This window comes from Camellia sinensis, chromosome 5, assembly GCF_055761805.1.
Source record: "Camellia sinensis isolate YWXY chromosome 5, ASM5576180v1, whole genome shotgun sequence".
Classification (NCBI taxonomy): domain Eukaryota; kingdom Viridiplantae; phylum Streptophyta; class Magnoliopsida; order Ericales; family Theaceae; genus Camellia; species Camellia sinensis.
The window spans coordinates 179,142,463-179,286,641 of record NC_138965.1 but is presented as its reverse complement, the minus strand read 5'-3'; the positions used below and the strand labels follow the sequence as shown (position 1 = coordinate 179,286,641).

The window sequence follows — 144,179 nt, the reverse complement described above, 5'->3', positions numbered from 1 at the left end:
TTCTCTCATATTTTTCCTAATGATCAACCAATCAAATCACTTACATATCATTGAGTCTATAAAATAAGTTTAAAAAGTGGGTTTGTCTATAATTTTCCTAAACATTAGTTTGCCTAAGTTGTATTTAAATTATAGATTTGAATAGCAATTTTTTTTTTTAAAAATAAATAAATAATATTTAACTTATGTTTTATTCATATTTCACTCATATTTTAAATTTTTATTTAAATTCACGATCCAAATCCAATGATAATATTATACTTTCTAAGTTTTTAGTTGGAGATTTGAGCAAAGTATGATTTGTGTTTTTTTTTTTAATTTTAATTGTATTAGGGTTTGAAATTATGCAAATTACTGAACGCTAAGAACATCCTATCTAATGTAAAATAATAAGAAAAAATTAGCCAACACCACCGGAAGTTTAAGTTTTGATCTGTCTTGGTTATAAGGATGCACTCTATCACGACTCACTGAGGCTTATTTCGTAACTAGTTAATTTTTAAAAGGATACACTCTATCACAATTCACTGAGGTTTAATTCGTAACTAGTTAATTTTTAAAATTTTAAAGAGTAATTTTAAGTAATTAAATTAAATAATATAACAAAATAAAATAAAAGATATAGATAAATATACATGGAAATTATTATTTATATAACATAAGTCAAATAATAATTACAAGTAAATATAAAAATAAATAAATTTTTTTTTAAAAAAAACATAGTGTTCATCTCAACTCTAAGTCCTGATTAATGGGGTAAAATTAACCATTCTTCCTTAAGTTTTTTCACTTGAAAGGGTTTGAACAGTTTATATATAAAAATAAAAATATTATTGGTGTTCAAGTAATAATTACAAGAAAATATAAAACCATAAGTCAAATAATAATTACAAGTAAATATAAAAATAAATAATTTTTTTTTTAAAAAAAAACATGGTGTTCATCTCAACTCTAAGTCCTGATTAATGGGGTAAAACCATTCATCCTTAAGTTTTTTCACTTGAAAGGGTTTTAACAGTTTATAAGCACATGACAGAGTGAGGAATATTATACCAAGAGCATAAGGGTATACAAATCTTCATGAATAATTATTTAGGCTCAACAAAGAATAGTTTGGTTCAAAATAAATTATTTTAAATAATAGACATATAATACAAGAATCATATGTGCAAAATAATCATAACTACGGTACAGAACCGAACAGATGCTTAATGGATCCATCACAGACAGCGGGTGACAACGTGAGAGGACCAATGGTTATTTAAGTCCCCCAAAGGTATGGGACCGTCAGAGGGTCACTAAAGTGACAAATCAGAGGCCAATGGTTATTTAAATCTCTAAAGCATGAGACCTCCATAGTGGTACTTATAAAAATAAATGGTTATATACTCATTGTCAAATAAATTCTAAAATTTAAACAATCATATCCATGGATTTCAATTTTAAATAAACAGGCCTCATAAAATGAATAATATAATTGAATAATAATATAATTAAAAAACATGATTTGCATAAAATAACTTATAAAATAATGAAATAATTTATGACTACTCAAAGTATAATATAACTTGATGAGGTGGTAATTCCAACAGAAGATGGGTCAGGCTGATCCACACTTCTAACAGCTTTGCTAGTCTTGAAACCCATAGGAGGTGCCTGCAAAAAGGTCCAAAGGGGCAGGTAATCCCCAGGCGGACCCTTCGACAATCGAATTAGAATTAGATTGACTGTATAGAGAGAGAAAAGGAAACGCAGAACTTAACTTCTTACGTATTTCGTAAGCTGTTTATATCCTTTGCTCATCATTTACTTGTCCATTCCAGACTGTCGTATTGGCCGAAGGTCTACATTCTAGCTTGCATCGTTCATGGTGTGTCTGTCTTCTCCGACGTAAAGGGGTTGTCGTATTTAATGCCATGAGAGCCTCATTAATGGCTGATGTGTAGGTGCAATAACTTTGCAAGATCTTTGTCTACCTACGTGGCTAGGCTTCTGTTTGGCAAGTGTTTGAATGTCGTTGGCCCGGGCCTAGTGTGGATTTATCAGAGTTGTTGGGCTTTGATCAGTGGGATATGAACTGAGCCCTGATCCGTGGGTTGGGCCATCTTGGATGCCTATTAGTATTAGTAGTGAACGCCCCAAATTTCTAACCCAAATGATATGACAACAATCATGACTCTTTCAAGGAAAGCAGAATATAAATCTCCAAACTTACATTATATAATACAATAGTTTTTCATGCAACAATACATTAATCCAACAACAAGTAAATAAACAAATAAGTACCCCCAAGGGTTTACAAGTTTCCAAGGCTTGAGTTTGGTTATACAAAATGGTTATTCAAACCCACACAAACACAGCCATTGGCTTACATATAGAGTCACAGCAAAATGAGAGCATTGTACTCCCAACACACATACTTCCACGCCTCTAGTTGGGTGGAATCACCACATCTTTTCCTGCACAAAAAATCTTGTAGGGTGAGCATAAAACCCAGTAGGAAATTCTTAACAAAGTATATACATTTTATACAAGTCTCAAGAGATGAAATGCACATGGCATGCTATGCCTTTTTTAAAGATAAATCACATTTTCATCTTTTGAAAACCATCATGCTCAATGATATCATGCAATTTCAATTGTTCAAAACTTAACAATTTATTTCAAAGGCAGTAAATACGACTCTGGTAATTCCTAAGTCGGTGTCTGCAAGTAAACTATACAAGTACTACCAAATTATCATTTTTACCAGTATTAACCGGAAGGCTCGACACCTATCCGCGCGGATTTTCAGTCTTTCATCCTGGACTCTCAGGCCAACTTATTCAATATCATCTACACCACCTATCAAGATTTCGCAATGTATTTACCCCAAAACCATTCCATGAAAACTTGTTTATCAACATTATTTTCTCAATGCAAGTTTTCAAATCAACTTTCAAAGTTTAATGTAATCAAATGAATTGATGTGCCAATTTCACAAGATGAATATAAATACTTTTATTCCAATTCATCATCCAATGCATAATTTCCAAAATGAACAACAATTCTCATATTCCCTGAAATTCATCATTTATATAAATATAAATAAGAAAATTTCCAAACATCCATTTATTTTGACACACAAAATAAATATAACAATATCATTTATGAATTTTTAGTCTCCTTTTAAAAAAAATCCCCAAATTCTAGATTTTCTCACCAAAACTATGCAACTCAAATTTTGAAAGAAAACTTTCCAAAATCATATTTTCTTCAATCAACGAAGATCAAAACCCATAAGATCATTTTAAAAGAACAAAAGACAAACCCACTTTCAAAATCGCTTAACTTCTCGAATTAATAATCAATTTTCAAAGCTATCGAAAGATGATTTCGAAAATCATATAGATCTTGCAAAAATATATATAACTCTAAGAAAATCTTTACCTCAAGTTTTGAAGAAAAAATGAGATGAAACCCCCAAAATCAACGGTGTCAAAACTCGATTTTCACCGCACACAATGAAGCCCTCGAGAAGTTAACCAACTTTGATGAAGAACTTATGGCAGAACTCTAATGGATCTTGAGAAATCAAGGTTTTGATCCAATTTGGCATAGGAAAATGTAGAGAGAAGGGAGAGTAAAGGGTTTTTAGAGAGAGAGATATACAAAAGTGATCTGAAATATCAGATTCATGAACTGATATAACATGGTCCACTCGAGTGTGGAAAGCCCCGCTCGAGCGTCAAATACACTTTCCTAGTTCTTTTGCAGACAGGTCAAACTTTTGGAACCAAACATTCTTCGCTCGAGCGAACAAGCAACTTCTAATGCATTTTGTATTTTTGCTTTTGGAGCGCTGCCCCTCAACCCCGCCAGGGCACTACCCCCTGGACCCCCGCGAGTTAATCGGGCAACTTGATCCTCGCCAAAGGGCACTGCCCCCTGGACCCCCGCTAGCTGATTGGGCAGCTCGATCCCCAGCATACTCAGCGAAGTGGCAAAACTAAAATCGCTACAAGTAGTCCCCCATTCCCGAGTACAGCTTTAGTCTAACGAAGGAAATAAAAGTGTGGGAGAGAGTCCCCCGAGGCTTGGTAGGGTTATGTGGGTTAGAGTGGTCGATCGTCAGGTTGGCCAATCGCAAGGGTGACTGATTGCGAGGGAAGACCGGCAAGCTGGCCGACCACGAAGTGGGCCGAGCTTGAGGGAAAACCATCAGGCTGGCTGACCGCGAGGTAAGCCAAGTGTGAGGGGAAACCGTCGGGGTGCCGACCGCGAGGTGGGCCAAAAGTGAGGAAAAATCGTCGGACTGGCCGACCGTGGGGTGGGCCAAGCGTGAGAGGAGACCGTTAGGCTAGCAGACCGTAGCTTGGGCTAAGCGTGAGAGGAGACCGTCCGGCCGGCCAATCGTGGATTGGGCTGAGCGTGAGAGGAGACCGTCAGGTTGGCCGACTGTGATGGTGGGTAATCATAGCCTGACCGAGCGTGAGGTAGGCCGATCGCAAATGTGGATGATCGTGTTAAGATTGACGGCGTGCAGGGCTCGATGAGGGAAAAGACACGTGATGATGTGAAATGGAATAAACGGGGAAAAGGAAAGAGAATTAGTGAGCGAGGAAGAGATCATGGCCGTACACATGGCACAACAATGGCCGCTGATGAGGGAGACGAATGGGGTGTAGAAGGTGAGGGGATTGATAAGTTGGGATGTGGAAAATGCGGGGTTTGCATTTTTGTTCAAATTTTCAAACTGGCGAATTTTAACCGCGATCCTTGGGAAATAAGTAAACCCTGGGCTTTTGGACTTGTGCGTTTTACCTATCTTATTGCAAAAAACCAACACATTCTAGACTTAAGTTCCTTCATCACGAGAGATTCACCCATCTGGCATATCGCAAACTGTCTTGCCTCCGCAATCGAAGCAATAGTTAGAAACGTAAAGGAGATGACACAATACAAAGCGCTAGCCATATAAGCAAATGCATTAGGAGAGGAGGATGGGGTGGAGTTGGCAGAGCAGTATAGGGCGGAAAGGCGGGTGGAAAGAAGGTTGGAGCGGTCGGCACGGCCCTTGAGGTCGACAATGATCTCGGCGGTACAGCCGATTGGCCAAGTGGTGCCAGACCACTAGCATACGAAGGTGGACAAATCCATTCTAATGGCAGAGGATCTGGAGGAGTTATGTAGCAGATATCAGATTCCATTCGACATAGAGTTGAGGCTGTCGATGACGAATGAGAGGGCATCGGATGCGCGACCGATGGACTTTACATTGTATGAGAAGACGTTGCATGGGGGCCTAAGATTGCCCCTCCCACAGCTAGTGGTGGACACATTAAATCACCTGGAGGTGGCCCCAGGGCAGCTGATGCCGAACGCGTGGAAGATTCTATTCACCTGTGCAATTGCGTGGCTGCCAGCGACCGGGGGGGGGAGATGATGACGGTGGATGAGTTTTTCTCCATCTACAAGACATTAGGGCAATAGGAGACATGGGTGACTTTACAAGCCGTAGAAGGAAGGAGATTGGTGGCGGGACTCCTATCATCGGTGAAGGGCTGACAGCCAAAGTGGTTTTTGGTGTCGGCGAGCGGCAGAAGAGGGGCGCGTACAATTTGGAAAGGCTCTACTAAGTCTTAGGAGCCAAAGTTAGACTCTGATGCGGAGAGGAGGGTCAAACGGGTGAAGGACTGGAGGGAGAGGGAGGGGCTAAAGTTGGACGACCTCGTCCAGCCCTCAGCCTTGTTCGCCTTGAATTTGGGGCCGCAACTAATCAAATGAGACTCGACGCCAGAGGAAATGGAGGCTAGGAGGAAAGCTCAAGAGGAGGAGGAGGACAAACGTGCTTTTGTAAAGGCGAAAAAATATAAGGAGAAATAATTAGGCCCAGCGCCGAAACTGGTTATGAAGAGGTCGGTCAGACCACCCCCTAAGCCATTCGGAGAGAAAGACCTGACCAACTTTATGCCTTTGCAGACGCTAGTTGATCCACTGAAGGAAAGAAGCAAGAAGGAGATGGAGGCGGTGTTGAAGAAGAAGAAAATGAAGGTGGCTGTAGAAGGAGGGGAGGGAGGACCGGTGGGAAAGAAGGTGAAAGAGGAGGCAGTGGAGTTGTCCCCAAGTCAGCAAGGGAGACCAGGGCCGATATAGGAGCGAAGAAAGGTGTGGCCAAGTTCCCAAGTGGCGAAGTGGTGGACGAATCGAGCGGGAAAAATGAGTTGGTAGAAACCGATTAGTCTGTCGATCTTCCCTCCAAAGACGTGTCCTTACAAGATGTGCCCCCAAGTTAAGAGTTAGGGAGAGAGCGGGCTGGTGGAGGAGAGATCAGCGCAGCGCTGAAGTCCGCCATGCTTCACGTTTGCGCGGTGGTCGATTGCTTGGCGGGTGATGGGGGCGAAGCCAGGGTCGCCGTAGACCGTCTGTTGGGGGTCGGTTAGGATGCGGTCGTGCAAAGTATGGTCCAATTTACAGAGGTTGACCTTATGAGAGGGTTTTGTTCCGTGTAGATGGAAGAAGCGACCCTGGTGACGGCCCTGCTGGGCAAGGCAGTGGGGGGGAAGATGGAGGTAGAGCCGCTAAAGGCCCAACTGGAAGGGGTGTGGGCGTAATTACAAAACTTAAGGGCAAAGATGACGGGTTAGAGAAAGGCAGCACGCAGCGTCCGCACGAAGGGTCTGGTCTATGCTCAGAGGGCGAAGAGGATGAAGGTTTTGGTGGTGGTGCAGTGATACTTGGCCGAGCACGCCAGGGTGAGCCAGGTTAGGGTCGCCTCCGAGTTGTTAGTCGCCAAATCTGCACTGGAAGTGGTTCGCCACAAGGTAGTATCACTAGAGTTAGAGCTGGCGTGCGAGCAGAAGAAAGTGGGCGAAGTCCAAGAAGCCTGCAACACCACCAAGGAAAGGTTGGAAGAGGCCCTCATAAATAGTGAAGAGCTGTGCGACCAAACCTTGAAAGTCAAAGAAGAAGCAGATGTACGCATTACGGAGTTGGAGAGGGCCTTAGGAGAGGAGAGGGCCAAGACGGCAGAGTTAACCAGGATAGCGACGTCTGAGAGGGCGGTCTATCTGGACCTGTGTGTTGCAGCGGTAGAGTAGTTTAAGGCGTCCCCTGAATTCCAAATGGCCATTGATGAAGCGATGGCGAGGGGCTTGGCCAGAGAAGGTGAAGTGGGTGCTGGCCAATCAGGAATAGCTGCTGCTGAGAGGACCGAAGAAGATATAATCCAAGGTTTTCAATAGTCAGACTACTACAAGCATGAAATGAGCCAGTACAGGGACAACAACTGGATGAGCTTCAAATATAGGGCGCATGAGCTGTTTCCAAATGTGGACTTTAGCCTGGTGAAGCCAGGAGAGGAAGACATCGCCCAGACTTCCCTGGATGAGGGGGTGGAAAAGGAAGACTTGGAGTCCAGCGAAGGGAAGTGAGGACTAGGCCTTTGGTTTGGTTTTGTTTTTTGGTTGTAGTTTTTTTTTTTTTAGAGAACTCCTTGTAAAGAATGGTTGAAATCTGTAAAGAACTTGTGGTTGTAATAAATTTGCTTGAAATTTGTAAAGAACGTGTGTTTATAATAAAGTTGCTTGAAATTTGTAAAGAACGTGTGTTTATAATAAAGTTGCTTGATCAGTTTGGCTAAGGTTTTGCTCAGATCAGTCTGGCTGAGGCTTGGATTAACTCACTCTAGCTGAGTTTTTCAGGCTCAGTCGGGCTAAGCTCATCAAGGCTCAGTTTGGTTGAGGCTATGTTTAACTCTGTTTGGCTGAGTTCTTCATGCTCAATCTGGCTGAGTTCTTCATGCTCAGTCTGGCTGAGGTCATCTTTAACTCAATCTGGCTGAGTTCTTCATGCTCAGTCTGGCTGAGACTCTGGAGGGCTTAGTCTAGCTGAGGCTATGTTTAATTCAGTCTGGCTGAGTTCTTCATACTCAGTCTGGCTAAGGCTCTGGAGGGCTCAGTTTGGCTGAGGCTATGTTTAACTCAGTAAATTTTGTTTAATTTTGGATTAAGGCGTAACACAGATAATGAGAATCTTGAATTGTTGTCATAGTTTTGCAATCATAAACACATGCATGGCATGGCAAGAGCCAAAATGGATTGATCACCAAAATGAAACATACAACAATGTAAATCAAACAAAAAGCAAAGATTACTGCTTTACTGAAAATAGCGTTTCAAGTGTTCGGCATTCTATGGATGGGGAGGTCTCTGCCTTCCATGTCTTGGAGACGGTATATGCCTGGGTGGAACCTTGCTTTGACGATGTAAGGGCCTTCCCATTTAGCTACTAGCTTGCTCTCGGTTGGGTTTTTGGTGGCGAGAGTAGCTTTTCATAAGACGAGGTCTCCCATTGTGAACGCCCTCAGTCAGATTTTGCAATTATAGTGATTCCTTACTTTCTGTTGATATGAGGCCAGTCTGATGGCGACCGTTTCTCGCAATTCCTCGATAAGGTCTAGGTCGGCTCTCCAAAGGTCTTCGTTCAAGTTTGGATTGGGTTGGATGATTCTGGGCGTTGGTAGGCCGACTTCCACAGGGATGACCGCTTCGGCACCGTATGTTAGGCGAAATAGGGTCTCCCCAGTTGGAGTTCGGGAGGTCATCTGATAGGCTCAGAGGACGTTGGGCAATTCTTTTGGCTAGAGGCCCTTTGCGGCTGCCAACATAATCTTGATGATTTACAGCAAGGAGCGGTTGGTAACCTCCACCTGACCGTTGGCTTAAGGATAGCCTAGAGAGGAAAAATAGGTCTTGATATTAAATTCTACGCAGAATTTCCTGAATTTGGTGTTGTCGAATTGTTTGCCATTGTCGGAGATAATGGCTTAGGGAAGCCCAAAACAACACACAATGCACAGCCAGATGAACTTAGTAGTATTTTGCTCAGTAATCTTGGCGAGAGGTTTCGCTTCGACCCACTTGGTGAAGTAATCGATGGCCAAATCGGCAAACTTTACTTGACCCCTGCCGGTTGGCAAGGGACACACGAGATTGATTTCCCACTTAGTGAAGGGACAAGGGCTGCTGAGCATGATCAACTCCGTTGCAGGGGCGTGGGGGATGTTAGCGAAGTGCTGTATTTGTCGCATTTTATCACAAAATCAACGGTGTCCTGACTGAGTGTGGGCCAAAAGTAACCTATTCGGAGAATTTTATGAGCGAGAAATCGTCCCCCGGAGGGATTCTTACAAACTCCCTCATGTATTTCTCTCATTACATAAGTTGCTTGGTCATTATTGAGGCATATGAGATATGATCGTGAGAATCTCCTTTTATACAAGGTGCCACTGATAATGACATAATTCGACGATCGAGTCTTGACTTTAGCAGCTTCGAGTTTGTCTGCTGGGAGTGTTCCCTGCTTGAGGCATGCGATGATGTCATGGGTCCATAGGATGGGCTCCTCCTAGAGCAGGTGAATTGTTCATCGATCTGGTGAGACTGCTGGATGGGTCAGGTACTCAACCCGGACGCCACGGTAAAGGTCTGATTGGTCGGCTAAAGCTAACTGTGTCATTTCGTCTGCTTGGGAGTTTTCTGACCTGGGGACATGTTGGATACGAAAACTATCAAAGAGGTGGGTCAGAGGAAGAGCAATGTCTCCGTATGATCGCATGGCTTCTTCCTTGGCATCAAACTCGCCCGTTATCTGGCCAACTACCAACCGAGAGTTGCTAAATACTTGGAGATAGTCGACTCCGAAATCTTTAGCCAGTCGGAGGCTTACTATGAGAGCTTCATATTCGGCCTGGTTGTTACTTGCTACAAATAGGAATTGGAGGGCGCATTTGAAGTATTCTTCTTCTGGGTGGTAAGGATTAAACCGGCTCCACTACCCTCTTTGTGGGATGAACTGCTAACACAAAGAGTCCAAGAATGGGGGTCTTCCTCCTCAATAGGGTCGGGAGCTGGTGGAGGGGAAGCGTGCGGGGTAAGATTTGTGAATTCCAAGATAAAGTTGGCGACAGCCTGGCCTTTGATGGCTGTTCGTGGTTGGTAAGAGATATCGTACTGACGTAGTTCAATAGATCATTGCATGAGCCTACCTGATGATTCTGGTTGTTACATGATCTTTTTCAAAGGTTGGTCGGTGAGAATCACTATAGAATGAGCTTGGAAATAGGGTCAGAGGCGTCTGGAGGCGATGACCAGGGCGAAAGCCATTTTTTCTAATAGAGAGTAGTTCTGTTCGGCTCCCCTGAGTGCGTGACTAATGTAATAAATCAGGCGTTGTACTGATTCGTCTTCCCTGATGAGGGCAACACTGACAGCGATGTAAAACACAACTAAATAGAGGAAGAGCATTTCGCTTGGAAGTGCTTGAAAGAGAAGAGGGGGGTTGGCCATGCACTGTTTGAGTTGCTGGAAGGCTTTCTCAGACTCAGTGTTCCATTCGAAAGCCTGCCGGAGGACTTTGAAGAATGAAAGGCATTTGTCAGTCGCTTACGAGATGAAACAGTTAAGGGCGGCAACTCTACCTGTAAGCCGTTGAACCTCTTTGATTGTCTTGAAAGAACGCATTTCTATCAGGGCCTTGATCTTTTCTCGGCTGGCCTCAATGCCTCTTTGGTTAACCATGAACCCCAAAAACTTACCAAATCCAACGTCGAAGGCGCACTTTTTCGGATTCAATTTCATCTAGTACTTGCGCAAGGTTTAGAAACTCTCGCGCAGGTCTGCCAAATGGTCAAAGGAGAGTTTGCTCTTGACGAGCATGTCGTCGACGGAGACTTCCATGTTCCGACCTATCTGGTATTGAAAGACGACGTTAACCAGGCATTGGTAAGTGGCTCTAGCAGTCTTCAAACCGAACGGCATGACACGGTAGTGATAAGGCCCCCTGCCAGTGATGAAAGAAGTGTGCTCCTGGTCAGCTGCATGCATTAAGATCTGATTATAGCCGGAAAAAGCATCCATGAAACTAAACATCTGATGTCTTGTAATTACGTCGACTAATTGATCTATCCGGAGAAGGGAGTAGCTGCCTGTAGACGTCCTCGAACGTCCCGGGAGGAAAATCCCCCCCGTTTTGTTCATTTGCGCTCACTACAGTTCAGGACTCAATGTCACGGTCCTGTATCTAATCTCGCAGAGTACAATGTAAGACCGATGAATCATCAAAGAGTCCAAATCCGGCAAATCATTTTTTGAAAACAGATTTTTTTTTAAAGAAGTGCCAAACATGGACTGTTTTGCCAGATACAGAGTCGCCACCTAAATATTTATTTTGGGGGAATTTAGGAAACCCTGACTTGTTGCCTAAGGCCACATGTCCGTCATCATCAAAGTTGCCTCGACTTGGGAACTTAGGTATGATTGGGGAAGGTCACTTCGTGAGCACCCCCGCTCGCCCGATCAAAGATCGGCCTCTACTAACCATGATATCTAGTTTTGAAAATATTATGCGTTCTTAATCCGATTATTAGCCTAGATTACTATGTGATGCGCACAACATACAAGTATAGACTGGGTCGCCTGAATTGGAACAAAGTATCTCATGTTTGTTTTGAAAATGGTTTGATGGTGCTACCCACAAGTAGGCTAAGACGTGGATTTGCCACCCTCAGGTGGGCTTAGAAAACAAGATGATTTGCCACTATCTAGTGGGCTTAAAACTCGCATTTAATGAATTGTTCCAATTCGGATAACCCAACCTTCACCCACAGGCATTTAGACAGGTATATCATATAAGCACATAGCCTCATGGTAAGCATGCTATCATGGCAGTTACTCATACACATGCACGGATGCTAAAACATAAACACTTACCGAGTACTCCAAGCCAAAACAAAAGCTATGTTAGAAATCCATGCATGATCCTAACTATACAGAAATGCCTAATGCAACACATGCAAAATGCAACTAAGATAGGCTCGGCTATTCTAAAGATGGCATATGAAATGCTACAACTAGCACATATTCAACTCGGAATTGAAATGCAATGCAGTTAGTATGATGCGCCGAGCCCGGTGCATGCAATACAGATGAATGATGCAAACATGCTATCATACTGTATGCTAATTGAAACATGCCCTAATCTAACCATCATAAGCTGGTAAATAAAAGGGAGAAAGACGTAAGGTTGGAAGACATACATCACACTCACGCACACTTATTACAATTGTGCCCTCGCTCGGAGGGTCCGAATAAATAATATACAGTCCGAATAAATAGTGCAGTCCGAATAAATAATTAAATATTACAAAACCCTAATTAATTAACAAATTAATCTAGGAAAGTGAGTAAATTGGCACGCAAATCCATAGACCGCCTCGGCTCTATTCCAAATGATGAATGATGCATGCTCGAGTTGCCTTGTGCAGAAATCCATTACGATGCCCCAGTTCGCCTCTGTTTGCAATTGTTTTTGAAATATTGCACAACGCTCCAGAAGGCCGCTGATTTTTTATTTACTGCAACAGAGAACAACAAAGGGGCACGACAAAGTATTTCACATATGTATGCATGACTACTCTTCAGGGAGTGTAGTCCTCGATCCTCGTGCCACCAATCACGCATATCGATGCATGATGGTCGAGGAGTCGAATTGCACGACTCAATATGAAATGAATGCACATGAAAACACAACAAGACCTAAACTCCATCATGGGTAATCCGGAGTGTCGGCGACCGGGAATTGAGAGACGTTCCGTCACTCGGAGTACGAAACGTCCCTCGTTTCCCGTGCTTGGGCTAACTCCTATCCCAAACACAATGCAAATGAGATGGCATACACAATGCAACTAACATACAACCTAGCATACGCAATGCTATGAAATGGCATACACAATGTTCGATGTAACATGGCATACACAAAGCTCTAACATGCAACCTAGCATACGCAATGCTATGAATTGAAAAGGCATACACAATGCATAATGGACTTACACCAACATGAGTGGACCTCAGCCACACTCACATCAGGGGCCATAAGATGAAAATGAGATGACCGAAATGCGTGCACACATGCACGCAAATCGAGGGCCGAACCTAAGGCATAAAATACCACTCTACCAAAGCATGACAAGGATGAAGCATGGCATTCAAACATGTAATTTTCAGCACTGAAACATAATACTAAATGGTCCCGAATCATGCAAACATGGCACCCGATGCACGGAGTAAGCCCTGAAACTTAAAACTAGGCACATGTATTGACTTGTAGCTATACAAAGCGTGCATTATTTGATCATGAAGCACAAAGACAGAGCCAAGGCAGTCCGAAAACATGAACATTTCTAGTTCAAAGCATGACCAAAAGATGCTAGCATGATGGACTAAAATAGCATGCAACTTTGACTAGCAAACATGGTTTACATGGCATGCATATGAAGCATATGAAATCTCACCAAACCAGCAAAAATCAGTGAATAAAACATGCCAAAATATGTCCAAATAATCACTGAAATGTAGCCAACATGTGCAAAAATGAGGGGCTTCTTTGGAAGGGCATACAAAGGGTAATTAAGCACATGCATCAAGGACACTTAGCATAGAACAATCAACTCTAGAAATCAAATACAAAAGCCCTAAAACTCACCAAATTGACCCTGAAATCAGTCTAGGAAACAAGCCAAGAGAGGCCCCTTCAAAAGGCCTTGAATGGAATTGTTCTACACATGCACTATAGACATAAAATATGATCAAAAGGGCCTTGTAAAGACCTAAGGCAGACCTTAAAACCCACAAAATTGAGCCCAAAAAGTGACTTCAATGCATGCAAAATAGAGGCCCTTTGGAAGGCCCAAAAGATCCCCAAACAAGACAAGGAGAGAGGGGGTCACCCCCCTCTAATTTTGGCCCTCAAAAATGAATCAAAGCCACTGAAAATTCACTGGATTTTAATGGCTAAGAGGCCAAACCATGGCCAATGCAAGTGCTCTAATGCATAGCCTTAATCATGAAGGAATGAAGCATGCATAGGGGAGGATGACCCCAAAAAGAGAATAGACCTTAATCAAACATAAAGATGATATGAAAACAAGATTTTTTTTAGTTTAGGTCGAGGTCTAAAATGGCTCACAAATAAGGCTAATGTATCATGCAAAAACAGCCCTAAAAGAGAGATTGAACAAACAAGGCAGCAAAAGGCCTCAAACAGCAAAGAGCCCTCAACAAATTTGAAGATGGGCTCAAAACAAGATAATTTAAAGTTTATGGAAAATCTCAAATATGCTCACAAGTAAGGCTAAAATATGATGCAAAAATAGCCCTAAAAGAGAGATAAAGGGAAAGAGGCAGTAGATGGCCTCAAATAGTAATGAGCCCTTAAACAAAGTTGAAGAGGGGCTCAAAATAAGGTACTTCATAGTTTGTCTTGAAGCCCATAAATTCTCAAAAATAGGGCTAATATATCATGCAAAATAAGCCCCAAAAGAGGGATAAAGCACAAAGAGGGAGTAGAAGACTTCAAACAGAGAAAAGTCCTTAATCAAACATGAATATGAGCTCAAAATAAGACTGTTTTTAGTTCAGGCCAAAGCCCAAAAATGTAAGCAAAAGGGGCTAAGATATAGAAAAAAATAGTGTAAAAAAGGGGAGAATAGGAGCTTACCCTTGTAGCCCAACTTTCCAATAGCCTTTGGTCCACGGAAATGAGCTTTCAACCTCTGCAAATGACTTCCAAGGGGCTGGAATGGATGATGGTGGTGTGGTGCTATGGGTTGTAGTGTCTAACCAGCTGAGATGAAGAGGAGGGCCTCTCTTATAGAGAAGAGAGGCCAAAGCTTCTCTTAAAAGTTTCAAAGATCCTCCATACACGTGTATGGAGGATGCACCAAATGATCTCCAACTGGCACAGCAGGATTACACTCAAAGAGGGGAAAAGCAATAAGCAGGCCGGCCAGTTCAAGTGGCCGGCCGGCCACTCCCCCTGGTTGGTTGACCAGGGGTCAAAAGGTTCAAGAACAATTGCTGGTCGGCCTACCCAGAAAGGTGGCTTCCCAGATGAGTAGAACACAGCCCTGTGGAGAAAAACTAGAAAATGTGACCCAGAAGAGAGAAAAGCTAGCTTTTTAAACAAGGTTCAAAAGGGTCAAGAAGAATTACTGGTCGGCCTACCCATATTGGTGGCCTCCCAGATGAGTAGATCATCATGGTGGTATGAAAAGCCAGAAAATATGGTTCAAAAGTGAGAAAAACCAGCTTTCTGTCAGAAAAACCGGCTTTTGGAGAGAGAAAATGAGAAAATTGGCTTTTCAGGGGAAGAGGTGGCCGGCCACCATCCTACCACCTTCCTAACAATGAAATTAGGGTCCCCACCAAAAATGGACCAAAACGGACGCAAAACGAAGGTTCGGGGGCCAAAACGCGCGGTTCGCGGCCCCGAAAACAGGCAGTTAGGCACCGGAAGTGGCGTATGACCACGAAGGTGGTCTCCAGGGCCACAGTGTTCCTCTAAAGGGAGGAAATAAGGTGTATGCCAAAAACCAGAGTAAACGGAGGTAGTTAAGTGGTCCCGAACCGAGGCATACGGCCGACGGCTCCGAAAATCGGAAACCGGGCTCCAAACTGGAAAAAATGGCCTACGACCACGAAACGTAGCCTACGGCCACTGAGAGATGGTCTACGAGACCTCTCCTTTCCTTTGGGAAGAGAAAATAGAGAAAACAAGACCTGGTTCGCAAACCGAGGCAAGGCACAAAAGAGCCCCGAAGTCTGGAGACAAGGCTCACAGCCGAGACTCTGAAACCTCAGAACAAGCATAAAATGTAACATCATCGAGCGCTCAACTGGTGATGTCTGAGTCTTAAGGTCGGTCAAAAATGGGGTGTCTACAGTTGCCCCTCTTTGACAGAACTCGGAAGTCACACGTGACGGGAGTGAATGTCAAAGCCCAGAGACGACCCATTTTTGACAAGGCCAAAGACTTAGACAAACATACAAGATAACAAAGATGTGCCCTCAAGCATGCCCGCAGGCAGGGGCAAAATGCAAAATGATATGCACAAAGCCGGATATAACTCATGATCATGCAAAGCAGCAAGCTGTAATGAAGCGCACACGCAACAGTTTTAAGCAAGAATGCAAAGCAACAACTACATTTCATGCAGTTTAAGAATGCGGAGAATTGTTCGATTCTCGCCACGTCTCACACGGAGAAAATACAATACCTGCGCGATTCGTCTGGTCGCGCCAGCTTCAAATGAACCGTACATACAATATCGTGCCTGAAAGAGAAAGAAACTTAATAAGTACAACATCATTAGCAACACATGTTTAATGCTATATCGAACGTAGATAAACAGGGTGCCGATGGGAAAGTGCATCGCAATGCGAGAGATACGCACGTAACAATGCAAGTTAAGCGTAAAGGGATAACAATACCAATGAAAAGTGCACAACAATGCAAGTGGTATGCAAGAGAATGCAAGTGATGTGCATAACAATGCAGGATAAGTGCAAATTCGAATGCGTGTTTGGCGCGAAACAACGAGCAAAGAAATGCAGGTTTCGACGAGTGCAATTCAATCGCGACCTCCGGTTTACCTCCCGGAAGGGTCACAACATACTCAAAAAGGATACATCTTGCTCTTGACGAGTGACGATGAAACACGCATCGAAAGTTGGAGCTGGAGTTCCTGCGGAGGGATTTCGCGACAAAAAGTGCACTTTTCTTGTACTTTCTCGGGTCCCAGGGACTCCAATCATCACCAAAATTTGCAGAGACCTTGGAGACCACCTTGGGAACACCACCGACCAGGTTTGGAGTCTAGGGGAGGTCACCGACTAGGTTGGAGTGCAAGCGGTGGTCGGCCTACCAGAAAAGGTGGCCGGCCGACCACCTAGCCTAAATCCGGGGCAGTTTGGTCTTTTTGCTCTCATTTCTTTAAATATACAAAGCCAAACACCTTTTGCTCATAACTTCAGCTCTGAAACTGCCTTCTCCTCCTTCCTAGACCATTTTCTTTCTCAGATCTGCTCTTTATACGCATTTTCCAATGCCACATGCCAAGTTGTTTCGTGAAAACTTTCAGTTCTCTTCATTTTGAACCGATTAAAATTTGATTTTGGGGCTTCTTTTCTCATTTTCACCACTTGAGGTAAGTTTGTCTCAATATTTGGAAGATTTTCTCGGGAGTTGACTTTTGTTGCCTTTTTCATTTCCCGAGAGTTGACTTTTGTTAATTTTTTCCAATTTTGGCCCATTTCGCTCATTTTTGCTCCTTTTTGCAAATTTCTTGAAATTGCGGGTCAATTTCCCTACGGCGGAGGTTCTCCAGGCACTAGAGGCGAGCCTGACATCATGTCTTTGTGTCTGAGGGTTCACCCCTTTATCCCCGAAAGGTACGATCCTTCGACTCATGTCCTCCCTCGGGCATATTTTATCATTTTACCGACTTCGACCCTCGAGCTCCTGTAGACTTGCTATTGCGGGAGCCGGAGTCCCATCTCTCTCATGAGGCGCGAGAGGTATGTACTTCACTCTTTTACATTTCCTGCCTTTATTCTGCATTTTCCTTGCATTTCATGTTATGTATGCTTATTGCTCGTTCTGAACACATTCGTATGCCATGCTTCTGCCCATTTTAGCACACAACTTGTTCTGCACGCTTAGTCTATAACACAATACTCTGTCTTGAACACATAGCTCAATCACTTGAATCCCCGAAATCTGAACACACAGCCCAAATTTCATGGTGAACACGCAGCCCACATTTGTTGAAAGTTTAACACGCAGCCCACATTTGATGAAAGTTGAACACGCAGCCCAAACTTTAAATTTCTGAAATCTGAACACGCAGTCCAAATTTGATGGTGAACACGCAGCCCACATTTAATTGAAAGTTGAACACGCAGCCCAAACTTTAAATTTCTGAAATCTGAACACGCAGCCCAAATTTGATGGTGAACACGCAGCCCACATTTAATTGAAAGTTGAACACGCAATCCAAACTTTAAATTTCTAAAATCTAAACACGCAGCCCAAATTTGATAGTGAACACGCAGCCCACATTTAATTGAAAGTTGAACACGCAGCCCAAATTTGATGGTGAACACGCAGCCCACATTTAATTGAAAGTTGAACACGCAGCCGAAACTTTAAATTTCTGAAATCTGAACACGCAGCCCAAATTTGATGGTGAACACGCAGCCCACATTTAATTGAAAGTTGAGCACGCAGTCCAAACTTTAAATTTCTGAAATCTGAACACGCAGCCCAAATTTGATGGTGAACACGCAGCCCACATTTAATTGAAAGTTGAACACGCAGCCCAAACTTTAAATTTCTGAAATCTGAACACGCAGCCCAACTTTGATGGTGAACACACAGCCCACATTTAATTGAAAGTTGAACACGCAGCCCAAACTTTAAATTTTTGAAATCTGAACACGCAGCCCAAATTTGATGGTGAACATGCAGCCCACATTTAATTGAAAGTTGAATGCGCAGCCCAAACTTTAAATTTCTAAAATCTAAACACGCAGCCCAAATTTGATGGTGAACACGTAGCCCACATTTAATTGAAAGTGATTTGATTTGTACACAGCTCGTATCTTTTCATTTGCACACAGCTTATTCATTTAATTCTGAAACTGAATACATGTGTTTGTTATGAATGCAGACATCCTCCCGCGTTACACGGGGATACGGTTCTATTGCTGCGAGAGATTGGTACGCGAAGCTCTCGGAGGCTGTCCGCGATTGGGTTGACCTGGCAGGATTCGGGACGTTTTGTACCGGGATATCTCGCTATCCAGCTAGCCGGACGTTGATGGGCACCTTGGTGGAAAGATGGTGGGACACCACCAACTCCTTTCATTTCTCAGCTGCCGGGGACATGACCATGACCCCATTTGACTTCGCCGTGTTGACGGGCCTTGACGTGGGAGGCTGGGCGATCCCTTATGACGAGGACATGGGCGAGTGGGAGGCTGCCTGGATTCATTTGTTGGGAGCTCGCCCACCGGTAGACCGATCTTCAGGCCGAGTCTGATATACCTCGTTTTCTGCACAGTTCAGGGGGACTGAGCCCGAGACTCCTGAGGAAGTCGCACAGTACACTCGCGGGTTTTTTATGTTCCTCTTCGGAACCACTCTGTTCGCCGACAAGGGGAACACCGTTGGGCTATATTTGCTGAGTGCGTTAGTAGACCTCACACAGGTTAGTCAGTATGACTGGAGTGGCGCCAGCTTGGCTACCCTTTATTGCTATATGAGTGCGACCTCCCGCGGACGGGGGAACATAGTCGGCGGCTATTGGAGAGCCTGGGAGGTATCTTCTGCCCTCTTGATTCACATTTCCGCTTTTCATTATCTGTACATTGCACACACGACACACTTTACATTCTGTACTTACATTCTTCCCTCAACATACTGTATTCTGATGGCTTTTGCCCTGTTTTCCACAGTTATGGGTCTTCGTGTACTTTCCGACGCTAGCCCCAGAACTTGAGGTGGAGGCCCCTCTCATGACCCCTTATTCGCTCGTCTTCGAGGGCCAGTACCGGTCGCGATCCCGGGAGACTCTCCCCTACTTGTGGCAGTATTTTGACACGGTGCGGGCGACCGAGGTATGTCAGAACTCTCAGTTCTTTATGTGTTGATCTTTTATTTATTTTGCACATTTGCGATTTCTAATCGGCTTATGCTTTGGCTATCCGCAGATCTTATGGCAGCCCTGGGCGCCTCTGGGTGAGGATCTCCGATTCCAGTTTGCTGGAGGATGGGCATCCTCCCGGTATAGGATCTTGTTCGAGGGGCCAGTTGGTAGGGCCTGGTTCCTGGGGGAACGCTTTCTTCGTCAGTCTATGGGCTTCCCTGAGCCGAGTGTCCCTTCAGCACCCCCAGACGATATGCGGCTCGCTGATAGGCTTACTCCCCATGGTGTCATTGATGCCAGGCTGGGCATTAATGCATTGCTGTATTTGGAGGACGGGGAGTACGCGACCTACCGTCACACCTACTTGATGCCTCCATTGACAGGTGTTCGTACTCCCTTGAGGAGGTCTACCGGTATGCCGTCTTCGAGTCGCACCTGAGCCAGAAACATTCCTTCGGCCGGTAGGGCTGGCACATCCAGAGGTGGGGCTGGACTGGTCCCCCCGATTCCCCCGACTTATCATGATGCCGGATGGCCAGGTATCCCGACTGAGTTGACGGGATGAAGATATGGGGCTTCCTACCCAATTCCGCTAGAGCCTCCTATGCCAGATTATCCATACACCAGAGACCCTGACTCACCACCGGTATGTTTTACACCTTTGCTTTATCACTCAGATACTTGGATATTCATTCATTCACTGATGATTTACACTTGCATCTGCAACCTACCACAGAGTATGCTGAGGGGTTACTCGGGTTAGTGGCCTCGCTCGAAGGCATGGTCTTGCGGAGAGAGGCGCAGCTGTCCATCATGGGCGTCTCGGTACTGTTCAGTTTTCTTGCATTTATCATATTTCTGATGACATGCTGAATTTGAACATTTCACTGCATTAATTGACCGACTGTATGCGGAGAGCACATCTGACACACACTACCTCCATGTACTATATTTGCATACATCCACTCCATGTAGCTTTTTATCCGTACATCTGATATACATATTTTGGCTGATGTATTCAAATTACACTCTTTCTTTTCAGATGCCTCCGATATATACCGGACCACAGGCCGGACCATCTAGGCCTTCCGGAGGAGCTAGGCCATCTAGGCCTTCTCGAGGAGCCGGGAGAGGGGAGTCGTCTCGCGGACGAGGCGGGCGCAGAGCACATATCATTGAGGAGGAGTCCAGTGAGGAGGAGGAGTCCGCGCATCGTCAGTCAGAGACATCTGCTGGCAGAGAGGATGACTCTGAGTCTGGCTCTGAGGGCAGAGGTGATACCGAGGAGGATCTCGAGGATGACAGCTTTGACTCAGATGGCGATGATGGTGCTGAGGCTGTTCCGCAGAAGAGGACGAAGAGGGCCTCTTTTTCTCGCGCTTGAGAGCACAGATGTTCCTGCTTTATTTGCCTTTTTTTACTAGTAGTTGTAGCACATTGTACATTATTAGGCAGTTTTTATTTTCTGTAAAACTTGTACCCTTGTTGTAAAATGTTGTAACAAAGGAAACATGATGGAATGAAATAGCTTTTGTTCAAAAAAGTGTTGTATTTTATGTTCTTGCATCGCATCGCATTATTTTGCACAAAAATGAGATTAAATGGAAATCGTGCATTGAAAATTGCCAAGCCAGGTAGTGAACTGACGCAACAATCAAAGCAACTTATCTTACTAAGAAAGGACAGAACCTTAGCAAGTTTACAACTCGATAAGCAAGACACAACAATATTGATTAAACTTACAACTCGATAAGCAAGACACAACAATGTTGATTAAACTTATAACTCGATAAGCAAGACACAACAATGTTGATAAACAAAGAGTACCAACTCAAAACACAAAACTCGTCAACTCGAAAAAACTTAACAACTTGGTAAGCTTAACAACTCAGTAAGCAAAACAACAACTCAATAAGCAGGATTTAACAACAACTCGATAAGCAAATGCATTTCGGACGATCTGGGTGACAGAACGCATCCGAAATAGAGGAAAACTCGCACCTTTAATGCCCCCAATGCATGGAAAAGCTTGGAACATTCTTCTAGAGGCTGAAACAAGACTAAAGCCACCCTCCTCTTGATGGCCGACCACCTAAGGAAGCTGGCCGACCAGCTTTTTGCATCAGAAGGGAGAGGGGTGGTCGGCCTGCCAGAAAAGATGGCCGGCCGGCCACCTAGCTTGGCAACCACCAAATTTTCGACACGTGTCCTCCGAACAGTGCCTTATCCTCTTTAAAAACTCCAGCCTCGTGGTTCTCTCATTTCATCTTAGTTTTGCACCAAAATAGAAGCATTTCTCACCCAAAATCTCACAGCTTGGATTGCTTCTCTAGATGGCTCAAAAAAGTTGAACTTCCGGGGTTTCGGCTTGAATGCACTATTCACGCTGAGCCGTACTTCGCTGCACATTCCTTTCCTTCATGCCGCGGTGAGGTTTTGGAATCCGGTAACACACGTCTTTAGCTTCGGCGGGCAAGAGATGTGTCCAACCTTCGAAGATTTTCAAGTTTTGATGGAATCTGAGCGCCATGAAGAGATTTTGTCCCAGCTTCGCTTCGGTCACGCCCAAGCTTTAGGACAGATGTGTGGGCTGACCATGTACGATGCTCGATCTCTGATCTGCAACGGAGAACTGGATATCCTTGGCTTGATTCATCGTTTTTCTGATGCCGGTAACCGCGGCAACCATCATTGGCAAGGTTTTCGGCAACACGCACTTTGCTTGTGCATGTTATCTCACTTTTTGCTTGCCCTGGGCTTTAGCGGATCTAGCATCCGTCTGATTGAAGTTGCTCAGGCTTGAAATAAGGAAAGAGCTGCATTGCCATGACATTGGCTGAGACGCTGATGGGCTTGGATGCTTTCTATCGCCGAGAGACGACCAGATTCGCGGGGAGTCCACTACTGCTGCAGGTAATGTTTCCCACCCTTTCTCAAATATATATTGCTCATATCACTCGGCCCTCAGGCTCGGTTTTTTTCACAAAACCCCTTTTCTTACTTTTCTCTCATCGTACATCTCTCTATTCTTTATTCTCTCATTTTTCATCCCTCCCCAGGTATGGTTGATGGATAAATTGCAAGTTATGGACTCTTGCCCGGCCTACTCAGCTCGCGGCTACTTCTTCCGACAACGACTAGTCGATGCCCTTGATGAGAGATGGTGGTTTGATTGGATACGCAATTTGTCTACGGATCGCATTGCTTGGCGCTGTCCTTGGCTCAATCTCCTGGCAATGAGCTATAGCATGTCCCGGCAGACCGGGATCCAGTTGATTGGTCTGACTCACTGTGTGTTCTACTTTCCGTTCCGGTTCCGGTGCCAGTTCGGCCATGATCAGACTTGCCCGCTAGAGGGGATATAGTATCCTACTGCATTCCCGGTTCGAGGCGCACAGCTTGCCCGGTATGCCACGGCATGGAGGACTAGAGAGCTCCTGGCCCCTGCTCCCACTTTCAGTTGCACCTTGTCTGATGAGTGCGTGGATTGGCTCAATGAAGAGGCACAAGAAGGGCCTACTCTGGCATCAGAGGCTTCGACCAGCTCTGGGAGGGGACGCAGGAACACCAGACTTAGCTATGCCCCGAATTTATTGCTTTATTAGTACTTTCAAGTTTTCTTTATGAATGTAATAAAAAAGCAACTTCAATTTGTATGTAAGAGCAGGAGAACTCTGTATTGAAATCAATGAAATTGAAGGTTGTGGGTACTGAAAATTTTCCGCCTTGGTCCAAGAATGGTCTAAGTTGTAAAAAGATTAATTTTGAACAAAGTCAACTTTTATTAAAACTTTTCAAAACCATTTTCGATATGGATCAGAACTGGACATGCCTGAAATCTCTCACTGAGATGCACAACCCCGGATCTCTGCAACTGGAAAGTTGCCACTAGTCTGAAGAGCACTGCAGCACTACAAAGCAACGGAAAGTTGCCCTTAGTCTGAAGAGCACTGCACCGGAGATCATAACCGAACTCTTAAATGCTGAATATACAAAGATGACCGAGATGATCAAATGGACAAAGTTGATCGGGGAAAAGTTTATGGCTGAACTTCAGGATGAAGTTGCCTATGTATCCCAAAAATGGGAATCAAGCCTTATGTAGTTCAGGCTTAGGTTCATTCGAGAATTTTCACTTTCCTTTTACACTCTAACTTTTGCCAAGGCCGCCCTTTGCGGGTTTTCAACCTTGCGAGCTCAATTTTTATATTTTCTAATTTTTTAATGTTCTAACTTTTGCCTAGGTCGCCCTTTCGGGTTTTCGGCCTAGCGAGCCTCTCAGGGGTAATATTTCTTCAACTTGTCCATGTTGATCGGTTGCGAGAACTCCAAGCCATCTAGGTCCATTAGAACCACAGCTCCACCTGACCAGATAGCTTTGATGATATAGGAACCAGTCCAATTGGGTCTGAACTTGCCCCTTGAGTCATGGATGGGAGCTCGGTTGTCCTTGAGCACCAAATCTCCTTCTTTTAGATTCCTGGACTTAACTTTCTTGTTAAAAGCCCTGGCAATTCTGCGCTGATAGCCTTGAACATGGTACAGTGCTTTCAGTCTGCGCTCGTCAAAAAGCATGAGTTCTTCAAATCTATTTTGTTGCCAATCTGCTTCAGCTATCTGACACTCAGCCAGCACTCGCAAAGACGGAACCTCAATTTCAATAGGTAGAACGGCCTCCATCCCATAAATTAATGAATACGGAGTCACCCCAGTAGAAGTTCTAATTGAAGTCCGATACCCCCACAGAGCAAACGGCAGCTTGTCTGGCCAATCCCGGTAGGTTTCCACCATCTTCTACAATATGTGTTTGATATTCTTGTTGGCGGCCTCAACCGCTCCATTGGTTTACGGCCGGTATGTAAACGACTTATGAAAAGCCACATTATATTTCTCTAACAAGTCAATCACTTCCTTCTTGAAATGGGAACCATTATCTGAAATGACCACGTTTGGGACCCCATAACGACAGATGATATTGTTTTTGATGAACTTTGCAACATGCGAAGCCTTTAACACCGCATAGGATTAGGCCTCAACCCACTTCGTGAAATAATCTATCGCGACTAGGATGAACTCATGCCTGTTAGACCCCTTCGGAGTGACAGCCCCAATCACGTCGATTCCCCAAACTGAAAATGGCCATGGCGAAGTCATATTGTACAACTTCGACGGTGGGATGTTCATGCGGTTTGCATGGATCTGACATTTGTGGCATCACCGAACAAAGCCGATACAATCCTCCTCCATGGTGGACCAGTAGTAACCCTGTCTGAGGATCTTCCGTGCCAACATCACCCCGTTCATATATGCTCCACATTCTCCTCCTTGGATGGCCTCCATCAGGCGTTTGGATTCTTCAGCTTCAACGCATAGCTTATGCATTCCCAGATGACCTATATTATACAATTTACCTCCGCAGATGATGAATTGAACGGCCATTCTTCTGATTGCCCTTTTATCCTTGGCATTTGCCCCTGGTGGATACGCCTCTTTCACTAAGAAGTTCCAAATGTCGTAATACTAGGGGTTCTCATCTTAAACCTCGTCTATAGTAGCGATTGACTCGTAAGCCGACGCAAACTTCTGGTCAATAATGACTGGACGCATCCTTACTCCAAACGGGATGTCTATCATAAAAGATAGAGTTGCTAGTGAATCTGCGAACCTGTTGTTCTCTCTTGCTAGATGAGCAAAGTTTAGCTTCTCAAACCGAGGAATTAACAAATCCAGGGCCTGGTGATACATCATCATCTTTTCTTCTTTGACTTTCCAATCTCCTTTCGCTTGAGATACAACAAGGTTCGAGTCCCCAATGACGTCCAACTGTTTTGCCCCTAGTTCCAGGGCTGATTCTAGACCGGCAATGCATGCCTCATACTCTGCTTCGTCGTTCGAGACTTTGAACCGAAGCTTAAATGCTAGAGGGATATGGGAATTGTCGGGTGCTATTAGCAATATTCCTATTCCATACCCATACTGGTTGGACGCTCCGTCGAAATACATCGTCCAAAACTCGTCATCGATATGCAAAATGGCCTCATCTGGGAATAAGTACTCAACTGCTTCACCCCCTTCCACTGGATGATCGGCTAAGAATTCTGCTACTGTTCTTCCCTTGACCGACTTGCGCGTCACATATTTTAGATCGAATTCAGAAAGCAACAACAACCAACGAGCTAGCCTACCCGTAAGTGCCGGTTTTTTGAAGAGATATTTGACGGGATCTAATCTCGAAACCAACATTACAGAGTGAGCTAACAGGTAGTGCCGCAGCTTCCTGGTAGCCCATACCAAGGCTAAACAAGCCTTCTCCAATGGTGTGTAGCGAGTCTCATACTCTAGCATCTTCTTGCTCAGATAATAGATGGCCCTTTCCACTTTGTCCTCTGATTCTTGCGCGAGCATGCAGCCCATTGTGGTCTCAGTTACAGAAAGGTACAATATCAACGGTCTTCCCGGTTCTGGCGGTGACAACACGTGTGGGTTCTATAAATATTCCTTGATCTTTTCAAAAGCAGCTTGGCATCGGCTGTCCCACTGGAATTTCTTTCCTTTCTTCAGGAGACCCAAAAGTGGTTCACAAGTCAAGGTTAATTTTGAGATAAACCATCTTATGAATTGCACTTTACCCAGAAAGCCTCGCACCTCCTTTTCAGTCCTTGGTGGTGGCATTTCTAGGATGGCCTTGATTTTGGAAGGGTCGACTTCGATACCTCTCTGTGTAATGAGAAACCCCAGCATTTTCTCTGCTGTAACACCGAACGTGTACTTCTAAAGATTCAGCTGCAACCGGAATTCTCTAATCCTTTGAAAGAACTTTTGTAAGGCGGTGTAGTGGCCTTCCCTTTCTTTGGACTTGACAATCATATCACTCACATACACCTCAACCTCTTTGTGGATCATGTCATGTAATATTGTGGTCGCGGCCTGTTCATATGTAGCTCCAGCATTCTTCAGCCCAAACAGCATTACTCTCTAACAGTATGTCCCCCACGGGGTGGTGAAGGCAGTCTTTTCTCGGTCTTCAGGTGCCATCACTATCTGGTTGTAGCCTGAGAAGCCATCCATAAACGAAAGCAAAGCATGCCCCGCTGTGACGTCCACTAACTCATTAATGTGCGGCAAGGGAAAGTCGTCCTTCTGACTAACCCTGTTCAAATCCCTAAAATCCACACATACTCGGATCCTACCATCCTTCTTCGGCACTGGAACAATGTTGGCCAACCAAGTCGGGTATTCGGATACCTGCAGGAAACTTGCGTCAATTTGCTTGGTGACTTCTTCCTTAATCTTGAGAGCCTAGTCCAGGCGGATCCTTCTGAGTTTTTGCTTAACGGGTCGGGCCTCGGGGTCAAGAGGGATCCGATGCTGTACGATCTCAGGATCGATTCCAGGTATGTCTTCGTAGGACCACGCGAAAACATCTTTGAAATCTTTTAATAAAGCGACTAAGCGCTCGCGTTCCTCCGAAGACAATGTGGACCCGATCTGGACCAGCCGCGGGTCCTCTTCAGTACCGACATTCACGGTAGTGATTTCATCCATTAAGGGTTTAACAAATCTTTCCTGCTCTTGTTCAATTAAGCGTTGCAAAACCGGAGGAATTTCTTCTTCGTCGTTTTCATCAAAATTTTGAAAGTCTGAATTAATGCAATAAATCAAGGGTACAGAAAAGTACTCAGAAACCACAGTTACTTGATGCTCATTAAGCACATCCAAGTCGTCCGATTCCTCAGTTACAACAGACTCAAAAGAGAAAGAAAAAGACGACCTGGACAAGACTGTGGCATCCGGGTTATCATCCCCAGGATTACCAGACTCAGACTCAGTCGAGCTGGAACCTGATTCCGACTCACAAGATTCGGTGGAATCAGATTCCGGCTCACTACCTGACCCGGTGCTGCTGGACAAAAATCCCTCTTCATACTGTCAAATGAGAGAGGGTGCGATAGATGCATCCAAAATGTGTGCTGGTAGGCCCGCAGCCGTTCCATTCCTGAGCATGTATACCGAGAAGGTATCCCCCAATCCCCCAAGCACTTCTGCTCGATCGGAGGATCTGAAAGTAGACACGCTAGCGCTACCCCTATTTCACTTTCGGCGTCCTCAGACTCCACTTTCTTGCTCTGCTCAACCTCAGCTATTGGGTCAGTCTGCTCTTACTGCAGGTCAAAGAAGATCTGAAACCCCGGTACGCACTTCCTCTCCGCGTTCAGCCATGGCTCTGGAAGCCACAAAACGGAAAATCCTCCCCTTCCCGGACGAAGTGTCCGTTTAGGGTACCCTGAATGGGCCGGTGCATTAAGTCAAAAGGCTTCCCCGCCTTCTTCGCTCTAGCTCTCCCAATCATCTCCTTACCCTTCCTTATCCAATCCTCTTTGGTGGGCAGATAACCCAAACCAAAGGTATGTGGGTTATGTGGCACCTCGGCCGATGCTGCGACGCCTTTCCGGCCGCTCTTTCTCAATCTCATCCCAGGGATATGTTGAAGCTTGTTCATGAGGTACACCGATTGAGCACTGACATACACCCCCTCATTAATAGCTAAGATGTTCTGCACGACCCGGGCCTCGGCTAGGGTGAAACCGGATAAGAACACATCCTCCATACCGTGCTCAATTTCCAAAACTGGCGTAGATACTTCCGGCGGTGGATGGATCGATGAATTCCCAAAAACAATGGCTACTCCCTGTCCATGGGGGTATTTCACCATTTGATGCAAGGTAAAAGAAACTGCCTTCACTTGGTGCAGCCACGGCCGCCCCAAGAGCAGATTGAAAGTGGCGGGAACCTCTAGGATGTGAAAGTCAATTTCATGCTGCCCCGACCCAACCTTGGTTTGAATTTTCGCTGTCTCCATGACTTCTCTGCTTGTGTTGTCGTAAGCCCGAATCACCTGGGCTGTTGGCACAAAGTACGCGGTCTTCAAGCCAATTGCATAGGCAGTCCTCGCTGGACATACATTGATGGCGGACCCTGTGTCGACAAGAACCACGGGTATCCATTTATTCCTGCACTCCACGGAGATGTAGAGTGGCTTATTGTGGTTCACACCCTCAGGTGGCAATTTTTTGTCTGAAAAGGTTAACATCGGGGTAGCTCCTCCCGGAAAAACTAAGCCCACCAGCTGTTCGGGCGTGGTGTCTATAGAGAGCTTGGCCTTGTCCATGGCCGATAAGACAGCTTGTCGATGCACTCGCGATGCCTAAGCAGTCCCCAGATAGAGATGTCCGCTTGTATTTTCTTTAACTGCTTCAGTACAACCTCTTCTTCGACTTGCTTCTCTTTCTGTCTCTCAGCTTCCTTATCCTTCCCAGATGCCTCCGGCTGGTCTAGGTGCGGGGGCTTGAAATACCGTCCGCTTCTCGTCATATGATCGACCTCACCGATATACCAGGTATCATCTAGCTGATTACTCTCCCAATCCTTATCCGTGTGAGCAAGATATAAATCATCATCTTCCCACCACATTCCGTCGGCAGCCAACAGACACCTGTCTGGCTCCGGTTCAATTGCACTCGCAGTACTCTCCGTCCACATGCTCGCAGCATTCTCTATCTTCGTGCACACAGAACTTTCAGTCCCCTCAAGGCCCTTAGCTTTCCTAATTCTCTCGGCATCCTTAAACCTTTCTTGTTCCAGCTGCGTCAGTACAGCTGGTTGTTCAACAATTCCCGCATTCATACTGCCCAAATCTCGAGCAAAATTCTTAGCACCGGCGCTCTCCGGCGATTCATTCTGACTTTCGGCCCTTCCGGCCACCACTGATATGCTCGCCCCTGCCGGGCCTTGCTCCAATTGAGCTTCGTCAACAACATCTGGCAAGTTATGAAGCCACCCAGTAGCCTGTGTCGATTCCTCATAACCAAACCAGTCGACTGCCGCGTCTTCTGGATCTTGATCGTTGAAAAATTAGAAGTTGGCCAAGTCCTCTTCCACAACCGTCAAATCATCTGTCCCCTGCTCAAATCCATCTTCTCGGATCACACATAGCTCTGCCCTCTCTGGCAATTCAATATTAGGCTCAAACCGGCCTGCTGGCAGAATGTAATCACTCGGATCGTAAGCTTCCCCAGCGACACTCCCAGACTGCTCAAATCCTAATTGAGCAATTCCATCCTCCTCCAAAATCTCCTCTGTTCTATCTTTGCCAGTCACCACCATTGGCTCGGGTTGGGTTCTGGAGATGTCCAACATGCACAAAGAGTCAGTGCAGTTAGGAAGGAGCACCTCCGGCTTAGGCAGGTGGGAAGGAGTGATATATATGCTGGGATCGTAAGACATGACCCCAGTCTGGATGAAGTTGATTCTTTTGGGAGGTGGAGCTTGGTTGTGCAGTGGAAGAGGGTTTGTTGTGACATTGGGTTTTTCTGGGGGGACAATCACCTGCTTGTCAATGAGGTCTTGAATCTCATTACGTAATCTATAACATTGGTCAGTGTCATGACCATGTTGTTGGTGATATGCGCAGTATTTTGCCGGGTTATGAGAAGGAAGGAGTGGATTTGGCAATGACCTTGGCTCGAGAGGCTTTGAGTGCCCTTTCTTGATTAATACCCCTAAAGCCTTGGACAGGGGCATATACAGTGGGGTAAAGGTTCTTTGGCCTCTGGGTTGGAATCGAGTGGTTTGTGTGTTACTTCCGGACGTGCCGGAGAAAGGTGTAGCTGCCATGGGTCTTGGAAGGGGAGGGGGAATGGTGGTGACTACGCTTACTTCTGAAGCTCTGGCATATGTGGCATTGCTGGTGCCTGTGTTGTTGTTGCGGTTGAAAGTTCTTCGGGGTTGCTCTCTATCTTGGTCAATCAGACCCTGTTTCATTGCATCTTCAATTTGTACCCCCATTTCATGTAGATCTGAAAAAGTGAGAAAGGGGAGCACAATCATTTTTTGCATTAGTTTTAGCTGGAGATTGCGCACAATCATCCTGATTTGGTCTTTGTCGGTAGGCCTCAGGGTCATCATCGAAGCCTTCGTCCTCCACCGAGTTACGAAATCTGAGAAGCTCTCCTTAGGCTCCTGTCTTGTTGTTTCGAGATCTCGGGTCGTAATCTCGATTTGGGTATTGTAAGAGTATTGCGCGACAAAGGCCTCGACCATTTCATCCCAACTCCGCTTGACATCATCCTCTAACTTCGCATACCAGATGGCGGCCACACCCGACAGGGTCCGGTCGAACAGTGAAAGATTTTGTGGTCTGGTGAGGCCCATTGGCCGTAGTATATCTGAAAATAGCCGGAGATGCACCATGGGGTCTCCAGATCCGTCAAAGCGATCAATCTGTGGCATTTTAAAACTATCCGGTAGCGTCACAGCCACGTCGGTATATCCGTTCTCGATATCCGGAATAGCCTTTACCCCTTGGGATTTCTTGAACAACTTCTCAAGCTTGCTCAATTTCAGTGCTGTATTGTCACGCCCCCAAACCGCCCCTAGTAGTTTGGTGCCGTGATGGCCAGTAATCCGAGATTACCGAAGGCCGACTTACAAGAATCACACACAATCAGAGTATAAATATGGGGCTTACAAGTGCGGAAGCAACATATATACACATACAGAATCTAAATAGTCCATGAGAGCCGTGCTTAAGTTCAATGAAATGACATACATTTGTACAAGGTCTTACAACTTAGATACAATAAGGAAATGAGATACAAAATACATCTTGACCAAAAGGCTTCTCAAGCCGACATATACAAGTGCACATGAAATATAAGCTAAGAAGCATAATCTTCAAGATGGTGCAAAATGCTAATCCAAAACACGTCGGCAATGCACCCAAAAACACATCGGCTACACGTCTAGGCCTCATTGCCTTCTTGCTCATCACCTACATATATATAGAGAGGGTGAGCTTGGATACTCAGTGAATGATATTAGAAATAAAGGTTTGCATGATTGACATCCAAGATTCTTTTCAAAACAATACATAGCAAACTTTACAATCAAGAGGGAAATCAAGTTCATTGCCGGCCTTTCAAGTTCCTTGGATGTTATTACATCTACTTAATACAAGGGGGTGATGACATTCCAGGACAAGAGTGCAGTTGCATTATAGTCCCCTGCAGCTAAGGAATTTCAAGACAAGAGTGCAGTTGCATTATAGTCGCCTGCAGCTAAGGACTTTCAAGACAAGAGTGCAGTTGCATTATAGTCCCCTGCAGCTAAGGACTTTCAAGACAAGAGTGCAGTTGCATTATAGTCCCCTGCAGCTAAGGACTTTCAAGACAAGAGTGCAGTTGCATTATAGTCCCCTGCAGCTAAGGACTTTCAAGAAATGTCATCAAAACAAGATAGTGCTTAATATACAAGTGGGGATAGTCATTCATGCTAGATCAAATACTTTTCAAAACAAGGCAAGACGAGATTTATGAAAGCAAGTGTAACATAGCTTTATTAAAAATACCACTCACATAGTTCTTCACACGCCGGGGTCGAGACAAGCCCAAATCCTACAAACACATTGCAAAGCCTATTGAATGCACCTTCAAACAAGTCTCTTATGTACACAAATGATTTCGGAAAAACATGCTGGGCATCAACCAGGTCTAGGCCGAGGTTCCACACCTCCTCGCCGAGGTGTGTTCCCGAGGGCCACATTTAAGGAAAAGAGGTCGGGAAACTCTGGGTTTCCCTCTGCTGATGAACATGAAGAACAAGAGTGTGAAAACATGAAAAATATGAATGTTCAATCACAATCTGTTATCACAAATCTGGGATTTTCATGCTACGAGTTTGAAAACATGGACCTGGGTACCCATAGTTGAAAATTATGCAAGAACAAACACAAAACATGAGTCTAGGCAAAAAGCTTTCGGATCAAAACATGACTTTCTTGAAGAACACATGAATGTCATTTTCTTTTTCTAAAACCGAATTTCAAGACGATGCATGGCTTACAAATCATATCCGATCATGCAATGCAATAACATGAACATAAAGAACATCATGAGCAGATCAAGAATCTAACCTTAGAACACGAATCTAACGGTTTGATCTCAAGGAATCAAGCTTGAAGACTTACTTTCTCACTCTAAAACTCCTTCTTCTTCCTAGAGTTTCTCTCTCTACAAGGCAAGGTTATGATACCAGATGATAGTTTTCTTTACCCGGTTCTGGGGTTAACCCTCTGCTGAGACACGTGGCGGCGACTGGTTGGTTTCCCCTGAAAAGGTGGCTGACTGACCAGACAAAGCATGGTGGAAGGGTGTTCAACAAGTAAAGCGGTATGGGCTCTCTGACGAGGCAATGACATCGGCTAACAAAAGGACTCCGGCAACTAAGGCGACAACGACCTCGGCTAGGAAGGACAACACTTGACTAAGCTGTGCCACATCTTGGCCTAGATGCGCCACACCTCGGTCTAGGTCATACCACTCCAGGACGAGATTACTTGGGTGCAAGGTAACATCACGGCTAATGTGTCAAGGCAAGGACGGGGGTCAATAAGGGGTTCCAAGATACTTCTAGACTGAGGATGACCTCGGCTTGGAATGGTCTAGGCATAACGTAACCTAGGCTTGGAATAACATCGGCTAGCATAACTCATTCAAGGCGCGACCTAAGTTTCACATCAAGGAAGGAACAAGACAAGCACACAACACTTAGACAAATCACAAGGCTTCAAAACAAGGCATGGATCTCACTCGCTAAAGCGAAACAAGTCACAAACATACACATGCAAGCTTAACAAGCCATAATCATACAGATGCTCATGAACATGACGAAGACATAAAATGTGGGTTCCTACATGTATGGTCTACTTCGAACTCGAAGGGAGAGTCTGGTTGATTGACAGGAGTAGGTGCCTTAGATAGCTGGGGTAGAATTGGGGGCGGAGCTGGCCCCGTTGGTATGTCCGTATCTGCTTGGACATTCGGGGCCTCCTCAGGTGCCGGGATTCCTGGTGGGGGAGGAACTGGGTGTGAAGCAGATGCTCCGATTTGTTGTTGTAATGGCAATTAACTCTGCCTGCTGGGCCATGATCCCGGCCTGTTGTTTAGCAAATTCATCTCGATGAACAGCATCCTGCTGCATGGCTCTCATGGTGTCCTGCATCTGACGCATCATTTCCTCAACTCCTATCAGTCCCGCCATACTGCCCTGATCTATCTGAACTACTGGCAAGTCTATCTCTATAGCAACAATTGGGATCTCAATCCGACTGTCCACTGATGGGGTAATCCACTGCTCTGGCAACCTCTACTCAAATACACTGCGTCTTTTTGACCTCCGTCTAATAACCGGGGGTAGAGAGTGAAACACTGGTTGTCCGTCGACTAGATCCTCAGATCGATTGAGTCGGCGACCTCTTGTCCAGAGTGCTTGGGGAATATCTGCTTGGTCTGGCGCAATTATGCTAAACTACCTAGCAAAAAGATAAATAAAGCAATAACAAAGAAATAAACGAGCAGACAAACGGACAGCATAACAGCGTAAATAAACACAATACACAGTCGGGTATAATTAAAACGCAATTGATAAACTGTCCTCAAAGACCGATCATTATTCCCGAATTACTATTCCCAAATCACTGTCCCGAAGCTGAATCTGATACCCACAGATAACTGATTCGAAAATACTAGATTGGTGCCCGCAGGCCTGATACCCAGAAATACTGAACCGGTGCCCGCAGGCTTGATGCCCAAACTTGCAGACTGATACATGCATTCGTATAGAGACACACTCTAAAAGCATATAACAAACAAGTAAGAGCCAAAACACCCCTATGTTGGGGTAAGGTTTTCCTGTCCTATTTTGTCAGGAACTAAGGTTTCACTATGTATGCAGCGGTTTCAAACAACCTATAAACGGGTAAGCAACCTGTCCTAGTTTGGAATGGTCACTATGGATTCCGAATATGCACTAGGTCGAATGGTCAAAAGGGTGCCCCGGTAAAACCGGGGTTTGTGCTCCCATACTGGCAGAGCCCGTAACCGGTCAGCCTTATGGCACGCTTCTCGAAGCAAGCCTCCGGTAAACTGTTCAGGAATAGCAGATGGCAAACACGGTGTCCTAGGCGCACCAATGCAAATGCAATACAAAGAAACACACAAGTGTAATCAAAACAAGATATCATGAGTTCGAGTCAAGGTCTCTAATTCCCCAGCAGAGTCGCTAGAAACTGTAGACGTCCCCGAACGTCTCGGGAGGAAAATCCCCCCCGTTTTGTTCATTTGGGCTCACTACAGTTCAGGACTCAATGTCACGGTCCTGTATCTAATCTCACAGAGTACAATGCAAGACCGATGAATCATCAAATAGTCCAAATCCGGCAAATTGTTTTTTGAAAACAGATTTTTTTTGAAAGAAGTGCCAAACATGGACTGCTTTGCCAGATACAGAGTCGCCACCTAAATATTTATTTTGGGGGAATTTAGGAAACCCTGACTCGTTGCCTAAGGCCACATGTCCGTCATCAGCAAAGTTGCCTCGGCTCGGGAACTTGGGTACGATTGGGGAGGTCACTTCGTGAGCACCCCCGCTCGCCCGATCAAAGATCGGCCTCTACTAACCATGATATCTAGTTTTGAAAACATTATGCGTTCTTAATCCGATTATTAGCCTAGATTACTATGTGATGCGCACAGCATACAAGTATAGACTGGGTCGCTTGAATTGGAACAAAGCATCTCATGTTTGTTTTGAAAATGGTTTGATGGTGCTACCCGCAAGTAGGCTAAGACGTGGATTTGACACCCTCAGGTGGGCTTAGAAAACAAGATGATTTGCCACTATCTAGTGGGCTTAAAACTCGCATTTAATGAATTGTTCTAATTCGGATAACCCAACCTTCACCCACAGGCATTCAGGCAAGTTTATCATATAAGCACATAGCCTCATGGTAAGCATGCTATCATAGCAGTCACTCACACACAGGCACGGATGCTAAAGCATAAACACTTACCGAGTACTCCAAGCCAAAACAAAAGCTATGTTAGAAATTCATGCATGATCCTAACTATACAGAAATGCCTAATGCAACACAAGCAAAATGCAACTAAGATAGGCTCGGCTATTCTAAAGATGGCATATGAAATGCTACAACTAGCACATATTCAACTCGGAATTGAAATGCAATGCAGTTAGTATGATGCGCCGAGCCCGGTGCAACAATACAGATGAATGATGCAAACATGCTATCATACTGTATGCTAATTGAAACATGCCCTAATCTAACTATCATAAGCTGGTAAATAAAAGGGAGAAAGACGTGGGGTTGGAAGACATACATCACACTCACGCACACTTATTACAATTGTGCCCTCGCTCGGAGGGTCCGAATAAATAATATACAGTCCGAATAAATAGTACAGTTCGAATAAATAATTAAATATTACAAAACCCTAATTAATTAACAAATTAATCTAGAAAAGCGAGTAAATTGGCAGGCAAATCCATAGACCGCCTCGGCTTTGTTCCAAATAATGAATGATGCATGCTCGAGTTGCCTTGTGTAGAAATCCATTACGATGCCCCGGTTCGCCTCTGTTTGCAATTGTTTTCGGAATATTGCGCAACGCTCCAGAAGGCCGCTGATTTCTGATTTACTGCAACAGAGAGCAACAGAGAGCAACAAAGGGGCACGGCAAAGTATTTCACATATATATGCATGACTACTCTTCGGGGAGTGTAGTCCTCGATCCTCGTACAACCAATCACGCATATCGATGCATGATGGCCGAAGAGTCGAATTGCACGACTCAATATGAAATGAATGCACATGAAAACACAACAAGACCTAAACTCCATCATGGGTAATCCGAAGTGTCGGCGACCGGGAATTGAGAGACGTCCTGTCACTCGGAGTACGAAACGTCTCTCGTTTCCCGTGCTTGGGCTAACTCCTATCCCAAACACAATGCAAATAAGATGGCATACACAATGCGACTAACATACAACCTAGCATACGCAATGCTATGAAATGGCATACACAATGCTCGATGTAACATGGCATACACAAAGCTCTAATATGCAACCTAGCATACGCAATGCTATGAATTGAAAAGGCATACACAATGCATAATGGACTTACACCAACATGAGTGGACCTCAGCCACACTCACATCAGGGGCCATAAGATGAAAATGAGATGACTGAAATGCATGCACACATGCACGCAAACCGAGGACCGAACCTAAGGCATAAAATACTACTCTACCAAAGCATGGCAAGGATGAAGCATGGCATTCAAACATGTAATTTTCAGCACTGAAACATAATGCTAAATGGTCCCGAATCATGCAAACATGGCACCCGATGCACGGAGTAAGCCCCGAAACTCAAAACTAGGCACATGTATTGACTTGTAGCTATACAAAGCGTGCATTATTTGACCATGAAGCACAAAGACAGAGCCAAGGCAGTCCCAAAACATGAATATTTCTAGTTCAAAGCATAACCAAAAGATGCTAGCATGATGGACTAAAATAGCATGCAACTTTGACTAGCAAACATGGTTTACATGGCATGCATATGAAGCATGTGAAATCTCACCAAACCAGCAAAAATTAGTGAATAAAATATGCCAAAATATGTCCAAATAATAACTGAAATGCAGCCAACATGTGCAAAAATGAGGGGCTTCTTTGGAAGGGCATACAAGGGGTAATTAAGCACATGCATCAAGGACACTTAGCATGGCACAACCAACTTTGGAAATCAAATATGACAGCCCTAAAACTCACCAAATTGACCCTAAAATCAGTCTAGGAAACAAGCCAAGAAAGGCCCCCTCAAAAGGTCTTGAATGGAATTGTTCTACACATGCACTATAGACATAAAATATGATCAAAAGGGCCCTGGACAAACCTAAAGCAGACCTTAAAACCCACAAAATTGAGCCCAAAAAGTGACTTCAATGCATGCAAAATAGAGCCCCTTTGGAAGGCCCAAAAGATCCCCAAACAAGACAAGGAGAGAGGGGGTCACCCCCCTCTAATTTTGGTCCTCAACAATGCATCAAAGCCACTGAAAATCCATTGGATTTCAGTGGCTAAGAGGCCAAACCATGGCCAATGCAAGTGCTCTAATGCATAGCCTTAATCATGAAGAAATGAAGCATGCATAGGGGAAGATGACCCCAAACAGAGAATAGACCTTAATCAAACATAAAGATGATATCAAAACAAGATTTTTTTTAGTTTAGGTCAAGGTCTAAAATGGCTCACAAATAAGGCTAATGTATCATGCAAAAACAGTCCTAAAAGAGAGATTGAACAAACATGGCAGCAAAAGGCCTCAAACAGAAAAGAGCCCTTCAACAAAGTTAAAGAGGGGCTCAAAACAAGATACTTTACAGTTTATGGAAAATCTCGAATATGCTCACAAGTAAGGCTAAAATATGATACAAAAATAGCCCTAAAAGAGAGATAAAGGGAAAGGGGTAGTAGATGGCGGTAAATAGTAAAGAGCCCTTCAACAAAGTTTAAAAGGGGCTGAAAATAAGGTACTTCATAGTTTGGCTCGAAGCCCAGAAATTCTCAAAAACAGGGCTAATATATCATGCAAAATAAGCCCCAAAAGAGGGATAAAGCACAAAGGGGGAGTAGAAGACGTCAAACAGAGAAAAGTCCTTAATCAAACATGAATATGAGCTCAAAATAAGACTGTTTTTAGTTCAGGCCGAAGCCCAAAAATGTAAGCAAAAGGGGCTAAGATATAGAACAAAATAGTACAAAAAAGGGGAGAATAGGAGCTTACCCTTGTAGCCTAACTTTCCAGCAGCCTTTGGTCCAAGGAAATGAGCTTTCAATCTCTGCAAATGACTTCCAAGGGGCTGGAATGGATGATGGTGGTGTGGTGCTATGGGTTGTAGTATAAATGGACCAAGGAAGTTAGGGTTTTGGAGCTTGGAATAGTAGTAATAGAGGTGGGAGGTGATGAGCCTAAAGCAAAAGTGTCTAACCAGCCGAGATGAAGAGGAGGGCCTCTCTTATAGAGAAGAGAGGCCAAAGCTTCTCTTAGAAGCTTCAAAGATCCTCTATACACGCGTATGGAGGATGCACCAAATGATCTCCAGCTGGCACAGCTGGATTACACTCAAAGAGAGGAAAAGCAATAAGCAGGCCGGCCTACCCAGAAAGGTGGCCTCCCAGATGAGAGGCCACTCCCCCTGGTCGGCTGACCAGGGGTCAAAAGGTTCAAGAACAATTGCTGGTCGGCCTACCCAGAAAGGTGGCCTCCCAGATGAGTAGAACACAGCCCTGCGGAGAAAAACCAGAAAATGTGACCCAAGAGAGAGAAAAGCTAGCTTTTTAACATGGTTCAAAAGGGTCAAGAAGAATTACTGGTCGGCCTACCCATATTGGTGGCCTCCCAGATGAGTAGATCATCATGGTGGTATGAAAAGCCAGAAAATGTGGCTCAAAAGTGAGAAAAACCAGCTTTTTGTCAGAAAAATCGGCTTTTGGAGAGAGAAAATGAGAAAATTGGCTTTTTAGGGGAAGAGGTTGCCGGCCACCATCCTACCACCTTTCCTAACAATGAAAATAGGGTCCCCACAAAAAATGGACCAAAACGGATGCAAAACGAAGGTTCGGGGGGCCAAAACGCGCGGTTCGGGGCCCCGAAAACAAGCTGTTAGGTACCGGAAGTGGCGTATGACCACGAAGGTGGTCTCCAGGGCCACAGTGTTCCTCTGAAGGGAGGAAATAAGGTGTGTGCCAAAAACCAGATTAAACGGAGGTAGTTAAGCGGTCCCGAACCGAGGCATGCGGCCGACGGCTCTGAAAATTGGAAACCGGGCTCCAAACGGGAAAAAATGGCCTACGACCACGAAACGTAGCCTACGGCCACTGAGAGATGGTCTACAAGACCTCTCCTTCCCTTAGGAAAGAGAAAACAGAGAAAACAGGACCTAGTTCGCAAACTGAGGCAAGGCACAAAAGAGCCCCGAAGTTCGGAGGCAAGGCTCACAGCTGAGACTCTGAAACCTCAGAACGAGCACAAAATGCAACATCACTGAGCACTCAACTGGTGACGTCTGAGTCTTAAGGTCGGTCAAAAATGAGGTGTCTACACTGTCTTTGGTGCAGGCTCAGTTGAGGTCGGAATAGTCAATGCAGAGTCGCAATTTGCCGTTGTTTTTGTAGACCAAGACCACATTGGACAACCATTTAAGATAATCCACATTTCTGATGAACTGTGCCATCAGCAGCTTGTCAATCTCTGCGGCAATGAGGCTGTTACGTTCTAGATAAAAAAATGCGTTGCTTTTGGCGGAACTGTCGAAATTAAGGTTCAACGCTGAGACGATGGGTAATAAAAGAAAGGTCGATACGTGGCATATCTAAATGGATCCAAGCAAAGACATCATTGTACTTGGCTAAGAGAGCTGTGAGATCGACCTTTGCCTGAGAGGACAGTTGGCTGCCAATCTTAGCCATCTTCGTTGAATCGGTGGGATCGATAGGCACTTCGACAAGTTCCTCCACTGGTTCCCCTCTAACTAACTCTTCCTCATCTCTAACATTGAGGCCTTCAATGATCATGTAGCTCGGCTTTTCGCGCTCCCTTTCGGAAGAATGAATAGCCGTTACAGTTTGGACTCCACTTGTGTGTTGGTTCTGATTCTGATTTCACAAGTGCAATGTGAAACAATGAAAACACAAAAAGAGTCCAAATCCAGCACTTTCTTTTGAAAAATTGATGTTTGAATCAAATGCCAAAAATGGGCTGCTTTGCCAGATATCAGAGTCGTCACCTAAATATTTATTTTGAAAAATTTAGAAAACCTATGACTCGTGCTAAAGGCTATTAGTCCGTCGTTACCAAAGTGTCTTGGTTCGGAAACTTAAGTATGAGAGGGGAAGGTCAATAATTGCACACCCTACTCACTCGATCAAAGATCGGCCTCTACTAATCATGATGTGGTTTTTATGTACAGTATATGTTCTTGTTCTATATGTAACATACAAATATAGACTAATTTCACGAAAAGTTTGAACGTTTGATTTCATGTTTGTTTTGACAAAAGTGTTTTGAATATGTATCACTTAAAATGGTGATCTCATATATACATGAATCAAGTATCCCAATTCAAGTGATTAGCCTTCATCCACAGGCATTCAAACAGGTATATCAATAAAGCAGTTAGCCTCATGGCAGTATGTTTGATATGACAGCATTCACACTTATGCAATATGCTAAAACAAAAATGCTTACCTTAACGTCCGAGAGGCGAGTCCAAAAAGAAAGCAAATATTTAGGAAAAAAATGCATGATCCTAATTTTAATGACTAATGCAACACATGCAATGTGCAATTAAGGTTCGGCTACTAGTATGGCATGTGAGTCAATTCAAGGCATGTAATAGCGCATGTATGCAAGTAAGGAGTTTGAATTAAACAGTTGAATAATATGATGAGCTGAACTTTTATGCATGTAAACGAATGGATGTAAATCATGGAAGATGCTAATTAAACATGATGTCCCTAATCTAACCATCATAAGCAATGAAATAAAAGGAAGAAAGAATGGGGGTTAGAAGACATACAACTTATTACATATTTGTCCTCGCGAAGGAGGGTCTGAATGTCCAAATGTCCGAATAAATAATTATTACAAAACCGAATGAATAATAAATGAAATGGGCTGTCTAATTTATTACAATAATTGATGTAAGGCAAGCCTTGACACAATAAACTCGGTATAACGTCTGACCGAATTCAATTAATCATATTAGTTCTTTATATCGGTTGTAATCCAATTTTAATCAATTTTATTAGCCTTTTTTATTACCTGTTCATTTCTTTGTCTTTTCTCCTGTTTGTGCAAAAGTGATATTTACGTCCACTAAGTCCAAAATGCAATAAAGAGAAACAAGCATCAACTTAACCCGAGAAAATTTTCTTCGGGAGAAATTACAAAGGAAGAGTCAAACTTATTTACAAGCGATAAGGGATTCCAAATCAAACTCAAGATGTGCAACAAGGACTAGTCAAACTCAAAAAAGTGATAATAACTTAGAAAAACCGAAACTTGAGTGATAATGACTTGAAATCCAAACTTGATAATAAGTGATAATGACACTTTTCTTGGTGATTTCCAAGGATCAATTAGTCCCTTAAAAGTAAACACACTGATGAATAAAGAGAAATGAAAAATAAAAGATTGTGCTTTAGTATAAGAACATGTATACATTTGGGGTAGTGAACCTCCAAAGAATTTAAACTGTTAAGTATAGAATGTTTTATGCTTTTGATAGTAAATCCCCTAAGAGATTAAATCAGTAAACATAGAACGTTGTACACTTTTGTAATGAACCTCTTAAGCATAAAACGTTTTATGCCTTTGGTAGTGAATCTCTACAGAGATTAAACCATTAAGCATAGAACGTTTTATACCTTTGGTAATGAACCTCCTAAGCATAAAACGTTTTATGCCTTTGGTCGTGAATCTCCAAAGTGATTAAACCATTAAGCATAGAGCGTTTTATACCTTTGGTAATGAACCTTCTAAGCATAAAACATTTTATGCCTTTGGTAGTGAATCTCCAAAGAGATTAAACCTTTAAGCATAGATCGTTTTATACCTTTGGTAATGAGCCTCCAAAGAGATTAAATCATTAAGCATGGAAGAGTTCCTTTCTTATACTTGAACCACAATCTTAATTTTTCACAACTTTTTAATCGAAATAAACAAAGAATGGAGGGAGGTTGTACAGATGATTATGCGAAATTGATTAATTGGTTAGTACAAACAAACTTGATATTGAAAACATAAATCATTGAAATAAATTAAACAGCCCCCTAAATAGCATACAATAGTGCTGAAATTAGAAATCTACCACTTTTACTATTCACTGTCGGAGGTTACTATTCATCCGGTGGGATAAATTATTTAAAGTAATAAATTACGACAGTTTATATACAATATTTAAATTACAGCACATATGTGGGTGGTGCAACAATCCATTAAAAAGATTAAAAAAAAAAAACTGTTATGAAAAGAAGTAAACAAAGTATTTAAACAAATTATATCACATTTTTAAATTAAATGAAAATTTTTGAAAACTCATCTTTTGGGGAAATGGTGAATTTTCTGAATCACAAACTTTCTTTTGATTACTCTCAAGTATGTGGAATGTGTTCTCAATTCTCAGTCCAAATTTGGAATTACAGCTTTAGTGGTTGGTTTTTGAATGGTGTATTGATGAAATGAAAATAAAAAGGGCAAATTACATATACACCCCTCCAGGTTTGGTTAAATTACAGATACCCCCCTGAGGTTTCGGAAATTACATCCCGCCCCCTGAGGTTTGTATTTTCATAACAATTTACCCCCTGAGGTTTATATTTCATAACAAATTACCCCCTAATTTCTTATGCAAATATAGCATTCAGGGGGGAATTCGTAATTTCTCAAACCTCAGGGGGGTATCTGTAATTTTGTCAAACCTGGAGGGGTGTATATGTAATTTGCCCAAATAAAAATATTAAAGAAAATATTTTATTTTCCCTCTCTCTCTTCTCAAACTCTCTCGCCCCACTTCTTTTTTTTTCTGTCCTTGATTTCCTCCTTTTCCTTTTGCTGGGCCTCCCCTTTCTTTTTTCCTTCAGACTCCCCATTCCTCTCATTAGGCTCTTGATTGCCTTATATAGGCAACAAATTTATATAATATATATATATATATAATATAATAATAATATAATCATAAGATATATTTATATATATATGCTTGATCTGGGAGATGTTGGCAGCCGAGCTGACTGACATCAAATTCTTTTATTATATAATATATATAATATAAATATTATATAATATATATCTATATACATATAATATATTATACAAAATATATAAAAATATATAGTTTATACCAAAATACTAAACATATAATATAATAATATAACTTTTTATTATTTTTTTCAAATATTAATAAAATATATAATTTATACCAATTTATATAAAAAAATACCAAAAAAATGAACAAACACATAAAATTATGCAAAATTACAAAAATACTAAACTAATGAAATATTTAATATTTTAAAACAATTTGGCTATAATGGTGAAGGTTGAGATTAAAGTTCAAATTCCATCTCTATTACTGAGGATTCTGTGAGAAATACTTTATAATTGTCATCATTGGGTAATCAAAAGAAAGTGCCCAAGTCTTAGGGCCAGTCAAAATGGGGTATCCACAGATCATAGCTTCTTTCATTTTGACTTCCTTTAATGAGGCGACATAGCACTCCCGGGCTACCGTCTGTTCACCTCTCACAGTGCCAACCCTATGGTCAGTGGGAAACTTCATGGCTAGATGGTATGTGGAGGTTACGACTTGAAGGGTATTAAGTATGGTGCGCCCTAATATGATGTTGTAAACAGAAAGACAGTCGACGATGAGAAAAGTAAGGACTTTGGTGGACTGTCGTGGATACTTTTCGATGCTGATGGGGAGGTCGATGGAGCCCATGGATGTGACCCGATCGCCAGTGAAACCTACCAGAGGGGCAGTAGGCGTTGAGGAATATGATGTCTGAGGAGCTGTCGTTGTTGATCAGAACTCTCCTGACTTTGTAGTTTGATAAGAGAATGAAGATGACCAGGGGGCTATCATGAGGATAATGAATGCTTATGCAGTCTGTCGCTGTAAAGGTGAACGGCTCCAACCATTGCTTGGGTTGCTTGTAAGGTCGGTCCACTGTGACTATTTCTTTATTGGATCCTTGTTCAATTTTTCGGAGCTCAGCTCGTTGTGCCGACTGCGACGGTCCGCCTCACGCAAGGCCGTCGGCAATGACCCTTATTTCACCTAGCGGAGGAGGATGGTCAACGTGAGCTCGGGGTTGGTACTGAAGCCGATCATCATTCTGCTCAGGTTGTGTTGGTCGTCGAGGGGGAATGTGTTGGCAGTTATTGGTTAGGGGGCCAATTCTAGGCCTCTGCAAGGGTCAAGCTGCTGTGAATCGGCTGAGGTGTCCCTCGCAGATGAGGTCTTCGACCTGGTCTTTGAAGTTGACACATTCATCAGTGTTGTGGCCGTGGTCCTAATGGAAGCGGCAGTACTTGGATTGATCCCGTCGGTTGGAGAGAGACCTGAATAGTTGAGGCCATTTCAGGTTATAATCTCGTTGAATTTGGTTCAGAACTTGCTCCATGGGTGAATTGAGGGGGTTGTACCATTCGAACTGATCAGGTGGGCGGGTTGGGACCAGTCGGTTTGGACATGCAGGTCAACCCGGGTATGATGGGGATCAGTACGTATATTGCAAGGGTCAGGGTTCAGGCTTTTTTCTTTTGTCCTTTGAGGGCGGGGCATTGGATGTGGAGTCTTGGCGAACTGCCAAAGAGTCTTCGGCGTTCATATATTTTTGGGCCTTGGCAAGAAGAAAGGCCATGATGGTCGGGGGATTTTTGGAGAGGAAGAAAAGGAAATCGAACAAACGCAAACTGGCCATGAAGGCTGTGAGAATGACCTTGTCATCATTTTTCTCTACTTGTAGGGCTACGGTGTTAAAGCGGGTGACATAGCTGCGTAATGACTCCCCTTTTGTCTGCTGAATGTTTAGCAGTTTTGTGGCTGGATGCCATTGTTGGTGAGCACCAATGAAATGGCTCAAAAAGGATTCGTTGAACTGGCGAAATGAAATGATTGAGTCTGGAGGGAGCTGACTGAACCAAAGGCGCGCTAACCTTTTTAACGTGTCAGGGAAGGTACGACAAATTATTTCGTCTAGAAAAGCATGTAAGATCATGAGTGTCTGATATGCTTCTACATAGTCGATGGGATCAGTGGTACCATTGAAGGTGTTGATTGATGGCATCTTGAACTTGGAAGGGAGAGCTTTATCTCGGATGCAAGCGGTAAAAGGAGAGTTGACGGTGGAGGAAGCGTTGTGCTGTATGTTCTGCATGACCCCCTATAGTTGGAGTTTCATGGCCAGTAGTTTTTCATCCCAGACAGGAGCATTATCTCCACAAACAATGATCGGGGGTTGAACACTACTAGCCTCACCTTCGTGGGCGATCGTTTGATGTGGTAAGGGGTGGTTATGGAAATGTGGTGGCATATCTTATCAAGGCTGCGAGCCCGACGGGGGCGGGTGCAGACTGTAAAGATTCGAAGGTTGAGGCCATGGAGCAAAGAGTGGAAATGTTCCTTGAGGCACGTGTGGTGGGAATTGATGGTAATGGTGGGCTTGTTCTGGGTGCGGGGGGACTATTGGTTGTGGTAGGGGCGGGATAAGCAGGTCACACTGGAGTAAGGCATTGATCAAGGCTTGGTTCTGCTCGGTCAATCAGTTGATGCTGTTAGTGAGTTCTACGAAATATGGAGGTGGGTTATTTGGGTTGGAGGGCTCAGCTTCAGGGTTACCAGTGTTGTGTTGGGAAGACATGGATCTAGTCGTGACCATCCACTCTGATATCGGGGGTGGATGATTACAGGGTTCCTTCCAATGACAATGAACACAACTATCTTTCTGAAATGGAGTTTCCCATAGACGGCGCCAACTGATGAGGTGGTAATTCCAATGGAAGATGGGTCGAGCTGATCCACACTTCTAACGGCTTTGCTGGTCTTGAAGCCCACAGGAGGTGTTTGCAAAAAGGTCCAAAGGGGGAGGTAATCCCCTGGCGGACCCTCTGACGATGGAATTAGAATTAGATTGACTGTATGGAGAGAGAAGAAGGGAACAAAGAACTTAACTTCTTACGTATTTCAGAAGCTGCCTTACATCCTTTGCTCTTCATTTCCTTATCCATTCTAGACTATCGTATTGGCCGAAAGTCTACATTCTAGCTCGCATCGTTAATGGTGTGTCTGTCTCTTTCGATATGAAGGGGTTGTCGTATTTAATGCCGTGAGAGCCTCATTAATAACTGATGTGTGGGTGCAATAACTTTACAGGATCTTTATCTACCTATGTGGCTAAACTTTTGTTTGGCAAGTGTTTGAATGTTGTTGGCTCAGGCCTTGTCAGAGTTGTTAGGCTTTGATCACTAGGATATGAACTAGGCCCTGATCTGTAGGTTGGGCCCTCTTAAATACCCATTAAAATCATAATTCACCTTAATATTAAATCACTATTTCTTTTTTTTTCTCCATTTCCTATTTCCCGTTTCTTCGCTTACCCACTTCCTTTCCCTTTTTTATTTTATTTCGCTTGCCAACGCTTACTACATTTGTATATACTTGAGCTCATTACCGGTATGTCATCTATCAAGACCACGTGGTTTCTTAATCAATTGCCATCTTTTTTATTAGTTTCCTGTTGTTTTTATTTGTACAACTTAGGGTACTACCTATGGTCTAAGTGTTTTTGCATAATTTAACCTTGACCCATAAACCAAGGTTATTACGTTATCACCATTTCTCTTCTTTTTTTTTTCTTTTTTTTCCACACAATGACCCTTTATGTAAATCAAATTACACTTTATCAAATGCTATTATGAGATTAAATATTTTATTTTACCGCTGCTATTATTATTATTATTATTATTATTATTATTATTATTATTATTATTATTATTGTTATTATTATCATAATTGATTATGATATTAATTAAATATTCAGAATGTCACACACTCATAAACACTTTTGGTTAACAAGTTCAAATTTTCTTAAATTTGTCTTTCCAAGATTTTTAGAATAAAATCTCTATTGAATATTATGGGGATATATTTTCTGAGTACCAACACGTGGCAAGGTGACGCCGACGTGTCAGCCGAGGTGCCACGTGTCCTGGTCGTGACGCCGAGGTTATCTTCGAAGATATCGGAATCCGAGATAAGTGGATAAGGGACAAGAGTCCTAGAATGAAAAGGGAACTCAACCTGGATGAGGGACAAGAGTCCTAGAATGAGAGAAGACTTCAGTTTGTATTAAGATAAGACTCTTAAAGAGTTTATCCTAATCTTACTGGGAGTCTAAGATTAGCAGTAATCCTGAGTCCATAGAAGTTAGGCTTCTGTTGGGACTAGGTTTATGTTGGCTATAAAAGAGAGGCACCCCCATGGGTCTAAGGTATGCTTTTTGATACTCAAACTTGTGAGTTTAACACTTGATTTATCTTTGAGAGATATACTGACTTGATCGTCGGAGTGCTCCCGGGTGGACGAACCACCGCCGGAATCTTCTCTTTCTGTTGCAGGTTAGCCAGGTGCCATCTATTCTGCAGGTGCTCTCCAGCTGGTTACTAAGCGGGTAGTATGGTCAGAAAATCACTTACACAATTTGGCGCCGTCTGTGGGAAAGAAAGAAGAATAGATGGCCAATGACGGACAGAAGGATCAGACTAGAGACAACGCTCCTGTTGGGAATGGGAGATTTATCAACCTCGACGTTGAAGGGGACAATCGCAACACAAAAACTCGTGACCAGAGTCACGGAGTAAAAGATGCCGGCCAGGAAGGTGACGCACCAAAGACAACAGATCGAAGCGGATACTACAACGAAGATGACCTCCAAGTATGGAAGGATAGATACCTGCGGAGGAACGAAGACCCTTCCAGAAGGGATGCAAAGACAGGGGGCATGAGCGCTCCCAAGGAAATAACATTCAAGTATAGAAGAACTCATCCTGAGTGAGCAGATCCTAAATTCCAGATCCTGGATCCCGGATCCGAGAAGACATGATCTCAGCCTAGACAAGTAGGCCCGAGAAGACGAGAGCTCAACCTAAGTGAGTAGATCTCGGATTCCAGATCCCGAATCTTAGAAGACATGATCTCGGCCTAGATGAGTAGGTCCGAGAAGAGAAGAGCTCAACCTGAGTGAGCAGATCCAAGATTCTAGCAGACAAGATCTCGGCACTTAAGTCCGAAAAGAGAAGAGCTCAATGAGCAAATATCAGATCCCAGAAGATAAAAAAGAAAACACACAAGGTTGGACTGCAGTTAGCCAGGTTGAAGACCTTTTATAAGGTTCGCAAAGGAGTATGTGGAAGCCATGCAGGGGGCAGAGAGAAGAAGAATATGTTTACCACTTGTTGAAGTTTGTAGCAATTTACAAGTTGGTTAAACCGAGATGATATTTATCACTTGTTGAAATTTGTAGCAATTTACAAGTTGGTTAAACCGAGATGATGTTTACCATTTGTTAAAATTTGTAACAATTTACAAGTTGGTTAAACCGATATGATGTTTACCACTTGTTGAAATTTGTAGCAATTTACAGGTTGGTTAAACCGATATGATGTTTACCACTTGTTGAAATTCTGTGTGAATTTACAAGTTGAAGTTAAACCGATGTCATATTTAACACTTGTTGAAATTCTGTGTGAATTTACAAGTTGAAGTTAAACCGAGATGATGTTTAACACTTGTTGAAATTCTGTGTGAATTTACAAGTTGAAGTTAAACCGATGTAATATTTAAACACTTGTTGAAATTCTGTGTGAAATTACAAGTTGAAGTTAAACCGAGATCATATTTAACACTTGTTGAAATTCTGTGTGAATTTACAAGTTGAAGTTAAACCGAGGTCATGTTTAACACTTGTTGAAATTCTGTGTGAATTTACTAGTTGAAGTTAAACCGATGTGATATTTAACACTTGTTGAAATTCTGTGTGAATTTATAAGTTAAAGTTAAACTGAGGTCGTATCGGAAGAAGATTGGTTTAAACACTTGTTGAAATTCTGTGTGAATTTACAAGTTATAGTTAAACCGAGGTTATGATAAAGGAAGATGGTTTAACATTTGTTGAAATTTTGAGAAAAAATTATAAGCTGAAGTTAAGCTGAGATTATGATAAAGGATGATGGTTAAACACTTGTTGAAATTTTTGAGAAAAATTTACAAGTTAGAGTCAAGTTCAAGCAATATCTGCGTACTTGCCGAGACTACCAGGTTGTCAAAACTTGAAATATGGAAAACTGAAGTCTTGATAGAAGACATTGAGAAAGTGACAAGTCCTAAGCAACACTTTTGAAAATATTTGTTGCAATATTTTCAAGTGTTAGGACAAAGCCGAGATGAGGTATTTTGCCCGAAGAGATTGCACAGTCAATGTGTACTTTGAAGACATGCAAATTATTCTAAGTATAGAATCATACAAGAGCAAAAAAAAGAAGACATACATTCAAAGAAGAAATCAGAGAAATGCATTTAAAGAAGAAAGAAGGCACTTTGGCCTGAATATTGAAAAATAAATTATTCAAACTACAAAAATGACACGTCGGCCGGATTAAAAGCATACAAAGACGGACAAAGTACAAGGTACAAGGTACAAGGAGTAAAAGAAGGAAACAAAACTACTCGGCATCAATGGCAGGATATAGAAGACAGTTGGGAAGACTTCTCAGCAGCCTTCTCGGCCTCGAGCTCAGCATCGATCTCCCGAAGAGTTTGATCAAGGCTCTTCTCGGCGATTGGCACCTCGGAGTTTGAAGGCAATGATTGAAAGTAAGAATCTGGAAAAAGACACAGAAAACAGAAACAAGAATGTAATTCGTAATCAAGAATGGTGATGAAGCTATCAAGAAATCAAGACAAAAAGATTGTACAAGTGTGTCAAGCCAAGAACAGTGGCAAAAATCAACAGATGTATGAACAGTGTGTATTCAAGAAGATGATTTGGAAACAACGGGTAAAACAGCAATGGTGATTAACAATAAAGCAGAGCTTCTTGGAAAGCAACAAAAAATAAAACCAGGAGGAATAGTGGCTTTCCAGAAAGAGGGAAGCCGGAATGAGAATTGCCGAAGTCTGATGACAATGACAGAATGACGTAAGCTTCACTGGAGGAGAGGAACGAAGACAGTTGCAGAAGCTTGAAAGCTTGGAACAATGACGGATTTAAGCAAAAGAGCTAGAAAGAGAAAAAGCCAGAGGATTGAATGAAAAAAAAGAAAAATAGTCAAGAAGACGACAAAGTTCAAGAATAAAGCCAAGTGCACAGGCACTAAGTAAATATGTGAAGAACAAGAAAGTAATGACCCAGACACGATGCTAGCAACAGAAAGCGGATATGACAAGAACAGTGCCAGGCATTCAAACAATTCAAAACTTGAAGACAGACGAAAATAGAAGGCAATAGATGGCAAGTAAACAGATTCAGAAGAGTTATGAAAGATTGAGCTTAATAGCAAGTAAAGAGTTTATGAACCTACCAAGTAAAATGAATGCCGATATGAAAATCGTCGGAGTCAAATAGATGACTGGAAATCGGGAACTCACCAGAGAGTGTGAGTGGAGCAGTTGCAAAGCTCTTGGAATTTACGAATTAATGGAACCAGAACCTCGACTAGGAGGTGCGATTTCAAGCAGCTTGGAAAGCATGAAACTTGATTCTTGACACCAGTGGACAGCAAAACTTTGAGGTCGGCGAGTTTGATCTCGGACAGAGGAGCACAGATGAACGAACAGTGTAGGTTCCATCACCTCAAAATGCCGAGGTAATAGAACCTAGGGGGCAGTTGTGGGGATATATTTTCTGAGTACCAACACGTGGCAAGGTGACGCCGACGTGTCAGCCGAGGTGCCACGTGTCCTGGTCGTGACGCCGAGGTGATCTCGACAAGGCCGAGGTTATCTTCGAAGATACCAAAATCCGAGATAAGTGGATAAGGGACAAGAGTCCTAGAATGAAAAGGGAACTCAACCTGGATGAAGGACAAGAGTCCTAGAATAAGAGAAGACTTCAGTTTGTATTAAGATAAGACTCTTAGAGAGTTTATCCTAATCTTACTGGGAGTCCAAGATTAGCAGTAATCCTGAGTCCATAGAAGTTAGGCTTCTATTGAAACTAGGTTTATGTTGGCTATAAAGAGAGGCACCCTCATGGGTCTAAGGTATGCTTTTTGATACTCAAGCTTATGAGTTTAGTACTTGATTTATCTTTGAGAGATATACTGACTTGATCGTCGGAGTGCCCCTAGGTGGACGAACCACCGCCGGAATCTTCTCTTTCTGTTGCAGGTTAGCCAGGTGCCATTTATTCTGCCAGTGCTCTGGTTACTAAGCGGGCAGTGTGGTCAAAAAATCACTCACACAAATATGATATTTAAAAATAATAATATTTAATAGATAGACCTGTGGCAAACAACATATGGAAGTATTCTACCGATCGTGCTACGTAGCTCGAATGCCGCGGCTCGAAACGCGGCTCGACACCAAAACAACGTCGTTTTGGTGTCGATTTTGTCTTCTTTTTTTTTTTTTTTTTTTTCCTGGTTTGCAGAACGAAGCAGAAGAAGAAGAAGAAGAAGAAGAAGAAGGGAGAAGAAGAGAAGGGAGGAGGAGGAGGAGGGGGAGGGAGGGGAGGGGGCCATAAAAACCGGTTTGAGGAGGAGGGGAGGCTGGGCTGCGACGGAGGCGGGGCTGCGACAGAGGAGGAAGCAGCAGCGGCGGCCGGAGCTGCGACGACGGCGGGGCGGGGCTGCGACGACGCCGACCTTCTTCCTCTCCCTCCCTTCTCTTTCTCCTCTCCCTCTCTTTCTCTCCCTCTCCCTCTCCCTCTCCCTCTCGAGCCATTTCGAGCCTGGTAGCTTCGAGCTACCAGGCATTTCCGTTTAAAACTAATTTAAAATACGTCAACGCCAAGGAAACCTTTGACAATACAACTATGTATTTGATATGGTGTAAACTATGATTCAATACAATAAAATTAGATTTCCTCATTACATGGATGGAATGACATGATTTTTTGATGTTATATTTACAATTTAGGTGAAAAAGTACAACTTTATAGCCAAAACTATATATATATATATTGTTGGAATCATAAATAAACATAATTTTTATTATTTTTATTATTTTTCTTCTTATTATTATAGGACACATGATATGTTCCTACTCACTTGGAAGTGGAAGAGGCTATGAAGAATTTTGAGTATCATGAGGCATAAAATGTGGAAGACAGGAAGGGACACATGATACGAGAAGAGTAAAGATGAAAAGAGATTGATCCAAAATTTCAATCTGGGTAATTTTTCTTCTTAATATGTGGGTAATTTTTTCCTACAACTTTGTTATTAAAGGGATTTGTGATTAGAGTTGGACGGTAATATAGAAAAGGATAAACATTAGGTCAATTGATCCAAAATTTCAAAATTGAATTTAAGAACAAAAAGTACCCAAATAAATAAATAAATAAATATTCTCTCTGCTCGAGTATCCATCTTTATTTATGCAACAATGATGGAGAGCTCTAATTTTAGAATTCTAAAAAAGTAAAAAAAAACAAAAATATAGGCATACATATCACATCACATGTGGAACTCATTGCCAACATCACTAGAGCTCCAAAATTAAAACTCTCAATCTTTATTCTTATTTATGTTTTCTCTACCCTTTTTGTCCTTTCATTTTTTTTACTTGGATTGTTTGAGATGATCTAAATAAGTATATTTTTTGATCTTTTACGAAAAGATATATAAAAAATAGAGAGTTGATAAAACCCAAAAAAATAAAAATATAAAAACTATATTTATATAACACACCCCAAATAAGCTCAATTTTATAATTTTATATATCATTGATTAATATAGATAATAAAATATATATTTAAAAATGTACCTACTGTTTTACAATATCAACGTATTCAGATTCACACACTCGTGCTTCTTAAGACCATCTCCAACGTTTTATCAAACTTGGCACCAGATTTGAATTTTAGTGAAAAAGTCACTTTTTGGTGCTCCAATGGTTTCAGCAAATAAGTATCAAAATGAGAATTCAGCAAATAATTCATCAAAGTGAGAACAGGTTGCTCCTTTCACCAATGCACTGTACATAGCCGTTAAAGCAGAAATTTGTCAAAATTTTACACATGGTGGTCGACCCCCTGGTTGACCACCCAGTTGACCAACCGGTCGACCAGCTCATGCAAATGGTTCAAAAATTGGTAAGTTCAAACAGTTCAAAAAGATTAAAAAAAAAAAAATTGCCTTACCGGTCAACCAACCGATTGACCTGCGGGATGATTCTTCTTTTTGGTGCACCGTTGGAGCAACTGATATCAGATTGAAAAAATGAGCCATTTTTTATTCAAATTTAATGAAAAAAATACTGAACCGTTAGAGATGCTCTAAGTGAGTTGCCACTTTTACCTCTCATGAGAAAACAGTGTCATCACAGTCATTAGTGTTGTTTGATGTAATTTATTCTATTGATAATTTAAAAATAATAGTCAAAAATCTCTCAATTAGTTTTGAAAATCAACTTTTGTCAATTTATTTAAAATAATTCTGCATAATAGGTTATAAATAAAAATTGTATTAAATAATTTGATATAAACTTCCAAAATAAGAAAGTTATAAATAACTCAGATAATCTATCACACAGTGGCAGGATTCTTGCAACATTGGAAAATATTTAGTGGCTCGAATTTTTGTGGCTCGAATTTGTCAAAACGACATCGTTTTAAGTATTTTGAGCTATTCGAATCATGATTTTTCGGACCACCTATTATTGTTGTTACAACATATTACTTCTCACATTCTTGTGAGAGACCAAAACACAAAAAGTGTCAATGTGGAGTGAATACATTACTCTATCTTTTTTTCAACAATAATAATAACATTTTTGGAATAATAATAACATCTGATATGTTGTTGCTGGTCATTGTATTTAGACGAAGTTTATTTTGGCATTACTTATTACAGTGGAAAAAATATTTTGTTCTAAGTTTACAAAAATAATAAAATTATTTTTTATATAATGAAGATTTTAAAATAATTCATAAATTTAATACAATAAAATTAATTGATAAATAAACATATTTTATTTTATATTTTTTACTTGTCATCATATATATAAATATATATATATATATATTATTAAAAGTAGTATTTTTTTCATGTTTATGTGGCACATTATAAGGATTTACTTTTTTCTAAGAGAGTCACGTTAGCATATATTTTTTTAATTACATATAGAGTTTTATACAAATCCAAATCTAATTTAAATTATGCTAACATTACCTATTTTATATAGATTCTATTTGACAAATATTTTTTTTCCATATATTTCATCATAAATTGAGATAATCTATAAACCTAATACCAATTTTGTATTCACGTTTTTCTTCTTAATTCTTTCAAAGGTATTAGAATTTTTTTTTAATGCTAAATTGCCTTATGCTTTTTTTCTTATTTTTTCATACATTATTCTATATCCAATACCAATTATATATTATGGATTTGTCGTTTAAATTTTATAATGATTCTATAGATGAAATTATACTTTATTTCCTATATTATTTCGTATAATCACACTCATAGGAGGAAAAATCTGCACAATTATGATATTGTCGAGGAATCTCTAAAGTTTGGATTTATTACTTGAGTTACTTTTTCAATTGTTGAACAGTAAGTTATTTTATATTTTGGCATCATATTACAGATGATTAATCACTTCACACATTGAGATGTATCTATCGTTTAGATGTTTTCATTATTTTTTCTTTTTTGGTTTAGATGTCATGTGATTCTTTCTTGGTTAATCGTTGTTAAATTTTTTTTATATAGTTGATATTTTAATTTAATTAAGAGTGTTTATTTTACAATCTTATAATTTATATATCATATAAAATCATTATATGATAATCTAACTACAACATATTTATATTTAAGTTTTTTAATAAATTTTATATAATTTCTATTTCTACATATTTTTATTTTCCAAATGGATATAAAAGAAAATTAAATAATTAGAATTACTTTTAATTTTATGTTACTAATTCTTCTTCTAAAGAAACTATTATTTTTAATATCAAAACGAGTATTTATTTTCATATTTTATAATTTAATAAATGTCATACAAAATTATTATATGATAATTACATTTTATAATAGGGCACTCTGTTCATAAATCTAAATTGCAATTTTGTAAGGCGAGAAGTCTAGCCGTTAATTAGTTTGTAAAAAATGACAAGTTCAACTAAAATGATCAAAATATCCTTCCTATATATATATCTTATTATATGTCCCAAAACCCTAACAATCATACTCTTCTCTTTCACACTCTCTCTTCTCTGTCTCCCTCTGCCATAGACCGCCGTCTTTTGTCTCATTCACTGCAAGCTGTCTCCCATTCTCTTTTATTCGTCTACGACACTGTCGCCGAAACCGTCGTCATCTCCTTCTCCTTTGCCACCGTGAACTGTCGCAACCACCACCTCTGTTGCCGCTTTTTTTCTCTCTTAGATTTACTCTCTCTCTCTCTGTGTCTCTCTCTCTCCCCCCCTTACGTCGATCTCTGACCTCTATCGTCCTCCTTATTCCTCTTCTTTCGTTGTCTCTCCTCTTATTGATGATTGAACAGCGCTAGACTTCAATGACTGACACGAATCCGAAGTCACATGTACAGACATGTTTAAGCTTCAAGAAAATCCATGACCTAAATTGTCATGACCCAAACCCGCCCCTATAGGTTTCGCGTCGTAACCGACCAGTAATCCTTGGATTACCAAAGACCTCTGAACAGAATAACATATAATCAAGGGGCTGCAGAAGCAAATATATAAAATGCAACGTCCATTAAGCTGTACAGACATACATAAGACAAAATAATTTTAAACTTTATAAGCATACACATGACGTGACATAGATACAGTAATTTTACGTCATCCTATGTACAGATAATTAAAAACAAATTGTTAACAAGAGATAACAAAGTTTTGAACTTTCAAAAAGACATGGCCACAAGGCTTGACTCGATTTGGAACCTCCTCGGGAAGCGCAAGGGTAACAGACAAAACGGAATTTTAGGCCATCAACTCTAGCTCTGATCACGTGCCTAGTCACTTACATACATAATATAAATAGTGAACGGGAACCCAGTGAATAATAACAGAGTAAAGAGTTTAGATGAATGATACCCATCACAATTTAACTTCAAATCTCTTATTGAACAGAAACATAATCATGCTTATATACAGAAACAGAATCATAGTCACATTCTTATCTTGAGTGGTGTATAGCATTAAACATAACTTTTTGGTCAAGCCTATTTAGTTCCACATTGGAACCTCAGGTACCGAGTAACATATCTCATACATGAGCCGCGGTATTGTTTCCCCCTGGGCGAGGGCCTCATGACCATAGACCACAGTATTATGTCCCCTGGGTGAGGGCCTCTGCTAAGGATACCACATAACACTTCAAGGAAATGGATCATCATTCATGTAATCACATATTAACCTTTATATCATTCGAAAACGATTCTCATCATATCATAAAGTACAGAAAGTATTTCATATCAAACATAACTTTACTAAGTTATTACTTACAGATAGCTTGACAGCAAACCAATGGATTAACCGCTCACGGCGCATGACCTACACCAATCATAGCAGATACATACACTGTAACGCATACTTGATTTGTGCATAACTCATTTTACTTGTTCTTTGTGTTTCTTCTTGTTATTCTTATTCGGGTGTCCTAATCTTGGCCTAGGAATATCTAGGATGCAATGAGGATGCCAAAAAAGCATTAGAAAACACTTGGTTAAATTTCTGAAAACAGGGTCCCCGCTCGAGCGTAGGTTTCTTTGCTCGAGTGGACATGAAAAATGTGAGTGGTCGCTCGAGCATAACTTCCTTCGCTTGAGCTGTCTGCAAACTTGGCAAAAGTACTAGTTGCATGAAATTCCCGCTCGCCTGTTGCTCAAGCGAAAGACTGAGTAAAAAGGGTCCTCGCTCGAGCGTCACTTTGGTCGTTCAAGCAACCTGTAAAATTTTTAAAAAACTTATAGGAGCTCGATTTTCATGCTCGAGCAACACTTTTCTCGCTCGAGCGAACGGTGTAAATTCTGGAATTTCCAGAACTGCCTTTAAACTTCAAAACCCAAATTCAAAACCACAAATCATATTCTTTTGGGCCAAAACTCAAGAGAACTTTTCTAAACTTCAAAAATATTGAGAATCAAAGATCATTTCATGAAATCAAAGTCCAAAAGCATGTCAATTGTGCAAAAATTCAACTTGAAATGTAAGAACATGAGGTGAACATAACATGCATGTACTCATTTGAGTTAATAGCTCCAAAAACATAATCAGATGGAACACTTAGGTCATAATCATGATGAAGTCCTTGACCACTACCAAAATATGGACATGCATGTGGAAGTTCTTGAGAAACAGCTTACAAATCTTAGTGAATTATGCATGCATGGTTGAATTCTTTTTATATTCATCTTCCTTAGTTTAAATCATGACTTGAATCTTTATATTCTTTTGAATTCTTACATTAGCCATCTTGAATACACAATCGAAGGGTTGAATTCTTACCTTAGTTCTCCAATCTAGCTCCAAACGGTGAATTCACTAAAGTCCCATACCAAACCTTTAAACCCAAAGCTAATTCCTTTCACTCTCCAGTATTTCTTTTGTTTGATCACAATTCTCACATTCTCTCTCACTCTCTACGTTTTTGAACTCAAAAGGTGAGGAACGAAAGTGGAAAATGTATACAAAATGGTGGTGGTGGCTTTATGTGGACTTACTTAGGAAAATTAATTAAGTTAAGTTAAGAACAACTAAGTGAGATCATTTATTCTAATTATTTGGTTTTGAATTGAATTTCAATTGAGCGTACTATAAAATTCTAAAAATTCTAACTAACACATAATTTAAGTAAATTTTGCGATTGGATGCCGATAAGGCCTTCGATTTACAGAACATAACATAAATTCAAACAGATATGTTTACAATGAACAAATAAAAATACAAATAATGCAACACATATGCAAGTAATTCAAAATCTAATCTTAATAACTTATTAGCCATATTAAATCATAGATTAACGTTAATCTTGGGTTAGGGTTGTTACATAAATCAAAATCGAAAGATCAAAACTAGTCCTCCGATTTGAGCTCAAACCTTGTACCCGGAGCAGTGGTGGTGAGTTCTCTCCTCCGCTAATCTCCTCCGTCTGCCTCAGATCTGTTATTTATTTGTTTATTTAAGATTTGAGCTCAAATCTGTTGAGGGGTTAGGGTTTGGATTTTTGTTTGTTTGTTTGTTTTTTAGTTGATTCAACATATTTTTTTTTTAATTTTCCCCCCTATGTGTTGTTGTTGTTGTTGTTTTTGTCGTTGATTATGATGATGAAGAAGACACATATTGTAACAAATTAAAAACGATTTGACAGATAATAAGACAAATCTAGTTTGAGTAGATCTGTTCAAATTTTGAATAGATAACAGAATTTGCATAGATAAGGAAGCGTCAGATCTGTTCAATTTCTCATTTCTCTGTATATGAATGTATCTATCTTTCTTTCTTTCTTTCTTTATTATTTTTTTTTTAATTGTTGTTGATTGTTAGATACATTTCAAATATGTGATGTTATTGTTATTGTTGTTATTTGTTGTTGATATTGATGTTATAGTGAAACATATTGAAAAAAACATATAAATAGATAAAGTTTAAACATATAAAAAAAATTTGTTAAAATTGAACACATAATAAAAATTCGACGGATATTACAAATACAAGAAGGGTAAATTGCACAAATAGTCCCTATATTTTAGAACTTGTGTTACTTTGGTTCCTGACTTTTCAATTGTGACGCATTTGACCATGAATTTTGAATCTTGTTCCAAATAAGGACAATTGAAGATATCATTAGATTTTTCAAGGGTAAAACTGTCAATTTAATAAAATATAAACTAATTTGACAAAAATAAATGTCAAACAAATATTTTTGAATTTTTAAAAATTATTTCTACCTATTAAAAATAAAATTATGTAAAATTGATAAATCTTTTAGACATTTATTTTTTTTTTACCAAACTAATTTTTATTATGTGTTTGAATGATGATCATATAAAATTAATTTTAAAAAATTAATCATGTAATTTTTATTAATTATATATAATTTTATCGTTGGTGGATAAGAATAATTTTTTAAAAATTAAAAATATTTTTTTGACATTTATTTTTGTCAAACTAGTTTATATTTTATCAAATTGACGATTTTACCCTTGAAAAATCTAATGATATTTTCAATTGTCCTTATTTGGAACAAGATTAAAAATTCAGAGTCAAATGTGTTACAATTGAAAAGTCAGGGACTAAAGTGACATAAGTCCCAAATTATAGAGACTATTAGCGTAATTAACCCATACAAGAAAATTTTTGAATAGATAGAAAAACAAATTTGAACAGATAGGAAAATTTTTGAACATATACATTTTTTTTAAACAAATAGGAAAACAAATTTGAATAGATAGTCAACCAAAGTCAACAGATAAAAAAATCAATAAATAGATAAGGGGTAAAATTAAAAACAAAATATCCTTTAAAACATGTAAAATAACCTTTCACCAAATTATTTCACAAATAGTGAACCTTTTACCAATAAAAAAAATACACTGGACCTAATGCCTTAGACACCCTCTAAATTAAGGGGTTATTTGGGATGAACTATATAAATGCATTTTTTAAATTTTTGACTAAAAAAGTAGTTAAAAAAATATGTATGTTTATGATAATTTTTTAATTTTTTATGAAAAATGTGTTTTAAAATATTGTATTAACTAGCAAAATTACCGAAGTACCTTTCTGAGCACTGACCTGCACTGTGTTGCATTAGTGCACTATGCTGTGTCAATGCACTGTGCTGTTGACTATTACACTGTTTTTTTAAAAAAAATAAAAAATAAAATTCCTGTGCATGTCAGCAAGGGCTTTTTAGTCTTTTTGTCCCCTGTGTAGGTTGACTTTTTTGATTAGTGAATAGTGTTAACTTTTTTACTTTATTAATAACTTTTCACTTTTTGTCTATTATAGATGATCCCAAACAAATACTAAATTTATCACCAATTTTCTCTTTATAATATGATAAAACTAAAATTATCAAAATATATAAATAATTTAACGAAAATTAATATATATATAAATATTCAAATAATAATTTTATAAAACGATAGTGTCAAATTATCAAAAATAAATAATTAAAATTAATTTTAATTTTAATTTTAAATTTAAATTATTCTTTTATAACTTACATTATCCTATTAGATTTTTTTTTTTTTCAAGTAACACGTGTATTACCTAGTTCTACTGTTTTTTTTTTTTTTTTTTTTGAACTGTACCTAGTTCAACTGTTAGTTACCAAATAATCTCAATATTCGATATCACAATCAAACGTGACGTTAACAGATGAGACCATATCTTTTGATGGAAAAGGGGGGAAGATTGCATTTTTGGGGGGAGCATTTTGATGACATGGTAGGCGAAGGTTTGGTTTGTCCTTTTGTTAGGTGTTGCCTGCCTATTCTATTATTATTATTATTATTTTTAGATAAATAAGCTATATTTTATTATTATAAAAAAATAATATAATAAAATTTACAACAATATTAGAGGGTCATATTTTTTGCGACCATAATGACTCAAAATTATCAAAACGATGTCGTTTTGACATGTTTTGCATCCAAAACGACGTCGTTTTGACAGTTTTGAGCCATTGTAGCCATAAAAATTGTGGCCCTCAAACATTTTCCTAAAATTTAATACATATCTTTTATAGAGAACTCAAAAACAAACTACTCTCATTAAAAACAAAATAAAAAAAATTAAGCATATATAAGACAAAAATAATATTGACAAAAAAAAAAAAAAAAATTTCTAACACTCTTCAAGTTATGAAGTTTTGGTTTGAGTTTTCTTTTATTAACCTCTTTTGTAGTCTCTTTATTATTTGGGTCAATTGGAGATGAACTCTTTCTATTTTTTAGGCTCTTCATTTGGTGCAACAATTCTTGATTTAATTCTCTTTTTTCTAACTCTCCCATATTGCACAATTCAAGGACATCAAATGCATTAGATGTTGAGAGGACAGAAGACTGCGTCTATCTCTGTCTCTCTCTTTGTTTATCATTGTTACTGAACCTTGCCCACTATCTCTCCTTTTTTTTCACCACTTCCCATTAGTCGATATATGTATTTTAGTTTTCTTGAAAGAGGGGGGGATTCAAAGCCTTTGGCTTTTAAAGGCACAAATTAGTGATAGGAGCGAATATCTTACAAACATCACACCTTTGAGGCTCCCGTAGAATCTCAACTTGAATCTCATACGGGTCTATAACCAAGATTTATTTTAAAAGACTTAGGGATCTCTTTATTTGCTATCACTTCAATACATATTCTCTCAAACATAAGTCTGTTTCTCTTGAAAGTAGGCTCATCCAAATAAAAAGAAGTTTTCATGATGTTAGCAGCATAATCCAAACCCTCTACATTCCAAAGCTTCAAAGGAATATTATACAATTTCACTCACAACGGCACACTCAAAAATTCACATTTTGTTAGGCTCCGTTTGGCAAGAGCTAAACGGGATTTTTTTGGCTATTTTAGCTACAAAAGACAAAATAGATTATTTTAGCCACAAAAAATAAAATATCACATCCAACCCATAATTATTACATTCTTCTCTCACAAAAAAGTTTAAAAAGTCAAAAAGTCCTTCCCAAACCAAACTTTTTAGCCCAGGCTAAAATAGTCAAAAAAGCCAAAAAGTAAAAAAGCTCTTCCCAAACCAAACTTTTTAGCCCAGGCTAAAATAGTCAAAATAACAAAAAAGTCAAAAAGTCAACCCACTTTTCAAACGGAGGCTTAGTTTTGATCCAAATTGCCACCGCTCCGAACGAGTGATTATTTGATAATGTGAGAGTATTATTTTTATATTAAATATTTATTAAATTATCTTTTAAAAAGTCAATAAAATTTTTTGAATTTTTTTAATCTAAAAATATCAAATTAACAATCACATAAATTTAAAAAAATTATTGATTAGTTTTGAGGTATCATGTGACTATACCTCATATCAATCACAATTCATTATGTTCCCACATATTTTTTAATTACTCAACACAAATTTGTGAGTCATACTCCTTTCATCAATCACAACATCATTGAACTATCACGCGTTGGCGGTGCCTAAGATCAACTAATAACTTCTCCATGAATTTGCCCCAAATTCACTAAATAATTTTTCCAATGGAAGTAGTGTGAATTGGCATTGTGTTGTGTTGTGTTTGTCGGCCATGTGTTGCTTAGTCAAGCTGTCCATCACTTTCCCAACACAAGTCTAGTCTAGGTCTCCCTCTTTCTCAATTAATCATCATCATCATAACCCCCCAACCCAGTTACCTTTCCCTACATGATCATCCGAATATGCTTAGGTGGAGTCGTCATTAGAGTGTTGAATTGACATTAAATTTAAAATTAAATTTTTTTTTTATTACAGAAAAATCCTTCCACTCTCTCGCAGGTCCAAGACAGCGCCCTTGGAGGAGATCACCAAGGTCCGAGTAAGAGACTATAAACTGAAAGCTTGTCCCGATCTCCCAAGGCAAGCTCTGCTTAAGTCAGGACTCGCACAGCGGGGGAGAATTAAACCCACCAGGGTGTCCTGTTGTCCGTTCTGAGTAAGAGACTATAACCTGGAAGCTTGTCCCGGAGAGAATTAAACCCACACCAAGTAGTTGATAAGGCATCCTTGAGGTCAACCTCCTAACCAACTGTGCTACGCACAGGAGATTGGCCCAAGGGGAGTTGAACCCAAGACCTAGGGGCTTAAACCCTAGGCCCTTACCAAGTTGCCACTCACCCCTGGGTTTAAAATTGATTTAATCATAATTGATTTTGAACTTTTGAATTAGAATCATAATTGATTTTGAGCTTTTGAATCTATACTGAAATTAAGAGTTATTTTGATAAGTATGGTAAAAATTAATTTTTATTTTTTTTTTACTCCAATTGAAAAAATATATAAAAAATAAAGAGATGATTTAACTCAAAATAAATTAAAAACTAAAAAGTAATAAGCCTAATTAATTATAACCCAATATAATTCAAGTTGATTCGGATTGCAATCAAGAGTGCACCAAGAATAAATGAATTAATCAATAAATAAATAATTAATATTTAAACATAACATAAATAAAAAAATAAAGTATTATTTAATATAAATTAATAATTTTATAATATAGTGAAATACAACTCAGTACAACTTAAATCCAGTAACATAATAAAATAAAATCAACTAGTGTGAAAATCAAACTCAAGTTTCTAATAGTGTTTTGGTTCACTTACATTTATCTAATATAAAATTAAATATATTATAATAGACTAATTAAGTGGAAATATATCAAGATAAATAAAATTTTATATAAGTTTGGTCTTGAGTTAGGGTTCATTTGAAAAGCGGATTGGTTTTTTAGCTATTAGTTTGGGATTAAAAAATATCGTTTGGGAAGATTTTTTGATTTTTTGTGAGAGAAATAATGTAATGACTGTGAGTTGAATGTGCTATTTTGTCTTATTAGACTAAAAAGTCTATTTTATTTTTTTGAGTGTAAAACGACGTAAAACGACGTCATTTTGACAGATTTAAGCCATTTGAGCCACAAAATTTTAGACTACCAAATATTTTCCTTTATTTTTTTTTGACTATTTTAATAAAAAAAATCCCAAATCTTAACTTTCTAAGCCAACTCTTAGTTCAGTTTAAACAAATTCTAAACTAAATCAATCAAATCTTATTGAATTGATCATTTGAAAACTCAAAATTAAATCAATATGCTCAAAAACCAAACCAAGCAAATCCAAATATATCGGTTCCGTTTTTCAGTTTATTATGTATTTTATTGAACCTCAAATGCCGGGGAAAAGATATAATGAACTACTTAGATAATGACATCTCAGCAGCCGTCCATGGGTGTGACCTTTAGTTATCGTTTGATAATTCACTTTTTTTAGTTGATTTTTTAATTTTTTAAAATTATTTTAGTTTGGAATTAAAAGTTTATTTAGTTTGACATTTTTGATTTTTTTTATTTTTGTAAAAGAAAAAATAAAATAATTATAATTTAAATGGGATATTTTATTTTATTAACTTATTTAACCTATTTTATTTTTTTATACTTTTTTAATCAAAAAAACTCTGGCCAAACAAATACAATGTGCTGGGCTTTTATTTGCAAACTCTGATTCAGAGCCTCCAAATGATTTGTGTTATTTTTTAGCAAAGCTGTACCTTTGGCACAAGGATTACCTAGAGGTAATACTCAACAAGAATGTCTAAACACACTTTCCAGTTTTTTTAAATTATTTTTTCATAACTACTACATAAAGAGTCATGATTAAAATAATAATCATAATGTATCATAATTAGGCCTCGTTTGGCAAGAGGCTATTTTAGTCAAAAAGCCAAAAAATTACTAAAAAAGTCAAAAAGTCAACAACTCATACCAAAAAGTTAAAGATTCCCTTTTCTCCCTACTTTTTGCACATCTTTTCGTAAAAAGCCAAAAAGTCATCCCAAACATACTAGTTTTTTTTACATCACATTTTAGCCAAATAGCAAAAAAGTTACTAAATTAGTCTGTTCCCAAACGAGACCTTAATATTATAATGAGTCATAATAAAATGATAATTAATATCATAATAAGTTATAACTAAATACCATAAATATCATAACTAGAATATACGATATACACTCAAAATTAGACATGTATTATAGAATTTTTCATAAAATGACTATGGCAGGATGGATAGCTCGTGCATTGGAAAAGTTCTTAAATTGTCAAATTATAGAAATGTTGGCATAGCGATCACATGTTATTTTGGTATAATTCTAACAAACTTCAAAGAAAGTTTAGGATTGATTTTAACTTATCTATCGCAACACTCATTCACGGTCAAAATTAATAAACACTTAATACATAAAGTTAGATCCCCCTTTATTAATTTTTTATCGTGTAACACTTTAACACATTTTTAATCACTTCATTGCGGATGTTCTAAGGTTATATTTAAAGGTCATGATTCGCTCTGATGGTCGACAACCCGACCCAAACCTGCCTGACTCATGGAGCTTTTATTTTATTAGGCCCGCACTCATAGCGGCTCATCCTGACCTAAATAAGTTTTGGGTTGGGATTGGACTTAGATATTGAAACTAGACTTGGTCTGTCAATCAATAAGATTTTTTTTTTGGTAAATTATAAAGGGCAAATTATCATGTAGTCCTATATAGGGGATCTATTTCCCTTCTAATCTCAATTTATTTTTAATAGATGAATAGGTCCACAGTTTTTTAAGTTTTATACCTAAAGGTCCCGTTTTTTATTTTCGTATTTTTAAATGACTGTATTACCCTTTGTTTTGAGATCTATATGTACGTGAAAAATCAAATTTTTGCTCCGTTTAAAAAAAGGAAATCAAATCTTCGTCTCCGCGATCTCGATTTCTCTTTGTTGTGGCGATCTCATTGTGCTGTGTGGTCGATCTCATTGTGCTATGAGGTGGATCCGGTTGTGCGATTTGAATCTCTGTGTACAGGCGATATCTGCGTACGTTGTCTCTCTCTCTCTCTCTTTCTCTCTCTCTGGTGATAGATATATGCATGTGTATGTATGTATCTGTCGATACATAGATATACATATATATGTATATATATATATGTCTGTGTGTGTATGTGGTTTGTATTTGTCGATATATATGTATGTATATATAGATAAGCAAATTTGCGTGATATGTGGTTTGTGTTTGGCGAATTTTGTTTGTTTGATTTTGATTTTGTTGGTTTTGTTTGTCGTATAGTGTAATGTGTTTTGAAGTTGTATTTTGGAATTGTGAATTCTGGTGTTTTGATACTGATATGTTGTAAGTGTATAATTTTGCAATTTGGAATTGTAAATTGTGCACTGTTGGTATTGATATGTTGTAACTGTATAATTTTGCAGTTTGGAATCTGTGAACAATTGTTTGTTGGTTTGTGATTTTGTAGTATGGAGCGGTGTTTCATGTTAATGTGCAAATGCAGTAATTGTTATGCTGCTATTAAGATTAGTGAGGGATGTAGTTATGATGAAGTTGTTGAGAAAATATGTGTGAAGTTCAAGGAGTTGAGTGTTGGTAACTTTTGTTTGTTTTTCTCTGTTCCTGGATATTCTAATTGTATTGTTGAATGTGATGATGATTTGGGGAATATGCTGTCAATGGTAGGTGGTAGTGGTTGTCATGTTGTTGATGTTATTGTGGGGGATAAGAGAGTTGTGGAGGTTGATGATGGTAATTCTTGTAGGATTGATTCTGTAACTTGTGAGAGTTCTTTTGTGAATGATTGTGATGATGTTGGTGGTTTGTTGCGTAGTTTTTATCCAGAACCAGAGAGAGTTTTGTTGTCTGCTAGTTGGAAGGGGATTATACATAGTGTTGGTCAAGAATTTGAAGGTGGAGTGCCGGGGTTCCGCATTGCATTGGCTAAGTATGCAGTTGAGTGTGGTTTTGCAGTGAATTATTTGAAGAATGATGCAACAAGAGTAACCGCTGAATGTATGATGAAGTCGTCCACGGGTTATAAATGGTTTGTGCATGGAAGGGTGTTGATGGATTCTGGTGTTTTTTTTATAATGAAGTTGGATAATGTGCATACTTGTGGGGTTGTTGCTCGTAGATCTTGTAGCAAAATAGTTGGTTCTAGACTTGTGTCTGATATTGTGCAAAATGATATTAGTGATAATCCGTTGACTCGTCCTATTGAAGTTAAAAAAAAGTTGAAGAAGCAATATGGTATAGATGTTTCTTATCGGGTTGCATGGTTAGGAGTTGATAAGGCAAGAGGTGGGTTGTTTGGTGATTTTGCAACTTCTTTTGACCAGCTTCGATGGTACCTTGAGACGGCTTTGAGAACGAATCCGGGAAGTGTGTTTGAATTAGATATGGATGAAAGTAGTGGGTGTTTTCGGAGGTTGTTTGTGGCATTTCATGGATGTTTGTATGGCTTTCAATTTTGTCGTCCGTTGTTGTTTGTTGATGGTACATTTTTGAAGGGACGTTACAAGGGGCATTTGCTTGCAGCAACATCAAAGGATGGTAATCAAGGTATGTAGTTATTTGCAGTTAGTATTGGTTTAGTTTGTCAGTGTGTTATTGTATTGTGAGTCTGCTAATTTTTACAGTTTCATGTGGTTTTGTTTGCAGGTTTGTTTCCTTTGGCTTTTGCGATTGTTGACGCTGAAAATCAAGATAATTGGATGTGGTTCTTAAGTTAGTTGTTGAAGGCTGTTGGTTCAGGCTGGAGATTGACTTTTGTGTCGGACCGTCAACATGGATTGCTAGACGCTCTTTCAGTGGTTTTCCCCAATGCACATCATGCTTATTGCTTGAATCATTTGAAGAGAAATTTGATTGACACATTGGTAAGACTTCGTACTAACTATAAGTTGTGTTTGATGAAAATATTAGTTAAATGTGCTTATGCGCCAACGGTTGCTTCTTTCCAACATTATATGGAGAAATTGAGGCATATTGCTGGGAATGGTAAAGTTGATAGTATGTTGGATGGTTTGCAAAATGATAAGTGGGCCAATGCATTTTTTAGAGGGAAACGATATGGTGAGATGTCATCTAATGCTGCTGAGTCTTACAATAATTGGATTGGTAGGGCCCGTGAGTTGCCTATTACTTGTATGGTTGATATGATTAGGGTTCAAATCATGACTCAATTGTCGGATAGAAGAGCTGAATCTAGAAGATGGACTACGAAATTGTGTCCAGTTATGGAAAAGAAGTTGGTGGACTCTTTGGAGCTAGCTAAGTCTTGGGATGTGATTGTTGCTAGTGATAATGTGCTTGAGGTTCATTCTTCTATTTCTTTTTTATGTTGATATTGGTAGACAGACTTGTTCTTGCCATGAATGGCAATTGAATGGTTTTCCTTGTTGTCATGCTGTGCATGCTTTGCATAGTAGTAGTAGTAGAGATGTGTATGGTTTCATTGATCCTTTTTTTCATGTAGATTGTTTTAGAGAGTCATACAAGGAATCTGTTTATCTAGTGCCTTCAAGTGAGAGATTTGACTTTGATGGTGCCAGTAGTTCGGTTATCAAACCTCCTATAACGAAGAAGCAGCCCGGGCGGAACAAGAAGAAGAGGATACCTTCTAGGGGTGAGAATGTGAAGCAAATCAAGTGTGGGAGGTTCTTGAAATATGGGAATCACAATAAGAAGACGTACAAGGCTACTATTTGAGGCGACAATCTATTCTTTTGGATTTGTATTTGAATTTGAGGAATTATGATAATAAAAAATGTGATACTTGGTATTATGGAAGTAATGAATAAAGTTGGTTGAATTGTTTTTTGTTTGTTAATGTGTTCTTTAGTTATTGAAGTTGTTTTGTAACAGTCTGGTTTTATTTTTTATTTTTATGAAATGCAGAGAAGGTTGTTGAAAATTTCTTATTGAAACAGTATAATATGGAAATGCAGTTCATATTTCATATCGAAAAAACTGTATAATTTTGCAGTTTTAAGAATTATTAGAAACAAGCTGATGAGACTGCAAAATTTTGCAGTTTGAAAAATTATTAGAAACAACCTTTACTGTATGAAAATATATGCAACCACAAACAAGTAGACAAACAATCAGAAGAAGAACCACAATAATAATAACAAGAAGAAGAGTAACAACAACATCAATCATTTTCACCATAATCATAATAACCAGAAAAAGATCGTTCCCAAAAGTATATAAAGTACTTGTCACATGTTAAAAAAGAAAAATAAAAAAAAAGGTACAAAGATATGTTCCCTTGAATATTTGTATTGTCAAGAAGTTTGTTCATTGTTTCTATGGTTTGGTATGTTTTGTCAACATTTGGTAGTGCTCGAGTTTCCAGGATTGGTTCTCATCATTGAGGAATTGATTGATGATTTGTGCTTGAAATTTGACCCACTCAGTTGGATGAAGTTTTTTCTGCACAGGTTGCCAGTTGAGATATTGGTTGATAACATTGCAGACGGCGATTGCACAATCATTCCTGCAGTGTTTGAGATGAAGTTAATTAGTTAGGTGAAACTGCAAAATTTAGCATATTGGAAGATTAGTTTATGGATTTTGTATCTTACGAGTGTGGGGTTTGTTGTGGGCATTCCTCAATTGATACAATTTCTGTCTCGCACTCTTGAGATGATAACATGTTTCCCTGTTTGCTGAGTAATGCTTTATTCCATCTCAGTTGATGTTGTTGCTACAAAATAGTTAGTGGGTGTTTTTGTTAGTTATAGTGATGAGTTGAGATGTTTGTAAAGGAATGGAACTAAGTATGAAATTTTATTTTAACTTACAATTTGCTTTGCAATTTCAAAGTGCTTGTTGTGGCAATCTTTTGCTGGTCTCAAAGAGTCATAGTGTCTCCATATTCCATCAGCATTGTCAAAGACCACAATTGTCCAATGGTTGTCGTGGTTGATTGGGAAATGGATATATCTGTTTTTCATTGCTTCTGGAAAATGGCTGTCCATCAGTTTTGCTTTCAGTGCTTGATCTTGGTTTTGTAGTGGAGTCTGTAAGTTATATATATGTTTGAAATATGTTATAAAACTATGTAGTAATACATGTTGAGAAAGTAGAAAATTTTGCAGTTGTAAGGTATGTTAAGTTTTGCTTACATTGATGAGTGTTGAGAAAACATAAGATCTTCCTGCATATGGATTGCTTGCAAAGACTAGATCGTTTTTCTCAAATTCTTCAATGGTTGGTTGGAGTGCCATTTGCTTTTCTGAGAAGGCATCAATGACCTGAAACATGTTATATATGAGAATGTGTTAGGTTTGTGGAATAGGTTATTGAATATGTACAGAAACTGTAAAATTGTGCAGTTGGAGACCTACATTCCCATATAAGGGTTCCCTGTTGGTCAATCTGCATATGTCTGAAAAGTATACGCAATTTTCATCTTCGCTGCCAGACCAGACACAAGCACTTGATTGTGTGTTGTTGATGAGTTGAATTTGGTCTTGGTCTTTTTTGGATAGGCTATGCCAAACCTTGTTTGTTTTGCGGCATGAAATGGCGAGTGGCTTGTTTGGGATTGATTCTTCCTGGAAATCATCATCACTTTCCAATACTTGAAGTTTTGTCTTCTTTTGATTGGCATGCTCTTTTGGGTTTGTTTCAGCAGCAACTACTTTCTCTTGGCCAATATGTTCTTGTATCTTTTCTTTCTGCTGTTGTTTTGCTTCATGAGCACCCTCTTTTTTGTTGTCATTCTTTTTCTCTTTTTCTTCATCGGTACCCTGTGTTGGTTTGGGTACATCAGCAGCAGTTTGTGTCTTGTTTCTTGCATCTTCTTTGGGTTTGGTCATTGGTTGGTATTCAAAATCTGGGTCATGTACTTGTTTTCTTGATTTTTGTTTGATTCTCTTGACCATGGATCTTTGTTGGGGACTGCCAGTTTTTTTGGTGGACATTTCCTTCAATTGATCTTCTTTTTTACGCAATTCAGCCATGAATTTTTGTTCAATTTCTTACATTTGTGCTCTCATGGCTGATATGATCTTGTCCTTGTCGTCCTCTTTGGTTGGTGTTTGTGGTTGGTCATGACCTATAAAAATGTTGGATTGTGTTTTGGTTAGTTTAATGAAATTTTGCAGTATGCTTTAGTATTAGACAATAGTTTACCTTGTGCATGAAATATGTCAGATTTCTCTTGCAGTTCTTCTTGTTGGTTTGTCAGTTCTTGTTCATTGACTTCTTCTTGTTGGTTTGTTTGTTGTTCTTCTTGTTCTTGTTGTTGTTGTTGTTCTTCTTCTTCTTCTTCTTCTTCAGTTTCTTCTTCAGTTTCAGTTTTGTCTTCTTCAGTTTTTTCTTCATCTGTCACTTGATTTTTTTCATCATCACTCTTTTCTTCTTGTTCATCACTTTCTGGTTCTTCTTGTGGTTTTTGCTTTCTTTTTTTTTTTTTTTTGTTCTTCTTGTTCTGATTGTGATTCTGATTCTGAATGATGTTCTTCTTCGAGAAAGTCATCCTCATCACTGTCTAGAAGTGTTCTTTTTTTTGTTGCTTTTGTTTTCTTTTTTTGTTATTGTCCTTTTTGTGGTCTTGTTTCTTTGATGAAGAGTCTATTGATGTGCTTTGATTGATATGCAATAACTGTATTTCTTGTTCAGTTGGGGTTAAAGCACTTTGGTTAACCTGCATTGGAACAATGTGGCATATATCAGTAATACTGTAAATTTGGTCAGTTTCATAAGATGAGTTGTACTGTGAGTAATGTGGGTTAAGTGTCGAAATATGTTTTTTGAAACTGAAAAATGTTACAGTTTCATAACATGAGTGATGTTAAAGAAGTGTGTGCTTTGAAACTGAAAATTTTCACAGTTTCATAATATGATTTGTACTACAATGAATATTGAAAGGAGTGTTGAATAGATTTGTGCTATGATAGTGTAGAAGAGTTTGAATACCTTTTCAAAGTGAGCAAGGCTGATGTGTTTCCACTTGGAGTACATTTTGCCAAGGTTCCATTTCATAAACCTTGGGAAGCCTTCTTTGTTGGATGGTCGGAGGAGTTTACTGTGCTCACAGTACCAGTACTGTAAAAAAAAAAAAAAGTTGAAATATGTTAGATAGTTAGAAATAGGTGGATGTCTGATATTTTTGTGGGAAGTAGTTGAGTAATGTGTTTACCAAGAATAACATGACGCATCCAGTGACATGCCTTGGGTTGTTGTTTGCATTTGCCATTGAATTCATCAGTGTGTCTTTTATTGCCTCAACCCAATTGTACTTCTTGATGTTGTTGAGATTGTCAACATAGTTGAGGAAACTCCAACTGAGTGTATAGCCTGTTGTGGGCATGAGAAGTTTCAAGCACAAGTAAAGGGTGATTACCCTTGCAAGATCTTGACGATCATTGGCTGATTTTCCTTTTTTTGTTTGTTGAAACATTTTGGTCAAAGACTTGCCATCCAATCTCTTGACTGATTTGCATCTTCGTTTGTAAAATGGAAGCTCAAAATCCTTTGGTCTTGCATAGGATTTGGTGGTGATGCTGTCTTCTCCACAGTCGATACCAAAAATGAGCTTGACATCACTGCTTCTGAGTTTCATTTCCTTTTTGCCAAGTGCAAAAGATCTTTTTCTTTTGTTGTAGAGTGTTGTCATTTCTGCTACAATGGAATTGTAGCATCTGCACCAAGAGGCCTTTAGTTGTGTTGAGGAGAGAGCATTTATAAGGGGCCAAAAAGGGGTTTTTTGCAGCTGTCTGTTGGGCTTTTGTGAATTTGACCCCCTTCAACAGTTTGATTACCGTTCCGATGTTGGAACGATAATTAAATTGTTGGACTCTCTTTGCAGGGACTGCTGCTTTTTTTTTTTTCTTTTGATGCCTTGGTTTTTGTTTTGGGAGTTGATTGGCTTTCTTGGAGCTTTCTTTTTTTGATTAGAGGAGCTTCTTGGTTTTTTGTTGGCTTTCTTTTGTTTGTTTTTGTTGTGGTTGGAGGTGTGGTTGGTGTTTGTTGGGTGGGTGGGGTCTGTGGTGTAGTTCTTGGGCTTTTTCTTGTAGGTGGTGTGGTTGTTTTGTGGGTTTTTTGGTGGGGTCTGTTGGGTTTGGTGGTTTGGTTTTTTGTGGATGGGGAGATGGTGGTGGCATTTTAGTGGATACAGGAGATGGACTTTCCAAAGGGGAGATGGTTAAATCCCTGATTGGATTTGTGGGCATGCGAGTTTGTTTCTTCCAATATCTTCCAACAGCTATTTCTGAAAAAATGAAAGTGACAGCAGGATATGAGTAATATAGTGACAAAACTGTATAATTTTGAAGTTTTATATGCAGTTTAATATGAAGTTATATGTATTTTTTGGTAACAGTTACGAAACTGTATAATTTGACAGTTTGATTTGCACTTTATAATAAGTTAGCTATTTGTTTTGAGTAGTGGTTAAACTGTGTAATTTTGCAGTTTCATTTGCAGTTTGAATAAATTTAAATATGTTACTTGTATAGTGATGAAATGAAACACTATGATGTTGCAGTTTTTATAAGGAAACAGTATGAACAATAGGAACAGCTCATTGTATTTTGTAAAAAGCAACAATAACAACAAAAAGATTAAAAATTCAAAAATAAGAATAAGAGTAGCCAATATTGAACAACAAGAATAAGAATAAGGTGTTGAATGTGTAAAAATAGGGATTTATGTGTAAAAACAGTGTTTAGAATGTTGAAAAACAGGGGACTATATATAAAAGAGGGTTTATACATTTGGAAGTATGTAAAATGTGTATATACGAAATATGAAAGAATGATGTACAAATGTGAATGAAAAATAATGAATAGGTGAAGAGAGATGTTACTTTTTTTCCCCATTTTTGTGAATCGGAAGTCAGGAACTATGAAATCTCTTCAGAGTGGTGATGGTTCTTCGTGTTGTTGAGAGTCGCCGATTGGAGAATATGAACGGCTTGGTGTTGTGTTGAAGATGAACGGTTTGGTTTTGTGGTTAGAGTAGGGTTTCAGAGGGAATGGAGTCGAACGGAGGAGAGATGGAGGATTGAGAATGCGATTTCGAGCGGCGGAGATGTAACAGTGTACTGATCAGACTGAGATGATTGTGGGTGATGAAGATGAACGGTTACGTTTTCTGGTTAGGGTTAGGGTTTCAGAGGGAATGGAGTTGAACGGAAGAGAGATGGAGGACTGAGGAGTCGATTTCGAGCGGCGGAGACGTGACAGTGTAGTGATTGGACTGAGATGATGGGGACGTGGGAGATGGTTGCGCGTGTGTAAATTGGATGATATATTGTGGGAATTTTCGTCTTATTGTTAATTTGAGGACTTAATGGAGTATTAAATTTGTTTTGGGTCTAAATGTGTTATGATATGTTGGGCTTGGACCTTTGGGTCAGACGCCCAATTATAAATACACTCCTTAAGATTTGATTAAAATACGAATCATCTCCTGTAGTTTTGAAAATTACATTTCAACCTTTGAGATTTCTAATTTCATAACAAATCGCACATTTTATTAATAAATCATCAAGTCAATTAATAGTTTTTAATGATGTTAAAAATATGTTTTATTTAATAATTTAGGTAATTTTATTATTGTATAGAGAGCAACTATGAATTTCATTTTTTTAGTTAATTTTGTTAAATAAAAAATTCTAATATGGGGGTATTTGCAATTTTTCAAACTATAGGGGACAATTTGTATTTTAACCAAATTTCAAGGGTGTATTTGTAATTTACCTTTTTTATATTTTTTTTTTTCCAAAAACATATGAATATACAATATAGAAGTACTGTGTTAACTATTTTATTTATCATTTTTATTTACTATGTGATGGAGTACACTCTAAAACTTTAAATAGTAATGTTATGTATGTGGAATTTATTGTCTCAATAATAGTGGAAAATATGCTACATTACATGATAAATATAAATGATCAAATTGCACTGGTCACATATAAACAATGACCATATTTATATTATATATATTTGATTTATCATGTCTTGATTAGTGAAACTTATTCAACTAATATCATTATGATAAAAACAAATGTTCAAAACCCAATTTAGTTTTTTTTTTTTAAAAAAAAAAACAAAACATGACAAATGAAAACAAGTATTTTAATCCACATTATTTGTAATATGTTTCAGATAAGGGGTACCAAAACAAAAAACAAAATGAAACAAAAATTCAAAAAAGGGGCCAAAATCTAGGCCCATTTATCTATGCTTGTTAGCCTGCTTGCCAGCGCATTGGGCTTTTGGGCCCATGGCTACATCCAAGGCCAGCTCACCCAAATTTGGACGTACTGGATAAAGGCTGATTATAATATAATGAAATTCTAAATAAATAGTTTTTGAACTATTTAGTTATAAATGATGTTTATTGGACTATCAATCCAACCTCTACTAAACTAATCAAACAATAGATTAGTAAATTTATTAAACATAAAGTCCAGCCCACACCTCAATCTTATGAAACAAATGACCTTTGAGTATGTTTTTTATGGGCCAAATCGAGCCGATCCGTTCTAATTGCTATGGTTGGTTTCAGTTAGTTGTGCTTTTTGCTTTTTGATGACTATGGGGCCATTTAAAAACAAGTTAAAAGAGTTAAAAGTCAGCTTTTAACTCATTTTAAGTTAAATTACCTCTTTCATAAAAAAGTTAAAAAAATTTAAAATGTCAAAAAATCAATTTTTAATTAACTTTCCAAATCACCCCTATGGTGTTTCTATTATGACATTTCTTTTATTTAACCTATAATTTGGTTGTTTATTATTTATTGTCAAAATACAATTCTACAAACAATTTTGGAAAAGAAAATGTTTAAGATCTATATAAATTTTTTCACAATTTCATCTATAATAATGTGACATGATACATATTAATTTTTAATTTATCATGTATTATATAAGACTTATCTCTCTTATTATCTCATTATAAATAAATTTAAAAATTCAAATTATGAATCACTAACATTATTCATAAAAGTAAATTGGTAACGCATAAAGTCCGCGAGCTAATTTTCTAGCGGCTTAGGTCTGTCATTCGTTTTGTTTTGGGACGAGAAGTCCACATTGTTATCGAATTCATTTTTAATATGATTTTTCAACTCATCTGAAATTTCAATAATTTCACTGCTGGCACAGTCCAAATCAAGAGAAATTGAGGGCTATGGCAGATATAAGCATATGATAAACAGAGAGGGGATTTGAAGATTCAAAGATTTATAATCTCACGTTTATAAGTTTCTCTAGAGCTTAGAAGTTTCCAAGACTCTCATACTTTGGTTTGGATGGATAAAAAAACTAAGATATTAATTTTTGTTCCTACTTTCATTTTTAAAAATAAATATATTTTACTTAGTTAACACATTAGTGGTTACTAGTGATGGTGGTGGTGATGATACTTGCAATCACCAAAAAGGAAAATTTATTCTTATTATTTGCAATGGATAAACATCGTCGCTAAAAACGAATTATTTGTGACAAATATGCATGCACCGTTGCAAAATAACATGGGCTTTTAGGTAATTTTTTGAGACAAATCCTAAAGAGTCATGAGTCTACAGAATGACCACAAGTGTTTATATAAATACCATTCTTATGGAATTCATTTTACAAAAGATTTTGTATACATATACATATATTGGAGCTGTTTGGCAACCTTCTAAAAGTCAAAAGTCAACTTTTAGCTAATTTTGAATCACATTATTTTTCACATAAAAAAACCAAAAAAGTTAAAAAATTAACTCTTAACAATCTTCCCAAAACACCCCTATTATGTATAATATAAAGAGTAAATTATAAACACACCTCCTGAGATTTACTTAAATTACAAATTACTCCTTATAATTTTAAAAATTACATTATGTCCCCTAAGGTTTCTAATTTCATAACAAATACGTCTTTTTATTAATAAATCATAAAGTTAATTAACAGTTTTTAATAATGTTAAATTTTTATTTCAATTAATAATTCAGCTAATTTTATTATTATATAGGTGAACAGTTAGAAATTTCATTTTTCAATTAATTATGTTGAATAAAAAATTCTGACGGAGATATATTTGTAATTTTTCAAACCACAAGGGACAATTCGTATTTTAAGCAAAACTCAGGAATGCATTTAAAATTTACCCTAATATAAAAAAGAGAGTAGATATACTATGTTAATTCATTAAGCTTATAATTATAGGGAATGGCTTTTGTCCAGTCCTTAATTGGATTGGACCGTACTGTTGGGCCCGTATAGGTCCACCATGGGTCTCGTTTTGATAATCTGAACCGTGTAATGTGTAGAACTCGTCGAGTACTCTATATGCCTGTAAAAAATCATGTTGATCGGATATCGATAGCTATGTGATCAAAATAAATTTTTGTCAACCGTTAATTTATTCACCGTCTATTTTTTTTATACAAAACTGATTTGATCACATAGCTATCGATATCCGATTAACGTGATTTTTTACAGACATATAGTACTCAATGAGTTCTACATATTGAACGATTCATATTATCAAAACGGGACCCGTGGTGAGCCCCCACGGACCTAACAGTACGGTCCAATCCGATTAAGAATTCCATGCCCATAATTATAATATTGTATCAGTAAACTTTAGATCGCTATATCTTAAAAAAATACGTGAATTGAATTTGACGTTCTGATAATAAGATGGAAGTATATTTTTTTAATGTAAGATATTAAACAAACAAGAAGAAGTAATAATTAAGATAAAAATGGTTTAGGGGCTCAATGCAGCGCAAAGTAGATTAACATTCTTTCCACTAGCTCCAATATATTAATGCAACCAAAGTAACCAGTACATAAAACAACTATATACAATGTTTAAAGCAGTGAGTAATGAAGAAAAAGGGCGAAAGGACAAAACAAAGACTGTGGAAGGTGATCTTTTGAGGATCTTGATTGGGGTCGGAAGAAGAACAAAGCATAATTATCTTTCACTATGAGCATTTTGTTGTTGTTATTATTATCATCTCACTCTCTTTTAAGTTAGTGGTCTACCCTCGAGAATAAGAAAGGAAAAAGACAAGAGAAAATAATATTTAAGTCTATTTTGTATATTTTCTTTTTAAATTTAACAATATATAAATGAGATGATTAATGAAGTGAGAGGGAGATTTATTTTAAATGCTTTAATATGTTGTCACATTATTAAATTTAAAAATTAAGTTAAATTTTTAAATTTTAATAGTAGTAGGTGCAGTTTAGAACTTGAGATGTGCTTTTTTAAATTTCAAATTCAACTTTTATTAGGTTATATTAATTTTTTAGAGTCACGCTCTCGAATTATGTTCGAGATTTGCATAATCTATATGAAGAGCATTTTATATAAATTTTAAAATTGGTCAAATCTTAACATCCAATCATTAAAAAATGAAAAGAAAGGGAAGTGATTGAATCCAAGCATAGTAAAAGCTTTGGGCCCCGTTTGTTTTCAGAGATGGAATGGAGGGGATTGATAGTGAGGGGATTAATAGTGAGGGGATTGTTAGTGAGGGTCGTTTGTTTTCAGAGATAGAATGGAGGGGATTGATAGTGAGGGGATTAATAATGAGGGGATTGTTAGTGAGGGGATTGATAGTGAGGGGATTAGTAGTGAGGGGATTGATAGTGAGGGGATTAGTAGTGAGGAATTGTTAAATTATTTTTATATAAAATAATAAAACAAATAAAAAAATATAAAAAATTAAAAATTATATTTTAAAAAAAATTTCCAATATATAAAAAATAAAAAAAATAAAAAAATTTCTAATCCCCTCACTATTTTTCTAATACCATCTCTACCTCCTCACTATGAATCCCCTCCCCAAGGGTATTAGTAATACCAAGGTATTAGTAATACCCTCTCTATCTCTCAAAACAAACAAGGTATTAGTAATACCAAGGTATTAGTTAGTCCCAAGGTATTAATAGTCCCAAGGCTATCTCTCAAAACAAACACCCCATATACTAATCCCAAGGTACTAGTAATCCTAATCCCCTTGCTATAACCCAAAACAAACGGGGCCTTGGTGTTTTGTGGGGGGGGGGGACCGGTTTGTGGTTTGTTTTGTGAGTGGGAGGCCCATTGAGAGGTGGTTAGGGTAGTGTGGTCCATACCATTCCCATTGCCCTTGTCAGGTGTCTACTTGCAACAATCGCATCGATCCTCTCACCCTAACTACGTTTTCTATTAGATTTTTAATTGCAATGATAGATTATGTATCCACATTCATGTATTTTAAGATTTTTATTTTATTTTATAATAAAAATGCCTTATGGATGGTGGGAGAAAAGAAGGAGAAAAAATTATGAAGTGATCTCAGGATAGATTTAAGAGATACTTACGTGTAGATTTTAATAAGTGGATTTTTTGTTTAATAAGTTTTATAAAAAAAAATTGTTATAAAAAAATGTTATTGATTGTAAGTTTTAACAATAATTTATAAAAATTATGACAAAAAAAGTCATTAATTATTAATTTTTAACGATATATACAAAAAATTGTCACAAAAAAATTATTTTTAGCTATAATTTTTTTAAAATTTATTTTCAATAGGATTTGATAAAAATTAAATTTAATTGATATTCCATGATATTTAATGATTAAAATTGTGTGATTTAATATATTATTTTTAAAATTTTAAAAGATAATTTAACAAGTGTCAAGTTATAAGTGGTTTGTGGCAGCGAAAGACTACTTCAATCTAGGAAACAATCGAAAATCACATTTAGCAATGAAAGTCTTTGTAGTAAGAGAACTCCTCTCTTAACTGACATGTGAAAAGGTAACACCCCTCTCCTTTTATCTCTAGGATTAGGATCTACACTTTGTCCTGGCATGCACCAAGTAATCACGCGGAATGGAGGGACAAAATTTATAGAAGATGTTTACCCTCTGTTTGGGAAGAGGTTTTTTGGATTTTTTTTGGGTTAAAATAGTCACAAAAATAAAATAAATTATTTTAGTCACAACAAATAAAATATCACATTTAATCCATAATCATTATATTATTCTCTTACGAAAAAAATCAAAAAAGTCAAAAAGTCATTCCCAAATTAAATTTTTAGCTTAGGCTAAAATAACCAAAAAAAATTAAAAAGCTAAAAAATCAACCCACTTCCCAAACGAAGCCTAATCAATAAGAATCACATCTTAATGGGTAGTAAAAAATATCTGTTAAATATCTTTTATTTTTAAATTGTTCAATTCCTAAGATCCAAAATACAAATTATGTGATAATAACACAATATAAGAGTCTCGGTTCTATTATTACTTGTGTTTTAAGATAAAACAAAATTTAAATGGAAGAACTGTCCAAAAAAAAATAAAATAAAATAAAAAATTATGCAAATTAACTTGTAAAATAAGTAGTGCGAGTAAACATCAAAATATAAAAATCTTTGGTTCAATTGTGACCCCGTTTGATAGAGCTGTGGGAAAGTAATTATAACTTATAGTTTAACAGTTCATAGCTTATAACTGTGAACATCAGCTGATTTCTGACTTATAAATTAAGCCTCTCCGTCCCCACTCAAAGAATAAGTTGATTTTTGACTTACAAAAAACTATAAGCTGTATTGTTAAACTGAACCAAACACATCAAAATAGCTTAAATTAAGCTAAAAGTTGAAATAAGCTGGAAATAAACCTTACCAAACAGGTCCTGTAACCGGTATTTTAGGACAAAACAAAATTCGAATAGAACTGGTGTAAAAAAAAAAAGAAAAGAAAAAGAAAATAAGGTCTTATGAAATTTTTTATTAAGGAATGTGTCATGCAATAAAAAAAAAATTAAAAATTTTAATAAATAAAAAAATTATTATTTTTTAAGTTGTATAACTGTTTGGTAGGGCTTGTTTCTATCTTATATCAGTTTTTAGCTTAATTTAAGTTATTTTGATTTGTTTGGTTCAGCTTAACAACACAGCTTATAGCTTTTTATAAGTCAAAAATTAACTTATTCTTTGAGCGGAGAGGAGAAATTTAATTTATAAGTCAAAAATTAATTTATGTTCACAGTTATAAATTATAAGATATAATTATTTTTCTACAATTCTATCCAACGGGGCCAATTTTACTCGCAAAAAGTGAAATAGTTGGGATGGGGCAGGCTTTGGAAGGCTGTATGCGCATGTCACTGCATAGAGGAATGGAGGTGGGAATGGGGGAGTCATGGGTGTCCATATATAGACCAAAAGGAGTTGGGGTTAAAATTGGGAGAAAATAAATAAATAAATAAATAAAGAAAGAAAGAAAAGAATCTGAAAAACACTTTCACAACTCCAAGTGGATGTGGATGTGGATGTGGATGTGGATGGAGGATGGAGAGATAAGAGGGATACTAGACAGACATATATATCTTTTTGATGGGACTGACACTAAACTCTTTGCTCTCTCTCTCTCTCACGCACATATGGGGTATGCTTTTCATCTGCAGTAGCTTGAGTACCCAAAATTCAACAAAAAATAGTACTTTTTAAGTGCGTTTACCTGCTTTTTCTCTGACCTACCAGCATCCCATCTCTCTCTCTCCATGATCTTCTTATCTCCTTCCACTTTCTTTTAGCTCCTCTCCTTCTGTGGTAAAAAAAATATAGGATACCCTCAACTCTCCAGCTTGTTTTGCCTCCTGATAGGCATACTCATCAGGCAAATAGAAGCACTGAAACTGAGGTATGCAATTTCAATCCACTATGTTTTGAATTCTTTCACTACTACCTTTCTCTATTTAATTGTAGAACTAATTTTGATGATTGGTTTGGGCACACATTTACACATGGTGCTTCTGTTTTATGTTTCTGATCATAGGTTGTAAATTATGTGTTTTTTGTTAACTTGTGTGTTAATGGATCTTGGGTTTTCATCAATTTTGTTTCCTGGTTATTTGTCAGTTATTTACTGGGTTGAAGTGAATGCCTTTGATAATTAAAAATGGATTTTTTCCCCCCTTAATGATGAGGTTGGTTGAGGTCCTTGTGTGGAAGAGGGTTTTGTACTGTAAATTGTATCATCCCTTCCCATGTTTTGAAATTTGTATTTTGTTATGATAGCAAGTCAGATTTACAATTAGGCCATGTTTGAATCAGGATTTAGGTAGAAATTTGGAAAGGTAAGGGAAAAGGGGAAGGAAATGTGAATAGAATATGAGCTAATTTTTTATTTTTTATTTTCCAATTTCTCTCACTGGTTTCACTTTTTTCTCTACCTTTTCAATTTTCTATCTAAATTCATTCTTCAAAAAAAAAAAAAAAAACCTTAGGGAGAAGATTTGGTTGGTCTGCTAACACAGTTAACCACTGTAAAGTATGAAGCTCTACTTAAATCTTGTTGAAAATTTATACTAGGCAAAACTAGTAAAATAATATTTTGAACTTTGTCGAAATCTTCTGTTCTGGCCTTTCCTATCTCAAATTTAGTGTAGTCTGCATATTTCTCTATGGATTATTTCAGCTCTACAATGTTTTAGTTTTCTTTGGTGGTAGCACAAAGTGAATCTAAATCTGGGCAATGATTTGGTGCTAGTAAGGTGATTGTGACACGATAAATACAAGTTCTAACATGAAAGAAAGTAGCTTATCCCTCCGCGTTCTCTCCTTCCTTTCTTTTTATTTGAACCAAAGAAGCAGTTGGGATACTGACTTTAGAAGATCATGAATTTGTTTTTTTGTTTTTTACCTTGAGTGTGTGTCCTTAAGACAAAATTTGGCCAGACCTATTGATATTTGGAGAAAACGAATGACGTTGTCTGGTTACAAATTAAAATCCTGCGCAGATTGTTTCGCACGGTATTTTTTTTTTCCCCTTATGCAAAAAATGTGTTTGCTGCCAACAAGCACCTTTGGCAACTAAATATTGGTCGGGGAAACTGTTCTACATGGCGTGCCACCAATGGAGCCATTTTGTCACAATTGACTATGTTTCCGCAACTACAAGCATTTGTGTCACCAAATTTTTATCTTTTGGTGACTAAAATTTTAGGTCTCCAAACTGCTAGGCAAATGTGCCTTGTAGTGAGGATATCAAGGTTTTGAATATCGTACCCCATTTTTCTTTATTATAATGAGAACCAGATTTTAATTTACCCTTTGTTGTTGAATTATATCTTCCAAATCAAGAGACATCTTTAGTTCCGTCTTCTTCAGTTTTAAATGTATAACGCTTACGTTGTGTTTGGTTGGAGTATTTGGGAAGGGAAAGGGAAACGGAAAAGGTGTGTAAAATTATATGAAATATAAGTATATTTTATTCATATTTCACCTATCTTTTCCCTTTTCCTTTCCAAATTCCTTCTTAAATCCCCAACAAAACACAGTGTTAGCGATTTCTTCAGAAGAGTCTCAAATTGCATATTTCTGGCCACTTGCATTAAATGCTACTGATATTAGACTGACTGCCATATTTATAAAATGTAAGAAGTTCATCTGATTGGTACCTATTCCAACCCAATGTTGTTATCATACTTGAGAACTATTCCTTCGAGGCTATTACTTCCCACATAAAACATTTTGTTGCTTAAAATTCACTTGAAGTAAGTTTAGTTTGTTACACTAAACCATTTTGTAAGACATTCTAAAGATATCATTTTGTTGATTAATCTTTTTGTAAAATGTGAAAGGACCCATCATACAGGGCACACCAATTGAAATCGTGAACCCTCTCTTTCAATCTAGGTTTTTCAACCTGTCAAATTTGGATCCAAGTCTACCCGATTCATATTGGATTAGGGGGTTGAAAAATATTTGTTGGTTTGACAGGTGGAGGTATTCCTCTTACATGTGTTACAGAGGAGGTATTTTAACAGCTTAATCTTGCAGTGGCTCTTGTCCTAGGTGATTTTGAATTTCTGCTTCTCTAACCCCGGTTTCAACACTAGAGGGTTGTGAAAAGGAGGTACTTTTCTATGTATATCACCGTTTCCGATGAGGTGTTGCCTATTTGCAATCCCATTTGACAACAGACCATTATGTGTTATGACCTGCCTCGTGTGGGTTATCCTTTTAATATTCTCCATGACAAGGATCATTTGCAAAAATTGTGTCACTGCCACTAAATTTCAGTTTCATTCTATAATTCGGTCAAAAATAAGTAGGAATGAGCTGTATGCCAATGTCTAATTTGTGAAATAGATTGCCAAATCCAGTTTCCATGATTCACATTTTTTGCTACTTCCTTCCCTATTGTAAGAAATTGCATAGGATGGGGTTTCCATTGCTTTCTTTTTCTGGATTCCACAAGGTACATATCTTATAGGATGAAACTTTTAACACATGTTGAGCAGCATCAAGTGAAAGTACGGAGAACTATAGATGTATCTTTTCATGCTGAAGGGTCTATACTTGACAATTAATTTAAATGTTGTTGCTTACCATGCTTAAGTTACATTATGCCCTTCAATGGTAATTGTAATTTCATTTGAAGGCATTATGGTATGGCTGTATGAAGACTTGTCTGCATTGGAAAATAATACATGCTGCTACAGGTAACAGTAAAAAAATTTTGGGTAGAAAAATCTCTTTTACGAAGGGTTTAATAAGACAGCAGTTAAATACCGTGCAAGGTGCTAGCTACTAGGTTTAGATTTAAATGTTTCTTACATTAGGCTCCCTTTAAGGTGTGAAAGATATTATAGACATTGATGATTTGTGTATTTAAATACTTAATACTTAAATAGTATAATATTTATATATACTATATGAACTGCCGACGTTTTTGTTTCCTTCTGAAAGATCCTGTTTGAGAAGATTCATATGGACTTAATTACATGCATGTGTGAATTTATTTAATATGTTCCTCAACTTCAAATAGTATTTGAGCACTCAAGATTTCACATTTTTAATGGAGCTGCTGTTATACTCGGAATCCATAGGATAGCATTCAGTCTTCCAAAAATATTTTCTTGAAATGGCCATACTACTGCTAGGAATCAATGATCTAAGAGCATGAGAGGGTGATTTTGATCTCCCCTTAATTCACTTTTCTCAGTTTGTTGTGAAAAGAAAATAAATTTAGTGGCAATTATATATATATATACAAGGAGTGAATAAATGTTTCATTACTGCATCGTTTCCTGAGGTACTTATTTGGTTAAAATGTGTCTGCATGATATAAGTTTTAGCTTAATGATATTCTCTGATGTTTGAGGTTTGTGCTTCTTTTTTCTTTTTTTTTTTCAAGTATTATTTTGCTCTATTGGTATTTTATTCCCCTTCTTTTGGGTATTTGTAGGGGCTCAGTTTCTATATTATCATTGACACTACAATTGGCACTGTGAAATCAAACTTGATATATTGTTTTCTATGAAGCAAGGGTACTTCAACAAACATGCCATACCCGTTCTGAGTACTTATTAGTTATTGGTACTTTTGCATCCATACTGGATACATGAAACACATATTCTAATTTTTTATTTTTTATTTTTGCGATACTCTAAAGGTACCAAGTACATACCCGATCCATACCTCAGCTGGAATTGAATTGTGTTCATTATTGTCATACCTTCTTAATTCCAGAGAATCTTGTCTCTCATTAATATCTTAATGTATATTCTTGCAAGATTTCCCCTTTCTTATTGATTACAAAACATATGCCTTGAACCTAGATTACAATTTGGTTTACAAAATTAAAAATACTGGAAGTGGGCTATTAAACATGTAGATTGACTTGAGTATTAAATAGTTAGTTGAGAAGTAAAGGTGAAACGTAGTAATCAAATATTTTCATAATCACTTGGTGTGATACCTTGCTATAGTATTGCTTTATTGAACATTTTTTTTTCCATGATGAAGTCTTGATGTTTGAGTCTTAAGAATTTTTTTTTTGGTCTGGTTGAATATTAGGGCCAGCCCAACCTCAAGGCAGTTGAGGTCCCCTTAAGGCCCACTTCTGTGGAAAAGGCCCAACCAAAAAAAAAAAAAAATGCTTATGACAGATTTTTAAAACAAAACCTTCTGGTCTAAAGTCCCCTAATTGTAAAGACGGTAAATAACACCAAAATTTTAGTTACAAAAATAGAATAGAAAATTTTATTTTACATTAAAAAATGAAAATGGTATTTAAACATATGGAAAACTTCCATTAAAATTTCGCCTTAGGCTTCCTTGAGGGTTGAGCTGCCGCCTATATGAATAAAGAGATACCATGCATAGTTTGTTGAGCAACATAAGTATTAAATTATTCAATTGAGAAGTGAAAAGTAAATCCTGTTTTCTAATAGTTTCATAATCACGTGGTGTGATTCCGTGCAGCAACCTTAGTTTGTTGAACTTTCTGTGCTTAATTAGTAGGAGTTTTTGATTTTGATTAGTGTTGGAGCATGATCAAAACAAATTAATGTCCCAAATCCCTCTACACCAAATTAATTGTAATATATATATATATGTACATTTATATATTTTGAACACTTAATGCACAATGCATATTTATATAATAACTTTGTTTTGAAATGCATTTCACCCAAATCCCTCTACACCAATTTCAGAAGCAAATTGAGGTGCTTTTAGGTTTCAATCTCCAAACTGCTGTTGACATATGATATATTTTGTTGACGATTATCCAACAGTCCCAGTGCCCCTTTTCTCTCTCCAAAATTTATAATCCATTCTGTGATCAATATATGCAGGTGAAGATTTAAATCACCACTGTGAGCATTTGAATCAATCAACCCTGCCATTGCTCACGAGAAAAAATTCAAGCTTTTGACTTGGCTGTTCTACCCAACATGAAGCGGTCAAGTTTCAACCTCGAGTCTGAAGATGAGTCTGAAGTGAGCAGCCAAGAAATCTCCCCTGATCCCTCCAAGGACAGCACTGCCACTTCTTCGTGCCTCACAAATCCAATAAACGCTCCTCAACTACCTGATGCCCAGCCTATTTCCCTTGACTTAACTCTCCACCTCAATGCCAGTGACACGGAATTGAAGGGCATACCCGACACTAACAATGAATTAGCAGCTCCTGCTCATGCTCCAGCAGCACTACCGCGAGTGTTTTCGTGCAATTATTGTCGGCGCAAGTTTTACAGCTCACAAGCACTGGGCGGGCACCAGAATGCACACAAGAGGGAGAGGACAATGGCAAAGCGGGCAATGCGGCTTGGAGTTTTGTCTGATAGATATGCCAGCTTGGCATCTCTGCCACTTCACGGTTCTGCATTTCGGTCCCTTGGGATGGAGGCTCATGCCTCAATGCACCAAAGAATGCTGCCATCATCTGCAAGGCCTCCTTTGCCCGAGGCAAGAGGTGGAGCAAGGTTCGAACAAGGCTATTTCGGGTTGCCAGTATTTGTGGAAGATGACGATGCAGAGCTGTTTTGGCCTGGGAGTTTTCGCCAAATTGGTGGAGTTACTAGTAATATGGGTTTCAACTCAGGACAAAGTTCAAACATAAATTTTGTAGCTGTGGCTCCAGCACCAAGGACAGATCGCTCTTCTTCACCTGATCTTACTTTGAAGCTGTAACTCTCTCTCTCTCTCTCTCTCTCACTCTCTTTAACTTGAATTCTCAACACCATGTTCTCCTAAATTTGCGACACAATCCGGTGTTATCTTTGTACAGTGAGATAAGATTAGCGATTGCAGTGAGCTTTTTAGGAAAAAAATTCCTCTTGTTTGCCCCCTCTTTTTTTTTTCTTCTTCGGTGCCCGGTTGAGTAATGCTTTTGCTGCTACTGTATAAGAAGAAGTCTGGGGATGATATTAATTTTTGTAGATTGGAGATTTGGGTTATTGTTAATTTTAGAGTATGTTTCTGGATTAATATATGATGTTTTTCATTGTATTTTAATCTCCTTTCCAAACTTGCTAATTATCAGTTCTGGAAAAAGTTTGCCTGCTTGCCCCTGCATTGTTAAAGGGAAATTTGCATAATAACTCTTTAAATTTTTATTTATTTATTTTTTTAATTTAGAAATGTTGGTAAATATGGTAAAAGAACATTAAAATTGCTCTTCTCAAATTTGGTTGAACTGCAGCAATATCAGGAAAGCAGGTTGCAGACCAAAGGCAATGAATGACATGTATTTATTGATCAAAACTGAACTCTTTCTTTTTTTTTTTTTTTGGAGAAACAAGTAGGGCATTTACAAATGAGAGTCTAATGTTCTTTGTCAAGAGACCATTTTCCAGTAGAAATTGTAAAATGCTTCATTGGTAAATCAAATGGCATGGATACAGTTTTGTCTCCTTGAAGTGATAGCAAAAGGCCCCAACTGTCCAAAAGGATTGGCCCTATGGCAAAAGAGAAATGTTAGAGATCATGAAAATTTTGTCATGAAAAGGATCATGAAAAATTTGTGACTCTTAGATTATCTTGATTTGTGTGTGGTGTTTTATTGTAAGTGTAATCCAAATGTCACAAATTTTTCATGACCATTTTCATGAAAGACTTTTCATGATACCTAGCATTGCTGTATAACAAAATAATAGTGAAATTTGTTCAATGTACCTTGTGAGACGGTGTACTATATGAAAATTTTAAAAAAGAATAGAAAATAAAAATAACAAGGATTCTGAGAATAATTGAAGGCAGTTTAGTCATCTAAATCAAATGTGACTTGTTCTTAATGATTTTTGAAAATTCTCGGTTGAATAGTGCTTATGAGACGGTGTGATCAATAATTAGTTATTGAGAGTTTTAAAATTGTGATCTTTTCTATTTTAAAGTTATGATGGAAGATTTCATTATATTATTTTAAGAGAGATTAAAGAAGAATGTTTTGAACAAGGGGAGTGATCAAAATTTGACATTTTGAGATAGGAGGTTGTCAAATTACTCTGAACAACTTAATTTTATTGTTTTTTAAAAATTCCTTGGAAAAAAAAGGAAAAAAAGTGGGGAAAAGTAGAACTAAAAAAATAATGGGAAAAACATAGTGGGATTGTCGCATTAATAGCGTTCCCAAAAGCCAGTGAATATTGTTTGAAACGTTAAATATGCTTTAAAGGAACAAACAAAGAGAGTTCCCCAGATGGAAATGTAAACACTGTTTTGAATTTTAAAATGTAAACGTTATTAGTGTACACTTTTGGTCAATAAAACCAAAAGCAACACACACACACACACACTCTCTCTCTCTCTCTCTCTCTCTCTCTCTCTCTCTCTCTATGTTGCCGTTTGGCAAATGAGTTGGGTTTAAGTTGGAACTAAAAAAATCACAAAAAGATAAAATAAGACAAAATATTACATTTAAATTATAATCATTTTATTTTTTCTCTCATAAAAAAGTTAAAAAAATTCTTCACAAACTGAACTAATTTAGCTAAAAAATCAATAAATCAAGTTAAAAAAGTTATTCCCAAACAAACTTATGTATCTTCTAAGTTCTATCTATAGGTGCCAAGTGGTTCTTTTAATTTGAAAAGAAAAATGTCAGGGCGAAACTGAAACCTAACACTTTAAGGCTTTGGGTACTTTCAAAAAAGTCAAAAAGTTAAAAAGTTACTCAAAAAGTTAAAAAGTTAACACTATTCATCAAAAGTCAACAATTACGGCTGCACAACTCCCAATTCAAATTTTTCCCTACAAATCAATTTTTACAATTTTTTATTATACATTTTTCAATAAAAAGTCAAAAAGTTAACCCAAACATCCATATTTTCAACCTCAACTTTTTAGTCCAAAAAGACAAAAAGTGCACTTTTTTAATTTTTTCAAACTTGGCCTAAGTTTGATAAAGAACATTTTTATTAGTGACACACAAAATATGATATATGTTTTTATTTATTTAAATTACAAACGCGATGCATGTGCCAACCACTAGTATTTATAATATGGAAAATGATTTAGAGCCCTAAAATTTCCCCCCCCCTAATCCCCCTAATTTCCAATTTGGGCAACTTTTTCCTTTTTTTTTTTTTTTTTTTTACTTGATATGGAAATTAGGGGGATTAGGGGAGATATTTTTAGGGGATGTAGCAAGACCCTTATAATATTATGTATGTGAGTATACGACTTGGTATCTATAGCGATCCCGGGTTTACCCTTATTGTACAGTGATCCGGACATGTGTCCGTGGATGTTGGTTGTTGTTTATTATCATGTTTGTATCATCTTTACTTTGTATATTGAGTTATAGGATGTGTTGGGCAGGTTTGTGACAGGTGGGTTGTGTTCGGGAGCCTAGTGTTGCTGCCCAGAATTTTGGACCTTCGCTCGAGCGAGGAGTTGGTCGCTCGAGCGAGAGTGGGTTCGTGTTTGGTGGGTCGAGCCAGAGTGGCTCGCTCGAGCGAGCGGTTGCACCTGGTTCTGGACCTGAGAGCTGTCTTTCTTGGCTCGAGCGAGCTTCCTTCGCTCGAGCGGTCTGGATTTTTCTTCGCTCGACCGAGAACTTCTTGGCTCGAGCGAGAGTTTTCTGTGTCTGGTAGCTCGAGCGACCAAGCCTTCGCTCGAGCGAGCGTGTTTTATATCAGCGTACAACAGCGTCTTAAACATCACTTTTTCACTTCTTTTCTTTGATCTAACCCTTGATCCGAGCCTCTCTCTCTCTAAACTTGCACTCTCTCTAAGATTTGATCTCCCTAGGGTGTGAATCTAGCCTAGGGCCTTTGTTAAAAAGATAGAGGGCGTTGAGAGCTTCGATTTAATCTGAAAAAAGTTTGGATTTGGAGCAAGTTGATCTTCGAGTCTTCATTTCCTTTTTGGCTAAAACTTCAAGGTAGGGATATCCTACTCCTCTCTATGGGTTTTGTCTTTAAATTTTGGCATTTTGAAATGATGGGGTTGGTTTGGTAATTTTGTGAAAGTTTGGGGCTTTTGTGCAATTTTACAAAAGTTGGGGTTTTAATTCATAATAAACCTAGATGTATGTTTGGCATAGAAAAATGGAATGATTGTTGAATCATTGATGAAAATGGGACCTAAGGGTTGAAATGTTAATTATGGGAATTGACCTAATTACATTGTTTAATTAATTGGAATAATTAATTAGGAAGAATGAAGAAATGAAATGTTGATTGAATATCCATTGTGCATTTATTTTCTGTTTAGAAATAACTGCTTTGGGCTATCGGTGGAGGATAGTCGTGATTGTTGTAGACAATGCATGATGATTAGGCAAACTGAAAACTAATCAATGAAATGTGTTATGGAACTTGACGGTTGATAGAATACATTAACTGTATGTATTGGGTGATGTATATAGAACCATTGTGTTTGTATACGTTATGTGTAGAGGAGGAGATAGGGGATGTACTCCGCGGTTTAGGGGAAGATAGGGGATGTACCTCTAAACCGGATAGTGTTGGGAGAAGACAGGGGATGAACTCTGTAGATACAGCTCGTATGCTTGTCTAGAGAAGTGAAGATAGAGCTTATATGCTTATCTTTGTGAAGTGTGGATATAGCTTATACGCTTATCTGTGGATATTGTGGTTATACATATCTGTGTAGAATGTGGATATAGCTCATATGCTTATCTGTGAATGTGGATATTGTTTTTATACATATCTGTTGAAATGATGATAGAGCTAGCATGCTTATCTGTTGAAAAAGGGAAAAATGAAAGGTAACTTGGACTCGTAAGTTGTATGACATAAATGTGTAATTTATGTGAATGTATCTGTGTTAGCCATCTATCAATTGCTAATATTTTAGTCATTGTTCATGGTTGGTTTAGTATATTTCTACTAGGCTGTGCCTCACCCTATATGGGAATATCATTTTCAGGTGCAGGAAGCATGCCACCTCCAAGAACATAGCTTGGGAGGCTAGAGGCGGACATGTTTTGTCGTTTTACTTTTGATGTATTACATGTAACTTCAAGCCAAGGACTTTTTGTGTAAACGAGTTAGTACTCTTTGTTTGTAACCAAGTGTTAACTTGGAAAGCTGTAAGCCTGTAAGGCATTTTGTTTTGATGTTAACATGTAATACTCCCTCCGTCCCAAAATAATGGTCCCTTTTGGGGAATCCAACTTTTTTTGGTAGTACAATTATTGTACTTTTAAAAAGTTGGTTTTCCAAAATTACCCTTTGATAGTACACTTTTTTGAGAATATCAATGTCATAATTGTACTTTTTATATTATTTATGAATTTAAAAGAAGGGCAAAATGGGAAATTTATATTATTTTTGTACTTGATTTTTGAAGAGGGACTAATATTTTGGGACAATGAAAAATGGAATAAGGGACTAATATTATGGGACGGAGGGAGTACTTATGTAATGGAACTCTAATGAATAAAGGAATGTGGTTAGTTTATATGTAAATGCATGTCTTACTTGATGGGTTTAATGTTGTTTTTTTGAGGGCGTTACAGTATCTACTAGTATGTGGTGGCTTTTTCTTCTGTCACGTGACAAATTTTTCTATCATAAAATAAAAAAATATTATTTAAAGACGTGAGCTAGACTAGAACTCAAGACTTTGAATTTTATTAAGAACGCTCTTATTATTTAGACAATATACATATTATGATATTAATTTTGTTATTTATTTTTATACTTATTTATTTAAATTGCACACGTATTACGTGTACCGCCCATTAGTTATTATAAAGTGAACACCTTTGGAGGTGTCTTGAAACTTCTCTCTCGTTACGCCAAGTGTTAATTTCTCCATTTAAAAAAAAAAAAAAAAAAAGGATAGAGGAGGAACATGGGACTAGAACATCAAATTTTTTATTTGATAACGAAATATGTAATAAATATTTATTTTATTTTTATTTATTTAAATTGTACACATATTAGGTGTGGACTAACTGTTAATATATGTATATATTTATTCTTGCTTTCTATGGTTGGTGGTAACTCCTTGGGGTTATTTATACAAAAATCCATTAATATATAAATTTGATCCCATAAATTATAATGGTGCATAAATGAATTTTTTAAACTATTGTAAAGTGTCATTTTGCCTTATAGATTATAAAAACTTACAAATAGACCTATTAAATATAAAAACTATTGAACCTCTTAATAAAAGTGGTCAAAGTAAAACACCCTAATAATTTAAAGAGTTAATTTGTATACTTTTATAATTTAAGAGATAAAATAATAATTCTTAATAATTTAAAAATTTTATTTATATGTTTTTATAATTTAAAAAATTAAAAAATGAATTGGGATGAAAAATAACTCAACACTTTAGCCCATCTCCAATGATTCATCAAATGTTTCATCAAATTTAAATTTGATAAAAAAAACTTACTTTTTGCTACTCCAACACCAAATCTTTCATCCAATTTAGAATTGATCAAATCTTTCATTAGATTGAGGATGGATGTGCCTTTTATCAAATTACTATTTATAGTTGTTGGATTTTCACCACCGGATGTCCTTCAGATGATCACCTCAAAGCAAAAATTTGTGAAAAATTTACACTGGCTGGTCAACCGGTTGGACATTTGTCCGGTCATCTACCCAGTTAACCTCCCGGATGACCACCTCAAAGCAAAAATTTGTGAAAAATTTACACTGACTGGTCAACCGGTTGGACATTTGTCCTGTCATCTACCCAGTTGACCTCCCAGATGACCATCTCAAAGCAAAAATTTGTGAAAAATTTACACTAACGATCGACCGGCCGGACATCTGCCCCATAGTCTGCCCGGTTGACCGGTGTTATGATAAAACTTAAAAAACTTCTGTTAGAGCACTTGATATCGAATGGATCTTTTACTTAAATTTTTACTCATATTTAATAAAAATTTGATACACCATTAAAAATTCTCTTAGAGCATTTCCAACGGTATATCAATTTTTTCATCGAATTTGAGTAAAAGTTTCTTTTGATATCAAGTGCCCCAACATAGGATTTTAGAGTTTTCATCAAATAACTGATCGACGGAATAATGACTAAACGGATGTCTGGCTAATCGACAAGCCAATGTAAATTTTTATTTATTTATTTATTTTGTCTTGATGTGGTTGTCCGACGTTCAACCTGCCAGTGTAATTTTTTTACTTTTTTTTTTGTCTTGAGGTGGTTATTCGGGAGGATATTTGGCAACGATAATGAACAGTAATTTAATTAAAGAAAAGTTAATCTTCAGTTTGATGAGAGAAAAATAAAATCTTCGAAGTTGGTCCTCAGTTTGATAGAAAAAAAATAAAATTTTCAATTTAATATTGATTTGATAAAATCGTTAGACTTGAAAAAATATATATATTTTTATTAAATTTAAATTTAATTCACAGTTAGATATGGGTCCCGTTTGGTATGGCTGTTAAAACATATTATAGATTATAACTTAACAGATTATAGATTATGAATTTAATAAGAAGTTGTTAATCTGTTTAGTGTAACTGTTGGATTATAGATTTAAGTTGATGAGCAGTGCTTGTTAAATAAGTTGTGAAGTAATTTTTTCAATTAACTTTTATTTTTTTATTATTCACTACTTGCCTACATTTCTCAAAAAAAAAAAAATTATAATCCATTTAGGTCTTTTTCTATTTTAAAAAAAATAAAAAATAAAAAAATCTAAGAATATAATCATAAATTAATAGCAAAAATTGATAATTAGAAGTAAGGGGTGAGTAGCTCCTCAGAATTAATTTTTTTAAGTCAAAATAAATTATTAGAATCAGAAACTATTTGAAATAAGTTAAATCAAACAATTTAAAATAATTTTTTCAATATTAAAAGTTATAAGTTGATTAAAAAAACCCAAACAAACGCCTCCATAGTCTTACACGTTTAGACTTTTTAGAATACAACGAAGAGGAAAGTAGCAAGAAATAGTTTTTCATTGCCGTTATACATGTACGTATTCAACATTCAGGAATCAACCAGGAGAGAGAGGAGGACCACTCCACTGAGTCCAGATCCCCTCCTTGAGCCCCCTCCTTCATTCCCTCCTTGCAGGGGCCTTCGGGTCCACTTTGAGACCCAGTTTTGATAATCCGAACCGTTCATATTTTTAGATTTATTCAGTATATTATACCTGTAAAAAATTAAGTTGATCGGATATCAGAAAGTATGCGTTCAGAAAATTGGGACTACAAACTATTTTTTAATAAACAGTTTTCCGAACACATACTTTATGATATTCGATCAACTTGATTTTTTACAGGTATGATATACTGAATAAATCTAAAAATATGAACGGTTCGAATTATCAAAACTGAGCCTCAAAGTGGACCCGAAGGCCCCTACAAGGAGGGAATGAAGGAGGGGGCTCAAGGGGAGGATCCCAATTCCCACTGCAAACCCAGCAATAGTAATTGACCCCCAAATGATGGGTCATTTCTGTAATCTCACTTAAAACCAATGAACAAACAAACCTCCTCTCTGTCTCTCTCTCTCAAGAAAACACAGCCATTGCGGAGCTGTGGTGGAGTCCAAGAGAATCAAAGCAAGGCCAGAGCGAAAGAACTGAACAAGATTAGTCCCCCCAGAGCTGCCCTTTGATTCTCTCTTGCCTCTCACTGGTACGTTCTGATATCTCTCTCTCTCTCTCTCTCTCTCTCTCTTCCTCTCCTTGTCTGTAGACTGTAATCATGTTGAAGGAGAAAGATCTATCTATTGGTGATGTCTCTGGAGAAGAAAACTCTCAGAACAAGCTCACCCAGAACATTTCTGACCAAAATCTGGAGAACCCAGATGAGAAGATCGGTTTTTCTGAAAAGGGTATTGATTTTCTGAGGGAATCAGACATGGTTTGTGATGGGTTTCAGTCAAAACCCTCAAAAACTGCGAATTTTAGCTCCCAAGAGCTTACCCTTAGCTATCTTTGTGATAATTCCAAGTTGGGTTTTCCCGAGAAAGAGATTCCAGGGAAAAATTTATTGAATTCATTAGATAAAGTGAGTTATAAAGGAAAAGAAGTAGTTTGTGACGATCGAAATGAGGATGAGGATAATGATAATAGATGGGTAGAGAGAGATTTTCTGCAATTGAATGTGAATTTATCGAAGAGAGAGGTTAAGGATGAAGAAATTGAGAGAGATAATAGAGACAAGAAGCCTAAGCTAGACACTCTTAATCTTTCTCTAGCTTTGCCTGATGTGTCACTCTCTCTAGCTGCATCAAATCCAGTACCAAATGCTGATCCCCCGACCAGGCCGATGCCTAGTCGGAGTATACAGTCCTTTGTGCCATCAAATAACAACACCCAAACCACATACTCTAATGATTTTACGGCAGCTTCATTGTCGTATTCATATTCCCACCCTTTTTCACACAACCCCAGTTGCTCGCTTACTCGGAATTCAACAGAGAATTATGAATATTCAGTGGGGAGTCATAGGAGAGACTGTGATCAGATTTGGAATGGTGGGGAGGGAACTAATGGATCAGTTCATAGTCGATTTAGGCCAATAGGAGACGGCGTTACTTTGTCCAATCATGGTGGTGGAGCGTTTTCGTTGATGCAAGGTAATCGGGTGATGAACAAGGATTCTTGTAACAGTCATTATCGAACAACAAGCTCCGATAACCATTCATTTTTTCCTTCTGAATTGCCTGCAAGGCCAAGGATGGACACTCAGTCAGGCGATTCAAGAGGAAGAGGTTCAGAGCACATGAGAGGTGTGGAGAGTTTAGATGGGGGAAGAGCTCGTAAGCTGTCTAAACCAGGAAGGATTCTTCGAGAAATTGTTTCAGAGTCTATACCTGTCATGTCTCAAGTAATTCAAGAGCTTCCTGATGAAACAATTGAATCCACAAAGGAATACTTAAAGAATCTCATTGCAACACCCGTGAGGAGAGAGGAATTAGTGAGCCTCCAGAACCGGCTCGAGAGAAGATCTGATCTTACCAAAGAAATGCTCTCAAAGTCCTACAAAAACCAATTGGAAATTTTGGTTGCCATAAAATTGGGTCTTGGAAGTTTCTTATCTGACAAAGCGTGCATTCCCTCAACAGAGCTTGTGGAAATCTTCTTACTCGAAAGATGTCGAAACGTAAATTGCAAGAGGATGTTGCCTGTTGAAGACTGCGATTGCAAGATTTGCTCGACAAAAAAAGGATTTTGTAGTGAGTGCATGTGTCCTGTCTGTTTGAACTTTGACTGTGCCAGCAATACTTGCAGTTGGGTTGGTTGTGATGTTTGTTCCCATTGGTGCCATGCTGCCTGTGGCATCCAAAAGAATCTCATAAAGCCAGGTCCCAGCTTGAAGGGGCCCACGGGGACAACTGAGATGCAATTTCACTGCCTTGGGTGTGCTCATGCTTCAGAGATGTTTGGGTTTGTAAAGGATGTGTTTATGTCTTGTGCAAAAAACTGGGGTCCCGAAATCGTGATGAAGGAGCTCGACTGTGTTAGGAAAATCTTTCGGGGAAGTGAAGATTTCAAAGGCAAGGAGTTGCATATTAAGGCTGATGAAATGCTCTCTAAACTTGAAAGTAAAATGATGTCTCCTTCAGATGTCTGCAATCTCATCTTTCAGTTTTTCAATTGTAAGTCTGAGAACCTTGTCTTATTACTTATAATTTTCAATTTAGTTGTTAGCTTGTGTGATCTTATTCTTTGAAGTTTATTTGGAAATTAAGTTTTTCTTACAAATCGACTTTTAATATTTGAAGCCAGGTGCTTGTGTTTGCATGATGGAATTTGTTGCCCTAATGTCACACAATAATTTCCAATTGAGGATGATTTGTTGTTACATTGCTATTCTTGTATGTTACATATTGTAATTATGATCATCTGATAGCTAAAATGCTAATTGGTTGGAGTTTACAAATGATATTTGCAATTACATGTCCTCAACATTGAAATACACACACACACACACAAACAAAAAAAAGAAGGAAAAAAAAAAAGGAGAGTTTGCAGAACAATCGCTGGTAGACAAATGTAAAAAACTATTGTTTTGAGTACTGAAATTTTTCTATCATCTGTAACATAAAAATTACGAGCTCTTGTAAGTACTGAAAAATTGAATTGCTTAAATTGTAGCCTAGGAAGGCATAGACACTTCTGCAAAGTAAACATGTCGTGTCCAACACCAACACTCTCGGACACTCCTAAAAGCATGTCCAACCCTACAAACTGACCTATGAGAGGAATTTCAATCCTATAGTTCTATGTCAACCTACTCTTGAGAAGGAAACACGAAAGACATTTGAAGATTAAATTCTAAAATTGTGATGAAAATTGTTTGTTTAAACACTTACAACTTGACAAAAGATAACATATGATTTATATTGACATTTTTAATTAGATTGGTAGGTCTATGGGGGTATCTATGGGACCAAGGCACCGTTGCCTTTGAGAGAGTTTGAGAGACCAAAACACCTTAGTTGTTTCAGACAAGGCCTGAATGGGGCATGATGAGTTAGTGCCTAGCGGACACCCACATAAGGATTGTATAGGAAAGAAGATCCAAAACCCTAATGATTTTGATTATTTGAGAACAACTTTAAATCATCTAAATTCCAAAGCATTAAGTCATAAAATTTTAACCAACAAAAATTCTAGTTTTCTCAAAAGCAAATGTATCTGAAATCATCATTAAACTTGAAGATGAACTATCAGTTTAAAATCACAAGCTGCAATTAATATTTTGGCCTATATTTCAATAATAATAATGCTATACAAACTAACCACTTTTACAAACCTTTCTTACATTACTTGTCCTTGTCATATTATTCTAATGGGTGGGTCCAATTTGAGATTCCAAAATTTCATTACTGCATGCCACATATTTGAGTAAGAAAAGTTCATACATTTTGTTAGTTTGTATAGCATATCACTTTCAATAATACCAGGTAGAACTTGGAGAAGATTAGTATTGAAAGGGGCCGGGGTACTGAAACAGAAAACCTTAACTGCTTTCCCTGACGAAGTGACTAAACAAAGCCGCAAAACAAAACATGGCTCACGGGAAGCATTTGTTAGTGCAATATTTTGACCAAAACCAAAAGTCTAGTTTCTAAATGGCTCCCCCATAAGCATGCTCCCTACTGGATTTAAAGGAGGCCCAAACTCTTCCTGAGAGTGGCACAGTATGAGTTGTCTGAATAACCTGCATGGTAGCAATTCCTGGTAAACTCTTCTATTGGATATTTTCTTTCTTGAGAGTGAATGATTTTTTTCTTATTGTTTAAAGAATAGGGTAATGTTATTTGTTGAATCAGCTTGGCCCCGATTTGGAGACCCAGATTTCTATTGGATATTTTTTTTTTTTTTCCCTAGAGAGTGAATGGGTTTTTTCTTATTATTTAAGAATAGGGTGATGATGTTTGTTGAATCAGCTTGGCCAATTTGGCTAAGATTTAGGTTGGAGAATGTTGTATGTTAAAGGTTTCAATAGGGTATGTGAATGACAGGAGTTTGTCTTCTTTTTTTCTTTATTTATTTCCTCTCCTTTTTTCACAGTATGGAGCTTCACTTTTTACTACTGTTTTTGTCTGCATCTCAGTTTTGGCCTTCATTTTAAAATAAATAAAAAACTTAACTACTGCCCATTGGTGCTAGCAAGTGTGCTTTTGTTTGTGCTGCATATCACACGCACATTGACTTACTTGTTCACTGTGAAATAGTCGTGCTTTTGTTTGATAGTGAATAGGCAAGTTGTCTTTCTGGGAGTAGTGTGCTTGATAACGAAGTTCTTCAAATTTTTGAAGTTATCCTGAACATATCTTGATAATTTCATCAACTGAACAAAATCCAAAACTATTCCACTTTTTCAAATAGTTCTCGAAATTTTCTTGAATATCCTGAATATTGCAAATAATTCCCTGCACATTTTTTTGAACCCTTAATTATTTAGGATATATATGATGATTCATTCTTTTAAGCTTTCAATATATATTTTCCAGTAAAAATTATTCTTAATACTAATAATATATATATATATATATATTCTTAATCGTCCATGGATGCTGGTAGTTACTCAAAAATTACAAATTGTGTCAATGAGGACTAATCCCCAGCCTTGAGGGCGATGTGGTATAGGTTACATTGTCTATTCACCATAGAGAGGACAGAGAAGTAGAAATATGAACTGGGAGAGTTTGGGATGTTGAAACTAGTTGGAAAAGTACCTAGACAAACTGGGGAATTCTTTGCCCAAGAAAAAAAAAAAAAATTGGAGATGTTTTTATTTATTTATTTTTATCTTTATTAGGTTAATGCAAAGTATTATGCTGCTGTGTTAATGGGAGATGGGAACAATTTGGAAATTTCAGATTGATTGCAACATTTCTGGTTGTTTCTGCAGTAAAATAAAATCTTGAGGTAATGGGGTACAAGTGGGCTTAAACTAAACTAAACCAAACCAAGCCAAGCCTTAAGTCCCATCAAATGGGATCGGCTGTATGAATCATTCTTCTCCACTTGACTCTATCTAAGGCCATTTTGTTAGCCAAATTAAGGAGATTCATATCTCTATTTACTACACTAGTCCACGTCAAATTAGGTCTACCCTTTCCTTTCCACTACCATTTACCGCTACTGTATCGCACTACTTTCTCTGTTAGTCTCCGTTGTATATGACCAAACCAACTTAATCTATTATCTCTCGACTTATCTTCTATCAGTACTACTCCTACCCATTTTTGAATATACTTATTCCTAACTCTGTCTTTTCTAGTCTTGCCATTCATCTACCTTAGCATCCTCATCTCAGCAAAACTCATCTTCTTTATATGTTGTTTCTTAGTTGCCCAACATTTCGTCCTATATAACATCGCTAGTCTAATAGTCGCTCTATAGAACTTTCCTTTTAGTCTAATTGGTACTCGTTTATCGCACTGTATTCTAAACACACTCCTCCACTTAAGCCACTCCGCCTTAATTCTGTGGACCACATCCGCTCCAATCTCTCCAATCGTTGTGATAATCGATCTTAAATAATGAAAATATTCACTCTTAGGTAATTCTTGGTTCTCACAGTCATGTCTGGTTCAGTAAGTGGCCAAAATCTGTTATCCACACAAATATTGCTTTAGATATTTGGGTCTGGTTTCTCACAAGTGATTGCATCTGTTTATGTCATGGATAAAAAAAGCCTTCATTACAGGAAACCTTTATTGTGCTTAATATTTACCATGCAGACTTTTATTTTCTGATCAACAAATCTATGTGGTGCTTTAGTTTTCTTTATTCCTTTTCCCTTGTTTTATTTACTTTGTTCCTCTTTGTGTTCATTTGAAGTTCTAGGAGTATTTCAAAATACAACAGATTCTAAACATTGTCATCTTTCTTATTTTGAATTTCAACTTATATCCGTTTCTTTCTCACCTTTGTGTGTGTGAGACAGACACAGATGGCATGTCAGAGTTCCCCTCTTCCAGTGCGCCTCCAAAAGAGTTACCAGCAACTCAAGTTATCCTTAGAAAAGATGCATCATCCCCGCGTCGAACACCCAACTCACTGCCTCCAAAGTCTTCCTTTTACAACATGAGCTCCGGAAACCCAAGGATGGACTTCTTGTCACACAATCTCCATCTCCATGAGAGCGATCTCAACCCTACTTCCCTCATGGGTGAAAAAATGATCGAAGATGAGTGGTCTGTGAAATTATCGAAGAAAGATAGGTTCGACAGCTTGGAAAGCATTGTGCGGATTAAGGAAGCAGAAGCCAGAATGTTCCAAACCCGAGCAGACGAAGCAAGGAGAGAAGCAGAGAATTACAGGCGAATGGTGCGGATGAAGAGTGAGAAATTAGAAGAAGAGTATGCTGAGAAGCTTGCGAAACTGTGTTTGAAGGAAACTGAGGAAAGGCAAAGGAGAAAGTTGGAGGAGTTTAAGATTTTGGAAAATTCACATTGTGATTACTACAAGATGAAGATGAGAATGCAAGCTGAGATTGGAGGCTTGTTGGAGAGAATGGAGGCAACAAAGCAACAGTGGGTGTAATTCCTTTTTTTTTTTTATCCTTCTTCAAGTAGGCATTAATTTCTAAATGACATGACAATGGTATGTAGTGTGTTGGTTTTTTCCATTTTGGATGCTGGTTGTTTCTTCAAATGTGAATTGAATGATTGTTTCTTTTGTAAAATTTTGGATATTCTGCTTTATCTTTTCTTTGCCTTCTTAGTAGGCTGATGTGCAAATTGATTGTTGATTAAAGAGCTCTAAAACTTGTAGTATTGAAAGAAAGAGCTGATCAGAGAAACTATGCAAAAAAAATTTCTGTTTTGTTGTTTGTTTGCATAATCTATTCTGATTTTTTTTTTTTTTTTTTTTTGAAGTACATCAGTATTCTCCTTTTTGAGCTAATTATGTGAGTAAGAGCAATGGGTATCATATCAGGATTTGGGTACAAACATTTGTTAGATTGGTATTAATTTCTCAAAACAAAGAACTACTATATTGACCAACCATTTAATTGTCAACCACCATCATAAAATTTGAAGCCTAATGCTTAGGATAGTGTTTGAATCATTAATTTAAAAAAGAAAAAAATAAGTTAAAAATGTAACGAAAATGTGAATGAAATATGTAAGTTAGTTTTTTTTTCTTTTTCATATTATTTCCAAATCCCTCATTCAAACTCAAACACAACCTTAAAATTCTTTTTTATTTCCAAATCTCTCTTTTAAATCCCTGATTCAAACTCAAACACAATCTTAAAATTCTTTTTCAAGAAACTCATAAAAAACTCTTTAAAAAAATGTTGTACCATTTTTGTTGCACACAAATCTTTGTTTTTCAACAACAATGTATAATTGTTCTAATAAGTTCTTTGAATATATTTTTGTTGCGGCCCATTTTCTTACAAATTCCTTACGTTTCTGTTTAGATCATGAATTTAAATAGAGATTTGGAAAGCGAAAAGAAAATGAAAAAAAAAAAAATAAATTATATGCCATTCACATTTGTCTTATCTTTTGCCTTAATGTTTTCAAATCCAAATTCAACCTTAAGGTTTTGTTTTTTTTAATAATGCACACTTGAAAATTTTCAAATTACAAAATTCAATCCCTTCAAAGACAACCCATTCCAGGAAATAGACAGATGAAGTTGTAGTCAATTTTAACATCAACTCCTATAGTTTACAAATTTGTTAATACTTTGAAGAAAATCAGTGCTTAAGAAAGCAGAATTGTGTCTTTCTAGGAAAGATATTTTTAATCCAATAATTTCTGTTTAAAGGTTCGAAGTGGGAATCCTGGATTTGTTCTTTAAAATTTTTAATATATAATGAAAATTGTTAATCACACTGATTAGTCAGTTGATTGAGTGTGTCACTTATGAGTCAATTAAATAAAAGACAAAAAGACAAAAAAAAAAGCTATGTAATATAGTTTAGAAGAAGAAAAGGCCTAAAAGGAGCTATCATACATGAACTGTAAGAATTTGGATTTTGAGAGAGTAATTTGAGCTTGGTAGGCTTAATTTGGAACTCACTTTGCTAATGTAAACTATTCATATTTTAAGATTCGTCAAGCAGAATATTCATACAAAAAAATTAAGATGATCGAATATCGATATTTATATATTTAAATCACATTTGTATTACAAAAGATGGATGATTTTTCTTCAACTTATATTTGTCATTTTTTTTTTTAAACAAATGTGATTCAAACATATAAATACAGATATTCGACCGTCCTAATTTTTTGTATAAAATATTCTACTCACCAAGTCCTAAAAAATGAACGATTCGGATCAAAGAAATTGACCCCAAAATGAACCCACTAAACCCAACTTCTCTATCAAGTTTGATGACTAACTTGATAGAATCCAAACCCTCATCTAAAAATGTAAAAGAAAAAGAAAAAGCAAACGGCAGAGAGAAGAGCAAAGCATATCATTGTTAGAGTATCTTTATTTCTAAAGCTAAAAGTGGTCAACCTTAAATATAAGGTTGTAGCTACATGGCATCAATAAGTCGCCAGTTGTGGAGCACAGTACAATTCATTGAAGAAAATAATTAGAAATAGTATATCTCTCCTTACAGTTATAAATCAAAGACATTTTAACAATCTTGTTTTATATTGATTATGAAACATTCTCCTACCACAATCGAATGAACAACAAATGTAATTTTTTAAATTAAGTTATACACCATGAACATAGAAAGATCTTCAACTTTGTCTAGTTATAACCTCGCGGAAGGAGAACGGTGAGCCCAACAGAGACTGCAAAGACAAGTATTAACAGTCCAGTGAAGTTTACAATTAGTGCCTCTTGGCCGCGATGAAGCTTTAAGAAATGGAATTTCTCCATCAAACCGGTCTCAGCTGTCAAAATTGCCATGAAGAAGATGACAAGCCCAAAGAATACGTGCCATGGTGCGAGCCTAGACCTTGCCCCTGTTTCTGCTTTAGGATAGCAGAAGGAGAAGAACCCAAGGAGCCACTGTCAACCATTTGGAAGCCTTAAGTTAGTTTGCAAAGTTCAACCATCTCAAGACTTGAAAAAAAGAAGGGTAAATTAATTTGACACCCCTGAGGTTTATATTTATTACAATTTTTTCTCTCACTTTTTGAAAATTACGTCCATTTCCTGAGGTTTAAAGTTTTATTACAGATTACTCCTTCAGTTAGTTGATTGTTAAGTCAACTAACAGATTTTGTTGATGCTAGCAATTTAATTTTTTAAATACCAATTTTGCTCTCATTGGGTAAATTTACATTGACACTCCTTACATTTTAGAAATTATAATTCCCTCACCAAGATTTAAAGTAACATTACCAATTGCCCCATCGATTAGTATTAGTTGAAAAAAAAATTAATTGAAAAAAAATTTTGTTAGTTAAATTTTTAAATTTCCGTTTAAAAACTAACGTAAATTCATTTTTTGAATTTACGTTTTTTTCTTAAATTTACAAACTGAGACAGCCATTTATAAACCAAAAAAAATTATCAAATAAGTTTTTATGACAGTTTTTTAAGTTTTTGTAAATATAAATTGAAAACTGAAGATGAAATGGTTACCAAATATGTTTCAGATGGTAAAAATGTCGTAAAATTAATAAATAATTAAATAAGTTACCAACGTAAGAAATTACTTATCAAAAGATTCTTAGGTTATGTATGGTTTGATTTTTAGAATTTTTTTTAAAACTTAAAAATTAATTTGGTTAAAAAATAAAAAATAAAAAATAATTGTCATTTTTATATAATTTTGATCTTTTAAGTGGTTAGAAATAATTTTTTACAAATTAAATATATTTCTTCATATTTATTTTTATTAAATTAGTTTTTTTTTTTAAATGTCAAGGGAGAATCCGTATTAAATTGAAACCTTAGAGAGTGTCAATGTAATTTACCCTTTAAAGTATATGTAAAGGTTAAGGGTAAATATGTCACTTTAACTTAAAAGTTAACACATTCAAATAATTACACTGACAGGAGAGTCAGTGTAATTTCTCAAATGTGAGGGAAAGAACTGTAATAAATAAAAATCTCAGGGGATAATTAGTGTAATTTACCCAAAAAAAAGGGGGGAGGGTGATTTAATTTTCAATTTGTCATGGCAATATCACATTACTCCATAATGGAAAAGATATTTTTACAAAAAACTCCATAATGGAAAAGATATTTTTACAAAAAAGTTATAATTATCTGTCACCCGAATGATGTGGCAGGCAGTGGCATTTATACAATCAACAGTCAATTTGTATGATTTTTATATTTGTATACATTACTCTCTATTCATAATTTGGAAGTGCGGGGAGAGTTATCCTTTTGAGAATTGGCAACAAACTATCATACGCCCCCACACACGCGCGCAGACAAAAAAAATAAAAAATAAAAAAAAATCAGAAAAAAAAAACAAACAAACAAACAAGTCTAAGAGAAGATATAGAAGCATATTTGATATATCAAGATTTAAACCCTCAACATATACTTGAAATTTAGGGGGATTAATTACCTGAAGACCAAATAAGCAGATGGTGGACATGCCGATCCATGAGTGCAAGGTATACATGTCTATATTGAAAGTCTCATGGTGATACTTAAACACTGCATAAATCCCCACGATTCCAGCAAGAAGAGCGATGAAATGCAATATAAGATGAACTAGTTTCTGTGCCTTTCTTGTTCCTGGGACTGTCTTGTATGCCATGATAGCTGATTCAAATCATATTCAAGTTACTAGTTCACACTATATATACAGACTACCAGGCCATTGAATTATGGAAATACAATTACATGATATTCCAAACATTCATCATTAAAACCAACCATATATCTCAATCTCATGAAGAGCTTCATTTCCACACTGATTTAACTTTACTCAAAAAATGACAGAGAAGAGTATATTGTTGGGGAATTTTTTCAACTAAGGGAAGCCCACAAAAGTCTTCCCAAAATTCTTCCATTCGTTGAAAGTTCCATGCACTAGACAAGTCTGCATCTTTGGTTTACAACTTTTTTGAGCCAATAATTTCTTGATTAATAATTTGTTTTTGTCAATATTTTAAATTTCTGTAAAAAAAGGAACAAATCTTGAAAAACAGACTTCCCCTGTGAAAGAAAGATCAGAGTGGGAATACATGTTATTTGGCTTTCTTTATTTGCAAAAAATATTCTTGAGTCTTACCTTCTCCAGAAAATATAAGAAACCCAATCACCATAAAAAGTGGGTGCAGCTGCCAAACATAACCAAAATAAAAACATTATCAATGCGAAAATTAAGAAAGAAGATATGAACAAGGCAATAAGCAATGTATGTCAGTGATGTTTAAAGAAGAAATTACATTAAAAATCTTCTGTTTGTCGATGGATTTGAAAGCAAGGCCCTCCCGGAAGTGTAGAAGCCATACAAGCACAAGGGTAATGACCGCTATGGCTACCACATGCGCAAACAAGCTGACTGGTAACGCCGATGTATTAAAGCTAGAACGACTCTTGGATGCCATTTCACAACTGTGAGAGAGAGAGAGAGAGAGAGAGAGAGACTTATAATTTGAGGTTCCTCAAAATCCACAATATAAATAGATTGTGACTATGCAACAACAATTAATTTACTTTGTTTACGACAATAGGACGTAACTATGTGATCAAAATGAGATTAATGTTTTTCCATATATATACAACTTGTGAAGTGTACAAAGAGATGTTTTAGTTTGCACCCAAAGGATATTAACAAAGATAGAATGTTGAAAACTTCCAGGCCGGCTAACCAAACAGTTGTTAAGTCCAATGAAATAGGAGGGTGATGCTATGGTACATTTTGGTGTACCATACATTTAGTTATGAACTTATATGATTTTATATCATAACCTATACCATATTAGTCATAACTATCACCATATTAACTCATAACTTAGTTATATTTAATTATTTATTTATACCATATTACTTCATAACCAGGTCATAACTAAGTTATTAAATAATTTTTCTCTTAAGTTAGGCAACCGGTGTAACAGGTTACCAAACCCAACAGATCAAAGTCAGAAGCCCAACAGTCCCGAAGCCAGTTCTCTGGCTCTTGCTCTTGCTCTTCTCTTCTCCTCCCTCCTCTCTTCCACCATAGCTGGAGCTTCAGCCATTGCTGAAGACCACCAGCCCCGTTGGCGTCGGGACCACCACTCTCTCAGTCGTGTACCAGGTTACCAAACCCAACAGAGCAAAGTCAGAAGTCCAACAGTCCCGAAGCCAGTTGGCCTCCCTCTCTGGGTCGTGCTCTTGCTCTTGCTCTTCTCTTCTCCTCCCTCCTCTCTTCCACCATAGCTGGAGCTTCAGCCATTGCCGAAGACCACCAGCCCCGTTGGCGTCGGGACCACCACTCTCTCAGTCGTGTACCAGGTTACCAAACCCAACAGAGCAAAGTCAGAAGTCCAACAGTCCCGAAGCCAGTTGGCCTCCCTCTCTGGGTCGTGCTCTTGCTCTTGCTCTTCTCTTCTCCTCCCTCCTCTCTTCCACCATAGCTGGAGCTTCAGCCATTGCCGAAGACCACCAGCCCCGTTGGCGTCGGGACCACCACTCTCTCAGTGTAACATCTGTCTTCCTTGCTCTGTTTTTGTGTTATTGAGTTATATGGTTTGAGTTATGCAGATTTTATTATGGTGTGCAGATTTTATTTTTGAGTTATTATGGTGTGTGCAGATTTGAGTTATGATGGATTCATTTTTAGAAGTGTTTAAGAAGTGTTAGTCCCCATTACATGTCTGATATGAACATGGCTTCCCTCCATGTCCATGCTACTTAGTTTGATTGAATTAAATTTACAACCCTCATACCCCTATGGTCCTGGTAATGACCTTAAACTGCCCATCATAGTTTGTCTAGTAAAGATCTTCAAAGGTACAGAAAGATTATGCTATTGCACTAACTTTTTCATAACATGTTTTAATGCAAAGAGAAAATCTTTTCAGTAATTTGACAGGTTCTAGCGAAAATCGAACCAAAACCAATTGTGTGATTGGATTGATGTGAGGATGGAGAAGAAATTGAAAATAAAATGAGAATCTAACAATGTGATCTATTATATTGGTTTTGGTGAGGACTCCCAAAGGCTAAAAGTACATGCACATAGTGATTAGTGGCAGTATGTGGGCATGCATATGTGGTTAGATTTCCATTTTGCTCTATTGGCACGTGCCATCACCAACTAATGATACAATTACATATGGATAGTAAACCCCACTTTTAAGATATTACATCTTTCATACTAATTTAGTAACCGCAACATATACACGGTGCTCTAGACGGTAACATGTCATCGGATGGTGATACTAAGTGTTTATCACCGTTGCATTGAATATGTTTCCTCTCTCTCACAATATCCACACAATAGCCATTAAAGTAACACTAAAAATGATGCATCATTATCACAGTTCAGCAATGTACTGTTTCAAAATGTACCCATCTGGTTACACTCTAATTCGAATTGTGACTTGTCTCTATGTTTGACAGAAATTGTGAAGAGTATAGAAATCTAGGTAAAAGTAGTTATCTCTAAACAATCAAAAATCACCAACGATTATGTTTCACAAATAGTTCGCTGCAAATAATTAACCATGTTTGAGTCTTAAAATGAAAGTAATCACTACACACGTTGGCGTCGGGACCACCACTCTCTCAGTGTAACATCTGTCTTCCTTGCTCTGTTTTTGTGTTTTTGAGTTATATGGTTTGAGTTATGCAGATTTTATTATGGTGTGCAGATTTTAGTGTGTGCAGATTTTATTTTTGAGTTATTATGGTGTGTGCAGATTTGAGTTATGATGGTTTGTGCAGATTTTATTGGATCTTGAATGCTTATTGAGTTATACGGTTTGCAAATTTTATGGTGTTTTATGGGTTGGGGTTTTCAATTTTCCTTTCTTTTGTATTTTCCTCTGCTTTCTCGTTAGCCACACACACACACAGAAGATGTGCGTGAGTGTGTTGAAATCAAAGGTATGATGGAAGAGTCTGACAATAAATAAATTAATTAATTAAAAAATATTATTGTCAATTTTAAAATTTCGACAATATTGAAGTTTTTTTGGCAGTCATGGCAAATCTTTTGTGCATGCTTTAGTTATCTCTTTGGGGTCTTTGTGCATTTTGGACTATTTTTGGATTTTGAATTTGTGAAGCAATTTGTTGAGAGAAAATAATAAGGAAGAGATTTTTGTGAAAAAATTCATTCTCTATTTCATTCACAAATCCCTTTTTTTTTCTTTTTTTTTTGTGAAGATTTTTTTTTTTCTTTTCATTTACAAATCTTTGCACAAATCCTTTTATTTCTTGCAAATTCATGGTATGTTTATGTATGCCTCATATATACTTACATTTACATCACTGTTGCTTTCTTGTTGGTGCAACCCAATTGAATTTGTTGTAGAATCTGCAATGGTTTGTAATTAATGTCCATGAAAAACAAATCATAACATTTTAATATATAATAATAACATACATTTTCGTTCTAATTTTAAAAACGTTACTAATGCATGATGGATAGACACTCGCATGTTTGTGGCTCCCATTTTGTGTGAGATCCATAAACATGTGAGTATTTGTATATCATTATGTGATTTATTTTATATCAATAGTATTTTTTAGTCCTTAATCTTTTGAATAATTTCGTAAAAATCTCAAAACACAAGAATCTTGAAAATTGTTGTGTAGTGAAAAAATAAAAAAGTGAAATGCCAATTAAATATAAGTTTTAAATTTCTTTTCTCTTTTCTATTCTCTTCTCAAATCTTTTCAAAATTTAAAATTCAAACACAACTTAAAAAAAATTAAATTCGCAACAAATGATAGAGAAGGTAGAGAAACAAGGACCTATTTGGGTTGTGGTTGGGAGAGAGCAATTAATGCTTCCTTTCTAATCAGTGGGACAGTCACAGACATCATTCTCAACCAAACATGCACCTCCATGGAAACAGAAAATGTCACCACATGGTGCCCCTGCAAGCTCACAGTGCTCTCCACTATGCCCTGTTTGGCACTGGCATTTATAACTCTCACCCTGAACTATCTCCTCGCAAGCCCCTCCATTTCCACACCAAAATGAGTTAGTCCCATCACACATTGTCATTTCCTCATCACAAAACCTCCCCCTGTTAATCAAAACAATAGAACACAAGAAGTTCCATGATGTTTCAATTCCATGAATCTAATCAACTAAAAAACAATGAGCATCAAGTATAGAGACAAAATTCTTTCTTTAAAAAAAAAACTAATAAAATACAGTACTGACAACACTACATTTATTTTGGATAGAGTCACATTCTATCAAAATAAATGCAATATTAATACTAATAGTATGACATTTATTTTGAAAGGAGTCACACTCTATTAGAATGAATGTGATATAGGCCGCATTTTTTCAATATACTTTTGTATGACAAATTTATGTTTATAACATTATTAATTATATATCATACCAAAAAAGTGCTTGTTGAAGAATTTCAAGATTTTCTTATATTGGTGTTTGGTACATTAATGATTCAAGTTGGTATGAAAACTTCCATTGAAAATCATATGGTTATAAATTGAGAAATAGTTTCAAAAATTGCACAAAATATAGTGTTGGCAGCACTGCATTCATTCTAGATGAAATTATACTAGAATAAACGTAATGTTGGCAATACTACATGTTGTACATTTTTCTATGAAAAAATTGTGTTCGTAGCATTACTTGTTTCTTTTTCTTCTTCTTCCATTTATTTATTTATTTTTTTAAATCTTGCTAAAGAATTTCAATATTTTCTTATAATGGTGTCTAGCACAAGAATGATTTAAGTGTTGTATGAAAACTTCCATTGAAAACCATATATATATATATATATATGAGTTTGAATGAATCAGGCAAGTTAGATTTACCCTTGGAAAGGTCGATCACCATCTAAAATGGTGGAAGGGTCTGGAAGATTGCAAATACAGTAGCCAGTGCTGTTGCATGATCCAGTTTTGCATCTGTCGTCATCACACGGTAGAGCAGCAGCAGCTTTCACAATATTGGTTGATCCAAGAAACAGAGATAGTATAATTAGATACACAACTCCCATGCCAATTGACATTTCAAGAATATGAGAGAGAGAGAGAGAGAGAGAGAGAGAGAGAGAGAGAGAGAGAGAGATTGTGATTGCTTCATCTCATTTTTTGAGATTTGTGTGTAATGAATGTGATAGTCTTTGGATTTAAGCAAGGTGTCAAGAGATAGAGGAAATGGGATTTTTATTTTTTTATTTTTTGGAACCTTACCAAGTAGTAAATCTTATATACCGGTAATTACCTACAAATTACACGTATCAATTAAGACGGATAGAACGCCAAAAGAAGTCAAACTTTAAATGTTTCAATTTTCCAGTTCGTCCTAAGATAAGCCTTTTATTATTTAGTAATACTACATGTTTATTATATTTATAAATATCAAAATGTTGTCTATATTCATTCTATGCAAGGACTCACAATACGGCAATTCAATCTCAACCCTTCCTTTATAATCCGAGCAACTTTCTTACCACAATTTCTGAGATAGGAAAATCACCTATGTTTCAATGCAGAAACTGAGGCTGAGCTTCTAAGTACATGCACTTTGTTTCTTTTCTTTTCTTTTCTTTTACTTGAATTCAAACATAAAATAAGCTAAACTTCTTCTTGAATTTTTTAACTTCTGCACAGACCAATCTATAGATATATGGAAAAGTATTATTAACTTCTTCTTGAATTTTTTTTTTCCTCTCTCAGCTTTTGCCTTCATCAGAGCTCCCGTGGATCACTCTGACCACTCTTACCGTTGTTCACTCCGGCTGCGACATCACTTCGGCTGCTCGACATCCTGCTCGGTTAGTTTAGAAAATATTCAACACACTACTATACTTCTATAATTAGTTCTCTATACTGGTATAAGACAGTATATAATCCTTGAAGCTAAGCTTCTATATAATTCTTGAAGCATATTGATATTAACTACCCCTATTTGGCTCCCATTTTTTTCTTCGGTTTTTAATTTTAGTAAATTTTATATGCAAACATATATATAGGTTGCTAATATAACAGGTATGGATCCAAATTCATTAAATCTACATTTCAAGCTCCTACTGTATCATCCCAAATAGATAGATAAAAGATGTATATCTGGAGGGATTGTAAGCACTTTGTACAAACTTCATTTCCTTCCACCATCAATCTACTTAGTGACAAGTAACAAAGGGTGTAATAGAGATTACATTTTCCCCTCCCCTTATCAGACTACATTTTCATGTCCTAAATACACTAGGAAATTGGCATTTCAAAAAAATCAAAATCAGTTCTCAATTCAATTTCCAATAAAACTGCAGAAAATTGGGTATCTTATATGATTTCACAATTCTTATTTTTCTTTTCAATCATCTTCTTAACAACAAACAAATCATTTTTTGTATTGTAAAACAAAATGGTAAATGAAGGACCAACCTCAAAATGAACCAACCAATTGTTAATTCCTGCTCCAAACCCCTTATCAAGATGGTAAGCCGGGGGAGACCCATCCAAACAAACTGCACAATATCAGAATCCCAACAAATTGCTTTCCTAAACATTTATAATTTTCAAGTGCTTTATGTGGTTCAAGCCATCCCCAAACCCATGCAGAGAATAAAAAAAAAATTAGCAAGATAAAATATGGGAAAGTGAACCACAACATAGCTAAAACCAAAGCAAGTAAAACCAGTTAATAAAGATATTCAACCTTCTGACTGTATACCTAAAGTGAGACTTGAAGGAGCAAAGGAGCTATACATAACCATGACATCGTTTTTTATTTTTTTTCTACAATAGTCCCAAAAATAAAATAAAAAACAATGTCGTTTTTATTATCAATTCGTATGGTGCCAAAATATTTGGCTCCTTTTTGCGACAAAAAAATTTCCTTACCAAATTACAAATTTTGTCCAAAAAAATTAACTTCTTTAATCTATTTTTTATGCTAATGTGACCTAAGCTACTGGGGTATCATTTTTTGTTTATGATTAGAATTTTTTTTAGTGTCTTTCCTTTTTACATTGGAAACATAGTCTTTGTTAACTACATTATTATAAAACAAATCCATTCATGTGTGCATGTCGTGCATTTGATGAATGTACTATAACCTTTAAGATTTTTGTTTGTTTGTTTTTTTTCCTAATCAAAGATATTATGAGTTTATTTTTCTTGTCTTTCTTTACAAGGAATTCTGATTGAAGCCTAATGGATAAGCCGACTGATCCTCCAAAGCGCCCGATCACTCCATTCATTTTCTTTTGGTATTTCGTTAATATCTATTTGTATGTAGTTATATATTTTCCATTATACGAATTCTTATATTCATTTTCATATGTTTATAGCCAAGAACAATCAATGGAGTTAAAAAAAACCCAAATGAAAGTAGACGTGAAGGTAAGTGCAACGTATTCTTGTTGTTTGTAGTATTCCTTTTGTACTTGTAAGCTTGTATGTAATTGTTCATATGATTTTATGCATGTAATGTAGGATATTGGGGACAAATGGAATCAACTTCCTGAAGAAGAAAAAAATAAGTATATACAAATGGGAAAGCTGCAATCTGAACAATATGCCCAATTAAAAACTGTGGTCCAACAAAAGCCTCCAAAAGTAAAAATTCAAACCCGAATTGAGCTTACATCAATTTGTAAGATTATTAGAAGGTTGGACAAAGCACAACAACAAGCAGTGAGTGACATGGGGTTTCATGGCATCCTAAGCCTTAGGTGCACGCACATAGATCATGACTTGTGTCATTGGTTAGTTCAGAACTTTGATCCTTCAACTCATTCATTGAATGTCCACGGTCTTCGAATGCTTCTCACCGTAGAAGATGTTCATGAGTTGATGGGATTACCTTCCAATGGTCTACCTGTGAAGTTAACAGAGTCCGTTGATGAAATTACAAACCTATGTGATGAAATTGCGATGAAGAATAAATTTGTTCCGCTCACATCTTTGAAATCTTATCTGCTTGAAACAAAAGATGCTGGAACTGAATTTAAAAGGAAATTTGTCTTATACATCATTGGAGCCCTCTTGTGCCCCACCACAAAGGCAGGCGTACACCAATCATTCATTAAAATGGTTAAAAATGTTGAGTCCATCAGTCAATTCAATTGGGCAAAGCACACCCTTGATTTTCTTGTCGACCGCATTGCCATTGCCAAGGTCAAAGAGCGGTCTGCTATGTGCGGCTGTTTGCTTCTTCTAATGGTACTTCCCCTTGATGTGTAATTATTTCATCTATTATTTTTTATTGTATATTGTCTAACACACATTAAAATGACTTCTTTTTTTGATTTTTTTTCCCATGTAGTTATTTTACTTGGAACAATTTGCTCGCAAAAGGGAGTTGGTGGCTACTTCCAACTCCATTCCTCGCTTATCCTATTGGGGCAATTCAGAAATTAAGCAGGGTTTGAATCAAATTAAAGCTTTGGGAGGATATTTAAATGTTGAGGTAAATATTTACAACACATGACTTTTTATAATTATAGCTCAATTTACATTACACCTGTGACATTAACAAGTTATTGTATATCTGTGAATAGGTGGCTTTGCCTAACATTGGTGAAAAGTCCAATGCAGTAACTCTTAGCCAGGGAAGAATTGACAAGAATGATGACTCCCGATTGGCTAAAGTTGAGAAACAAGTCATTGAAATTCATGCCCTTTTGGTCCAAGGCCACAAGGACACAAGGCAAGATGAGGATGACAAACGTCTAACCAAAGTGGAGAATCAAGTTGAAAAAATTCTTGAGTTGTTAGAAAAACACATGCCAGTTGATGGAGAACAAGTTAAAACACCACCAACCAAACTACTTGCGGAGCAGCGACTGGTCAAAATGGAGAACCAAGTTGGTCAAATTCTTGAGTTGTTAGAACGATGCATTCCAGTTGATGGTGGAAATGTTAAAACACCACCAAGCAAACTACATGAGGAGCATCGAATTGACATTGAAATGGTTGGTCTCGATGATAGTGGTATCGAAAAGGTTGCAGCCAATTCCCCGAAGTTTGTAGATGAGGATGAGATAAGGAATATGAATGACAAAAAACCAATGGAAACTTTGCATTTGAGAAAAACAAAACCAATCCTCACACCACCAAATGCAAAGGCAGTTGCAAAGAAACGAGCCAAATTAGTTGGTGGGAAAGCATTAAATAATGAACAACTTTCTATTCCACAAAAGGGGAGATTGCGCGCAAAAAAGAGCGATACAAAGGCAGTCGAAATGAATGCTGTAACAATGTCATCATCATGTAGTGTTGTTCGTGGTCCTCAGACTCGAGGGACCCAGAATTGCAAAGCCAGTCAGTGGTTGCGTACACCTTTTGTGAAATTTGATGTAAAGAAGAAAAGACCACAGTTGAAGCCATCGTCAACTGACAACAACATTGACAATAATATTCATGACAATCTCGATGAAGTAAACTAAATGATTGTGTCTCAAAACATATTTGATATATGTGTAACAAATAGTGCTTGTTTCTTACTTTTCTTTTACTTGTATCAGCTATTTGATAATTTACTTGATCAACTTGGGGGTAATGTTGTTCCTGAAATCCCAAAGGTTTGGAACTAACTATTATAGTATTTTTTGTATATGTGGTTATTTTGCGCTAACATACACTAACCAAGCTTGATTTGTTTTATGCACTATTCTTCTCAATACCTTTACAAGTCATCCGTGCCTTTGCCAGACCCATTAAATGACTATGACAGTCTCGTTCTACGATATGCATTTGATGAATCTCTTTCAGAAGGGTACAATTTGACTACCTTTAACTTGTTATGTATGAAGTACTATACCTTTTAACTCACATAGTTATCCATGTGCCAGGGAATATCTTGTACGAATGAAACTGCACTACGTGGAAGTACAATCTGCCACACGGAAGGAATTGTGGTCCTTGAAACCATATCAGTGGATATCCTCGTGTGTAAGACTTTTCTCCTTCTCCTATTTTATTTGCTACCATTCCATCATCCAAGTCACTTTACTTTGCCTATTCATAAATTTCATATATTTTGCACTGCAGATTATAAATCTTATTGTTGTGAAATTGACAAATAAACAAAGGAAAAAGTTTCCAAATAAGGATCACAAGGTTTGGTACTTTCCGACCCATGTATCGGTAAGTATTAGCCATACCTAAAGACTTTTTTTATTTAGGCACAAGTTATTTATATGTTAAAATTGAATATGCAGCAAAAGATTTTGTGTCAACCTTCTGATGACACAATGAAAGATATAGTAGAAGATTATTTTGGAATTTACAGATACACTGGCCCCCTTCATGCTTGTGAGGAGGTAACATGATAAAATACTACTATTACCCAATTTCCAAATTTACCATGCACAATAACATTTGATCCATGTTATGTATTTATTTATTTTTTGCATGTACATTCGACGTTATATTTTTAGATTTACATGCCCTTCAACCATAGAGAAAACCACTGGTTGTGCTTGAATGTAAACATGGAAAAACGGGTTGCCTATCTATTCGACTCCAGCAGATGTATTGGCACCGATGAGGATCGAAAAAATCAAGCTACATTATTGGTAATAGAATAACCATTATGATACCCCACTTGTATCCACTTTTTTGTTTCTTGATCATGTACCTTACTACCTACCACCAACAGGTACAATCATTGCATAAGCTGCTTCAATATGCGCATGGAGAAGATTACGCTCAAGATGTTAGTTCGTTTGCATTTCAATGGTTGGAAGACATGCCACGCCAAGACAACAAGTAATACACTACATTATCGTTCTTGATTTTTAAATAAGCATTAATGTTATAATCTCTAAGTTCGTTGACTCTATTGTTACAACTACACTCATTCCTATAGCTATGATTGTGGTCTTTTCGTCATCAAATATATGCAAGGGAAACCTTTGCCTTCAGGTGTAATCAAGGTACTTACATTTATACCCAACTGTCCACTTATCAGTATCTTATGTTTTATGAAGACTAATTTTATAATGTGTGATGTTTTTACGTACTCACTACTTTTGGCATGTAGTTTGACTATTTGCATAGGGCTCGCTTGTTACTTGATCTTGTGATATACAAGCATAATTCAGCTCCTATTGTTGGTGATATCGCACAATATAAAGCTGGTGATGCTCTATTCTTTTTTATTTTTCATAAGTTCGTACAATCAATGACGTTATCGCATTTCTTAAACTCGTGAACTTTGAGTTTATAACTCAACCTTTGTTATAAAATTATATTCTCAAGTGTGCTACCTTGTGCAGAACTCAGAGCTAGGGGTGAATTGAAATGGAAGTAGAGGCTATACGACTTTTGTGATCCTGAAAGAAGGAAAGATAGTGGATAAGGTTGTGGGAGCGAACAAAGACGACTTTGATTTTAATTGATGTATTTAAAATTTGAACATGAATTGTTTCTATTCTTGGGTATGCAATGCATTTTTTTTTTTAATTTTTAATTTGAACATGAATTTTGCTTTCAAGCTTTAGTTTATTTATTAATTTAATATACATCAATTATTAGTTCTTAATAATCGTTTATGACAGGTATAAATATCTATCGCTATATTTAAATGTCAAGCTTAGCACAATTAAAAAGAAAAGAAAAGGCTATGGCAGCGTTTTTTAAACGTCCCTATATCCCAGCCCCAACGGTTGGATTTTTAAAATGTATAAATATCTATGACGGCGTTTCAAAAGCGTCGCTAAATATCATAGTGACGTCATAGTACCGTTAGGGTAGGACATTGGGCGGCGTTTATTTTTCATGATTTCAAAAATAAAACTAATCATTTTTACTATTATGCAAAAACAGTTTTGAAAATTTCAAATAACAACATTAAAGTTTCTTATAAAAAGTATACTTCAAAAAAAAAAAAAAATGTTGTTCGTTTTCGTTTTTTCTATTTTCAAGAATACAAAACATTAAAATAAAACAATACCAAAGTGTTTTAGCTTGTGTCTATTCATTTTTCTCTAGGAACCATGCAAGAAAAATAATGTTTTGAAAAATTCCTATGCATTCTTCCTTGAAACCCAACTAGGTTGCAAACGAACCGAATCAAAATTTTCAATGTTTAAGCTCGTTTATTAAGAATTAGTCGAACTCGAGCTTGAGCAAGTTTTAGTCGAGCTTCAAAAATCGAACTCAAGCTCAGCTCGTCAAATATTTGTTGAACTCGAGCTCGCTCAATTACATAAACGAGCCAAGTTCAAACTCGAACTTAAAAATGAATTAAATTTAAATTAATTTACTTATTAAAATTAAAAAAATACAAAATTATTATTAAAATATATAATAATACTTATATTAATAATAAATTTCAATTCGTTAGCAACCCTAAACCCAGCCCAACCAAACCCCAGTAAGAAATTTTTGCTTCTCATTTATTTTTTTTAAAATTAACTTTTTCCTTTCCTTAACAAATTCAAGAACCAAAAAAGATATCACAATTCAGGCTTCTCTAATTTTCCGTGGCTATATTATCTCAATCACTTCACAAAATAATTATATGTATCCCATACCTAAAATAAACGTAAAAGAGATAAAATATGGATAACAAAAACACATTTAAAAAATTCCCAGTCAAGAGTAAATTCAGATACTTCGCAAAATCTGCTGTCAAGAATGGCAGAGGCAGCTACTTCTATAAATTAGAACAATACAGTGTGTGATACCAAATGACAATTTGGTCATTTTCAAGAGAATATTTTATGGGAAAAAACGATCAAATAATGACCTTCAATTTTCTATATGCACTTGCTGTTGTGCATTTGCTTCGAAAATGAGCAAAAACACTAAACAAAATGGCTTTATAGCCTTTGCTAGTGCAACTGTGGTCTAAAATTTATATTAAAACCTTACACATATATACATCTTAAAGAATTCATCCATCAACGATATTAAAACCACACACATATATACATCTTGAAGTGTCTTTTGATGAACCTGGACGGAAGATCAACAATATTGAAAAGCAAGTTACTATTGCAAGGCAGTGTAGGATTTCTTACAACCTCATTTGGTGAATGATAATTCCTTACAAAATTCTTTCTTCAAGGAAAAAAGGAAGTGTGCATACAAAATATGAACTTCCATACAGCAAAACAAATATCCATCAACCATCATTTAAGAGTATTTATACAAAATACTAACAGATTTAAGTCCTCAAAAAAAAATTTAAAAAAAATCTTAGTTTAGCTTCCAATATCACCCGCTCGATCATATCAACTATTACCCACAGCAACACCTGCAGAAACAAATTATATTGTCGTTAAGGTTTGTTCACTTGAAATCTATGATTCAAATCATAACAAATTGAATTTTGATATATTGGTCATTACACACTCTTTTGTCATTTTCTGGTCGTAAATTATTTATTTCCATAATCAAGTTGTAAACATCATAATCAGTTATGACATCTAAATGTTCTAGCTAAAATCTATCTTGGCATATCAACAAATTAGAATTAAGCAGCCACACATAAAATTTGCAAAGCAAATGTAAACAAAATGAACATAATTTGAACTGAAAAGATGCCATAAAAGTAATTACCTAGATACAAAATACTAACAGATGAACACACTCTTTTTTTCTTAAGACTTCAATAAAAGATTATTTTGGAAAACAAGGAATAATTCATTATGAATTAAGACCCATTTTCTAGTAAGAACCTTTGTTGCCTGCATTGTTCGCGTGTCTTTCCTAATGCTAAATCCCACAACTTTGACTTATGCTCCTTGTATAAGTTAAGATCTATTCTTCAATATCACGGAACGTCTTTTTGTCTTAAGACTTCAATAAAAGATTGTTTTGGAAAACAAGGAATAATTCATTGTGAATTAAGACCTAAGAAACTTCGGAATTCTGGACTAAATCAATGGAAAAACTGGTTAAAAGGTCATTATCAATACCATTTATCTCAAATTAGATGGTCTAGATTAATAGCAGGAAAATGGAAAAATAGAATCAATCAATGTCGTACAATTCAAAATCAATATTTAAACAAAGAGAATTCATAAAAAAAAGACCTATTAATTCATTACAAAAAACAAAACGACTACGAAGTATATTCATTACCAAATCAAAATGAGAATTTTCAAAAATACTATAGATATAATCTTTCATCTTATAGATCTATTAATTATGAAAATAAGAGGGACCCATATATTTATGGATCACCATTCCAAGTAAATAAGAATCAAGAGAGTTCTTATAATTACAACACACATAAACATAGGGGCAAATTTTTTGATCACCATTCCAAGTAAATAACAAATTTTAAAATTCGCCAAAGTTATCAAAGCAAGTTATAACAATCAACTGTTCAGCTTGTGATGTATTTGCCCTAGAGTTCTTTCTTTTCAAACATGTACATTTCTCTGCTCCCTCAAAATTATGTTTATTTTTGTCGTGGGTGGGAAGCAAAAGTATCAATTCAGAATTTCCAGACATTTACATGTCATTCAACAAATTTGAGTTCAACCAAAAATGAATTCAATCTCTCTCTTGTGACATCATCTCCCTCTAAAAAAAAGACAGTACACTCGCAAGTATCCTACTATCAATTAAAATAAACAAACAAAATAAAAGCACACCTGCCAGTGCCCTACTATCAATTAAAATAAACAAATAAATAAAAAAGACAACACAAATAAATAAAATAGCACACCCGCCAGTGCCCTGCTATCAATTAAAATAAACAAATAAATAAAAAAACACGGCACAAATAAATAAAATAGCACACCCGCCAGTGCCCTGCTATCAATTAAAAGAAACAAATAAATAAAAAAAGACAGCACAAATAAATAAAGTAGCACACCCGCCAGTGCCCTGCTATCAATTAAAATAAACAAATAAATAAAAAATACGGCACAAATAAATAAAATAGCACACCTGCCAGTGCCCTGCTATCAATTAAAATAAACAAATAAATAAAAAAGACAGCACAAATAAATAAAATAGCACACCCGCCAGTGCCCTGCTATCAATTAAAAGAAACAAATAAATAAAAAAGACAGCACAAATAAATAAAATAGCACACCCGCCAGTGCCCTGCTATTAATTAAAAGAAACAAATAAATAAAAAAAGACAGCATAAATAAATAAAGTAGCACACCCGCCAGTGCCCTGCTATCAATTAAAATAAACAAATAAATAAAAAATACGGCACAAATAAATAAAATAGCACACCCGCCAGTGCCCTGCTATCAATTAAAATAAACAAATAAATAAAAAAGACAGCACAAATAAATAAAATAGCACACCCGCCAGTGCCCTGCTATCAATTAAAATAAACAAATAAATAAAAAAGACAGCACAAATAAATAAAATAGCACACCCGCCAGTGCCCTGCTATCAATTAAAATAAACAAATAAATAAAAAAAGACAGCATAAATAAATAAAATAGCACACCCGCCAGTGCCCTGCTATTAATTAAAAGTAAATAAATTAAAAAACACACCTGCTAATGCAACCGCTAGAGACGAAGGGATGGAGGAGGTATAGCTTTACTTCTACGTTAAGATGGAGAAATTGAGGACCTATAACAAACAAAAACAGAACATTGAAATAGAGTTAGTAAAAAAGACAATACGTAACGAAATTAAAATTTTACAAATTTTTGACGGATTGGCGGATTGGCGGATGGATGCGATCGGTTTGGCGGTTTAAAATTTTACAAATTTTTGACATAATTTAACATGTACACTTTCAAAAAAAATTACTAAATTAATGTGCACTTAATTCCTCAACCACCACCTATGTGCAATGCATACATGAACACTGCAGCTAGGTTGTTTATGTGTGCATGAGCAGGGCTCAACTATTGTAAGTTACATGTTAAATTGAGAGTAACCTGCTCATGCTCATTTGTAATAACCTAAGAAAAGAGACAAATTCAAAAGAACCTAAGAAAATCATATAAAATAGGTGAGCAAAGGAGCACCTGGAAACAACACCTTACAAAAAAATAAAAATAAATAAAAAGGTAGAAACAACTGTATGCAGTTCTAAGAAATAAAAAATCAGCTGAAACTGTGAAGCTTCTAGCTGCACATTCCCTACCAATTAATCTGACACACAACACTAGCAGCACAAAAGTAAACATTACTTCAACTCTAAAGCCACAAACCTTAACTAGATGCATTCACATTTCTCTGATTTGTGCATTTGAGGAATGTTAAAAGCCAACCCGGCTGCACAGCATCACCGGAGGAAACAAACAGAGCTATCTGCATCACAGAGCAAAAACCAAAACCAATTAAAGCCTGAGCTAATGTCATAACGTGTAATGCAAAGTTGATTGCTCCAGCCCATTATACCAATCTGATGCACACACTTTCGAGACTAATAGCAAAAGAATTGCATGTTAAACTGCACAAGGTTGTCGAACAGTGGTGGAGATGTTTTCATCACTCTCACTTTGCTTTAAACACCTCAAGCTCACATTATTGACTTCAAGGGAAATTAACAAATACTCATTTTTAAACTATGCAAAGCACATTAATATGCACATGAGTATGTTTAAAAAAGCTATCAATATTGGACCAAGAGCCAACAATAAGTAAAAAGGTAATACAATACTGAGATGCTGTGCTGCCATGAACACACAATACACAGATTGGTTTGCTGCTGAAGCAGAATCAACAACTTGACATATGATAGCCTCAATACACGTAAGATTTCAAATCACTGACTGAAATCATTACTGGAAAAAAAAAAAATATCCCAAATGATTTACCAATAATAAACAATGAATTTGGTCAAGCTTAGTTATACTTTTGTGACTTAACCAAAACAAATACTACATTATAAATTTAATCAGAAAGTGGAAAAAAATAGAGGACAAAGTTGAAAAACAAGCAAGTTAAAAAAAAACCAATCACAAGACACCAATGAGGAGGTCCCTTATTAGAGGTAATAGGAATTATTTTTAATTGTTTGGATAAGAGGAGAAAATTTAAAAAGATTTCGATGGAAAATTGATGAAAGGATTGGAGTAGTTAATATCAAATCAAACTTTTTACTCAAATTTGGAACCAAATTAGATGAAAAAATTGGTGAAGGGCTGAAAATGATCTTAAGCAAACACTAATCTAAGAGCTAAATGGGTCTCAAGATAAGTAAAACAGAGTCCAAGTACAAACATTTGCATAACCAGATCACTTCAATATTACGCTACTATATATATAACATCACAAAAATAATTAAAACCTTTAATCAAAAAAAAAAATCTTTCAATAGATGAAATGAGAAGATTACCTTGGTTTACAAAACGTGAAATGAAATAAAAAGGAGGCAACACAGGGGGGGAAAAGGGGGAAAATAAGAGGGCGGGCAGGTCGGGTGAACAGATAGAATTGGCGGATTATCCGTGACCCGACCCGAACCCGAGAAAATGAAAAAAAATAGACCCGCATCCGTCCACCACAGGTCACGCATCCACCCAAAGCTCGTCGGGTCGGGTCCGTGTGGCGGGCCAGGCCATCCGCTGCACACCCCTAATGGTTTCAACATTATAGAAAGCAAAGCACATTCACCCCTAATGGTGTCAGCTCTGTTTGATGAATCTAAAACTACCAAACTACTTCAAGTCGGCTTGAGAAAAACTCATTTGATATCGACTCGAAAATTTAACGAACCAAAGTTGAAGAAATTTTGCCCTAGAGTTCTTTCTTTTCAAACATGTACATTTCTCTAGTCCCTCAAAATTATGTTTATTTTTGTTGTGGGTGGGAAGCAAAAGTATCAGTTCAGAATTTCCCTGCTATCAATTAAAATAAACAAATAAATAAAAAAAGACAGCACAAATAAATAACGTAGCACACCCGCCAGTGCCCTGCTATCAATTAAAAGAAACAAATAAATAAAAAAAGACAACACAAATAAATAAAATAGCACACCCGCCAGTGCCCTGCTATCAATTAAAATAAACAAATAAATAAAAAAAGACAGCACAAATAAATAAAATAGCACACCCGCCAGTGCCCTGCTATTAATTAAAAGCAAATAAATTAAAAAACACACCTGCTAATGCAACCGCTAGAGACGAAGAGATGGAGGAGGTATAGATTTACTTCTACGTTAAGATGGAGAAATTGAGGACCTATAACAAACAAAAACAGAACATTGAAATAGAGTTAGTAAAGAAGACAATACGTAAAGAAATTAATGATTGTGGGGAGAAAAGAAAGAATATATGTACGAAAAAATATTATTTTGCACATCTTTTGACATTAACAAACTACATAAACAATAACAAAGATGAAAGTCTACTACCTTTGTTCAAAGTCTCAATAACCATTACATAAATAAACACTTAAACAAATGTACCACAACCAACCGTTTGACCACTTCAACAAAAAATTAAATAAAAATATATACAAAAAAAAAATTAAATAAACAAATGTTCTTATAATTACATTCAACACACATTTTCCCTTTCCCTTTCCATTTCCAAATCCCTAGCTAAATCTATGATCCAAACATAACATTAAGGAAATATGATGGTTTCAACGTTATAGAAAGCAAAGCACATTCATATAATTTTCTTCTTCTTTTGTGTAGGACCTACTAAAAAAGCATAAAGTGGTTGGCCATTGGCTCAAAAATGGTTTGAGTTTATATATAATACAATACTAAAAATTATATATATATTTTACGAATGTATGTTGGTTGTACCCGTATCCTAATTTTTAGGTCTTTTCTCTATTTTTCATTTCTTAGTTTAGAAGAAAATCTATTTCACTAAGACAAACAATTCATGAAGAAAAAATTGTTAAAAGAATGACAAAACTTTTTAAATGGTGAGTTTCACCTTTTTGTGTCACATCGTAAAAGGATGCTTGTGATTGGAACATTGCATTGAAGAGAAAATTAAGGAGAAAACCAAAAAGAATGAGATTGCTAAAGGTAATACATCAACCAAAAAAAAAAAAAAAAAAGAAGGAAAAAAACAGAAAAGAAAAGAGAAAAAAGAGTCCAGTCATATATTGAGATATGACAATGATCTCAAAACCATTTTCCAAGACCTCCTAAGAAGCTTCATGGTGCTCCACCAAAATGGCCAACCACCCATATTGATTGTTAGCATTGATATCGTAACATAGTCGAAAATGCATACTTTCCAACATTAATGAGTATAGGCACAATAGTCATGATGTTGTGCACAATCATTCAACATACCCTATACCAATCAACCTAACATGGCATTATATTTTGCCTGCACACATCAATGGCATATAACAGTTCTTGTAGGACAAATATCAGATAAATGAAAATCGAAAAAATAATTACATACTAATAGAGTATAGATATGTATTCGGTGCAAATGAAAATTAAATTTTGAAATTTGCAATTACTTTATCTATTTCTTATTTATCTGATAGTCTCCCATTCTTGTAAGAGACATAAGGGATCTAGACCCTAAAATGAGGTTGCCTTTTCATGAAAAGCATTGGATTCCATTTTAAAGACCAAATCAGAGTCATCAATTCCCCTTTTCTATCTTTGCCTGTTCCTATCAAATGCCTGACAAAAGCTGTCTTGTAGAATTCACCATCCTAGAAAAGACTTTTGTTTATCTGAAATTTTGTTAGAAATTAACCTAAACTGATATTACTATTGAAAAAGGTACCCTACATTACTTGCCATTCAATGGAAAGAACAACAAAAATTAACGTTGAATCCTAACTTCCCAATAGATTGACCTTCCAACTTGGAGCTAATTTGAATAACAATGTGGTCCCAAATTCCAAAATAATGAACAATACCACATTTTCTATGCCCCATTTTATTGATCTATTAACTAATGGGTCACTATCCCAAACATTGCTAACTCTTTCACCAAAGCTAGAAACCATCCAACCAAGGCCGGTCCTGAGGCAAGGAGGGCAAGGCCGCCTCGGGCTCTGGAATTCTATCTAAAAAATAGGGACCCCAAATAATTTTAGCCCTTATGTTATGTTTGGTTCATTGCAATGAAGTGGATGAAATAATCATTCCACATAATGTCCATTCTCACTTTTGGTTCACTAAAAAAATTATAAAAAATATATTACAAATAAAATCATCTCTTATTATTATGAGAGAATAATCATTCTATAGAGAGAGGCTAAGGAATAACTATTCCTTTCTATTTAATTTCATTCCAGTGAACCAATCATTACGCTGTAGTATTAGTAGTAATTGGGCCTGTGAATAGAAGTAAGAACACAAGTAAAATGATGATAGCCGAATCAATAAAACAAGCAACCTGTTTGGAGATAAACATAACAAAGCAGAACGAGAAATGTCTCAAAAAGAAGATAATATGTAAAGAAAATATGTATTGAACATTTTTTACATCTCAAAAAGAAGATAATCACATATGACAGTGCCAGATTAATGACATAGGTGAGCTCACAAATTGCCCAACATATTTATTACTTCGATTCTTGTATAGTTCTCTACAATTCCCTCAAAAACCAAAACAAATAGATAATTCTAACCAATCCCAAAAGAGAACATGCTAAAAATTTAAAGAAGGTCGAGATTATGAACACTACACCGAAGGTCCAACAAATTTATGGCCTGGATTATGGAGGCCTAACCATTTAGATGAACTATCTTAAATGGGTTTGGTTCTTAGTCAAATCAGGGTTGAGAAGGCAGAATTTAAACAATCAATCCAACAGAAAAGAGTCATAGACAACTCAAAATGCAAGGTGAGGGGGGAAGAAAGAAAAGAAAGGAAAAGTAGCCCTAAACTAAAAGGTATATATCTCATGGACCTATTTTAGCAATCTCTCAACTGATTATAGCACAAACACTTCTTTTGTTTAACAAATTATTTGAATTAATAGTAATCTATGTTCCTAGTAAGGTGCCTCAAATCATGATTCTTCAGAGTTGGGTTGCAGAACAAAAGTCCAATAAGCAAATAGGGTATGTTGAATGGATTGTTAGAAATCTGTTGCAGAACAAAAGTCCAATAAGCAAATGTCCAAAATCAAGCCACCACAAGAGTAATTGTTAGAAAAATAAACAGATTTCAATAAGCAAATAAAAAATTAGTCTCATATCAGTTACATGGTTACAAAATTCAATTACCAACACATCAGATTTCACACAAGCCAAATTTCAAGTGTATATATATATATGGAATCAACACAACTAACAAACATAAAAAACCTAAACCTATTCAAATCATATTTTCCTAATTTTATAAAACCCAGTGAGTTCACGTGAAAGGGGCAGTTTCGAAGAAGGGGATTTCGGTCTAGGGTTTCATAGAATGGAGATGGAGAAAGGGACAGAAACAAGTAGCAGAGCGAGAAAGAGAGACATACATTGAGGCATGTAGCTTGCTAAAACGAGGAGGAAAAGAAAAAGGCAGAATAAACTCACTCTTCGGTGCTTGGCGAGAAGGAGCTCCGGCGAGATCCTATACAGATCTTTGTCAACAGCTTTGGGAGCTTTTCTCCGTGGTAGATGATGCGGCGGCGCAGGTCTCGGCCGTGGCAAGGGCAGAGAGAGAGAGAGAGAGAGAGAGAGAGAGTAATTTTTGAAGACGTTTGGGATGAAGAAAGGGTCTGAGGGAGAGGAGGGAATTTTGATTTTCACTGGAAATTTGGATGTTTGTTCAAATTTTTGGCCGAAATTATTTGGGGGAATTATGTAATAATCATAATAAAAAAAATTAAAGACGTTTGGGATGAAGAAAGGGTCTGAGGGAGAGGAGGGAATTTTGATTTTCACTGGAAATTTGGATGTTTGTTCAAATTTTTGGCCGAAATTATTTGGGGGAATTATGTAATAATCATAATAAAAAAAATTAAAATAATTAGAGTCTTATAATAAAATAAATTATTAATTTATAATTTTATCAATTTATACTCAATTTTTTTTTATTTATTTTTAATATAAATTCTTATATATTTTTATTAAGTAAAATTAATAAAAAAAAATATTTTACTCATCAATTACAAAATGTATAATCACACTATAAATTGGCATAAACATAATAGACAAAATTTCAGAAACTATAAGGTAGTGTTTGGTAATATTTACGTTTTTAGTTTATGTTTACAAAAATTTTATAAATTGGTTTCTGTTTATTTTTAGAAAAACATAAATTACAAACGCGTTTGGTTTGAACAAATGTTTACAAAATTTTAAAAATATAAACTAAAAAATATATTTGTTCAGGCCTAAAATATTTATATTTATTTTTATTATTTATAACAATGGGATCACACACATTATAATTGAAAAAAGTTAATTAAAAAAATAATTGAAAAAAAAATTAATTGGGAAAAAATAATTAATTGAAAAAATAATTGAAAAAAAAATTATTTGAAAAAAAAAGTTAATTGAAAAAAAAAATTAATTGAAAAATAATAATTAAAAAAATATTTATTTGAAAAAAAAAATTATTTCAAAAAAAATCATTTGAAAAATTAATTGAAAATAAATTAATTGAAAAAAAAAATTGAAAACTGAAAACGTAAACTCATTTTTTTAGTTTACGTTTTTTCTTCAAATTTTTAAACTAAGACAATCATTTAGGTTGTGTTTGGTAACGTTTACGTTTTCAGTTTATGTTTACAAAAATTTTATAAACTGGTTTTTATTTATTTTTAGAAAAACATAAACTACAAACGTGTTTGGTAATTGACAAAATGTTTAAAAAATTTTAAAAATATAAAAAAGAGTGAGAAATGGCAAGTGGTGGCAAGTGGCGGCGGAAGACGGTGGTGGAAAATGGTGACGGTGGATGGGTGGGTGACGGTGGCGGGTGATGGGTGGTAGCGAGTGGGTGGTAGTGGTGGTAGTAGCAGGTGGTGGTAGGTGGGTGGCGGATGGTGGGTGGTAGCGGGTGGGTGATGGTAGCGGGTGGTGGGCAGTAGCAGGTGGGTGATAGTGGTAGTGGTGGTGGTGGTGGTGGTGGGTGGTGGGTGGTGGCAAGTGGATGGCGGGTGATGGTGGGTGGTGATGGTGGGTGGGTGGGTGACGGTGGCGGGTGGTGGGTGGTAGCGAGTGGGTGGTGGTGGTGGTGGCAAGTGGGTGGCGGATAGCGGGTAGGTGGCGGGTGGTGGTGGTGGTAGGTGGGTGGGTGACGGTGGCGGGTGGTAGGTGGTAGCGAGTGGTGGTGGTGGTGGATGGTGGGTAGTTGTAGCAGGTGGGTGGCGGGTGGGTGGTGGTGGGGGGTGGTAATGGGTGGTGGTAGCGGGTGGGTGGGTGGTAGGTGGCTGGTAGTGGTGGGTAGTTGGTGGTGTCAGGTGGTGGATGGTGGTGGCAGGTAAGTAATGAGTGGTGGTGGCAAGTAGGTGGTGGTGGTGGTGGTGAGTGGGTGACAGGTCGGTGGTGGCTAGTGGGTGATGGTAGCGGGTGGTGGGTGGTGGTGGCAGGTGGTGGTAGGGGGTGGGTGGTGGTGGCGGAAGACGGTAGTGGAAAATGGTGGCGGGTGGTGGGTAATGGGCTCTACAAACCTAAAAGGAAATGAAAAAAAATGGGGAAAGACGGGGGAAATTGAGGTTTTTAGGTTTAGATTTTCGGAATATTTTTAATATTCTTAATATTTAATTTTTTAAATATTTTAATTTTTTAATTTTTTAAATATTTTTAATATTTTTAATGTTTATACATGCTTAAAAAATTAATTGACAAAAAAATTAATTGACAGAAAATAATTGACATAAAAGTTGTTTGAAAAAAAAATGATTTCAAAAAAAAATATTCAAAAAAATTACTTAAAAACAATTAATTGAAAAAAAAAACATTTTTTTATTTGAGTATTTTAAAAATAGTTTGGTTATGACTGTTGATCAAAAATACGGATATCGAGTTATGAGTTATGTATTTGATTATCAATTATATATTGAATTAAGTTTTGAAAACTATTTTGAAAACTCATCACCAAACAAATTTTTTTATTTCACATGTCACATCAAACTTTCAAAACTCAATTCCACATACAATTCAAAACTCAATTCAACACTCTATTAAAAAACCATAATCAAACAAATTTTTTGTAGTAGAGGAAAGGGAGCGACAATAGTGGTGAAAGTGATGGATAAGAGGTGGTGGTGGTGGTGGTGGTGATGACGAAGGAGATTAGTGATGAAGTTGTGGTAGTGGTATGGGAGATGGGAGATGGAGTGGCGGCGGTGGATGAGAGGTAATAGTAGTAGTAGTAGTAGTGGTGGTAGTGGAGTGGTAGCAATGGTAGTAGTCATGGTAGTCGTAGAGGTGAAGTGGCGACAGTGGAAGTAGTGGTGGTGGTGGAATGGCGTTTGCAGTAGTGGTGAAGGTGGTAGAGGAGATGGGTGGTGAGAGAGAGATGAATGAGAGACAGATAAAGGAGAGAGAGAGAGAGAGAGAGAAAGAGAGACAGAGTGATGAGCGAGAGAGAGACAAAGTGGTCGCTAAAAGTGCATTTTCTTGTAGTGGATCGATAAATCGAGAGGGAGCTCAGTAAATAGAGAAGACGGGAGGGAGAGAGTGAGCAACGCAAACATAGTGGTAGAAGAGAGAGGGAGAAAAAGAGAAAGAGAAAGAAATAGAGATAGAGATAGAGAGTGAGAGACAGAAAAGAGACAGAGAGAAGAGAGATACACGAGAAAGACAAAGAGAGATAGAGAGAAGAGAGATGAACGAGAGAGACAATGAGAAAGATAGAGAGACAGAGAGAAAGATAGAGAGATGAGCGAGAGAGACAGAGAAAGATGAGAGATGAGAGAGATTAAGAGAAGAGAGATGGGCAAGAGAGATAAAGAGAAGAGAGATGAACGAAAGAGACAGAAAGAGAAGAAATGAGAGAAGAAATAGATGAGTGAGAGACACAGAGAGAGAGAGAGACAAATAGACAGACAAATATAGAGAGAAGAGTGATGAGTAAGAGAGAGAGAGAGAGAAAGAGAAGAGAGAGATGGAGATGAAAAAATGGATGAAAAGGTATAGACAAAGAGAGAGATAGAGAGAGAGAGAGAGAAAAGAGCGAAAAGAGATAAACGAGAGAAAAACAGAGAGAGATAAGTGAGAGAGGTAAAGAGAAGAGAGATGAGAGAGATAAAGAAAAGAAAGTGCCGTCTCAAAAAGTCACATTTTTTGGCGACAGCAAGTTATGCCGTCTCAAAAAGTCACATTTTTTGCTTGAGACGGCAAGTTGTGCCGTCGCAAAAAAGTTCCGTCTCATAAGCCCACTTTTCTTGTAGTGAATCGTAGATAAAAATTTTCAACACATTTTTTATTAAAATTTAGTCAAATTATTTATATGTATGTCTATGTGTATATAAATATTTTAAAATGTATATTGTTTGTATATTACCCTTTTTATTGTATTTAGTAAGTAAATCTAAAATAGAGATATGTGGTTAGTGGTTTTGAGTTGGTTATGATCAAAGTTAGGGGTTATTGGTGAAAATGATGTTAGTTATAAGATGTGGTTATGAGATATGTGATGGTGGTTACGATCAAAATGGTATGGTTACGAGCCAAAAGGTATTGGTTATGAGATGTGGTTATGAGATATGTGATTAGTGGTTATGAGTAAAGTGGTGTGGTTATGAGCCAAAGAATGTTGGTTATGAGATATGTGATTAGTGGTTATGAGTAAAGTGGTGTGGTTATGAGTCAAAGAATGTTGGTTATGAGGTATGTGATTAGTGGTTATAAGTAAAGTGGTGTGGTTATGAGCCAAAGAATGTTGGTTATGAGATATGTGATTAGTGGTTATGAGTAAAGTGGTGTGGTTATGAGTCAAAGAATGTTGGTTATGAGATATGTGATTAGTGGTTATAAGTAAAGTGATGTGGTTATGAGCCAAAGAATGTTGGTTATGAGATATGTGATTGGTGATTATAAGTAAAGTGGTATGGTTATGAGCCAAAGAGTATTGATTATGAGATATATGACTAATGGTTATGAGATATGTGATGTTAATTATGATCAAAGTGGTATGACTATGAGCCAAAGGGTGTTATGAGATATGTGATTAGTAGTTATGATATATGTGATGTTAGTTATGAGCCAAAGAGTGTTGGTTATGAGATATGTGGGTAATGGTTATGAGATATATGATTGTTGATTATGAGATATGTGATTTTGGTTATGAGCAAAGTGATGTAGTTATGAGTCAAAAGGGTGTTTGGTTATGAGATATGTGGTTATTAGTTATAAGATATGTGATATTGGTTATGATCAAAGTGATGTGGTTATGAGCAAAAGGGTGTTGATTATGAGATATGTAATGTTGGTTATGAGTCAAAGGGGGATTGGTTATGAGATATGTGATTAGTGGTTATGAGTAAAGTGGTGTGGTTATGAGTCAAAGAATGTTGGTTATGAGGTATGTGATTAGTGGTTATAAGTAAAGTGGTGTGGCCAAAGAATGTTGGTTATGAGATATGTGATTAGTGGTTATGAGTAAAGTGGTGTGGTTATGAGCCAAAGAATGTTGATTATGAGTATGTGATTAGTGGTTATGAGTAAAGTGGTGTGGTTATGAGTCAAAGAATGTTGGTTATGAGATATGTGATTAGTGGTTATAAGTAAAGTGATGTGGTTATGAGCCAAAGAATGTTGGTTATGAGATATGTGATTAGTGATTATAAGTAAAGTGGTATGGTTATGAGCCAAAGAGTATTGATTATGAGATATATGACTAATGGTTATGAGATATGTGATGTTAATTATGATCAAAGTGGTGTGACTATGAGCCAAAGGGTGTTATGAGATATGTGATTAGTAGTTATGATATATGTGATGTTAGTTATGAGCCAAAGAGTGTTGGTTATGAGATATGTGGTTAATGGTTATGAGATATATGATTGTTGATTATGAGATATGTGATTTTGGTTATGAGCAAAGTGATGTAGTTATGAGTCAAAAGGGTGTTTGGTTATGAGATATGTGGTTATTAGTTATAAGATATGTGATATTGGTTATAATCAAAGTGATGTGGTTATGAGCAAAAGGGTGTTGATTATGAGATATGTAATGTTGGTTATGAGTCAAAGGGGGATTGGTTATAAGATGTGGTTATGAGCTATATGAGTAGTAGTTATGAGATATGTGATTAATAGTTATGAGATATGTGATAGTGGTTATGATCAGAGTGTTGTGATTATGAGCTAAAGGATATTGGTTATGAGATGTAGTTATGAGATATGTGATTGTAGTTATGAAATATATGATATTGGTTATCAACAAAATGGTGCTGGTTATGAGATATGGTTATGAGATAAGTGATGAGAGCTCATAACTAAGTTATGATTAATTTGATTATAGTTATGAACAAATATGATTTTAGCTCATAACTATAAAAAGTGACCTGCTTACCAGGTCACTTTTAATGATGTGGCTCAATCTGAGCCATTGATTTTCGATGTACCATACATTTTTTAAACCAAATGTACTATAGACTTACCCTGAAATAGGATACTTATGTTATTTGAGTTTGTGCAGTTTTGAAGCTGTGAAAAACAAAACTTACTAAACTACATTGCCTGCACGGCTAAACCAATCCTTTTTCTTCTTGTGAACACAAAAATGCCCATTCACAATCAAAACTAGGAGTTTCCTGTAGACACCCACTTTATTGTTTTTCTAGGTCGAGTGTATACAGAAATGTTACGTTACATACCTAAAAAACACAATTCAGAAAAATGCTTAAAAACAATCTGATCTAAAGATATCAAATTATAAATAAATTTTTGTAAATATACTTTTTATTTATTTTGAATATGTAAGTTGTTGATAACCTATTTGCAGTGTGGTAAGGTGCCTGCCAAATGGAAAAGGCCATGCAGTGGGCTCCATAGAAAACTCGGACTGTGCTACCAAAGTTCCATCTATATATTATAATCTAATAAACACATGACAATTATTCACATAATTTTGCTTATACATGTATAGTTTATCAATATTGGTATTTGGTAATCACTTCATCAATAAACTTGACCTTTGTTCGAAATCATATCTTGAAAACCACGTGGTACACATGGTGTGACCTAACTTTGAAGGTTACATGATACACATGATCTATCCACACATAGCCGAACCATGAGAGATACATGGTCTTGGACATGTGGTACACGTACACATGGTGTGGCCTAACTATAAGGTACACATGGTTTGCCATATATGCCTATATAAGGACTCATGCTCAACACTGTGTAGACACACCAAAAACAAAAGTTCTCTCTGTTCATCTATCTGGAGGTTAACATCTTAAAAGCCTAGGAATTTGAAGTGTGGATAAATATTGAGAAACTCTAATAACTTCTTAATTGACGAGAGGTTTTCAGACGAGACTTGTAATTTAAGTATCTGATCCAAACTGTTTTCGCATTAGGTAATATGATTACCCCGAATATTTTTCCTTCATTCTTAGATCAACCAGCACAGCGTTTGCTTGAATCAGCCCAAAGTTTTGGTCACTTGTCATTAGATCTTGACAAGTAACTGAATGTGGTTTTTTTGGGTAATTTATTATTAATGACAAAAAAAAAGTTGCAGAACAGCTAAAACAAAATAATGATAATAATCTTTACTATTATAGATGTGAACAACTTACTTTAGTCTCTTGAAACCTACTGTCTCCTTTTGTCAAGTGAATTTTTTATATCAAAAAAGAAGAAAAAAATTATAAAGTGAAGTGCACAAGATTTGAACATAAAATCTTGGATTTGGACAATAACACCCTTACCACTTAATCAACAACCCTGCATATATTTTTAATTCAAAATCAAAATTTATATTTTATAAATTTAATAACACACCCATCAAGTGGGCTAACACCCCTAGTAATAATAAAACTTCACCAGTCGCACACCCAACAGCAAAAACATTAATAAAAAAACCGCGTCTACGGAAATAAAAGAATTCTAAGAAACATTTCAACAAACACCTTGGCTACGCCAATTAGGAACCTGTATTCTTTCCTATAAGAGTTTCAACACAAAATCCGAACGAAGTCAATAAACAAACAAAACAACATACCCTAAAGGCTAATGCTATATGCATAAATTAGTACACTAACTAGTGTACTTGTGAAAACCCACATTTTATTATTTTTAAAAGAAGATAAAAAAAAAAAAATTTAATTAATTAATTTTATCCAGAGTCTATCTGAAATATGTATTACTGTAAAAGTTAGTTTTAAATTAATCCAATTCAATCACTAACAAAGAAAAAAAAAATTAATAATAATAATAATAAATAAATAAATAAATAAATAATAATTTTGTGGGTGTTCAATAATTGTTGTGTATAAATTATTTTAATTAGGATTCAATATAATAATTATTATTACTAAATACCTTAGTTAAAAATCTTAGTGTGTCAACTTTCAGAAACCCACAAAAAAAAAAAAAAAAAAAAAAAAAAAAGGGAATCAAACCTTTGCAGAATTTTGGTGGAGGCTTTCCACATGTTGATTTGCATGTTTGTTTAGGGAAGAAGAGCTAATGATGCTCTTGGAATTGAGAGAAAGAAAACTTAGAATGAAGAGAAAGAGAGAGAGAGAGAGAGAGAGAGAGATTTGTGCAACAAGGATTGTATATATATATGCATGCAAGCCTTCATTGTCTATAGGGTGCATGCAAGCATTCGGTGAGAAAAAAAAAAAAAGAAAAGAAAAAGAAGAGAGAAATCCCTGAAACAACCAAGCTTGGTGATAGGAGAGGAAGAAGAGTAGGAGATTAAGGAAGCCAAAATTCTCAACCATTTTGTTACCCTATTACTAAGTAAGAAAACCCTCTCAATCCTCTCATTTCTTTTTATTAGTGAAATTTTCAGATTACTTCCTTGTGATTAAAATGACTACTCATAAATAGAAATTTTTATATATATGTGTAGGAATTTTGTGATTAAAATAGTCTGTTTTGAATATGCTAGCATGTTGCCTGAATTTTTAGACAATTTTATACTCAGAATTTCGAGATGATTTCTTCTACAAAGTTGTTGACAATGATGTCTACTTTATCCAGAAATTTTTGGAAACAATTTTTGAGCTTTCTACGAATTTATACAAATTTTTAACTAAATCTGAAACTGTGTTGAGAATAATCTGTCTTGAATCTGCCAGCATGTTACCCGAATTTTTAGACAATTTTATACTCAGAATTTCGAGATGATTTCTTCTACAAAGTTGTTGATAATGATGTTTAGTTTATCCAGAAATTTTTGGAGACAATTTTCGAGCTTTCTACGAATTTATACAAATTTCTAACTAAATCTGAAACTGTGAGACAGATTTTACCATGTATTTGAAAATTTATTTAAAATTCTATACTAAGCCAAATCTGGTAATTTCTAACTAAAAGATGAAATTTGAGAAGTCTAGTTTCATGATAAATTTTTAGATTATGGGTTTGATCTATAAATTTAAGCATGGAATTAATGTAAGGAAATGTGACAAATCTGTGTCATAAACACCCTTGGAATTTGTTTAGAATTATTTATAAGTTATATTTTGGAAAATGTTTTCTGAAAAATAACCATAACATGTTTATTGAGTATCCTGTAGATTGATATGAATTTTAGAGTTGTATAAGTAATATATTTATAATTTTATTTGCAAGATATATACTCTGAAAATTTTTCTGGACAGAATGAAATCACCATTTTAATATTATGCTAGTCTAATTTTGTAAATCAAAAATTTGTGCATGTGTGTATTTAGGGTTTAATTCTTGTATCTAAGTTATTATTTCATACCATGGTTTAAATAAATTGTTTATTTAAATTCTGTACTTTATTTAGTATTGTGTGACACATGCAATATTTTATGATTGAGAATTTTAATGAGTTGGTATAACATTACTTGTGATTAAAAATTTGAAATTATTTGTGATTAATATCAAAATTAACTGAAATGATTAACGGCATATACAAAGTTAACAATTGACGGTTAATACCAGTTGTTCGGGGTGAGTCTTGGTTTAAAGACTGTACGGAATTAAGAGTTGACGGTTAACACCGGTTGTTCAGGGTGAGCCCTGGTTTTGAGAATTCTCACGTAAATTGTGTTGCGAAACTCTAAGATGGCACGGGACTTATTTGAACCCTTTTCGGTATTCGGTTTTGGAATAAGGGTGGATGTGCAGGTGGCACACAGGGAGGTTGCTTACCCCTGGCAGACCGTTTCCTTGGGGCAGACCACGGATGCCACTACTTGGGTATATAACTCCGGACGTGGGCATCCCTGGTAGTTACGATTGGTAACACTTAAATATTTGACCAAGGGAGGGTTTCAAATTAACCGTTGCCATGCTTAGTGGTTGGTAAGTTAAATCTCTTTGGTGAGATTTCGAGTGTCACCTAATTTATTAAAATTACTGAAATTATTCTAATGGTTGTAATTTCTGTGTATAATTATATTGTTGTCTCATGTTTAGAATATTATTATTTTTCTCTTAAAAAGAATGGTAGGTTGGTTACGTTTTCTTACTGTGTTGCAAAACTCATGGCATATATTTTGTTGCCCTGGCGTTTCATGCCAGATTATGTCGAAGAAGGGATTGAGGCTGAAATTGGAGCTGCTGCCAATATCGAACCTTGGCTGACTTAGAGTCAAGATTTTATCAAAATAAAATCCTGTTATCCCTTGTATTAGGATTTAACTATGTTGTGACGTTGTGTGTGAACTTGTAGTTTTATTTTGTCGTTGGACTTTGGCTTTGTAAGAACTTAAAAGTTCCTAATTAGTAGTTAAAACTTTATCTAGCAAGTTATTGTTATTTAAATCTTATGATTTACCAAAAAAAAAAATAAAAATTGGGGCGTTACAGTACTAATTGATGATACGGTATAATTTAAGATGTTTTTCGCATTTGTAATTTGTATAATGAGTGGAGTCAATAATAATGTCATAGCCAGTGTTGGTACATTAGTTAATACACTAATTGACACATGTAGCACTACACTACCCTAAAATAAAGGAGAAATTTTTTTTCCATAAACACTACAAACACAACACACCCACTCCACTTTGGCATGTAACATTTAAGACACCTTAAAATCCAAACTAGAGGTAATGAACTCAACTCGAAATAACAAATCAGCCTAATTATATTTATTTAAAATCCGTTTAAACATATAAAAATTTATAACATTATTACCATCGTCACCACTGCTATATCATCTATTGGAGGAAAAAAAAAAAAAAATCAATAAAGTAAATGGATTGGTGTGGTTCATTTGTCTAACATATATATATCTAGTTCAATCCAACTTGCTTAAACTCTGTTATTTATATGGGCGTGTTTGGGTTGAGTTGCTATGAACACGTAACCTGTTTTGTCCGGTTGTTAGTGAAGAAATTCTGTTTATCCCCCATCAACATGTACAAAACAAAAATTTTAACTAAACAACGAAACAAAATATTAGACGACTATATAAAGTATCTAATACCTTGAAAGGACAACAATTAACAATTAAAGAGTAAAGTAAACACAGAAAAATATAAGAGAGAAATAAGAAGTACGTAACTGAATTGAGAACAACCTCTACAAGAGCAAGATGATTACAATTTTAGAAAAATATATTACCTTACAACTACTCCTGCTCCTAAAATTGAAGTTGTTATCACAACTACAATTCATAACTACTTAGAAATACTACTCCTAATGATAAAATATATCTTGATCGTGATGTTTGTTGATGATCTCTTTGTTGGTCCCACAGTTAGAAAACTGCCTAGCAGTTTTCCTTCACTCATGCATCTTGCCACATGAGAGAATGAAACTGTATGAAGTAATTGATGCCAAAACGTGGTGCCACCACATTCACTTGATTTAGGCAACTAATTTGCAAGAGGCAGCCATGTGTCCCTTAAATTCCTTATCTTGTACAACTTTCATTGACCTCCAATAAGCCAAATAATAATAATAAATATAAATATAAATGTTGTTTATGTCTCATACCATAATCGACATATCACAATCAATAAAATTAGATTTAGTTACAATTGATAGGCCACAATCAACAAAAAAATATATACATATATATATATATATATATTTATGATGCAAACACCCGTCCCAACCCTTGCTTTGCCATCTCTAATCCAAAGCCTATAACATGCAATCCTGTATATCAATAATGTTATAAATACTAACAAACATATCAATTAAAACACAAATCTTGTACTTTCTAAACACAAATATTTTTAAAATTTTGAATTATTAACGGATACTTTATAGATACCAAATGTATAGTAATTGAGTATAACTGTTAAGACATGACATTTTTCTTGTGTAGAGCATACTTGTTAGTTACCTCATAGCCAAAAAAAAGAAGTTTATAATTATTAAAATAAATGTACGAAAAAATTCTAATACCGTACTAGAGCAGAAAAATGCTAAATAATTGAGACCAAGACTTGTCGAATTTGGTTGGAAAAAGATTGGGGACCAGACTTGAAGCATGAGATTTTTCTGGGCAGGGAATTGTGTGGTACAGATTAGATTTGTGTATTGTGAAGTTTATATGTAAAATAAATCTGAACTACATGATAATAATCACTACAAGAATTTACACATTTTGCGACCACTTTTACCGACTAAAAAAATTTTGGTCGCAAAAAAATGACGTTTGGCGACCAAATATTAATTAGTCGCGAATGATCATTAATTTTGGCGACCAAATTTTATTGGTCGCAGAAGGTTATATTTTGGCGACCAAAAAATATGTTGGTCGCAGAAAGTGGTATACTTTTGCCGACCAACTACAAATTTGGTCGCGGAAGGTCACATATTTTTTGGCGACCAAAAATTTGGTCGCGAAAAACTTATTTTCAGCAACCAAAAAAAATTAGTCGCCAAATTAGTACTTTTAGCGACTAATATTTTAGTCGCCGTTGATTGAGATTTGGCGACTAAAAAAATTTGTCGGCAAAAGAATCTATTTTGGCGACTAATTTGAGAGTTTAGTCGCCAAAAATTTGGGGGGAAATTTGAAACATGGGGCGGGAATTGAATTTCAGAAAAATAATTCCAGATTGGGGTAATTTTCTACTTCAGACACTGTTGATGCATCAATCGAACCCAGATGTTTAACTCGTCTCCTCCCATTCCCTCTCTGTCTCTCTCCCTCTCTGTTCTTCTTTCCTACCCTCCCTATTGCGCTCGCTCCCGACGCTGGCCTCGATTTCTGCCTCTCCCCCATTCTCTCTCAGTGTCTTCAAGTCGCAATCCTCCCACTCGCAAGGTAGGGTTTCCGATTGTGAATCGCGATACTGTGCTTCGATTGGGTCACCGAAGGCTAGGGTTTCCACCACCACAGCCACCATCATCATCATCAGCTTTAGTAAATACGATGATTTTGGGTACCCAACGACATTGAAACAGGTCCCTGTTATATTTGGTGCCAAATTAGCCTGTGAGAGGCGCATAACATAACAAAGAGAGCAGCTGCGTTTGGTTTCTGTAAATTCGACTTCCTTTCTCATGGATCTGAACCCGGTAACTTCAATCACCTCCACTGCTCTCTCTCTCTCTCTCTCTCTCTCTCTCTCTCTCTCTCTGTGTACACTATCATGTTATTTATATCAATGCACGAATTCGCGTGAATTCATTTTCTGCAAATTCATTGGATATGTATCGATCGGTGATAATTGATGGCAAATCTGGTTATGTATGCCATTTCTTGAACGAAAAGGAGAAATTGAGGAGAAAATTAAAGGTCTTGAAGGAACAAATTTGGATGGTCTACTGCAGAGGCTTCCCTGTTGTGTGAGCCGTGATCTAATTGATCAGTTGACTGTAATGGCCCTTGCTTGCTTAAGTTTTAGTTTATTTATTTATTATTTATTAAAAAAATATTTTGTGTTTTACTATTCCAATAAATGCATGTTTATGTGTCTATTCATTGTAGATCTTATTGTCAAATAATGTTATTTTTCCAGGTGGAGTTTTGTTATTTAAATTCAAAATCAAACCGTAAAAAGCTTGTGAAGGCTTTGTTTAATGTCCCCAGGACATCTCTAGAACTGCTGCCATACTATTCACGCATGGTTGCCACACTGTCAACTTGTATGAAGGATGTATCTTCCATGCTCTTGCAGTTGTTGGAGGAAGAGTTCAACTTTTTGATAAATAAGAAGGTCTATTCAGTAGTTCAATAGATTTTCCTGATAAAAGTGTCTGCTATTGAATTGGATCTTATGTTTTATTTCTCATGGTGCCAACCATGACTTTTTTGGTGAACTATTGTTTTAATTCTAGGATCAAATGAACATTGAAACAAAGATCAGGAATATTCGGTTTATTGGGGAACTCTGCAAGTTCAAAATTGCTCCAACTGGCCTTGTTTTTAGTTGTTTGAAGGTATGATGGGAAGTGTTCAGTTTATAAAGTGGTTCTTTAGTAATTTTACTTCACAGGGATTATGTTCTTTTGAATCTCTCTCTCTCAATTTTTAGAAGCCGTAAAGTCCACAATTATTTGGATGCGTAATCTGGCCATATGTTTTTCCTTTTTTCTTTCTCTTTTTCTTTTTTGCACGTGGGGGTCGGGGGAGGGTTAGCTAAGCAATATATACATACCTGCTGTTAAAACAGTAATTGCGGTGACCTTTTAGTTTGGCTTTCCATTTTATTGCTCCAGTTATCATTATGTGTTTATCTTACTTAAGCTGACCTTGTGACAGACTGAGTTTTAGTTGGAAAACAAACAGGAAGTTTGTGTTGTAAACTAATTTTTGAAAGAAATTTACTTTTAGGTTGAGACAACCTAAATGTAAGACTGTCATACTTAATGTTGCCGTCGTACTTACGAAACGCTGCTTTTCTCTTTTTACCAGGCTTGTTTAGATGATTTTACTCATCATAATATTGATGTTGCCTGCAATCTTCTTGAGACATGTGGCCGTTTTCTTTACCGCACTACTAGAAATATGGTTTTTTGCGTCTTATTTTTTGCGACGGATTGTTTAACCGTCGCAAAAAATCATTTTTTTACATCAAAATCTAATTTTATTTAAACTCCAAGCGTGTTTCGCTGTTACTTCCCAATTTCTGTCTCCATTTCGCGCTCTCTTCGGCTGAAGAAGAGACCTCCAACGGTATGTCTCTCTCTCTCTCTCTGAAAATCTCACTCTCCACTCTCTCTTGCTCGACTCTCTTTCAATTCTCCACTCTCAATATTATTGTTCATTTGAAGATTTCGATCAATTGTTGATGAAGATATGAAGATTTTGATTGATTTTTTATGAAGATTTTGATCGATTTATAATCGGTAAGCCTAATTTCTATGAATGAATCCAACTCTCTATCTCTCCCCTCTGCTGTGCCTCCTCTCCATCACGGACGCTTCTCTTTCTCTTTCTCGCCAGAGCCGACAATGGAGACCTCCGATTTTTCAATTCTAGGTCTAATAGAGTAAGTCAATTTTTCAAGAATAGAGTAAGTCAATTTTTCAAGAATGGAGACCTCCGATTTTTCAATTCTAGGTTTAATGGAGACCTTCGATTTTTCAATTCTAGGTTTAATAGAGTAAGTCAATTCTAGGTTTAATGGAGACCTCCGATTTTTCAAACTATCTAAAAATTTGACTAAGAAAATAATAATTGATTTCAATTTCAGATTAGAAAAGAATTTTCTGTTAGTTACTGAGAAACTGTCAATTTTTACCTTTGCACCTTTGAAAGTTCTAGAGTTATTTTGGACATTGTATGGGCAATAAACATTTGAATGGGACTCTATATATCAGAAGCTGAAACATATGATAAAATGACTGCTTGTGCATCTGTTTTATGTAGTTATAGAATGAAATCAATATCCGTTTGCATGCAAGAGAGGTTCATATGCATCATTTTGGCCATTTCCTATTCAGCTTTTGGGGGCAATTGGTTAACATGGTATTACTACTTCAGTTCCAAAAGGTCCATAGTTTGTCTCCTTGTATGTTTTTGTACGTCATTATATCTGTTACTCTGCACTTTAGTTCGTATGTTAGGATGGCTTTTTACATGTAAGAGGAGATTACATTAGAAATGTCCTGTCGAAGAAATGTCCTGTCAAAGAAATGTCCTAAAACAGATGTTTTGAAATACAATATCATGTGAAGTGCGTGTTCATCATTTTGTTTCTATTGAAGATGTGTTTCCCTGTACAGTGAATCTCAGGTATTTTGCATGTTGCATTTTGACATCTGATATTCTTTCTTTTTGTTACTCTCTGTGGCCTACTCTCATAATCTCATTGGTCTAATTAGATTGTACAAGAAATTGGGCTTATTTTGAATAAAATTCTTTCATGCTGATCCTTTGCCTTTTTTTGTTTATTTTCAGGATGTTGGCACCATAACCGCCACAAAAAGAGTGAAGAATTGCATTGATCTGGCTGAAATGAGACTTCAAATGGACAAGGTGCAATATCATCAGTGTAATTAACTGTTGTGTTGGTCATATTTACAAATTACCATGGCATGTGGACATTGGCATGACTGTAGGACATGGAAGCTCGAAATACTTAGATATGGCATGAGGCAGTATTTTTATCATTGTATTATGATATAGGTGACACACACGTTTACATACCTATTTTCAATCTTGTGCATGTTAGGAGGGGAGGGCGGGATAGGGTGAGGAATCATGGGCAGTAAAGTACAAACAAACAAATGACATTGTGATATATTTTGCGACATAAAGGCAAAGTACACTAATTTTCTGGTGGATGGATGTGGGCTTTTTTATTCTTTATTTTTTAACTGAGTTTTCAAATTGGTGTAGGACTCACTGGCGACACTACATACAATGGGATGGGGTCAAGTGACCCCACTAGACTTAGAAAATTCACTAATATTTTTTTTACATATACATATTTATTTTTAAATTGACCCCTCTTGGTGGTTGAAATTAAACCCACTAAATTTTTTTGAAAGCAATGTTTGGGTCAAAGTATAAATAAACAAGGTGTAAATTACACAAATAGTCTTTGTAAGTGTGTTAGTTATTTTATTTTGCTCCTTGTCACATTCGCGTCGTCTAGTCGAGGCAGATATAAAAATTAAAAAATTTGATATAAAATTAAAAAAAGTTCGCTTAGTGTTATCTTTAAAAGTCTCATAGTCACACACCAATTTTTTATGGGGAGTTTTCTGGATGTCCTAGGTGAATTGTTGTGATAATCTTTCAGCAAAAAAAGGTATTTTATCAGTTGTGATGGACTATGTCCATTCATTCTTTGATTTCCTTCAA

General features: G+C 36.8%; 5 protein-coding genes and 3 long non-coding RNA genes across 15 annotated transcripts; 7 read left to right on the top strand and 1 right to left on the bottom strand.

Moving 5' to 3' along the window:
- Nucleotides 1–80,958: 80,958 nt before the first annotated feature.
- Nucleotides 80,959–87,522, top strand: LOC114280238 (zinc finger protein 4). Of its 6 annotated transcripts, none has more exons than XM_082870545.1 (4): nucleotides 81,136–81,416; nucleotides 83,498–83,633; nucleotides 84,969–85,050; nucleotides 86,362–87,522. In XM_082870545.1, exon 4 carries the CDS (start codon nucleotides 86,461–86,463, stop codon nucleotides 87,196–87,198), a length of 738 nt encoding a protein of 245 aa, XP_082726671.1. In that variant the 5' UTR covers nucleotides 81,136–81,416; nucleotides 83,498–83,633; nucleotides 84,969–85,050; nucleotides 86,362–86,460; the 3' UTR covers nucleotides 87,199–87,522. The 6 variants fall into 6 exon arrangements, with proteins under 6 accessions (XP_028078390.2, XP_082726672.1, XP_028078392.2 ...); XM_082870544.1 differs by having other exon boundaries at nucleotides 81,191–81,416; nucleotides 84,969–85,099; XM_082870546.1 differs by lacking the exon at nucleotides 83,498–83,633 and having other exon boundaries at nucleotides 81,124–81,416.
- A 7,339-nt stretch (nucleotides 87,523–94,861) lies between these two features.
- Nucleotides 94,862–101,624, top strand: LOC114280239 (protein OBERON 3). Its single transcript, XM_028222592.2, has 2 exons — nucleotides 94,862–97,077; nucleotides 100,884–101,624. Exons 1-2 carry the CDS (start codon nucleotides 95,178–95,180, stop codon nucleotides 101,480–101,482), a joined length of 2,499 nt encoding a protein of 832 aa, XP_028078393.2. The 5' UTR covers nucleotides 94,862–95,177; the 3' UTR covers nucleotides 101,483–101,624.
- Nucleotides 101,625–103,379: 1,755 nt separating this feature from the next.
- LOC114280241 (putative ascorbate-specific transmembrane electron transporter 1) lies at nucleotides 103,380–138,738 on the bottom strand. Of its 3 annotated transcripts, XM_082870543.1 has the most exons (6): nucleotides 138,101–138,157; nucleotides 133,471–133,620; nucleotides 106,279–106,447; nucleotides 106,122–106,170; nucleotides 105,450–105,649; nucleotides 103,380–103,930 (listed from the first exon to the last, which is right to left on the bottom strand). In XM_082870543.1, exons 3-6 carry the CDS (start codon nucleotides 106,438–106,440, stop codon nucleotides 103,667–103,669), a joined length of 675 nt encoding a protein of 224 aa, XP_082726669.1. In that variant the 5' UTR covers nucleotides 106,441–106,447; nucleotides 133,471–133,620; nucleotides 138,101–138,157; the 3' UTR covers nucleotides 103,380–103,666. The 3 variants fall into 3 exon arrangements, with proteins under 3 accessions (XP_082726669.1, XP_082726668.1, XP_028078394.2); XM_082870542.1 differs by lacking the exons at nucleotides 133,471–133,620; nucleotides 138,101–138,157 and adding an exon at nucleotides 138,530–138,738; XM_028222593.2 differs by lacking the exon at nucleotides 138,101–138,157 and having other exon boundaries at nucleotides 133,471–134,483.
- Nucleotides 111,546–113,657, top strand: LOC145791013 (uncharacterized). The gene is made up of 4 exons (XR_014330594.1): nucleotides 111,546–111,807; nucleotides 113,170–113,244; nucleotides 113,326–113,377; nucleotides 113,471–113,657. It is a non-coding gene; the product is annotated as an uncharacterized LOC145791013 (long non-coding RNA).
- Nucleotides 113,681–116,006, top strand: LOC145791904 (uncharacterized). Its single transcript, XM_082872364.1, has 7 exons — nucleotides 113,681–114,199; nucleotides 114,303–114,446; nucleotides 114,538–115,416; nucleotides 115,504–115,560; nucleotides 115,672–115,754; nucleotides 115,831–115,930; nucleotides 115,983–116,006. The coding sequence occupies exons 1-7, from the start codon at nucleotides 113,681–113,683 to the stop codon at nucleotides 116,004–116,006; spliced, it is 1,806 nt and encodes a 601-aa protein (XP_082728490.1).
- Nucleotides 116,028–116,683, top strand: LOC145790288 (uncharacterized). The gene is made up of 4 exons (XR_014328972.1): nucleotides 116,028–116,125; nucleotides 116,200–116,301; nucleotides 116,419–116,556; nucleotides 116,640–116,683. It is a non-coding gene; the product is annotated as an uncharacterized LOC145790288 (long non-coding RNA).
- On the top strand, nucleotides 116,690–118,010 carry LOC145790287 (uncharacterized). Its single transcript, XR_014328971.1, has 4 exons — nucleotides 116,690–116,749; nucleotides 116,850–116,916; nucleotides 117,024–117,120; nucleotides 117,259–118,010. It is a non-coding gene; the product is annotated as an uncharacterized LOC145790287 (long non-coding RNA).
- A 1,879-nt stretch (nucleotides 138,739–140,617) lies between the features above and the next one.
- Nucleotides 140,618–143,372, top strand: LOC145791903 (regulator of nonsense transcripts UPF2-like). The gene is made up of 5 exons (XM_082872363.1): nucleotides 140,618–140,743; nucleotides 140,887–141,084; nucleotides 141,206–141,307; nucleotides 141,783–141,878; nucleotides 143,271–143,372. Exons 1-5 carry the CDS (start codon nucleotides 140,618–140,620, stop codon nucleotides 143,370–143,372), a joined length of 624 nt encoding a protein of 207 aa, XP_082728489.1.
- The last annotated feature ends 807 nt before the right edge of the window (nucleotides 143,373–144,179 follow it).

Bases quoted from the DNA above. Each gene is read 5' to 3' on its own strand.
- LOC114280238 (XM_028222589.2), top strand. From the start codon at position 86,461: ATGAAGCGGTCAAGTTTCAACCTCGAGTCTGAAGATGAGTCTGAAGTG.
- LOC114280239 (XM_028222592.2), top strand. From the start codon at position 95,178: ATGTTGAAGGAGAAAGATCTATCTATTGGTGATGTCTCTGGAGAAGAA. The intron at 97,078-100,883 runs GTAAGTCTGAGA...TGTGTGAGACAG, and splicing joins CATCTTTCAGTTTTTCAATT to ACACAGATGGCATGTCAGAG.
- LOC114280241 (XM_082870542.1), bottom strand. From the start codon at position 106,440: ATGGCATCCAAGAGTCGTTCTAGCTTTAATACATCGGCGTTACCAGTC. The intron at 106,171-106,278 runs GTAATTTCTTCT...TATGTTTGGCAG, and splicing joins ACAAACAGAAGATTTTTAAT to CTGCACCCACTTTTTATGGT. The intron at 105,650-106,121 runs GTAAGACTCAAG...GATTTGAATCAG, and splicing joins TCTTATATTTTCTGGAGAAG to CTATCATGGCATACAAGACA.
- LOC145791904 (XM_082872364.1), top strand. From the start codon at position 113,681: ATGGGGTTTCATGGCATCCTAAGCCTTAGGTGCACGCACATAGATCAT. The intron at 114,200-114,302 runs GTACTTCCCCTT...TTTCCCATGTAG, and splicing joins GCTGTTTGCTTCTTCTAATG to TTATTTTACTTGGAACAATT. The intron at 114,447-114,537 runs GTAAATATTTAC...ATCTGTGAATAG, and splicing joins GAGGATATTTAAATGTTGAG to GTGGCTTTGCCTAACATTGG.
- LOC145791903 (XM_082872363.1), top strand. From the start codon at position 140,618: ATGCCATTTCTTGAACGAAAAGGAGAAATTGAGGAGAAAATTAAAGGT. The intron at 141,308-141,782 runs GTATGATGGGAA...TCTTTTTACCAG, and splicing joins TTGTTTTTAGTTGTTTGAAG to GCTTGTTTAGATGATTTTAC. The intron at 141,879-143,270 runs GTTTTTTGCGTC...GTTTATTTTCAG, and splicing joins ACCGCACTACTAGAAATATG to GATGTTGGCACCATAACCGC.